Source organism: Enhydra lutris, unplaced genomic scaffold (assembly GCF_002288905.1).
Source record: "Enhydra lutris kenyoni isolate GAN:26980312 unplaced genomic scaffold, ASM228890v2 scaffoldscaffold25, whole genome shotgun sequence".
Lineage (NCBI taxonomy): Eukaryota > Metazoa > Chordata > Mammalia > Carnivora > Mustelidae > Enhydra > Enhydra lutris.
In genome coordinates, this window is record NW_019154109.1 from 6396507 (window position 1) to 6537307 (window position 140801).

The 140801-nt window shown below is 51.6% G+C and overlaps 4 protein-coding genes and 1 pseudogene across 5 annotated transcripts; 1 reads left to right on the forward strand and 4 right to left on the reverse strand.

The window, feature by feature from the left end:
- Window positions 1-3333: 3333 nt before the first annotated feature.
- On the reverse strand, window positions 3334-18504 carry LOC111150956 (annotated as a pseudogene).
- A 1303-nt stretch (window positions 18505-19807) lies between these two features.
- Window positions 19808-50351, forward strand: LOC111151074 (adenosine A1 receptor). 2 transcript variants are annotated; one of them, XM_022508821.1, is made up of 3 exons: window positions 19808-19911; window positions 20777-21174; window positions 49048-50340. In XM_022508821.1, exons 2-3 carry the CDS (start codon window positions 20834-20836, stop codon window positions 49685-49687), a joined length of 981 nt encoding a protein of 326 aa, XP_022364529.1. In that variant the 5' UTR covers window positions 19808-19911; window positions 20777-20833; the 3' UTR covers window positions 49688-50340. The 2 variants fall into 2 exon arrangements, with proteins under 2 accessions (XP_022364529.1, XP_022364528.1); XM_022508820.1 differs by lacking the exon at window positions 19808-19911 and having other exon boundaries at window positions 20747-21174; window positions 49048-50351.
- A 2059-nt stretch (window positions 50352-52410) lies between these two features.
- On the reverse strand, window positions 52411-59682 carry LOC111150957 (myosin binding protein H). The gene is given in 11 exon segments (XM_022508649.1): window positions 52411-52626; window positions 52758-52894; window positions 53763-53944; window positions 53946-53976; window positions 54146-54305; window positions 54879-55018; window positions 55201-55396; window positions 55739-55827; window positions 58257-58424; window positions 59208-59342; window positions 59451-59682. Coding segments are annotated over 11 exon segments (1686 nt in total).
- Window positions 59683-63483: 3801 nt separating this feature from the next.
- Window positions 63484-70005, reverse strand: LOC111151133 (chitinase 3 like 1). Its single transcript, XM_022508919.1, is given in 10 exon segments — window positions 63484-63624; window positions 63863-63979; window positions 64561-64743; window positions 65190-65313; window positions 66226-66350; window positions 67180-67330; window positions 68083-68139; window positions 68663-68864; window positions 69773-69802; window positions 69981-70005. Coding segments are annotated over 10 exon segments (1155 nt in total).
- Window positions 70006-97801: 27796 nt separating this feature from the next.
- On the reverse strand, window positions 97802-110430 carry LOC111151122 (chitinase 1). The gene is made up of 11 exons (XM_022508907.1): window positions 110406-110430; window positions 109319-109348; window positions 106504-106705; window positions 105873-105929; window positions 104134-104299; window positions 103778-103902; window positions 102949-103072; window positions 100561-100746; window positions 100137-100250; window positions 98570-98696; window positions 97802-98046 (listed from the first exon to the last, which is right to left on the reverse strand). The coding sequence occupies exons 1-11, from the start codon at window positions 110428-110430 to the stop codon at window positions 97802-97804; spliced, it is 1401 nt and encodes a 466-aa protein (XP_022364615.1).
- Between the last annotated feature and the right edge of the window lie 30371 nt (window positions 110431-140801).

The following is a 140801-nucleotide window of genomic DNA, read 5'->3' on the forward strand; positions in this document are numbered from 1 at the left end:
TAAGACTATTCAGATTTTTTTCCCTTGGGTTAGTTTTGGTAAGTTATACTTTCCTAGAAATTTTTCCATTTTGCCTCGAGTTCCAAAATTTTGCACGTAAAATTTTTCTTAATATCATCTATCTTTTAAAAATCCTTGTAGCTTATGTAATTTTGTCCCCCTTTTTATTCTTCATTTTTTTCTGTCTTCTCTTTTTCACATGATCATTCTTGCCAGAATTTTATCAATTTTATTAGGCTTTTCAGAAAAGCTCACTTTTGTCATTATTGACTCTCTCTATTTTCTATTTCATTAGTCCTGGCTCTTATTTTTATTGTTTTCTTCCTTCTACTTTCTTTGAGTTTAATCTGTTGTCCTTTATTAAATTTCTGAAGTTGAATGGTTAAATGTTAATTTTTAATCTTTTTCTTTAAAGGTTTATTTATTTATTTTAGAGAGAGAGAATGAGAGAACAGGGGAGAGGCAGATGGGGAGAGAAACTTAAGCAGAGTCTGCACTGAGCATGGAAACTAATGCGGGGCTCCATCTCATGACCCCAAGATCACCACCTGAGCTGAAACCGAGCTGGATGCTTAACTGACTGAGCCACCCTGGTGCCCCGAATTTTTAATCTTTTTATTTTCTAATCTAAGCATTTGAGATTATGGTTTACTTCTAAAGTACCAGATTAATTGCATTTAACAAGTTTGTCATGTACTGTTTTTGTTTTTAAGCTTTTGTAAATTTTTTAATGTCCATTATAATTTACTCTTTAACCTATGAATTATTACATGTTTTTATAGCTCTTTCATGATATTTTCACTAAGAATAATAATTCTAGGGTGAGAGTTTTTTTTTAGTATATTAATGGTCGTACTCTACTGTCTTCTGGCTTTCACTATAGATGAAAAAGGCAGTCAGTATAATTGTCCTTTACTTGAAGGTTATATATCTTTTCTCTCCAACTGCTTTTAATATCTTTTCATTCTTTTGAATTAAAAAAATTGAGGCATTCTGAAAATTTCACTGTGATGTGGTCTAGATGTGGATTACCTTTTATTTATACTGCTTGTGACTAGCTGGGCTTCCCAATTTAGTGGACGGTTATCAGTTATCTATTCTTCAGTCCTAAGAAAATGTCAGCTGTTTAACTTCAAATACTAAGTCACTCCTTCTTTCTCTCATGTCTTACAGGATTCCAACTTAATTTTTCTGTCAAACTTTCCATCTCTTTGTGAATCTGACCTGCATTCTGGATAATTTCTTCAGATCTGTCTTCCAGTACAATAATTCTCACTTCAGCTTTGTCTAATTTGCTGTTAAAACCTGCCACTTCATTTTTAAAACTTTTTTTTTTAAATTGGGAAAATGCAACACAATTCAGAAAAGTGTGAAAAGAATAAACACACATCTTAACCATTAATTCTGATATAAATTCCAAGTAATAGCCCTAGAAATAGAACATGACCAAGAGTCCAGAAGCCCCTTGTGTGTCCTTTCATGATTTCTAACTCCTACCTCCACAAGAGGTAACCACCACTCTGACTTCAATGTAATTAATGTCTTTGCTTCTCTTTATAGTTTTAGCAGCTCTGTCCATTTTTGTCTGTTCTCTTTAATAATTTGTATATATTTGGAGTCTTGCTTCTTTTATTCAACATGCTCTTTGAAAGTTAATCCTTGTTTGTACCAATTGTTCATTTACTTTCACTGCTGTGAGGTAGTCTATTATATGACTATATTATGCATTTTCATTCTATTTTGTTGAGTTAGTTCTTCCCCCTTGTTAAGGAGGAACCACTTTCAACAATGCTGCTATGAACATTGGTGTATGTATTTGTATTTATGTACACCACTGTATATGTAAGTTGGAGCACATGTGCAGTTTCCCTAGGCTATATACTAGAAATGAACTTGTTGGGTCACAGATTATGTCTATCTTCAATTTTGCTAGATAATTCAAAACTATTTTCCAAACCTGGTTGTGCCACTAATTTTTAAATTTCAGTTGTTTTACTTCATTCATTTTGAGATTTTTTTTTGTTCTTCTTCAAATCTGCTTGACAATACACTCCCTTGCTTTTTAATCATATGTGAAATGTCTTCAAGTCTGCACCTTTACTTATTGAATGTACTATTTTTTTAAAAAAGATTTTATTCATTCATTTGACAGAGAGAGACCACAAGTAGGCAGAGAGGCAGGTAGAGAGAGAGAGAAGGAAGCAGGCTCCCTGCTGAGCAGAGAGCCCGATGTGGGGCTCGATCCCAGGACCCTGGGATCATGACCTGAGCTGAAGACAGAGGCTTTAACCCACTGAGCCACCCAGGCGCCCCTGAATGTACTATTTTTGATCATTCCAAAACAAAAACTTTGCAGGTTTGATTCTGCTGTCTCAGGGCTTCTTGACCTTGGCACTGTTGCATTATGAGCTAGGCAAGTCTTTATTGTGGGAAGCTGTCCTGGGCATCGCAGGATGTTTAACAGCATCCCTGGTCTCTACACGCTAGATGGTGTAACTCACATTTCTCCCTTTCCAGTTGTGACAACCAAAAATATCCCCTGCAGGGCAAAATTACCCGGGACTGTGAACCACTATGCTTTCTAATTTTTTTTTTCTTCTGGGACCTCACTGATGGGGTCTTATTTCCTTGTGTTTTGTGATTTGTTTTTTTACCATAAACTCATGTTGCTTAGGACTATGGCTGTGGAAATTCTCTAATGCCTGGGTTGAAGGTGTTTTCCTACCAGACTGTTTCTCATTTGCAACTGCCAAGCACCTGAGGGCACTGGCAGCTCAGGATCCACACAAAAGTAAATTCTTAACTGTGATTATTTGGGCTACCTAGATAGTGTAAATTTGGGCAGCAACTCTGCTCAATGGCTAGCTGGTAGTTGTTAATTCTCAAGAGCGATGTTTTTTTGCCTTCTATTCAGTGCAAGTAGGTAGAGCATGGCTTAATTTTGAATTTGCCCTTATAATAAACTGTGCTTTGGGCTCTAGGTTTATAGGTTTATGCTGGGAGTGCAGCCCCTCATTAGACTCCTCACCTTGGACAAGCCCTCCAGCGCGCTGTGAGTTTGTGAAAGTTGAAGCTCATTGTAAATGCTGACGTCAGTGTGAGATTCTCGCTGGCTTCTGCTTTCATGGCATGAGGCTTCCAAATTCATCTTTCATTCTCTTCCAGTCAATTCATGCATTTAAAAAGTGGTGTTTTTATTTGTTGGTTTGGTTTGTTTTGCTTTAAGAAAAAGCCCCAAGTCAATACGGCTTTCAATGCATCTTTAAAATACCACAAATAAGTTTGAAAAGTTGTCTGGCATTTTGCTGTTTCTGTAGCTGGACAACCTGGATCTTATTCATGAGCCTGCTCAGAAATATAGATACCATCCTGAAACGTTCTGATATCCTTGTTTTTAACTGTTGTAGCTTGCTGAACCAAAATAGCTGAGTTTGACACAAGTTCAAATGTCATTTCCTTCAAGAATTAACTCAGATTTCTGCGCTTGAGATACTGAACAAGCAACACCTGGCCTCATCCAAACCCTGTGGATCTATTTGTCACCCAAGAAATTTCAGATTTTAACCAGGGGACCATTCTCCTGAGTAACGACGTTGACGGGGAAGTGAGCATACCCAGACCTCAGCTTGTAATGGAAGCCCAGTGTAATGCCCTTGATCGTGTTCTGTACATAACTACAGAGAGTATGGATGGTAGCCAGTTCTTTTCTAGGTTCCACCATTTGAAGGACGAAACCTCTTCTTTTTCTTTCCAGGGAGACTGCATTCTACAGTGATGTGATTGAAGACTCTTTGCAGGGCTCCTCTGGGGCCCATCAGAGTAACAGCACATCAGAGTGATGTCAACATGTTCTGGAATGTCGGCAGTCTATGGCTGAAAACGGTCTTCATTCTCGCAGTCGATGAGGCAGAGTCAAAAGAAGTTTTCAGTGGTTTTATCTGTTATTTTTAGTTGCCTTTAGTGAGACGATCAATCAGTAAACTCCTCTGCTATATTTGGGCTCCTCTGAAGCCCACCACTTTTAAAAAATTAATACCAATAGTGAAGATAGCTGAACAAATGTATGGATTTTTAACAGCCACACAAAAGCAGTACAAAACCGAATTAACATAGTTGATACACAAGTGCACTCCTGTGCACCTGTCCTAGATGTGGGTCAGTTTGGAGAATATCAGTGAAGTCCATGCGGACAGGTGTTTAATGAAGGGAGTGGTGGAGTGTCCTTCGGTCAGGTATGTGTCAACATAGACCCTGGGTATACATCGCTAGTGACTGTTCTCAGTGTTAGTCTCAGTTGTTTTATGGAAAGAAGGAAATGGGCCCAAACATCACCTAGAGTTAGACCACACAACAGATGCATTATTCAGTGCATTCTTAAATTCTAGGAAGAGTAAGTCCTCTTGACTTAGTTGACTTTGGCATAGTTGACTTTCAGCGTAGAAGTTCCCTGGAGATGAAGCCCCATTGGTAGGGCTGACGCCCCATGGTTCGGATCCATCCTCAGGTTTATGAAAAGTGGCCAAGAGCACTTAGGGCAGATTGCCAGGGTCAGAGTCCAGGTGCCCCCACTTAAAAGGTTTTGCTTCTCAACCTCTCTGTGTCTCTGTTTTACTACCGGGAAGTAAGACTAATACTAGAAACTACCCTACAGATTTGTTGTATAGCGTGTACGAATAAGTGCACATAAGACACCAAGAATAGTGCTGGGAATATATAAACACTCAGCAGATGTTAACTTTAAAAATGTAAAACAAAAAAAACAAAACAAAACAAAAAACAAAAAACAAAAACCCACCCCAAAACCAGAAACTTGGAGCAAAACTCATACTTAGCAAAATCCAAGAATTTCTCCTAAAAGGTGATGTCACCCCCATCAGAGAGCGCTGTGTTTCTTTACCATTGGTGGTTTCACGGCACTCAGAGTAGTCAAGCAATAAGAAAGGAAAGCAGATGCCAGTGGTCAGTCACTTAGTCTGTGGATCCAGCTGAAGTTCCACGCAAGCATCTCCTCCATCTAATGCATCAGCAGTGTTTTACTTTCAAGATGGGAGTGTTTACAAGTCTTGTCACATCAGTGAGACGTGAGCCGCCTGACATCTGATGAGTTAGTTGGGTCCTTCAAAGCCTTTTAATTCCTTGTGGCAGGAAAGCAGTTCAATAAATCTTTCCGACAACTTTCCATGATGTCATCACTCAACAGCATCAACATAAACAAATCTTCTTCCAAATTTCCAATAAACCAGCAAAAGCCCACAAAGAGAGAAAATTCAGTTTTGGTGACTTGCTCTGTGGAGTCATGTAATGAATGTGATTTTTGCCAAGTGCACGGTCCAAACTCAAAAAAATGATGTCATGCCAACTCCTGCCAATGGGACTAAACTGCTGAGACCCTTCTGCGGCCATCTTTGCTTTTGTATGTGGGAGCCCTGTCTATCTGCAGTGAGCTCTGTTGCATGCTTATAGCCACACTCTTTTTAACAACCTCTTCTTGGGAGGTTGAGGTCTGGTTTTGTCAGAAATCTCTGGTGGACTGCCTTTTGGGACCAGGGGGCCAAAGTGTTTCCCTGGTCTCATGGAGAGAGCCGAGCCTGGTAAGTGTGGTCTTGCTTTGAGTTTCTGCACTTTTTGCTTGTTTTCTTTAAGTTAGCGTTTGTTGGGCACTTACTCTGCCAGGAACTATTTTAGGTGCTTTCCATTGGATCCATTCAACTGGGAAGGCAATAGGAAGCCTAAGCCACATTTGGCTCTTCTCAATGGGGTAGGGGCAAAGCAAGAGAGGTCCAAGTTACAACCATTATCTGCCTGCAGACACACCTTTGCCCTGCACTTTCTGATGGCCCCACTGTTCACCCAACATCTGAGGCGGGGACCTAGAAAGACCTCCCTCCCTTCCCACATCCCATCTGCTCTTGGCCCCTCATGGTCTCTTCCTCACTGGCTCACCTTTATTACAGCACTTTTCACATTGATCTGGAACCATCTATCTCCCTGTCCATCTTTCCGTCTGAGGACAGAGATTGTCTTCCATCTCTGAATGCTTGATGCCATAGCAGACCCTCAAAATATGTTCATTGCATAAACAAATACTGTTCTATCATTTCTACATAAGAATTTCTCGGGTTAACCATTCTGTCCCCATCCCATTAACCACCCCAGTTGAGGGTCCTGCTCTTTCCCATCAGAACTCTTAAAGTAACCTCCCAACTGATGTTCCTTCTCTCCACTTTGGCTTACCACCCACTTTCCTCATCCTCTCAAGAGGCATTAAACACTGCAGTGCTTCTTTTTGCCCTTGAATAATTCAAGGTCTCATCACGTGCCTCTGTTTCTCCTGAGTCTTATGTTTGACTATGCCAAATGGGAGTGTGTGTGCGCGATGTGTGTGTGTGTGTGTGTGTGTGTGTGTGTAGGTTTCAGTGCCTTTGCTCATGTGCCTTCTACCTAGGATGCTAGCCCCTTTTCTCTGCCTGCTAATCTCCTGCCCATCCTTTGAGACCCAGCTTGTGAGGGCTTCTGGGACTCTAGAGCTTCCAGCTTCACAAGATTAGATCTCTGGTTGAGCATTTGTTGATTGTCATTGCTTATAGATCAATGTCCCCCTTCCTACCTACTAGACTCTGATCCCCTTAAGATCCTGAGCTTGGTGGGGGGTACCTGGGTGGCTCAGATGGTTAAATGTCTGCCTGTGGCTTAGGTCATGATCTCCAGGTCCTGGGATGGAGCCCCATGTCAGGCTCCCAGCTCAGCGACGAGTTTGCTTCTCCCTCTCCCTCTGGTGCTCCCCCTGCTTGTGCACACTCTCTCTCTTTCTCTGTCTCTGTCTCTGTATCTCTCTCCCGTGAATAAATAAAATTTTACAAAAAAAAAAAAAAAGATCCTGAGCTTGGTATCCCTACCTCTTTGGTAAGCTTTAAAAAGATAATGGAGGAGGAGCAGGAGGGAGGTGTACATCTTCTGTGTACGGTGAAAACTGCTTTCAGCCCAAAGACCCTGCAGGAAGAGCCCAAGTGGACACCGTGGCTGACATGGCTGTGAAGATGGTCCAACCCCCAGAACATGGACTTTTACTCCAGCTTCCCCGCCTCATCTCTCCGTCTATGCCCTCCTCCTTCCCTCTCTTCTTCTTTTCTTTTATTCATTTTCCTTCCCTTCCTTCTTCCTGTTGCTATTTAGCATTAATCCTATGTTGCACAGAACAATATTATGGCAATGGTAATGGGAATAAGTGATAATAATAGCATACCCACAATTCTGCTACTGAAACAAATCTGATTGTTTTCATTTGTCTAGATTCCCTTTCCATCTTTGTATGCCCACATCATTTTCAGAGTTGTAATCATAATGCAGTTTTAATTTTGTAGTCTACTTTTTAACTTAATATCAGAAGCATTTTCCATGCTCCTACATAGTCTTCATAATTATCATGTTAATGGCTGCATAATATTCCATAGAATAGATATGCCAAGTTTTACTTAACTGTTTCCTTTCTGCTGGACAGCTCCAGTTTTTCCCTGTGGCAGAGTGCTGTCATTCCCACGATCTTTTACTTCTCTTTCTTGTTCCTCCCTGTTTACTCTCCTTCACTTTCTCTCTCTTCACTCTATCTTGTGTCTCCTTCTATCTCCTTGACCATAGCTGTTTCCTAGAACACTAATTTGCCTCCAAGTTTATATGGAGGTCATCTTAGAGGGACCCAGGATTTTGAAAAAAAAATTACTATGAATTGGTTATAAAATGCTCTTAAGGTTACTTTTGCTATTTTTGTACCCTTAAAACAGTGTAAATGGTTAACCTTCTTGCCCCCAAGGGGTAAGAACACAGGACTGGCAGGACTATGAGAGAAGGCTCAAGCCTATGACAGGGACTCAGTGTTTGTAAGGGAAGGAAAAGAGAGACGACCTGAATGTCTATCGATAGGGAAACAACTAAGGAAACTATGATGTGTCTATGCTCAGAATATTATATATCATTTAAAGGGATTAATAGGGGCACCTGGGTAGCTCAGTTGGTTAAGTGTTTGCCTTTGGCTCAGGTCATGATCCCAGGGCCCTGGGATTGAGCCCCACATCCCCCACCCTTGCTCAGCTGCTTCTCCCTCTGCCTGCCACTCCCCCTGCTTGTGCTCCCAAGTGAGCTCTTTCTCTCTCAATAAATAAATAAAATCTTAAAAAAATAAGGATATTGTTGTAGATCTGTACGTACCAGCTTAGGTAGATAAGACTTTTTTTTTTCCAAGTGAATTTAGTTGCAGAATATTTCTAGTTACAACTTACATAAAAAAAAATAACAGCAAAACCCAAACCCACATGATAGTACCTTGTATTTTCTATGGCTACATGCAGCTAGGCTGTTACCAGCCTAGCTGGTACCAGTGATCACCTCTCTGTTTAGGAGAAAAAGTGTGGACTTGGGGGGACCAATCGAAGGGAATGGAGCCTGAACTACAGTGGTTTCATTTTTGTTTTAATCAAGGAAAATGCATTCACGTATTGCTTGTGTAACAAAAAATTAATTAAATGAATTAAATGTTGCCCCTGTTGTGTCTTTCTGCTTGCATTGTACACTGACCAGCCCAGATTCAGGCGCTGTCTGTGAAGAAACGAAACGTTAATAAGAGAATGCTGCTAAATATGCAAATGTTCTTTTGGGAGGAGGGGGCTTGTTGCCCCCCCACCCCCGGCCCCTGCTGGTATGTAGGCTGTTTCAGACAATACTGGTGGAGCCAGGTGGGGAAGCTCTTCCATCCAGGAGAAGAGGATGCCACTGATTCAGTCCTTGCCTCTCAGCCAGTTCTCCCCACCCCCATCCTGGCAGGTGGAAGCTGAGGGTTTTGAAGTGTAGTCTCTTGTGCTGAATCCTGGATGGAGGACAACAGATGGGGCCACACAGCCTTGCTGCTCAGACCGAGGGGAACAGGTGGAGGCTCTGCTGGCGATTCATGAGTGGTGCAGGCAGGCGGAGTGCCCAGCTCAAGGCCGGTGACAGCTGGGCAGCACGTGGGCTGGAGAAGGAGCAGGGGCACAGGGGTGTGCTGGGGTGGGTGGGTTCAGCCATGGAGAGGAGGCACGAGAGGGCAGAGGGCAAGGGAGGGAAAGAGGGAGAATTCCTCTCACCCACCCCCGCCCAGCCCACCAGGGAGATTGGGGTGGGACGGAGGTCAGAGGTCCCAGGCTGACCTGAAAGGCTTCGGGAGCAGCAGGAGAAGTGGACATGGTGAGGGAGTAGAGGGTTCCTTTTCTGCCCCTTCGCCTTCCTCCCCCATCCCCAGCTGTCCTCTACCTAGCCCTAAACCCGAGGCATTTGGGCCATTCCAGCAGCTGTGCCAGGCCTTTGGCTGGGTCAGGGCCCTGGCAGGGGAGGGAAGCAGCTGCCACCCTTCCCCTTGCAGACCAGGGGGAGGAGCATAAGAAGGTGACCAGGTTGGGAAGTCATGAACACATGAGAGGACAGTCCACACTTTTATGCCCAAAACTCCCACCTGCCTACTGCACCCCTCACCCCATCTCTCTTTAGTTAAGTGAAGAATAGGAAAGGTAAGGTACGAGAACTATGAATATAGTGATAATTATCAGTAACATTTACAGAACACTTACTGTATGCACAGGGCTATTGATTTCATAATTTATCCCCGTATCCTTCCAACAGCCCACTATGAAAGTATAGTAACTTCCATTTTACAGGTGAGAAAACTGAGGCTTCTTGGTTAAGTAACGTTCTCGAAGTCAGACACTAAGAAGGGACAGAAGTGAGATTTGATGTCATATTTGTTTGACACAAGAGACCAAACCCATAACCTTTGAGGAGAACTGATTGAACAAAGCGCTCGCGGAGAGCCAGCAGTCCCCCCATTTCCAGAAACAGCAAGAAATGGATGGGCCTAAATTAGCCTTTTTCATTGTCAGAACAGAGAGTAGTTAGATGAGATAGGGTGGAAGGTAAAGGAAACTAGAAAATCCTTTTCTCGGGGGTTTTTCTGCAATAGGACAATCTCATTCCTTTGGGCTGGTTTAGGTCACCTGGCCTGGAGAAAAGGGAACCAAGCACTTTGGGCGGGGCATCATGAGACAGGCGTCTCCCCATTCCCTCTGCGTGGGCAGAATTGCTGGCTTGCCTAGACCCCAGGCCCCTTGGTCTTATCTTAGAGCTTTCTGTCTGAGCAAGACAGAGCCATGGAGCCGGGGGTGGGGGTGGGGGTCGGTTGGGTTGGGGTGGGGCACGGACTGTGTCTCCCTCTGGCCTGGTGCGCTCTGCTCGTGGTACATCCCACCTGACGTGACGCCTGGCGCAGCGCACCTGCGACTTGCCCTAGCCTGAGCCCAGGTACGGCTTCTCGTCCCAGCCTCAGGAATTCGGCACAGAGCGGGCTGGGTAAAGCGAGAAGGGCGGGAGCGGGGGCAGCCCAGGGCAGCTCCTCGCTCCACGCCCGTCCTCCCGTCCGGCCAGCAGGGGGAGCCCGAGGCCCAAGAAACAGCCCCGAGCGGGGCGGTTTCTTTTGGCTCGGTTGCTATGGGTCAACGGATCCACCCACCAAGCTGAGCCTTAGTTTCTTGGTCTGAGAAATGGGAAAATAATTCTACTTAGTTCATCAGCAATGCGGTGGGAGTTAAATGAGTTTTAGACAATAAAGTGTTGCTAGACTCTCTTCCTAATCTCTTTGTTATTCTGGACATTCAGCATTCAGTAAATGTTTCTTGAGCTCTGCTAGGCACTAGAAACCCATTTTCAGTCCTGGATGAAGCCTGTCTAACTTGTGGGCCGCGGACAGAGGTTACAATGGAAAATCTTGGCACCAGGAGGGCTCCTCTGTGCCTCCCCTGCCCCTGACCAGATAGAGTGGATGGATCCCACAGAGTGGCGGGCATTCCAGCAAGCTCCTGTTTATTCCTCTGGCCTGGAATTTGGGGCTTTGGGGTGGGCCCCCAGAAGATGCAGGGAGACCAGGCCACAGCCCACCCCTCCACCCTGGCTTTAGGAAAATGCACTTACTGCAAAGAGCTTTCCCACACGACCCAGGGCTCTCTGGTGACAGAGCCTTGGGCTCTGGGCAGAAAGGCAAGGCAGAGGCGGATGGAATAATCCCTGAGCAGCATTCACAGTTCTGCTTAAAATCAGGGTGAGATGAGCTGAGAGAATGGGCTGAAGCCAGGATCTGTGGCCAAGCCTGAGATTTTTCAAAGGTCTCTTGTCTGTTCTTTTCCCAAGACTGTGGCCCCATTTGGATGCTGCTGTGCGACGACGGAGTCAGTGCCTAGTGGTTGGACTCCTGGCTCCCATCCCTGCTGGGCGGGGCTTCTATCAGCCGATGGATCTCTGTGGAAGCCTGTGTGCGGGCGGGCTTTCCAGCTCTTTCCTTCCCAGAAGGTTCAGCTTCGGTCTGCCCTGCCCTCCCCCACCCCCAGGACACGGTCCCCAAAGCACCTGATAAGGAATTCAGTGTGACAAGTTGACTGTTCACACTGGTTATGCTGCTTTTCAAATTGCAGATATTTTGTTCCCTTGGGGGATGTGTTGCAAAGAACCATGGACCCTGAATGGGAGACCTGTTTCAATATTAGCCTTTGGTAGTCTCAGGCCTCCCTCTGAGCCTCTATGTTTTAACCTGTGAAAGGGAATCATGAGAGCTTCTGCAGCAGGCAGCAGGACGATACCTCGGATAGATGGGACAAAGGTCCAGGCACGTGGTCCGGCCCCTCTTTCTGTCTGTATCTTCCCAAAACAAGTGAGAACGCATGTTCACACAGAAACTCATACAGGAATTTCATAGTGGCATTGTTTATAATAACCTCAAAGTGGACACCACCCAGATGTCCACCCACCGATGAGTGGGTCAACACAGTGTGGTACAGACATGCGCTGGAATATTCCTCAGTCCACAAAAAGAATGCAGTACTGACACATGTACTACACAGGTGAATGCTGAAGACCTTAGGCCAACTGAAAGGAGCCAGCCACAGAGGACTGCATGTATGGTTCCATTCATACGAAGGCTCCAGAAGAGGAAAACTCACAGAGACTGTGAGATTAGTAACTGCCTGGATCTGTGTAGGAGAGGATAGGGGTTGGGCAGCGAATGCTAATGAGTACAAGGTTTTGTTTTGTTTTGTTTTGTTTTGTTTTAGGGTGACGAAAGTGTTCTCAAATTAAACGATGGTGACGGCTGCACAATTCTGTAATTATGCTGAAACATCATTGAGTTGTACACTTTAAATGGGGGAAATTATGATAGGTAAGTTAGGGATCAATAAAACTGCTTTTAAAAATGCAACTGGGTGTCCTGAATTTAATCTAGAAACTCTTCTTCTGTCCCTCCTCTCTTTCCCCCAATCTTCCTGGCCCTCTTCTCGTTCTCAGAACATACAGAATGTTAACAGGCATACTTCTCTTTCTTTTTTTTTTTTTTTTTAAGATTTTATTTATTTATTTGACAGAGAGAGATCACAAGTAGACAGAGAGGCAGGCAGAGAGAGAGAGAGAGAGAGAGGGAAGCAGGCTCCCTGCTGAGCAGAGAGCCCAATGCGGGACTCGATCCCAGGACCCTGAGATCATGACCTGAGCCGAAGGCAGCGGCTTAACCCACTGAGCCACCCAGGCGCCCCCATACTTCTCTTTCTTGAGGGGCAGGGGAACAGTTGGATGTGCCCGAAGGACTAGGAAAGCATCAGGGAATCTGGAATCTACCCTGCCTGAACTACAACAGAAGGCACAGGAGCACCCCTGCCTCGATTTCCCCTTCTGCTCAGTGTGAGGACAGGAAGCTAGGGATCCATGCCCTTGCATCCCGGAGATGATGTCTGGGGAGTCCAGGAAGGTGGGGAACATGGCAGGATGGGGTGGGCTGTGCGGGGAGCTCTAATGAGTCTGGTACATGGTAAAGCCAACTCGGGGTCTTCCCGGCAGTGGCGGGGTGTAGGGGGAGGGCACAGAGGTACGTCTTTGGTTGCAGTCCCGGCCAGAGAAACCAAGAAATCCATGGCTGGCGCCCTGTGGGCTGGGGTCAGGTGTGGGGCCAGGCCATGGGCTGCCTTGTGCGGAGTTGCTCGTGTCTAGAGAAGGCTGAGTCTTTAATTGGTGCACAGCCTGACAGGGCAAACCACTGGCCGCGTGTCTTGTGTGGGGGGTGGGGGTGGGGTGGGGAGTGGGGGAGAGACGGCCCAGGGGCCTGCCCTCAACACTCAGTGTGGTGGGAGAGAGGGGCTTGGAGATGGTGGAGATGTACCTCCAGGTCTGTGAGCATCCAGAGCTCCGTGCCCAGCCAGTTGTCATCAACCACTTAGGATACTTGACAAGTGGGGTCTGTTCTCGGTTCCTCTTCCCTCTGATTCATCTCTTCCTTGCCCCTGCTTCGCTCCCTCAGGCTGTGCGCATGCTCAGATCTCCCGCCTAAAACCAACCTCTTTTTGACCCCACTTTCCTGCAGCTAACAGTCCATCTTTTATTCTCCTCCCTGCCACTCTCTTTCAAAGCCTTGTCTGCACCCGCGGCCCCCCCTTTCCTACCTGCTCCAGTGCTACCTCTGGAGATAGTGCTTCTCCCCCCACTCCTCCCCCCTCTTGTCACTAAATCCTATCACTTCCCCCTCAGATCCTTCACGGCTGCTCTCCAGGTCCGAACCACTCAGCACCCTTCCTCCCGAAACACCTGCTACCCTGCTCCTCCCTCTGGCTGTTCTTCCCCATGCAGTGCCGTGGGCACAGCCAGCTTCTTTCCAATTTTTCTTCCGCAGGCTCCCCCTGAGCGATCTCCTCTCTCCCAGAGCTCTGACCGCCATCCTGATGGAGACGACCCAGCTGGAGCTCTGACTGTCTCCTGGGTCATGTCCCCAAGCCTGCACGCCCTTGCGCCTGGATGTCCCCTTAAGCACATCCCACGAAACCTGCCCCCCTCCCCCCACCCCCGGCTCCTGAAAGCTGCCTCTCCTGCTTCCTGTCCATCTCGAAGTCTCCAGCACTCCCCAGGAGCCCCAGCTAGAAATCCAAGTCATCGCTCTCCACTCTCCCGGGCTGCTCTGCGTCACTGGCCAAGGAGCCTGGGAGTCCCATGTGACATCTCTCTCGTTCATTTTCTCTGCTCCCACAGCTTCCTCTTTGGTCTGGCTTTTAATCTTCTTTGGCCCAGACAGGTCTTCCTGTTGTACCTCTCCCTCCTGCAATCCACTCCGCACTGGGCCGCCGAACGGTCTTCCCAAAGCATCTTTCAGATCCTTTCGCCTCCTGCTCAAAAATGCCTGGAGGCTTCCCATCACTAATAGCGCAGGTCCTGATATCTGTCTAGTGATTTACACCCTGAAAAGCACTTTTGAACAAATAAAACAGGTAATGTAATTATTCCTCTTTTATAGAAAGAAGGACCAAGGCTTAGAGGGACTCGGTGAGTGGTTGGGGTTCACCCAGTGCTGCGGGGGAGGGGGTGTGTGTGACTGGGGCTGAGGCCTTCTGGATTCAACTGGGTGCATGGCCCATGCGAGTCTTCTCAGCCTCCCCCAGGAGGCCACCAGCAGCATGGCCCTCAGCTATCACCCTGCTGCCCAGCCTGAGGTCAGCACCCTAGCCACCGCCCTGGTCTTGCTCAGAAACACCGCCTCCATGCCAAGCACTTCTCCCCAAACTTAGAGCACCCGGCTCCTCCTCCAAGGCCCCCAGGCTGGGCTGGCCCAGTGAGCTCTCTGCCTTCTCTGTGGCATCTGGAACATACCCCCTGGAGCTCTAGCTAATTCTGAGTAGGCTTGACGCTAGTCCTGTCCTCTGGGTGCCACACTCTGAGCTCTTGGACAGCACCTTGGAACGGTGTCATCTTCATTGTAGGTCCGTAATAAAGACTAGTTGTGCAAGCTGATGAATGGATGAGGCCGCTGGAGAGTCTCTTCTCCAGGAACCCCTTCCAGACCAATGGGTTCAGTGATTCCAGTCACCCCCCAACCCTCACTCATCCTTCCAGGAGTAAAACACACCACATCTGGGTCAGTCCCAGCGCTGCCAGGTGGCTTCCGTTGAACCTCACCTGGCTTCAGTTGACAATGGCTTTGCTACCTGCCATTAAGTGGGATGCTCTATATGGGACATAATGCATGTCTTTATAAACAGTGGCTGTGTACCTGGCGCACCTTTATTCTCATGGAAGTATGTATCCATTCGATGCTGGTTCTGCCTGGTGTGCTAGCAGTACCTCCTCCCCCCGGTGAACTGGGGAGGCTGTGAACACCAACCGGGGTTTGAAGGGCTGGTGCTCAAGGGGTTCCCTGAGCGATCCATGGGGCCGGGGGCTGGGGCAGGGCTCATTTCTGGATGTCTCCCTCTGGCACCAGGCTCTGCCCCATCTCATGGGTGGGTTTGACCAAGTTTATTGCCCCTCTGGGTCTCGGTTTCCTTATCTATACAACGAACAAGTTGGGTTGAACTTCAGATTTTCAAGTTTTTTAAAGCCCCAGAGCCCATTAAATCTTATATTCAAATAAAATCTCACACCAGGAAGCCACCTGTAAGATCAGTCAGAGCACAGATCCTCTAGCTGAAGTATGGGTGGCTTTGCGAGCCTCCAAGAACTGACCCTCCTTCCCAGCCTTGGAGGGCCTCTGCCAAGCCCTGAAGGGTCCTCAGCTCCCAGTGCTACTCGCCCACCCCACGCCACTGGTGAGAGGGCTGCCAGCCACTCTTCTGGGCCTGGCATTTTAAGCTCTTTTTCATCCCTGTTGAAATTCAGCAAGACTGGGGGCAGAAGGAAGGGGGAGGGCATGGGGAGGAAAGACCCAGGCTGGAAAGACATCCTGATCCTCCCAGGAGGGATGGATATCGCTCAAACCAGTGTTCCCCACCTGATTGGAGCTTTCTGGAAATCATGGGGGAGACTTCAGTTTTCTTCTCTCTCTATCCCCAGGGCTTAGCTCACTTTCTGATACAAAAGAGGGGTGCAATAAATGTTTGTTGAATAGGGTAAAAGAATGAATGAATGAACAAAGGAACAACGAGGCTGACAAAGACATGAAAGTGACATCCTCCTTCAGGAACAGTTCTGTGCTGTCTGGAGGAACTTGGACTAATGAGCCCTGACCCAACCCATGCATCCCCTGCCCTCACGAGCACACAGGCACGCCGGGGGTTCTCAGGCCGCAATGAAGCTCCTTCCCCAGCATCTCCCCAGCAGGAGCCTCTGACCTGGGAAAGGGAAGAAGAGATGAGGAGGCAGAGAGACCTACATTCCAAATCTGAAGAGGGAGGGAACTTGGGGGAAGTCACCACAGGGCCTTGGAGGTGGGCTCCCCAGGGGACAGGCCAGGGGCTTCCCAGCCATCCAGAAATCCTTCCTCTCCAACCTGCCCGCCCTGGTGCCCTCCTCCTCCCCCCTCTCCTTGTGCACATACCGCCCGGAACAATGTTGAGAAACACCAGAGGGACCAAAATAACCTCCCGCCTGCTGGAAAGGGAAAAGAGACAAATCTTAAAACATCCAGTCCTCCAGGCTTCTCTGGGGGCCTTGCTGGCCTTGCCACCCCATCCTTGCTACCCTGCCCCCTCCCCGGGAATGGCTTCCCTCCTTGGATAGGCCCTTCCCTGTCTAGTTTGGAGAATTCTAGGAAGGGGGGCATGGAAGTTTGCCCCTCAGGAGCGCTACACTTCAGCCCTCCCTCTTCTCTCTACACCTCTGCGTCAGCACAGAGACTGCAGGGGTGAGGGGCCTGGAGAAGCCCAGGATAGGGTGGAAGGAAAGAAGGAGGATCAAGAGGTAAAGGGGAAAGGGGATGAATGTAGGCCCTGGGAGCATTTAGACTCATTGTGATATTATCTTACTCCCAGAGACGCATGCTAGATAGAAGCTTTTCATTGGGTCCCCTTAGGGGCCCCCAAACTGGTCCTTGAGGGATTTAGCACAACTAGCTACACCGAGCAATTTCTAGAATTTTGCACTCCCCTACTCCTTCCACTGCCTACACTACCCCACCTGCCTGGTGCTGCCTACTTGCCTTACGGATAAAATTTCTGTGCTAGCCACTCTCCATAAGTCAACTCACAAAGCCCTCGCAATTGCGGAGAGGTGGTATTTATATGCCCATTTTATGGATGAGAAAACCAAGACTCAGCTGTTTAAGTCAGGGGAAAGCATGGAGGGTCATGTGTCTGCAGAGTACTAGTAGACCCTGGTATGGGGTGGGTCGTCCCGTCTGGGGGTCCTGGACATACTTCAAAAGCCAGAGAGTTTTTGGCTCAATGTAAATTCTGGATATCTTGTTCTACGTGTTGCGCCTACACTTTCCGATAGTGTCGTTTTCCCACTATAGACCTCCAACATCCTCCTTCCCCTGCCACAAAACTCTCTTCTTCTCAGTCCTGGAATCTGCTCCAGATGGAGTAGCAAGGACTCACAGTGTTTCTAGGTGGAAGGCCCAGCACCCATGGTCTCCATCTTGGCCACGTTTCCCACCTTAGAATGAACTAACCAGCTTTTGGAGCTGGAGAGGATGAAAGATGTCCATTGTCTAAGCTGGCCAACGGGTAAACGGAAGCCAAGGGAGGAAACGTGATTTGCCTGGACCGCCCATCCAGTGAGTGGCAGAGTAAGGCCTAGAAGTCAGCTTTCAGCTCTTCTGACTCTTAATTAAGTGCTCTTTTCACATCACCAAATGGCTCTGATGTCCAGGAGTGCTGTGTTTGCCATAGACACTCCCACACTCCCTCCTGCCCAGAAGACTCTGAGGAGATAGCGTGTTTTTTTTCCAGAACAACTCTCTGGGATGGACCCTGACTGGGCCAGCTCTGTTCTCAAACAGGCCAGTCTAATCCCCCAGGAGTCCTGGTCCCAGGAACAGGCAGAGGTTGAGGGAGGAAGGGAGGGAGGGAGAGAAAGAGGAAAGAAGGGAAGAGGATTTTGGTTCATTTTACCCAGAACTGAAGAAAAAACAAATGATCTACAGGTATTACACAAACATAGCCACTACATATCAACCACCCACAGTACGAAGAATAGGGGGTGGGCTCAGGTGCCCTCCAGAGCAGAAGATGCTGGAAGGTTGGATAGGGTGATGCAATCCCCTCCCCGCTCCCCCGCCCCCTCCCCAGACTGGACCTGCCTGGGTCTTGGCGGGGGCAGAGGTTTTCTATCAGCTACATGAGTGAAAGTCAGGGGGCTGAGTGAAAATTTTAAAAAAAGCCTTGATCCCAAAAGAACTTGGGCCAAGACAAGGGTTCAAGGCAGGGGGACAGATGCACAGGTTGGCATGTTCACGTGGCATAGGGAGTAAGCAGAATGTCGGGATGTCATTGGGAGTGTTGAGGAAGTCTGCAGAGGAATCGGAGGGAAAGGAAGGGAAAAGAAAGTGGGCACTACCCCCTTTCTCCAGCTGGGCTCTGGGGAAGGACTGCAATTTGGCTGCCCGAGGCACAGATTCCTTGCTCCCCCTGAAGGCAGAAATGGAAGTGATCTTTCCCCAAGCTCAGTTTCTTCCACTTCCCCCAGGAAGACTCAACCTGCCCTTACCTCCTCCTCCTGGCTGCTCAGCTTCCCGTCCCAGCCCATCCCCACTGTGCTTCAGCCAGACCGCTCCCCCCTCCACAGAAGCCTTATGCTCACCCTCCTCTGGGCAGAACTTTTTTCTGGAGATCCGGAGACCCAACAAGGGGTCAGTGCCCACAGGGGCCGGGGTGTTGGCCGGGTGGCACTGATTCTCTTTGCCTGACAACCCGACTCTCTTTATCCTCCCAAGCCCTTTTCCAATATCCACGAACAAGGATTTCTTAGGTCAGAGTCTCGGCAAGACACAGTGTTCTGGGTGAGGGTCTGCCCCCAGGTGGCCCTCGGTGGGTCCCAGTCGTCCACCTAAACTGTAACTATACCAGGAGGCAGCCAAGGGAGGGATCAGGATGGGGCACAGTGTGGAGAGCACTGTGTCAGGAGTCAGGAGTCGGGAGCCTGGTTTCTGACTCTGACCCCCTTGGGATTTTGCTGTGCGATCTGGCGGAAGTCCCCTCCTTCCCCGAGTCTGCTTCTTTATCTATAACATGAGGGGATTGGACTGGATACCTTTTGGCTTAGGTATTGTGCCACGAAGAGGGAGGAGGAGAAGGAAAGAAAAGGGGCACAAGAGGGAGTGACAGTGGCAGAGATCATTTTAGGAAGAGAGGCCACTCCTCTCAGTCCCAGTGCCCTCATTTGTAAAATGGACATTGCTAATATGTGAATAAGCAGTTCTGAAAGATAGAGGAGAAAGGAATATAATGACTCAGGACAGAGCCTACAAAGTAATGTGCTCTGGAAGGATGTTAGTTTCTGAGAATGAATAGGCAGGGGCTGGCTTCATGGGAGAGCAGGGTTTCAGCAGTGAGGGGTAGGACCGTGTGTGGGGGGGTGAGGGTGCGGGGGGGGGGGCGCGGGGGTTGCTTCTAGCTGACGGCGGGGGGGGGGTCCTGGTGGGGGGAACCCTGCAGGTGAGAGGCCAGGCCGCTGGGTACAGGGGTTCCCTGCGGCCAGACCGGGGCTCCGGGAATCTCGCATTGAGAAGCGAGCCACTGAACACACGGAGGCTTCCCGTCTGTCCACTCCTGAGGCTGGATTCACACACCAGACCCTGCGAAAAGCTCACATTTTCCCAGCTTTTCTCACCCAGAATCACTTCCTTTGTTTAGAGGAGGGGGTGGGGGAGGAGACGGAGGGCGAGGTGGGAGGGGCCCGCGGGTGCTGCCGCCGCCCCCGCCCCCTCCCGGTGTGCGGAGCCGGGTTGTCACTCAGCTCCCGAGCCGGGGGCGACGGAGGCGCCGGCGCCCGAGTGGAGTCCCAGCCAGCGACCATCCCCCTGGACCTGACAGGCTGGCCCTGGATCGTGCAGGCATCCCCGGAGCAGGCGGCTGCCGAAGGCGTCGAGCGGTGAGGGCGCTCGGACACAGGCGTTCAGGTGGCTAGGAGCTCTGCCAGCCCTGGTGACCTTGGGTAAGTCTGTGCCTCGCCCCCGTGGCTCCCCAATGGGGATGCAGGAGAGGGCCGAGAGGGGCGACCAGAACGCCCTTTGGGGCAGGAGCCGGGGAGAGTCGCTGGCCTGGGAGGGTCCCTGCAGCGGGACCGGGGCGCTGCTGAGAGGTGGGCGCCAGCCGCGGCTGGGGTGGGTGGCGCCAGGCACGTGTGCGCGCCGGCGGGCAAAGGGGCGTCTGCGCAGCGATCTGCGGCTGGGCTCGGTTCTCCAGCCCCGCGCCTGCCAGCCCCGTCCCAGGTGCGACATCGGGGTGCTACCTCTTTAAAAGCGCCCGGGGCTGAGCCTCCGCCACACCATGTGATTGCTTGAAAGGCCGGGCTGGGAGAGCTGCGGCGGGAGCCCGAGGACGATGAGCCGCCGCGCGGTGCCTGGAGCCCAGCCCTGCCCGGCGCGGCCCCGCAGCATTGCGCGCCGCCAGGTGCCCAGAACTTTGGGCACCGCCTCCGGGACCCCCTGGTGGCCAGCGGGCGGGATGGTGAGCTCCTTGCGGCCTCTTCTGGGGGCTGGGTGGGCAGAGCCAGGCACAGGGACCCCCGTGGGGGGTGTGTGCCGGCAGGGAGCTGCCTCACACCTGATAAAAAAAGCTAATGGAGGAGTGAGCACTGCTATTTTAAGTTTTTGAATGGAACCTCTGGGGATGATAAAGGGAGGGGACAAAGATTAGGCAGAGAAAGGGCCAGGGAGGGTTCCCTCCAGCCTGGGCAGGCACTCTATGTATATGCCAATTGGGGTAACACTCCAGAGGACAGTGGAGTTTCTTAGCTGCTGGGGCTCCCCCTGCTGCTCCCAGGCAGGCCTCCCCACCCCAGGCTTCTGTGACCACAGGTGCCTGCCTCCTGACCTTTGGTGCCTGGCTGCTGATGTGCCTGGCCTGCATCTGCCATGCCGCCCTCCATCTCGGCCTTCCAGGCCGCCTACATTGGCATCGAGGTGCTCATCGCCCTGGTCTCTGTGCCCGGGAACGTGCTGGTGATCTGGGCAGTGAAGGTGAACCAGGCTCTGCGGGATGCCACCTTCTGCTTCATCGTCTCGCTGGCGGTGGCTGATGTGGCAGTGGGCGCTCTGGTCATCCCACTCGCCATCCTCATCAACATTGGGCCACGGACTTACTTCCACACCTGCCTCATGGTCGCCTGCCCTGTCCTCATCCTCACCCAGAGCTCCATCCTGGCCCTGTTGGCAATCGCCGTGGACCGCTACCTCCGCGTCAAGATCCCCCTCCGGTGAGTCCAGAGCCGCTGAAGGGACCTGCGGTGCCCCACCCTGGACCCCAGGCTGGGTGGCTTGAGAGAGGATAAAAGGTAGAGCAGAAGACCCCATGGAAGCCAGAGAGTCCCTGGGCCATTGTGCCCCAGCCCTCACTCTGCCTTCCTGTCCCCTCTACGTGCCAGGCTGAGCCTCAGTGGAACTGGGGGTGGGGAGGGGGCTGAGTAGCGGGAGGAATGGGAACCTGGGAGTGCCTAGGACCCCAGAGCCGAAGCTGCTTCGGCTTCTCCTGAGCTGCTTCTCCTGGCCAGGGAAGCCCAGGCTGCCTGCCCAGCCTGGGGTGGGGGATTGGAGGGAGCCACCAAGACGGTCACAGTGAGCACCGGGTGGGAATAAACCAAGCTCCCTTGTGGGGATGGGGAAGGGTCCAAGCAGATGGCTAGATGGCTAGAGTGGGGTAAAGGTGTCAGGATGGTGGCCTTCGAGGGACAGGAGAGCTGCTTCTCCAGCTAGAGACCCCGGCAGGCTTCCTGAACACACTCTTTAGCTCTCGTGTTTTCTGGCTCTGTGGCAGTCAGCTCCACCCTCCTCGACTGTCCCGTGGAAGCCTAGCGGTCTGATCACCTCTGCCCAACTTCCACTCACAGGATCTCGGTTGCAGGCAGGAGCGGGGAGAGATGCTGGTGCCTGGTCTTGAAGCCCCCATTCTGTGGCTAAGCTATGTGTGACTTTGCCGGTCACTGCTGAAGAGCTGACGCTGGGTCCAGGCAGTGCCAGGGTGGGTGGCCTGAGAGTGGCGGTCCTCAGGCAGGTGTCCCGTCCACGCTGGGGCCTGCCAGGCCACAATCTCGTCACCAGGCAGTGCCTGGGCTACCAAGTGCCAGTGAACGCCTGGGCTCATGGCCAGTCTCTTGCCAGCCCCGCTGGGACACTCTTGGGAGGCCCGTTGGTCACCAACAGATTCCCTTTCTACTGGGGAGCTCCGGCCAGCTCTGGCACCTGCCATCCCCAGAGTAGCTTCCATAGCTGGGACATGGGGCCTCTGGCCTCACTTGGCAACTTGCCCAGGCAGGCCTAGGCGCCCACATTTCTCCCGGGTGTGTTACATTTGTGCACGTTTACCTTTTCAGAGCTTTTCTTCATGCACCATTTTTTCCCCTATCCTCCTCACGAGCCTCTAAGGGAGGTGGAGTAGGAGCTGGTAAAGGAGAAACTTTGGAAAGACCCAGGGGGTCTCCCGAAGCCGGGTGGGAGCACAGCCTAGATTCCACTGCCCACCTTCCTTCCTGACTCTCCCTGGCCCCGCGCCGATATGATATGCCAGTCCCCATGCCCTGCGTACCTCCCTCACAGCCTCCATGTTCCCAGGGGAGGTGGGTGAAACTGCTGCTCGGGGGACAGGGGGAGGTAGAGAAGGAAGCCTTGTAGCCGCCCGTGGGCGCGGCTGTAGAGGTGCCTTCCTGCTGCCATTCTTCCCAGGCCGGTCCCAGGCCGCGGCTGGGCTGTGCAGAGGAAACCAGTCTCAGCCCATTAGGGCCGCCTGGGCCTCCCAGCCGGGCCATTCTAGCAAAGTGTTGCCACATTAGGAAACTCACTCAGATATGCAGATGTAGGAGGGCTGCTCGAGAAATCCTGTTTGCTGAGTGGGTGCCAAGGTGAACCCAAGGCCTGATCCTGATGTGACAGAGGTCACAGGCCTGCAGAATGTGCCCGACTCGCCCTGTGGGAGTGGGGGTGGCTGAGGCGGCAGGACTGCAGGCTCGGTCTTCCAGGGCGCAGCTGTGGTTGCTCCTTGCTCCAGCCTCCAGGAGCTGGGAGTCTTGGGGAGTTGCCTTTTGAGGGCCAAGGCAGGGGGGTGCCTGAGACAGAGGATACAGGTCTGGGCTCAAATCCTTGCTATGAGTTCCTAGCTGTGTGCCCTTGGGGAAGCCACTTTTTCACCTTGTGAAGCTTCAATTTCCTCATCTACAAAAGGGAACATTAGTAAGAGTGCCTTCTTCGGGCACCTGGGTGGCACAGTTGGTGAAGCATCTGCCTTTGGCTCAGGTCATGATCACAGGGTCCTAGGATCGAGCCCCCGCATTTGCCATTTCTCCCTCTCTCCTGCTTGTGCTCGCTCATTAATAAATAAATAAAATCCTTAAAAATATAAAATGATAAACATCATTTAAAAAATAGTAGTACCTTCTTCCTAAAATGATGGGAAGAAGATAATAAACTCCTATATATAAACACTTAGCACGATATGATGCACTTAGTGTTACCTGCAAGCCATAAGTGCTATGTTTATGTGTGTAGCTTTATTAACCTTATTAACATCTGGCTCAAAGTGGGTGTGAACAAGCCAGCCCGGGCGCCGCACCCCATGCACACTTGCGCTCTCCTGCAGCCACGCACATGCCCTCCCACCAACATTTGCATGCACACGCACACACACGCACACGCACACGCATACCGCATTTCCAGGGAGGTTTCAAAATACTGCTATGTTATATTTATACATGTCTCTTCCTCCTTGGTGGCTTGTCAGTGTGTTCAAGGCAGTGACCTGAGCAGCCAGTGCATGTTGTCCATTTCTGCAAATTCTCCAGAACGCCTAGCTCAGTGCCTGGCACAAGGCAGACACTCAGTAAATGTCGATTCAGTTGGATGAGTTTTCAGAGCTAACCGGCTTGAGCCTCCATCAGGCCTTCCAGATGTCTGACCTCTAACCTTCTTGCTGGGAACTAGACCTCCCCTGCATTCTCCTTCAGGGATCTGACCATAGCTGCCCCAATAGCTCAGGCCATTCCTTCAGAGCCACACTCCAGCACTGCCTGGGAGGTCCTGCTGCTGGACAGGAGTCCCCTCAGGGAGGAAAGGCGGCTGGGGTCTAGCTCCTAAGGCCAGGATCCTGGAGCCTGGGTTGATGGGCTGGGCCACTCCAGACCATGCCCCATCCCTTCCCCGTCCCCGTCCCCCTACGAGAGGAAGAGGATGAGTTCGAGTCAGCAGTCTGCTGGGCCTGGGAGAATGTCTCTCAGCCGAAGGTCCCCCTGCACAGGGCTTGCTGCTCTGACAAGCCAGGCGGAGGCAGATGCCGTGGACACTGGGGAGTACTAGTGCCTGAGCACTGGGGAGGCATCTATGGGGTGGCTTGGTGACAGAAGTGAGCCTGGGCCCCTCACCAAGCAAAGTGTGGTTTGGTCAGCCAACCACAAATTTTATTTCATTCCATTTGGCACAACGCCAAGAGAGAAAAAAGCTTCACATCACATAGTATGATCGAGTTACTAAAAAAAAAAAAAAAAAAAGAGTGAGCTCAAATTGTTGATTCATCAATAACGTGTGGTCATTTACTTGTGTTTTGTATCTTATTTGCATAGCACCTCTGCATGCCTGATAATCCAAACCCTTTTCCCCCAGAGCTCCTACTTCTAGGGAATCTCCAGCGTTCATCCACCACCCCTCACCCTGAATTTCTTTGGCGGCCCTCTGACTCCAGGGTGCTGGTTATGGGCTGGGGTGCCAACAGGGGGCTCCCCGACCAAAGCCCTGTCTGTGGGAAGGAGCCCTGAGCCAGGGCTGTCTCCGGCCAGAGAGGCTGGGGTGGTGTGAAAGGGTGGTAGGCTTCTGGGAGTCAGAAAACCTTGAGTTTGAGCCTTGCTCTGTTACTACCTAGCTGTGCATCCTTGGTTAAAATACTCAACCTCTCTGAGCCCCACCCTCACCTCACCCGTTAGGTGATGGGACTAGATCTGAGGCCTCTGAGCGTCCTTTTAACTCTAACTCTATGGTTCTTTCTTATTGTGACTCGGGCTGGTGTGGTGCTGAGACCATGGGAGGGGTGTGTTGGGTTGTATTTTCTAGTTCCCAGGGGTTCTGAGTCAGGCACAATGCTACGTGTTTTTGTTTGTTTGTTTTTTACATGGTTCATCGTATTTAGTGTTCTGGCCTCTCACTCGCAGACAGCATTGCTATCCCCATTCAGTAGGCATTTCTGTAGATACACTGAAGTCTGAGGGCCAGGGGAGTTCAGTGATTTGCCCAGACAAACATCTTGTCAGGAGCAGAGACAGGATTTGAATCTGGGCTTGTCTAACAGACGTCTCTGAGCAGTGAGCCTGCAGATATCTTGAATCGGACCCACAAAGCTGTGGGATTTATGGAGGAGTTTCCTCAAGGCTGCCAGTGGGGTGATTTTTCTCCTCTGATCTTTGCCAGTGGACTCTGCACTCGGCTCGGCCGTGCTGGGTACCTCCCTCTCAGACTTCCTCACCTTCCCTCCAGTGGGCAGTGGAGCCCCAGGCTGGCCTACCTCTGTCCATAGCTGGAGGCCTGCCCAACTGGGCTGCTGACCCCGGAGAGCCCAGGAGAAAGTGCTGGAGGCCAGCATGCTGGAGCAGGGGAGAAATCTGGTAGATTAGGACCTGTTTGCTGTTAGGAATCAAGTCAGCCTTTCCCACAGTGGTGAGCCTGGGTCTTTTTTGATAACCAGAGTGTCTCCTGTGCCTGTACTCCAGGAGTTAGCACTGCTTGGAAGCAGGGGAATGGTCACGATGCCTTCTAGAGAAGCCTTTGACCAAGGGTCATGGGGTGGAATCTTGGAGGCCGTGCCCTGACACTTGATATTTATTTCTCAGCATGAATGGAATCCATGCTCATGGTGAAAATGTTGAGAAATGTAGGGAAGAAGAAAGATGGTAAAGTCACCAGTAATTCTACCACCTACAGATAACTAGTGTTAACATTTTGGTGTTCCAGAAAATTTTTCCACATGTACCTCTCTATATATCTGTATCTCTAAATATATATCTATATATATAGATATAGATATAGATATAGATATAGATATAGATATATAGATATATAGATATAGATATAGATATAGATAGATAGATAAAAATATAATTTTTACATGGTGGAGAGCACGTGTGGCTCTCTATCCCACTTTATTTACTTACTGTATTATAAGTATTTCCCTATGTCAATAAGAGCTGTTTTGTAAGAATTTTATGAGGGTAAAATATTGGATTGTCCCTTCATTTATCTTGTAGGTCTCAGCTAACACAGTCCCTCCTCCGGGAGGATGTCTCTGACCCCCTCTCCCCCTGGACCGGGCCAGTCTCCTCTGTTAGGTACTCAGGCTGCCTCTACTTCTCCCCAGTTGCTCATGGTCTAGGTGGTTTTCCTGAGCTTGCTAAACAGCAAGAGGACCAGGACCCCATCTGTGTATGTATCCCCTGTGCCTGGCCCAGAGTAGGCACGCCAGACACTTGTTTAGAATAAATGAATTTTACGTTTTATTTATTCATTCTTACATTTTTGGCTGTTTGGATTGTTACTGATTTTGTATTATCACAATTAACTCTACAAGGGTGCTCACAGTTTACATCGTTTGTGTGGTCAGGGCCAAGTCCAGAGCCCTGGGTGTGCGTCAGGAATTTTAAATGGGGTTAAATATTTCCCGTCTTTACTCCACCTCTTCCCACTCCTCTGGCCCAACTCCACGGACACTGCGGATCCCCAGAGTGTGTCTGGTACTCCTCTGCCCATTTGCTCTTCCGGGCTAGGCAGGGCAGGACTGGCGGGCCCGGCCTCCTTCTCATTGCCTCGTCTCTATTCCTGGAGGCCTAGACATCCTGTTTCTTTGCCTCTCGGTGAGGAGAGCAGTCCTCTGGGGAGAGGTTCGGAACGTGGCACTTCCTAGTTGGCCCCATTTGGCAGGGTGGGCACAGAGCAGAGAGGAAGGAGGACGGAGAGTTCCTTGGGCTACGTGAATTACCTCTTCAGCCTCAGCCTCCTTACTCCAGCCCAGAGGAGGCTGCCAGCTGCTGTGGAACAAAGAAGGGGCTGGTGGGTCGTGGTGGGATGGGGGAGGAAGAGGATGCAGCAGGGGGGGGAGGGGAGGGTGGGCCTTGGCACTCATGTGCCCTTGGAGATACCGGCTTGGAGGTGGGCAGGGAGGTGGAGGCAGCTGGCAAAGGCCTTCCCTGAGCCCAGAGAAGAGGAGAAGAGGCACCTTCTCCTGCATCGCTCCTCACCCTGGGGGTTTTACCCCTAGTAGAGGCAGAAGGTCAGAGAGATGGTGACTTCCACAGACCTACTTCATAAACTGACATTGAGCCCCTGCTGTGTCCCAGGCACTTTGCAGGCCTTGCACCTGCAGACACAAAGATGAGCGGGCTGGTCCTGTCTCTTCTCCATCTGGAGGCTCTTAGCCACTGTCGACATTGTGGATTCCTGCAGGGCAAGGTGGCCGAGGACCAACTCCCAACCTGCCTGTGGTGGGACTGGGGGTGTCAGGAGAGACTCCGTTGAGAAGGTGCCATCTGAGCAGAACCTTAGAGGAGAGGGGCTATGCCGGGAAGCCATCAGAACATTCCACGCAGAGGAAATACTTAGAGCAAAGGTCCTAGGGAAGGAATGTACCTGAAGGGTTTGGGGACTGGCAAGGAGGTCTGTGCAGCGGGGGTGGAGTGAGAAAGCTGGAGAATTGTCCAAGACAGGACTGGAGAGATAATGACCTCCTGGCTTGGGGCCTGCTGGAAGGACACTGGCTTTTACTCTGAGGGAGATGGGAGCCATTGCAGGGTTTACAGCAAAGGAGCCACATGATTTGACTTGGGTTTTAAAGGCTTCTTCTACTGCTGTGTTGAGAAGGCACTGTAGGGAAAGCAGGGTCTCATTAATTAGTGCAGTAATGGCTTGAGGGAAGAGGGAAGTGGCCTGAATCAGAATGGTGCCCAGCGGGTGGTGAAAAGTGGTTCATTCTGGCTGTGCATTTTCAAATTTTACTTTTTATTGAGTTAAAATGTTTATATAGTGAAATGCTTAAGTCTTAAGCATATACCTTGATACACTCTTGCATGTAGGTGTAACCAACGCCCCATCAGTATTTGCAACTTTTTCAGCACTCCGGAAGGTTCCCTTGGGTCCCTCCCATATCCTTGGAAAGGTCACTGCTATTCTGACCTTCATCCCCCTGGACTCATTTTGCCTGATCTTGAACTTCTACAAAGGGAATCCAGTAGTATGTTCTCTTTTGTGTCTGGCTTCTGAAGCTTAAAATTACATCTGAGATTCATCCCTGTTATTGAACGAAACAGTAGGACTTTTTCTGTTGTTTGTTGGATGGCTTGTGGTTTTTCTTCTCATTGCTAGAATTCCATTGTATGAATGTACGATGATTTGTTCACATTCTGGATGTATTTTGAAGAGCCAAGGAATTTGTTTATGGACTAGATGTGGGATGGGAGAGAAAGAAGAGTCAAGCATGACCAGACTTTCAGTCCTAAGCCACTGGCAGGCTGGAGTTGGCATTATTTGAGGCGGGAAGGGCTGCTGGGCGGTATGGGTTTTGTGAGCAATGGGGTTCAGATTCAGACACATTGAATTTGGGGTGTCTGTCGAATAGCTCTGAAATGTTGAGCGGGAGGTTGGATGGATATGCAAGGATGGAGTTCGGATGAGAGATGCAGGCTGGGGATATAAATGTGAGAACCATTGCAGGTCGATGGTGTATGTGTCTCCAAGGAACCTTGATGAGATCTTCAGAAGCAAAGTACAGATCGGGAAGAGACGAGGCCTGAGCACTGAGAGGCAGACGAAAGAGGAAAACCCAGAGCCCCGAGTGAGTGCTTGGAAAGTATGTCAATGGCTGCTGCAGATGGCTGACCATGGGTCCAGGGAGATGAGGCCTGAGAATTACCAGTGGATTTGGCAAGAGCAGCGTCATGGAGTGGTGGGAGCAGAAAGCCTGGCTAGAGGAAGCTCAAGAGAGAAGAGGAAGGAATTGAAGGCAGTTAACGTAGGTTACTCTTTTGAAGAATTTTGTTATGAAGGGAACAAAGCAATGGGGCAGAAGCCACTGGGAGAAGTGGGAACAGGGTACTTTGTTTTGTGCTGTTTTCTAAGATTGGAGGGACATTAGTACATATGTGTACTGATGACTAACCATCCAGCAGAAACCGCAAAACTAACATTGGAGCCAAGGAGAGGATTTTGGGGTTGATGGCTTTGGTTTGGCCAGCAGGGTCGGGACCCACACAGAGGGACCGTCTTAGAGACACTCGGAGGTCGTCTATCAGGTAGGAAGTCAGAGTATGTGGGTGCAGACGCTGGGAGGTGAAGCTCTCTTCTGCGTGTTTCAGCTTTCTCCCAGAAGTGGGAAGCAAGGTCACCGGCTGGGAGGGAGGATGCGAGAGGAGGTGGGAGGAGGCGGGAGGGAGAGTAGCAAGTGTGAAATAATTTTCTGGAAGTGGGGGAGGGACTAGACTCGGGAAGTGGACTATAATCGGGGACGGCATGAAGGGCCCACCTGAAGTTCAAGGTGATGAATCTGAGGGGAGAGTCCAGCGGCGTGGTTGTGTGCTTATCACAGCCATGTTCAGCTGGGCTGATGCAGGCATGGGAGAAGGTGGAGAATTCATTCCTGCATCACCCAGAAGGGCCAGATTCTGGCCCAGGCACTAGGTATCTCATCATGGTCATGGTCAAGGAGTGGGCCCCGGTCCCCGGGGCTTAGGAACTGGTGGAGGGAGCGAGCCAGCACACCGATAAGTGAGTGGTGGCTACAATCATAACTTGAGGAGAATTCAAGGAACGTGACCATCGTGCTCTTCTCTGCGGCTGGCTCTGGCATCTCCAAACCCCGAGTCAGTGTCCAAGTAAACCCACAGGTGCCTGAGGACTTAGGTAGAGCCGTGTAGGCCCTGTGGTTCATGGTCAAGAGTTTGGATTTTATTCTAAGTGCGCAATGAAGCCACTGAGTGCTTTCAGCAGGGAATGACATAATCTCAATTACATTTTTAAAGGTCAGAATTCGTCAACAAAATATTAGCAAATCAAATCCAGTGATAGATAAAAAGGATAATACATCACAACCAAATAGGGTTTATTGCATTCTTGCAAGGGTGGTATAACATTGAAAAAACTCAGTGTATTCAGCACATTAACATGAAAAGGTCACTCTGCCTGCTGTGTGGGGGATGGGTTGGAGGGGGCAAGAGAAGACTGGAAGAGCTCATGGTTATAGGCGGGGGTGGGGCCAGGCAGGGAGCCCAGGAGGCAGTGGAGGTGGAAGGAACTGGAAAGAGTTAGGGTGTGTTAGAGTTAGAACCAAATGGTAATGGACATGGTGTGCAAGGCAGGAGAAGGGGTCAAGTGTGGCTGCCACGTTTATGATTGAAGCCATTGGGTAGATGGTGGTGCCGATTCTGGAGAGAGGGTGGGGAAGGAAGAAACTGGAGGGAGATTCAGACCCTAGTAGGTACTCAGGTCCTCCGGGCATCTTCTCTCTCTCGTGCTCGTTTCCCAGCTTCTGCTCCTTCATGGAGTCCAGGACCTGGGCCCTTTCGTCCCCCCGACAGCTTTTAGGAAGGGTCCGCTCAAATATCCAGCCAGCTTCCTGGGCGGCTCCAGCTGCTGCTTCTACTGTCTTCCTACCTTGCTTCTTAGGAGGCTGTTGGCTTTCTTAGGCTGGAACAACCGTAACAAGGACGTGTGGCTTTGGGCTCCCTAAATCTTCCAGAAGGAGACAGCAGAGTTGGGGGTTCTTCTTTCCTCCCAGGCTCCATTCAGAACGAGACGCAGTGGCTTCGGGGATAGCTGAGGCCCCCAAGTCTCTGCCCATCCTTGGTGTCCCTCGGTGGCACTGTCCCTGGACTCTCTGTGTCCCTCCAGAGCCTCCTTTCCCACCCGCATCGCTGCAACCCACCCGGCCTGGCACTGTGGATTGTGCTGATCCCCTGTGTGGTGGCCGTCCCTCCTCCACCCTACAACAGGGTCCCCCTGCACAGCTGTGGTGGGGTGCTGAGCAGTGCAGTTTCCACCAAGGCAGCAGAGAGGACAGATGGTCAGGAAACAGTGAACCAGTGTCAGCTCTGGCCCCGCCCTGATGGGCAGAGCAGGGGGGACCTGGGCTGCTCAGAGAAGCCCCGTCTGTCCTTCTATGAAGAAGCCTCGTGCAGCAGAGACTGCTTTGCGGGGCAGTTGGCACAGTGGGCACAGGCACCGAAGACCAGACCTCGCGGTGGGCAGCATGCGGCCTGATTTCAGATGCCACCAGGCTCTGATACTCCCCTCTCTGCCCTGAGGAGGGGCCCAGACTACAGCAAGACAAGAGCCTCTTCTCAGTTCTGAGCCTCTTCTCAGTTCTTTTTTCGCCTGTCCCCGCGGAACCAGGAGCTCCGAGGCACACCCACCCAGCTGGAACGGGAACTCACCAGGCAATGATTCTCTGGTGGACGCAAGAGGGGGTCTGTTTGCAAAAATCTACCCCAGATATCTTAATGATCCCCTTTTCAGGCAGGCGCCTCTCGCCCTGCTTCACGGAGATACATCAGTGGAATGAAGGGTGACAGCATGGAGGGCTCTGCCACTTTGGAGCGCTTACTTAACCTTTCTGAGCTTCCATTTCCTCTTCTGCCAAAGAGGCTTCTTAATACTTCCTCCCAGTGGTCATCAGGAGGCCTAGAGATGAGCTGGGTTAAGACTGGCGCATAGTAGGCACTCAGGGAGCGGGGGCGTTTCCTATTGTCTGATAATCCTGACTCGATTTCCATCCACAGCTCCCTGTTATGTGACTGCTGGGGTCCCACCGGGCTCAGGTCCGTGTCAAATGGGTGCCGCTGCCAGTGAGGGCAGGATGTGGTTCTCTCCTTCGGTCTTGCTCATTGTATCCCAGTACCTAACACATGCACACCTGCCTCCTGGTAGGCAGCTGAGTCAGTGTCTGTCCCGGGAAGGAACGAGGGAATGCTCACTCGCACGGAGGGAGGAGGCCTCCGTGGGCCGATGGAGTGGCCGGCTTGGGAAGAAGTCAGTCGGATCTCTCATGTTCATCCACAGAGGGCAAAGGCAGGTAGTGGAGCGTGAAGGGTTATTTCATGAAAACATTCCCGGGGGATGAGGGGGGTGGGGGGGCCGGGGTGCAGAGGGGTGAAAGGTCTCACCTGAGCTTCCCTGCAGGTTGCAGGGAGAATCCTGGTGTCTGGACCCAGCCTGGCTCCCTCTGGTCTCCATGCTTCTGTTTCTATGAGGGAGGGTATGAGCAGCCTCTCCTGAGCCTTCCTTGTCCTCCTGAGGGGCCTGGCATCCATCCATCGGATGGAGCTGAAGCAAGGGCTCCCCTGGGGGGCGGCGGCTCCGTAACTGCTCTCTGCGGGGGGCGGGGAGCATTCAGAGTGTTTGGGGACTCACAGTGCCCAGCAGACACACCTACCAAGGAGTAAACACAGCTCCCAACCCCCCACGTCCTGGGCTCCCAGGGCTGCCTTGATGACAATGGCCCAGGGAGGGCTGGGGAGAGACACAGACACCATTCAGAGCGGCTGTGTCAGGTCCCAGGGGGGCGGCGGGGGGGGGGGGGGCTGACAGTCTGGGAGTGAGCCAGCGAGCCAGTGAGGGCTGGGGAGGCTCTTAGCGGGGTGTGTGCATGCATTTTACACGTGCACATCTGGGTGTGTGCTTGTGTGTGAGTGTGTCTGTATATATGTAGAGGGTTATAGCTTTTTCTTTTTCTTTTCTTTTTGCAAATAAAAAATAATATGCTGGAGGGTCTGGAAGCCCTCCCATTTGACCCTGCTTGTTCTTCCCAAACCCCACCCAGCTCTCCCTCTCTGAGGCCCAGACAAGTGTCCCAGCACAGCTGGTCTCTTTAGTGTTTGTGGCTCCCCCAAACCCCAGTCCTCATGCCCCATCCCCCACCATGAATCCTCCTTGACATAAGAACACAGGTTATGGGTTCAAGTCAACAAGTGTTTTCTGACAACACAGATCCCATCCTCAAGGGCCCAGACCCACAGTCTGCTCAGCTTTTGTGTGGTGAGACATGGTTTACCGGCTGCCACGTAGCAAGAGGCCTGAGCCGGCCTGGCCTGCACCCAGGGCACACAAAGCCAAGGTCACTCCCCCAGCCAGGATGCTCAGCCCCACACCGCCTTGTACCTGGGCTCAAAACCCACTTTCCCTGTCTCTAGGCCAGTCACTTCTTACCCTGTGCATCCTCGGAGTGGAGAAGAAGGATAAACAAAGGGGGTTTAACATGTAAGACCACGACTTAAACACACACACACACACACACACAAACACCCCAGGAAGCTATTTTCTTCTCTTCTCTTGTCTAACTCCTACTTCTTCTTTAATGCTCAGCTCGGATGAGACCTCCTCCAGGAAGCCTTCTTTGATCTGCCTTCATGTTCCCACAGTTCCTCAAGGGCTTCAAACACAGCCCTTGTCAAATTGCGTGGAGGTAATCTCCTTCACTTGCCCGTGAGCAGTTTATGTATGTGCGTGCCTGTAGGTTGGGAGGGGCGAGCCAAGCCTATTCCTCCCTGTCTCCGTAGTGCCCAGTGTGCTTTCTGCCCATTTTTGATATCTGACGACTGGCGCAGTGAATCAGTGAATGAATGGTAATAGTAGCAAGTGATTCTTGAGCACCTAATATGTGCTAGGCCTTGTGCTCAATGCTTTATATGGACTCCCTTCATTTAGAGTGTACGCGAGAGGCGGGTGTGGAGGGAGAGAGACTGGGCTCTCTTATTGAAATCTATGCACAATTTTATGAAGAGTGCTAATAGTGTTTGCCGTGAGTAGTATAATATAGCCCTAATGTCCACAGTTTCTGAGAAGCTGAGGTTCAGCGAGGTTGGACAATGTGAGTTCAGGCACATAACGGCTAAGTATAACCAGAATTGCTGAGTTAACATCCGAATGGATGAGTGAAAAGATCTGTATTTGAGCCCGGACTCCAACATTTATTCTGGGTGATTTGGGGCAAATCACGGCCCTCTTTGGGCCTCAGTTTTCCCATCTATAAAACGGGCCTAATTCCAGTCCCAGCTGCAAGGAGTTCTCTGTGAGGCAGTGTTCTTGTTCTTGGAATGGGATGGGAGAACGGCTTCACTGTTCGGGGATCTGTTGGTCCTGGGGAGTATGTGGGGGAGGGAGGAGTTGCTGTGACCCTCAACCCCAGCCCAAGTCTGCTCTCTGGCCTGTAGTTCCAAGTGCTGCCCGAGGGGTGGCCTGGCGGCCTGGCACGGAGGTAGCAGAAGGAGCCGATGTGTTCTACAGGGCTGCGGGTGCGTGAGGGGAGCAGAGACCCAAGGGCCAGATGGAGCTGCCACGAGGAAGCGGGGAGGGTCAGGAAGTGGGTGCTGCCACAGGCCTGGCAGGGGAGCCAAGTTTGCCTTGGGGGCTGATGTTTAAAGAGAAAGCTCTTCCCTCTCGGGTGTCAGGCCGTGCTGTCTACCACCTGCTGGAGCTGTCGACAGCTCCCGGCTCCAGCCCGCTCCCCCCGCCAGGAGCATGAGGGTGGCGGAATGGAGGCTGCATCCCATCAAGACTCCCTGGGGCCACTGAGGTGGGGAGGTGTGCCTTGAGTTTGGCGGGGAAGGACTTGACAGTGACTTGTGTCTGCAGGCTGGTGCGGGGCTTTCACGCCTCAGTGAGGGGGCAGGCCCCCCCGGGGGGGGGCTACTGTTCGTGCTCGAGAGTTCCCGGGGGTGGGGGGCGGTTACCTGCACAGGAGAGGGTGTCTGCTCCCGCTGCTGGAATCATGTAGGCAAGGAAGGGCCTTCTTTGTGCCCCACTCTTCCTGTTGGAACGTGGCCCGTGCCAGAGCTCAGTCCGCAGGCAAGCCTTGAAGAAAAAAAAATGTTCTAGCAAAACACCTGTGAGGAGAATCCAGGCCAGGGAGCCTTCTCCCAAACCAGGGGAGGCTGGGGGAGACGTGATTTCCCCATCTGGCCAGTACAGAGGGAGGCTGGCGGCTGGGAACCAGGAGGCCGGATCTCGGGGCCTGGTCTGGCACTGGGACAAACAACCTCCCCTCGCCCCACGGGACCTGCATCTCCACTGGTAGAGAGCTCACGGCCCCCCACTTCCCCGCCAGGCTGGCCATACTGGTCTCCCAGTCTGGCCTCTGCTACTTCCGTAATCTGACCTTAGCCGAACTCTGAGCCTGTTGCTACAGATGAAAATGGAACAGTAACCAGTGCACAAGATTGTCTGTTGTTAGACATGAAAAGGGACGATTAAGCCCAGCATCTCCCTGCAGGATCATGGGCTCGTTCTTCCCTTTCCTGCTGTTTGGTGGGAGGGAGGGAGATGGATGGATAACGGTGTGTGTGTGTGTGTGTGTGTGTGTGTTTCTTCGTCCACGGTGCAGTTGGGGTGGGCAGCTGACATTATCTGCCTGTGGGGCTTAAGGGCATCCTCTGGGTGCACGCCGAGGTCTGGCGTTGGTGAGCTGGGTCTTGGGGAAGTGGCCGGGTGGCAGGGCTGGGAGGTGCCCGAAGCCCTACAGGCAGGTAAGGTTGTGTCCCATCCCATTCTGGATCCAGAGCCTTGGGCACCTCCCTTCCTGCTCCAGGCTCCTCCCCTGTACTCTGGCTAGAGCCTGGAGGGTTCCCTGGAAGGGGTGTTGGGGTGTGGACTACCCGCTCAGTGTCCGGAGCATCACCCAGAACCTTCTTGGGCAACATATGTAACTTTCTGCCAGGCTGAGATCAGCATCATTTTACACGTGAATACGGTGCTGGGGAGGTAAAGTCACTTGAAAATGGTTGCCCGGCTCATGAATAGCAAAAGCGGATGTCGTTGCTGATACCCCACTTGCCACTGCCACTGTCCTCAGGGATTTCCAGACCGGGGACCCTGACTAGCTTCGGGGATTTCCAGACCAGCCCTGATCGTCCTCAGGGGGCTTCGAGGCTGAGATGGGCACAGAGCGCAAGGTTCCGCAGATGGTGAGAGAAATCAGCATGGGCTGAGCTATGACAGCCGAGGCTTCTGGGGCAGGGACTGCTAGTGGGTACAGGCCTGGCCTGCTGTCTGGTTTCCTCTAAGCACCCCGTTTCCTCGCAAGCCCCCGGGCCTGCGTGTGCTCATTTGCGCGGCTGCTTCCATCACAAGGGCAGGGAAGCTTAATCTGGAGGTGTTACCAGCACCATGGCAGCAGAAAGGATCCCACACAGTCCACGGAGGTGTGAGTGCTGGAGGTGGGCTAGAGAGGCAGCCCAGTGGGCCCTTGGCTGGGTGCAGTGAGGGGCTCGGAAGGACCTTCTCTGCCACCCATAGGTAGAGGGGGCATCCTGTAAAGAGCCCTGGGCCAGAGTCAGAGGAGCCTGGCTTCAGGCTCAGCTCAGACCCCAAGTGGCCTTGGGCACTCACCAAATCTTGCTGGGCCTCAGTTTTCCAATCTGCAAATTGGCAACAATCTGCTCTTTGTTTACCGGGCGAGCTGATGTTTGCAACAAGGTGGATCGCTGGCTCGGAAGCACTTTGCAAGCCGTGCTGGGCTGTGTTGTTACCACATTGCCAAGATGGGGAACTTCTCTCCCCTCCTTCTCCTCCAGTGCTGGCTCCTGGCCTTTTCTCTCCCTGCACAGTGGAGGTAGTCATCCATTAAGAGAAACAGGTCACGCAAGTGGATTTGCAAGGGCCCTGGCAGGGGTCTCTGTTCCTCTTTCCTGTAGGATCCAAGACAATGCCTTTCCTTTCTGTGGCCTCCTGAGTCAGCCTCCTCCCCAAACAAAGGTGAGGAAGGCTACTTTTGCACCAGATATTGTGCTGTGTGCCCCTAGGTCCTGCCCCTCACGCATATTCTAGTCCAAGGAGCTCAGACAATATGGGACACTAAGGAGTGAGAGATGTTAGTCCCTGTCCTCATCTCCCTCACCGCCTCCTGGAACGTCAATGTGTGAAACACAAAACACCGCCTTTGCAGGCAGCCAACCTGACCTTGGGCGATCGCTCTGTCTCCTGGGATGACTGAGGGCAAGGAAGGAGAGACCGTGCGCAAACCTCGGTGTCAGATGGTGACAAGGGGCACATGGGGGGCTGGGCTGGAAAGATTTCAGCTCCATTTTACAGATGTGGAAAGGAAATTCCGACGCTGCGGGGTGGGTCCATCTGCTAATGGGGCAGGTTTGGAACCTGACCCGAGGCCAGAGCCTCCACTGCCTGTCAAGTGCCTGCTCGCGCTGTGTTGCCCTGAACTTCTTGCTCCCTGGCCAACCAGGGTGACTCCGTTGGAGACGTGGGGACCAGTGTGGAGGTCCGGGGAGGGAGAGGTGTGGGAGGTCAGGCCTCTGCAAGATTTCAGCGTTGGGGGCCCTGAAGGAGGACCTTCCAGACTGCCCAGATGGTCGTGTTGGTAGCAGGGAAGCCACTTCAGGGCAGCTCCCGCCCCCCCCCCCCCCCCCCCCCCTCCCCCCGGTGTGCTGTGGTGCCAGTCCTACCTGCTTCTTGGCTGGCTGAGTCCCCAAGGCCCATTATCGCCAGCTCTCTGCATTTTCTTTTTCCAGCTCCCAGCACGGCACTTTGAAGTTTTCGTGAATGGTAGATGGGGAAAAAAAAAAAAAAAAAAAAGAGGCTTCGATTTAATAAGCTTCCTCCTCCCCCACACGCATCATAATGTGAGATTCCCCCATCCAGGGTCGTGGCAGATGTGAGTGATTTAGAGGGTTTTGCAGAAGTGGGAGGGACTGAAAATGAGTTTATCGATCAGCCCTCAGAGCAGCTGCCTCGCCAGACCCCTGCATGGGGACGCTGCCAACGACTCAGCCTGCTCTGTTCTCCCGGTGCAGTGCAGCCGACAGGGGTGCAGGCCAGCTCCCTGCAGAGCAAGAGAACACGCTGTTCGCCACCTCCGCCCAGGGCTGGCAGTGAGAAGGGCTGGTCTTGTAGCAGGAGGAAGTGTGGTTAGACTCTTGCTAGAACTACCTTATTACATGGCTTAAATGTACCAGGGGTCGGGGATGGAGGAAGGACCTGAGGGTCCTGTAGGTCCTATAGAAGGCGCCCGATCTGTGCGCGCTGGGAGCAAGCTCCTGTACCTGCCTGGAGGGTTGGTGTGAAGAGGAGAGGGGAGACTCAGCGGACCTCTGACCCTCCTTCCGACTTTATCCACATTTAAAGTGATAATTGATAGCATCAGATGAGTACCTACCATGCCTGTAACTGTTCTCTATTCATTGGATTTGTTCCTTATTCTTTCCTCCTGCCTCTTCTTTTTCTGCTTCCTCTGGTTTTAACTGAGCATTGTATGTGAATCCATTTTCCTTCCACAATTATTATTGGGTGCCTAATGTGTGCCGGGCACTGTGGCCGCTGGTAGGACTACAGCACTGAACCACACCTGTGTCCTGCTCTCGGGGTACTGGCAGTTTCGTGCTTGAGACGAAAGCAAAGAGTTCAACTTGTCGTCCCACGTGGGGAGGAGGAGAGCATCAGCCTCCAGCCATGACCCAGGAGATCCAACATCCTTCCTCCTGCCACCCGCCATCATGGGGATGGGAATCTAGGCCCTCCCTGCATCACACACACACATACACACACACACCCCTGCCACTGGGCGAGACTTCCACTGCATCAGGCCCCCACTGCCAACCCCCAGCTCATTTCCGTGGCTGGGGCAGAATAGAGGGGGCAACCAGAGCCGATGCATGGAGGGTGCTCAGAGGAGTGCAGGACCAGGGCTCCTGTACACTGCTGTCTGGGCGGCTGCTGATCTGGAAGGACTGGAGCCTGGGCTGGGCCTGGCCCTGACTTGGCCTTGTAGGGCTGGGTGAGTGTGCATGTGTGCAGTGAGACACGAGGCAAACAAAACAGCAGGAGACACCTGGGAGCAACCGCTGGGAAGTGCTGGAGTTCTGACCGCTGTTATTGTTAGCGGGTTTGGGCTCCAAACTCCACTGACCTGGGCGTCGGTGGGAAGAAGGGCCAGGACCTGGGAGAACATGCAACTTCTTCCAGGCCTGAAGAGCTAAGGACCACCTTGGGTTGTGAGGCAGCAGGAGGGACTGAAGTTAGACCCAGGAAGGACTTTCTGATAGATGAGGAGATGCTCTGGAGTGGAGGCCTGATGGTGGGAGTGGACTCTTTGGAAAGATTTCCAAGGTGGAGAATTCCCTCTGTCCTCATACATCCTACCATCTGTAACATCTTTTCTAGAAGAGAGGGTACGATTTTAGGAAGGCCCAAAGGCCCAGGTAACAAACACAGAGAAAGAACCCATGCCTCCTGAGAACGGTTGCCCTCCTCCCCCTCCCAGGGGGAGCATCCCTGTCTCCTAGGCCAGGGAAAGTCTGGAAGGGGCACTGCCTGTCCCTCCAGGCTGGGCGCCTGCGCAGAAGGCCTGCCTCCTGGGTCCCAGCTGGGCTACTGCAGTCTGTGTGGGGTCTCCCTGCTGCAGTGTGACATTATGGTCCCTGGCCCACATAGGCTTTCAGGCCGAAGCTAAGTATCCCATGGTATCTGACAGGCCGGGAGATACTCAGAAGGGAGGAAGGAGAAAGGGCAGGGGCTCCCCCCACCCCCCGAGTCAGCCTGCCCTTGTCTCCAGCCTCACACCGGCCGCTGCCCCCGAGAGAGCTTTGCTGGGCTCCGCCAGGGAGCATGTCTTCTCCGGGGCCCTGCGTGGGGTTCTGGGCTGGGCTGAGTGAGCTCCCACACCCTCACCCCAGACAGCTCAGGAACACAGACTCAATCTGGACCAAGGCTGGGTTAGGTGGGAGAGCTGGCCAGAAATTAGAAACTAAAGCCGTGTGACCAGTCCTTCAAAAGGAAACAAGTCACATTTTTTTTTTTTTTTTTAATCTGCGCCCTTGCAAATTGTTTTGTATCTCTTTCGGAGCTGACTGTATTTTCCAGCGGAATCAGGGATGTCGTCGGAGCAGTGAGGAGATAAGGTTGGGCACCAGTTGCTATTATGTACCCAGGGCCCCGGCGAGCTGGCACACCAGCCCCGTGGTCACTGCGAGCCTGCCAAGCACGTCTTCTCCAGGTCTTGTGCTGGGGACAGAACTGAGGCTGGAGGGATGGTGACTTGCTCAAGGCCATGAACTGTCACCTGGAGGAGCCGCAGCGAAAAGTCCGATCTGACTCCTCAGCACGCCTCAGGGGAGGGACTCTCTACTGGGGACTTGTGGGTGCCTCACAACCACAGCCCTTGGGGCCCCTCCTCCCCAAACTAGGAGAGGAGTTTGGTCCACAGGGCTCTCCTCTCCTTTCTGTTCGCGCCAAGCTCAGCTCTCCCTCTAGGATGATCATTCCAGAAGAGGGGAACACGACCTGTAGAGCTTGGGAGACATCTGGTTTAGTCTCACATCATCTCGATGCAGACATGGATGCCCCAAAGGGGAGGGGTCTCCCCCAGACCTGCTCACTCCCAGTGGGGCCCGGACCAGAACCTGGGTCTCCTGGAGAGAGAGAGACCTTGGAGGAGGTGCTCCAGGGGGGATCTCTCCTGCTTTGGGGGGACCTGGTGTTGTTCCCATGCCGGCAGGCACCCCTCAATGGGCAGCAGGGACCCCTCTGTGCTCATGGGCCCAGCGAGGTGCGCACATTCCCAGGACCTCCCACACCAGCCCTGCTGATGGGCCAGGGGGACAGGTGGATCCTCAGCTGCCTCTTGGAAGTGACCACTGTCTGCAGAGGCCACAGGGCACTGTGGGAATGATCCAGTCAGCTCCCTCTCCCCAGAGGCAGGTCTTTCTGCCTCACTGGAAAAGGAATTTGGCCCTTTTCCTGCCATGGTCGTCACCATGAGGCCTCACTGCACCAGCCACTCACAGGTCATTAAACCCACACGCAGACAGGACGGGTTTTTCCGTCCCACCCCCCGGATGAGTCACCTGCGGCAGGTGGGGCCATTCGGCCTTGGTCTCTGCCACCTTGGTCTTACCTGAGAGTTGGAGAAAATCAAGTCTCGGGGCAGGAAATGGCCAGGAATGCTGAAGTCTGGGCCCGTTTCCCCCAGTTTCCTGATCAGGACAGACACCTTGCTCAAGGATCCCCGTCACTGGGATGTGGGGCTCCACCTGGCCTTGTCAGAGAGCTGCTTCCCAGTGTGTGTGTGGGGGGGCGGGGTGGAGGAGGAAGGGACATCCTGATTCACTGGGGACGGTGGAAAGAACTGGGGACGGCAGCAGATGTAGTTGGAAGATGTAGCTCCCCCAAATCTGAGGACCTGCTCCCTACACACCGCCTCCACCCAGGAGCCTCCTTTGGAGCTCTGAGCACATCCAAAGGCCTCCTTGTAAGGATGAGAGAACGAGCCCAGAGAGCAGAGCACCTGTAGCGGGAGGGGACGGCCATGCCGGGCTCCCTGTGGCCCGTGAGTCTGGGGGTCGGGCCGGCAACCTTGGCCTTGTTTTAGCCGCTCTCTGCTCAGACTGGCTGCTCCCTTTGGGCAGGCGCTGTGCCCCCCTGTCAGACAGAACCTTCCTTGAGGGCAGGAGCTCCGTTTCTTCTGCTCACTGCCGGATCCGAGGAAGAGGCTCTCCCTCCTAAGCAGGGAGGGGAGGGGAGGGGGTTGGTCCCAGACTCACAAACGTGCCCTCGACGGTCTTCCCACCAGGCTGTGGAGTTCATCTGTCCCCAGCAAGCGACCAGGAGTGATTTCCAAGGCCCGCTTACACTAATCACCTAACCAATTTACCCAGGTCTTTCCAGGAGCCCCAAGTGTCTTCTTCTCCTCTTGGCAGACTTTAGGCCAGCCCTGGAGGTGTCAGACTGATTGCCCTCCTGGGGATGGGAGACACTGACAGGGGTGGTAGCCGATGCTGCAGGGTCTGAGGGGGGCAAGACTCCAACAAGCAGGACGATCAGGACCTCCTGCCACCCCCCATGTCCCCCCTTCCGGCCCCTGATCCAGACTCCCCTGGGCAACATTACTAGTAAATCTTTGGCCCCTGGAGTGCGCCCAGCGCCGCTGATTGTATCTCGTTTCCTGTTCTCCTTGGGGAGGAAGAATTTCTCTGCAGGAAGTAGTTTAATAGTCTGAAAGCCTTACTGCTCTGGTCTGGAAATCCAGGTTTCCCGTTGCAAGTGACCCAGATCCTTGATGAAAAGGGAGGCAGGAGGGAGGGGACCTGAGCTCTGTAGCATTGCTTCTTCTCAGACACGGAGGGCGGAGGGTGAGGGAAGGAGAGACAGAGAATTCAGTTCCTGACCCTCCAAACTGCTGGGGTACAGAAACATGCTCCCTGCATCCCGTTCCCTTCTCCCCACTCCAGCCCTCGGCCGGGGGTCTGGCTGCATGCCTGGGGAACAGGGCCAGCGGGGCCTGACAACCCAGCCCTGGCCCCGGCAGTCGACAGGACACTTCGTCACCCGTGTCATCCAACAGAGCCGTGTCTACCCTTTTCCATACTGACCATGTGGCTTCTCTCTCTCTCTTTCTCTCTCTCCCTTCTTAGTCCACGCGGATTTGTTAAGAGTCTGGTCTATTCTCTGCTGTCCCTGGCAGGGAGTCCTTCGTGATGACTACACTTGGCTCTTCCCGCTCTGGCTTTACTCCTGAGCCGCTAGGGTCCAACCTGGAGCTCAGGGGTCCCTGAGGTGCTTACACTGGAGGAATTGGTTATGCAGGTGATGACGTGTCCCAGAAGCCCGCAGGGATAGTGAGGGAACCCAGAGATTAGCAACAAGGGGAAGTTAGCCCTGGGCTGCAGGACAAAGGGAAGAGCTGGAACCGAGGTGGGCCTGCTGGTTGGGAGGTAAGGCCAGGGAGGAGATGTAACAGCTACCCGAGGCAGAGAGAGGGGTGGAAATATCCTGGTTTTCCTCTCCTCCCTCCATGCTCCAGTGCCTCCCGTGGCCCTGCTGATACAGCAGCTCTGGAGATGCAGCCTGTGAGTCTCAGCTCCTGCTGATGCAGAGCTGTGCAGGGCGAGGAGAGTAGGCTGAGGAGAGTCGGCTTCAGGACCAGTATGCTCCAGCCTTGTTCAAGCAGTGGCAGAGCAGCTGCTCTGAGCGCCTTTCTCTGTGTGACTGTTCTCTGTCCACCAGACAGAGTTCTGTAGGACCTCTCTGTCTTGCCCTTCTCTTTTCTCTGTCAAATGTTTCTTTCTTGCCTAAGTCTCAGGGTCTGCTTATCACCTGATGACATTCAGAACTTTTCCTGTTCGTAGGAGGCTTTTTATTCATATTCTCAGGGTCAGCCTGAAAGTCAGTCACCAGTGGTGTCCAGGAAAGAGCCCCTCTTTGAGGCTGTGGCCAGGGAGAGGCCAGCCCTCGGCACTCAGCCAGGGCCTCTGACTGGACGTGATCCTAACTGTGAAAGGGCCCTATGTGTGGGGCACAGGACCCCCCGGGGCCTGAGCACACTCATGGGTCCCATGAGGACTTAGCTTGAGATGGAGACACGGCTTCTCCGGACCATAGGCTGAAAGACTCCCGGGAAGCTGGTTCTGGCCAGGGGCACCTCTGTTGGTCCCACAGTGTGCTGGGCAGTGCTGGGCCTGGGCTGCTGTGGGTGTGCTGGGGGTGCTGGCTGGCGCCAGCTCATGCCTTCTCATCAGAGGCCCTCGTCAGAGCGGCCTATGTCACAGGACCTGTGTAGGGCTCCAGTGGTTTCCCAGGTCAGCAGTGGGCTCCCCACAGCTCCCAGCGCAGCGGGGAGAGACCCAGGGAACTTTTCTTCTCACCCAGGGCACTGTGATGGCTTCCAGGGTGATGGCTGAGCCTTCCGCCTCTGACCTTCTCTAACTGAGCTGCGACACATTCCTCTTCACTTCTGGTTCCCGAGAGGTGCTCACGGGCTAGGTCCTCAATCAATCGCAAATGATCGAATAAGTCATGTTTACTTATCACGGAATTTTATTTATCATTGAATAGATCATAAGCGGTTGTGTAAGTGGGTGTAAGGACTCCCCTGCCCCTTGCTACACGTACGTGTTTGTTTTTTCGGCAGAAAGAGACGGAGCACTGTTCTCGGCACTGGGGTTGCAGTGGTGAACCAGCAAAATAGAGACCCTGTCCTAAAGGGACCTGGTAGTCCGCTGGAGAGCAACAGATGATCAGTGCAAACCTATATATGGAGAATGAGAGAGAGAGACAGGAAGTGGTCGGCTCTCTCACGACAGTTAAACGCGGCACGAGGTACAGAGTGGTGGGGCTGTCTTCGCAGGCCGGTCGGGGAAGCTTCTCTGAGCAGGCAACATCTGAGCTGGGATCTGAATGAGGGAAGAGGAGCAGGAAGGGCGAAGGCCCCCGGGGGGACACAAACGTGGGTCCTGCAGTGTGGTGTGGACCTCGTGGTTGAGGGCGTCAGGGCTCAGACTAAGGGGAGGGGCCCCTTGTGGAGACAGGGGTCCGGGAGACTCAGGAAATGGAATCTCTCTCTACTTGGTGGCCAGGAGCAAAACCTGAGCACCATCTTGATTCCTTCCATCAGCCAGACAGCCAACTGTGCAGCAAATCCTGTTGGGTCCGTTCCCAAGTGCACCTCAAAGCCGTCCACTGCGCCCCGGCTGCCGCGCCAACTAGAGCGCACCACCTCCTGTCTTGCCTGGATGGCTAAAGTAGCCTACGTGTGGTTGGTTGTCTTCTTTCCCGGCTGCAACACCTTCTCCACAGAGCGGTCTGACTCAGCTTTCATAAACAGAAATTGGAGGATATTACCCCGTGGCTTGCAGTGGCTTCCCTGTGCTTAGAATGTAGCCCTGAACCTTGACTGTGGCCCTCCCAGCCCTAGGTGGCTGTCCCTGACCACAGCTGGGACTGACCCGCCCGACCCTTGTCCTCACTGGCCTCCCCAGCGGCAATCTCCTCCTTGCCGTCCAGCCTCAGTGCCTTCACCTGCTGTATCTTCTGTGTGGAAGGTTCTGACCAAACCCCCACCCCACCCCGCCACAATCTTTGCCTGGGTGGTTCTTGGTGATCATTTAGCGAACTGCTCAGCACATCCTGCCCGGAGAGGCCCCTTAGCTGTCTGCTACTCACACTCTCGGGGGGTTCTATTGATTTCACTCTCTGAAATGATCCTTTATTTGTGGATACCTCTAGTTCTTGTTCCCCTGCCCCTGGAAAGTTACTTTCATGAGAGCCTGTTCTCTTCAGCATTTCTGAACCCTACCTTTACCACTTGGTACCTGGAACCTAAAGGTGTTCAAGGAATATCCGTTTAATGAGTCAAAGGGAGGTACCATATTTGCTTCGTTTCCCCAACACCACTCCCCCCCCCCCCCCCCCCCACACCCCCCGCCCCCCCCCCTCCCCCCTCCCCCGCCTGCCAAAAGGACAGCGCCGCGCGCAGGGGGGGTTTTTTTTCACGTCTGCCGCCATCTTAAGAACTGGTCAGTCCAGGGAGCTCGCCGTGGCTCCCCGCCACTCTGAGGCCACACCCTCCAAACCCCTTCACCCCATCCCATTGGAGTGCCCGAGCTGGGTCCAGCCCGGGCTTTGGACTTGGACAGATCTGAACCTTAGTAATTCTGTCTCTATCTCTTTCTGGCTAAGGGACCTTGGGCAGGTCTCATAATCTGAGTCTCAGTTACTATAATTAGAAAATGAAAATAATAATTATAATCATACCTAACTCACGGGGCTACCTTTAGTCAGTGCCAGGCTCATGGAAAGTATTAGTAAACATTAGCTCTGGTTAGCATTATTGTTGTCATTACTACTGATCAGTTAGCTGTTATTTTTCTTTCTGTTTAAAGATTTGTTTATTTGAGAGAGGGAGCAGGCACATGAGTGGCGGGGAGGGGGAGAGGGAGAGACAGAATCTCAAGCAGATTCCCCGCTGAGCACAGAGCCTGCCCGGGGCCTTGATCTCACAACCCTGAGATCAAGACCTGAGCCAAAACCACGAGTCAGACACTCAACTGACTGAGCCCCCCAGGCCCCCCAGTTAGCTGTTATTTTTCAAGGCCCTTCCTGCCACCTTAGCCTTCAGAACCTCCCTCCCGCCGTCCAGGTACTCGGTCGCATGTTATCACCACCGTCAGGACCGTGACTCCAGTACTCTGGAGTGATTACTGTCTTGGCTTTCAGAAACATCACACGGGGTGGGGGGCACTTCTCAACCCGAAGGAACATCTCACCCATGGTGGGTTCCAAGCACTGTGAGGGAGACACTGGAGACGATGGGGCTGGTTCCCTGAGGAGCGGCCTGTCCTGCTTACTCCTGAGGACAGCCGTCTCTCTGGCTCGTTCCCAGCACAGCCCCGGGGGTGGTGAGGCCTCGTACCCTAGCTTAGGAGGGAGAGCCCGAGCATTGGAGACGCATTCAACATGCCCCCCCCTCCCCCCCCCCCCCCAGGACTTGCAGCCTCTGCTTCTCTTTCCCACATGTGGGGAGAGGTGAGTTTCTCCCTGGCCCTGAGGCACAGCCCTTCCTGTGGGAGCCTGCCCCACCTCAGCTGAGGTCGTGGGTCCAGCCCTTTCCCACCATGGAGAAAATAGCAAGAAAAACAGATGAGAACTGATACCCTAAGCTGCAGGTCTGCTGGGACCCGGCTCTGGAGGAGCCCCAGGAAAGCTTTAACCTTGGGGCTCTAGGCTGTCAGGAAGGGCGACGGGAGGAGGGCAGTGGGGACCTCCCCAGTGAGACGCTGCCTCCTCCCTCCCTCGCACCTGGGTCAGTGTCAAGACCACGTCTTCTCTCAGTGGGTCATCACCGCTCAGACGTGGGTCCTGGGCAGCCTCCCCCCACCCCCAGTCCTCAGGCTGGACGGCAGCACGAGGTCACCTTGTCCACCCCCTTCCCCCATCTCTAGGCACACCCTCTTTGAACAGGGTCTGGATGTTCCCATTTTAAAGCTCTTAGGAAAGGGACATTCCCAATCTGCCAACCATCCCATATCTAAGTGACTCACGATGAGCCTGGTGCCCGGGAGGAGCTGGTCTTGGAGTCAGGAGACCTGGGTCATTTGGGGCCATTTCTGGGCCCGGGGTTCCTAATCTGTGAGGTGGTAATCCCGTTAGGTGCTGCATCACGGGGTGGTTACAGGGATGACCTGAGGCACGAATGTAAAGGGCTTTGTGAACAATAAACGTGATGTAAATCATACGTGCGATGGGCGGGGATGGGGGGCAGGGCAGGGGCCTGGCCTCTACCCTTCCTTCTGCAGCTGCAGCCTGATTAGCTGCTGAGGCTCACCTGGAGACCTGCTCCCTGCCCCCACGACAGCCGTGGTAGGGTCCCTCAGCCCTGTCTCTCGGCAGACTGATCGCCGCTCCTACGGTCTTGGCCCATAGATTCACCCAGAGCTGCTTTCACTCTAGGATGTGTGGGGGGCACTTTGAGACCATCACTACCAAGCCCTGAGCCAGATATTTGCAGAGCTGTTAGGCTGTGTTGGCCGAGCATCTAGAGATGCTGGAGGTTTTCCAAGTGTGAGTGTTACTGGGGGTTTGGAGGGGTAGGGGCTCTGGCACAGGAATATCCGTGGGCTGTTCACAGACTTTGTCGCTTATGTTTTCTCATCTGGTCCTTCGTCTCTGAAGCGGGGTCCGCTGTCTCGCTGAGAGCTGATTGAGTAGTTTACAGGTTGATTTCCAGCGTGCGCACAAGGCCGGCCTTCCTGCTGGGGATCCGAGAGGCGGGAATGGGATTCTGTTCCAAGATAGCAAGAATTACGTGTAAGAAAACGGGAAGACACACACGTGAACTGGGTGCTTTTGAGGTACCTTGGTGCTTTTGGGGGCACAAGGACCCCATGATCACAAAGCAGAGGAGAGGCCCCAGTGAGGTCTTGGGCTTCTCTAGGTTCCTCCTTTCCCCACTGGAATGATGAGGAGATTGGAAAAGAGGTTCCGTGATCCCTTCTAGTTCTTGCTTCCTTGATAGGGATCTGGTTTCTCCCACCACCCCTGCCAAGGCATGCCCCTCCGCATCCCTGTAAAGCCTTTCTGGAGCAGTGGGGGCTTTGGTGGGTGGACAGATGTCCAGGGTGAGACATCTCACCCTGGTGAGATGTCCAGGGTAACATCATCGCTGTGAGGAAGAAAGCCCCTGATCCTGCAGCCCAGGACAGAAGAAACCAGAGTCGGAGGGGGGCTTTGCCTTCACCCCCATGGGTCTCAGTAGCGGCTTACAGGCTCAGGGGGCGCTCCCTCCAGAAGCCGCACTGGAAAATAACAACTGGGCAAGCAACCGTGCTGAGCCGACTTGGCGCAGAGCCGGGCAGGCCCCAGCCCCTGGCACTTGCTCCAGGGCAGCGTCTGGACAGAAGATGTGCTGGCCGCTGGCTGCACTGGCTTAAAGGGAAGTGCAGAGCTCCCAGGACATTGTGTCGTCCGCCTCTTCACCCAAAATGGGAGTGCAGAGAGGCTGGGATCTGTTCTTACTGCAGGCGCAGGGAGTAGTGCCGGCACAGAAGGCACCCGTGTTTGGTGCTCTGCTGAGCAAATGTACCCACGTGTGCGTGCGAGTGCCTGGGTGGCCGCAAAAGCTCCGTGAGCATTAGGTATCTTTCTGAGAATAATTCTTCCATTAGCTTGGGGACGCAGAGCTGGTGCATGAGCAGAAGCCCTCAGGAGATGAGCACTGTGCTGTGATTGGAAAGGGGAAGGGGAGGTAAGCTGGGAAGGGGAAATGGGGACACTGGTGGGGCAGGGCCGGAAGGAGGAAGCTTTGGAAGGCTTTTTGGCCTAAGTGGAAGAGGGCTTCACCAATGATCTGGCTGTTTTGGGTCAGTGTGGCTCAGGAAAGTGCTGCCACCTTCCATGGGGCCTTGGGCAGATCACGTGATACTTTCAACCTCCACTTAGTCCTCTGTCAAGGCTTTCCTACCTTGCAAGGACCGTCACACAGCAAGGATGAGGGAACCAATAGCGATGTGCCGGGCACATGTGACTGAGTTTTACTCTGGTGATTTTATTGGTACTTCTGCAGGAGGTCCTTTGTTATTTTCCGTGATGACTTTTATCTTGATTTTTTTGTTCTTCATGATTTTTACGTGAACCAGGTTTCCCATCTGCTGCAGGTGGGATGGCCAGGGTGTCGCAAGCTCTGGCCCAAATCGTGTAGATCCTGAAGTCTTGGACCTCTAGCCAAAGACCCGCAGCTCCCCACTCCCTGGGCCCTGGCTGGGAAGGGGCCCTCCTCTCAGAGACCCCTGGGGACTGGCGGAGCCTAAGGGGGAGGACTCACACTCTGCCCTCCCCTCCCCCAGGTACAAGACGGTGGTGACTCCCCGGAGGGCGGCGGTGGCCATCGCTGGCTGCTGGATTCTCTCCTTCGTGGTGGGCCTGACACCCATGTTCGGCTGGAACAGGCTGGGGGAGGTGGAGCGGGCCTGGGCGGCCAATGGCAGCGAGGGCGAGCCCGTGATTGAGTGCGAGTTTGAGAAGGTCATCAGCATGGAGTACATGGTCTACTTCAATTTCTTTGTCTGGGTGCTGCCCCCGCTGCTGCTCATGGTCCTCATCTACCTGGAGGTCTTCTACCTGATCCGCAAGCAGCTCAACAAGAAGGTGTCCGCCTCCTCTGGGGACCCGCAGAAGTACTACGGGAAGGAGCTGAAGATCGCCAAGTCGCTGGCCCTCATCCTCTTCCTCTTCGCCCTCAGCTGGCTGCCTCTGCACATTCTGAACTGCATCACCCTCTTTTGCCCTTCCTGCCGGAAGCCCAGCGTCCTCATCTACATCGCCATCTTCCTCACTCACGGCAACTCAGCCATGAACCCCATCGTCTACGCCTTCCGCATCCAGAAGTTCCGGGTCACCTTCCTTAAGATTTGGAATGACCATTTCCGCTGCCAGCCCTCACCCCCCATTGACGAGGACCCCCCAGAAGAGGGGCCCCATGACTAGACTCCACCTTCTGCTCCCACCTGGCTGCCCACATCGGGGGCATCAGCCCAGTCCCACCTCCCCACTGGTCCCACTCGTGAGCCTTCCTGGCAGGGCTGTGAGGTGTGGGTGCCCTGCAGCTTGGGTCCTGGAGAAGGTTTGGGAGGGCGGTCCGTGGGGAAGGAACCAGGGAACCTGAGGAGAGGAGGAAAGTGGCTTGAGCCTTCTCAGCCGTGTGGCCATCATGCGGGCAGCCCAGAGCTTCGGGCTGGATGGACCTGGGGAGCCTGAGGCTGCAAAGGGGCCATGTGGGCTGGGAGGGCAAGCTGGGGTTCCCATGGCAGTCGGGGGAGCCTGCTTGTCTCTGGTGGTAGTGAGGCAACCCTGGGAAGCCTAAGGAAAGGAGAGGATCCCCTCCAAGATGGAGGGAGGGAGAAGAACTGGACATCGTGGTCTTGCCTTCTCTTCTTGCTGTGGGAGAAGTTGGCAGAGCCACCGAGAGGCAGGAATCAAGGAGCCTCAGTGTCCGCCTCCCAGGACCCTGAGCTCCTAGCCATGCTGGGTGCCTGGGTGCCTGCTCTCCCTGCCCTGGAGAGCCCAGGTTTATACTTGGGAGAGGCAGAAAGAGCAGGTCCAGAAATCATTCCCAACTTTTGCTTTATTCTCCACGAGCCCTGGGACCCTGAACTGGGGTGGGGCTCCAAGCCCCTTGGAGCTCATGTGGAGTTGAAGTGCAGGCCTCACACAGCCACCAGGTGGCAGCACTGAGCCCTTGCTCTGGCCCGGGCTTCCCAAGAAGGTATCTGGGCGGTAACTACCTGTCCACTGGGCCCTGATGATGGCCTGGACTCTCTTAAGTGACACCCATCTCTGCTGTTTCTGGGCCAGATGGAGAGGAGAGCCCCAGACATGACAACACGAAGGAGCATTAAGCCTGCTTGCGGAGGGGGTGGACAAGGGAAAGTGCTGGGGTGACTTGTACCAGGCTGGAACAGGCCAGGGGAGACCACACCGCTGAGGGGGAGGCAGAAGGAGCTTGCTGGCATTTAAATGTCCCCAGCATCCCTGGCACTGAGCACAGTTTTCAGGGGCTTTGGGGCTCTGTGGCACGGTGTAGGCTTTAGAGCATCTAGGGAAGTGTCCACCCTCTGCCAAGCTGGGGGGCGGGGCTTGTACAAAGGGGAGGGGGCGGGTTCTGCGCGTGATTCCAGGCCCCGCCCGTTCTTGGAGGTGGGATGTTTCCTGGGAGGGCCTCCTGACTAATAAAGACTGTGAAACTTGATTGACAGCATGCCCCTGGATACCCACCCCCACCACCCTCTGAGGGCAGCAGAAGACCTCAGCAGAGGAGAGCAGTGGTGGCATGGGGGAGAAGCACAGACCCGACAGAAGCCGGGGGGTGGGGGGCGGGGGGTGAGGGGCGGGGAGGGGAGATATGGAGGCATTCAGAACAAGGAAGTTTCCAGAGAAGAGTGTGTCTCTTCCTATAGCTATGCTCTCGGCATAGCAAACCCTGAATGTGAAAGCCAGATGCTAAAAAATCTCCTGTCTGGAAACCTGGAAACCCCCCTTACATCCTGAGTCCCCTCCCACTGGCACCTTCCTCCTGGTGTCATATGTGGAGACCTCCTCGTGATGACGCGCTCCACCCCCCTCGCTGTGACACAACCCCTCCTCCATCACAACGATGCTCACCATCAGAGGCCCCGGCACGGGAACACATCACACACTTTTATTTGAGCGGTTCTCACCCAGAATGCACCGCTCTGCAGGGGCACTCCAATCTTTGCATCTCCAGGCCTCCTTGTGCCCAGGAAGCCTGGCCTGGGGCCTGCCAGGCCTACTCCTGGCTCCTGGGCTCCAGCCTCTGGGGGAGGGAGACTAGGTAGGTACCAAGGAGCAAAGCCCTCAGCCGTCACAATGGAAATGGGGCTCTGGGGCATCTGTGGAGCTTGATTCTGAGTCTTGTGGGCCCGACCCCCCAGGTCTGCAGCACCTGGCAGAGAACATGCTTCATGAGCCCAGGGTTTGACAGAGCTGGGCTCTACCTGTCCTGCTGAAGCAGTGAGACGGGGCAGAGGGACACAGAGGCCCTCTTTCCTTCCCAGGCTTCCCGCCACAAGGGCCCAATGCCCAGCGCTTAGCTCTGCCCCTGCAGCTTTGGGATCCTCCCCTACTTGTCTGGAGCCTCAGAACCATCTGGGAGGGAAGGTGGGACACAGGTTGTTGTCCCCTCTTTGCTGAAAAGGAAACAGGCCCAACAGAATGCCCTAGACTAGACCCCTGTCCTATGTGCACATTGCCAGGGACAGCAGAGTTGTCCGCAGAAGGGACTGCCACCTTCCCCGTCCCCTCCACCCCCAGCTCTGACTGTGTCCAGAGGCCCCGGGCCCAGCCATTTACCATCCTCCTCGCCGCAGCCTCCTGTCGCTCTTCAGTGTGTGGCTGACGCTGGAAAAAATGCCACAGTCAGAGTGGGGGAGGGGCGTGTCTGCAGGGGACCCGAGTTGGAGGTAGTGGGACGAGAGGGGCTCAAGGCTATATGTCTTCACCCCAGACAATCGATCAGTTTGGGTGACAGACTCTGCTACCTCCGTTCCCTACACTGGGCTGTCCTCCCACTTGGAAAATCCTTCCACTAGCCGGACCTCTCCATCTTTACTAGCCCTCTGTCTTGCCTTGAGTTCCAGCACCCAGCCTCATCTAGCCCAGCAGAAGAGGTGGCTTCTATGAAGGGACGGTCCCTAGCGAAGGACGTTCCTCATACCTTTCCCTTTGACCTCCAGCCGGCAGTCCACAGATGCCTCCCCTAACACGTTGACAGCCTTGCAGGTGTAGACCCCAGAATCAAAGGGGCTGGGCTTCCGGATCTCCAGCGTGCAGACGCCTTGCTCAGAGAGGGCGCGGTATTTGGGGTCACCCTGGATGTTCATCTTGTTTTTCATCCAGATGATCTTGGGCTAGGGGGGCATGGTCAGAGGAGAGCTGAGGAGGTTGTGGGCTGGAATGGGCTTTGAAGTTGCTGCCTGGGAAGATTCCCCATCCCCCCTGCCCCCACCCGTCCAGGACACAGTGGGGCTTCAGCCCTAACCTTGGGTGATGCTCGGACGCTGCAGAAGAGCTGAGTGCTGTAGCCGGGGGTGGAGGTGTGGTCAGCCAGGGGCTGGGTAAATGAGGGGGCTTCGGAGAAGTCTCGCTCCACAAACCCCTTAGGTTTGGCAACAATATCTGGGTTCAGGGGATAAAAGGGGGCAAATTTGAGATTCCAGGAGTAGACCTCTAGAACTGACTTCATCCATTTTCCTAAAATAATCACTGTAGCTTACATTTAGATGTCTTATTTAATCTACATCGCGTCCCTCTGCAAGAGCGAGTTTGTTATTACTACTTGACAGATGGGAAACTAAGGCCCTTCATGGATGAGTGGCTTGCCCAATATCACTTCGGCAATTTGGGGCTTAAAGGGTAGACAATCACGTGATGACCATGGCTCTCTGGGCAGAGAGCTGGTGGTTTGGAGGATGATCTTAGCATCAATGAGGGCAGGAGACAAGCCATTTCATTGTTGCTGTGGGGTACAAGAGCTCCACAGCAGGACCCCAGGCTCTCAGGAAGCCAGGCGTGGCCAGTGTGTGGGAATTTAGAGACAAAAGGCCTCAAAGAGGCAGAGGAATGCCGGCACCGTGCCTGGGTGGGTCAGGGAGAAGACAGAGAGGGCAACGGGCAGGAAGACTGGGTAGATGAGATGCTCTTGGCTGAGGCTGAGGACTTGTAACCGAGAGACACACCCTTCATTTCTGTTCGTCTTTGGAGACCTGACTGGTTTTCCTTTTTTAAACGAAAATGTCTTCCTAGCTCTGTGCAGCACACGCTGGTGTTAAAAATTTGCGTGTGCTTTCCCGAGCCCACACAGACTCCGCGGTAGGAGGAGAGGAGGCCCGGAGATCGCAGGGTGACAGGGAACAAGGGTTTGACATTTCATATTTGACGCAAGCATGTCACAGGGCTGTGTGGACACAGTAAATACCCCTATCTCTCTTGTCCATCTCTGTGGTGTTATATGAGGGTCAGAAGGCTTGTGTTTGAGCCAATTCACCAGACTCTACCTCCCCACGCATCCTGCCCCCCAGAGTAGTTCCCTTGGGACACCATGCGTGAGCCCCTGTGACCCCTGTGACGTTGGCAGCCACCAGCAACTTTGGAATAAGCGCGAAGCCTCCCGGTAGGCACGTCTCCTTCCCGTGGGTTTGCTCTGATGTGTTTGTTAAAATCAGTCCCACCCTCGTGGGAACGGGTGAGCATGTGCATTGCTGCGGAGCCGGGGCGCAGAGGGCAGAGGACACTCTGGCGAGCCACACCCACGAGAAGCCCACCAGGAGGGGTGCTGATGCCCCAGGACAGGCCGAGCCCAGCTGGGGACAGACAGAGGGGGTGCATCAGGCGGGCCTGACTTGGTTTTGGTCCCAGGCCCAGACCCACCTGCCTTCTGGATGCGGGCTAGCTCCTTGGTGGTCGCGGCCGAGGCGCTGAGCCCGCACTGGTTCTCGGAGAAGACCCGAAAGGAGTAGGCGTTTCCCACGATGAGGTCAGAGATGGTGCAGGTGGTCGGGTGGTAGCGCTCCAGCACCGTGAACCATTGCTGCGGGGACCCTGGCCCGGTCATCCTCTCCTCTGACTCCTGCCCTTCCCCTCCCAGCTCTCCCTGCAGCCCCTTCCTCAGAGGGGTTCATTCCATGCCTTATCCCAAGGGAGCTGAGCCATCCAGCTTTGGGAGAAGGGGTCCCTGGAGCACTCAGATGACCTCACTGGGGTCCTCGGAGAGTTCTAGATTCTTACTGCTCCAAGTGTGGTCTGAGGACCTGCTAAGTCAGAATCACCTGGGAACTCCTGGGAGGTGCGAGATCTCAGCGCCCGCCCCAGACCTACCAAGTTAATCGGCATTTTAGCAAGATTCCCAGATGACTCATTGGCACATTACATTTCCAGAGGCACTGCTCTAGATCTGGAAGGGCCTCCCAGAGCCCCCCTTGCAGTCTTCAGGAGGCAACTGAGGCCCATAGAGGAAAGTGATCTTGCTAAAAAGCCATAAGAGGAGTCAGGTTAAAGGTAGTTAGACTAGAACTTGGTCCCTGGACTCTTGGAGGGCTGGACCTTCCTGGCCACCTTGGCCACTTCCCCCAGCCCCGCCCCACTCTGCTCCAGCAGGCCTCACCCCTGTCTTTTTGTCTGCCTTCTGCACGGTATAGCCCAGGAGCTCTGTGTTGCCTGTGTCCTGGGGCGGTGTCCACTCAAGGGCAGCGTTGCAGCCCCAGACATCCAGGAGCCGGATGCTGTTGGGGGGTCCAGGTTTCTCTGCAGGACCAGAGTGCGAAGGCGGGATGAGGGGCAAGTCTGGGCTTGCTGCAAATTCCCCACACCCACGATCTGGCTCCTGTCACACTCCCTGGCCTGATCCCGTCAGCCATCAGCTCTGGGGTAGGAGGTGGGGTCTCTGGGTCCCATGCAAGGCAGCCCTGCCTCCCCTGGTCTCATACCAATCACCAGGATATTGATGGCTGCCTTGGCCTCCAGGCCTTCCAGACGCACGGTGAGCTCGTAGCAGCCCGAGTCGGAGCGCTGGGCCGAGCGGATGAAGAGGATGGAGTCCTGGTCCCCAGTGCGCACATTCACCCGCTGGCTATCCAGGGCGTGGCCATTATGGGTCCAGGAGGCTTGAGGCTTGGGACTCCCCTAGGAGGGAGGAGCTCTCAGGTAAGGAGATGCCAGCATCCCCTTGCCCACTCAAGTCCGGGGACCTCCGGAGCTGGCCCCATCAGCCCTTCCCAGGAGACGCAGGTGCTGCTCACAGCCTCCCTCTCCAGGGGTCCAGCCAGCCCTAGGACCACCCACCCCATCCACAGGCTGGAGAGTCACAACTGAGTCACGTGTACAATGGAGGGAGGGTGAAGCTCCCTTGGTGGGTCCATGAGGACCGACCCCCATGAGGATCCTGACATTTCTCCCTCTGACATGCCTCAAGTAGGGACCCTGAGTTCCATCCAGGCTGTTATCCTGGGCAGGGGCCACACTTACCTGGAAAGGGATTTGCAGGTTGACTGGCTCTCCCACCTGGCGGATGTAGGTCTGACGAAGGTGGCGGGGGACTCGGATCTTGGGGGCCTCTGCATCAAAGGGAGACAACGTGGGGTTTAGGACAACGTGGGGTTGCTGATTGGAGGCTGCCATGGTAGGTGTAGGAAGCAAGTGGTGAGGGTTGCTGGCGGGGCGGGGGGCTGGATCCTAGGTGTGTTCTGGGGCTGCCTGCTTGTGGGAAAGACAAAGCTCACTAATGGAGATCCCGGGGCCCAAATCCCCCGAGGCCCTTGGGGAGCTGAGAGCTGAGAGCTTCCAGGAGGGCAGGGCCCCCATGGTGTGAACTAGTAAGCATCCGGGGCACTCCCTTGGCGCCCTGAGCCTGCCAGGCTGGGATTTACTCTGCAGCCCAGGCATTCCTGGGCTCCAGATGGGTCCTGGCGGGCTCCTTGGCTCCCCCTAGTGGGGAGCAGGTGCTGCACCTGCTGGCCTGGGTTCTGCGTTCTGTTGCGGGGAAAGGTGGCCATGCCTTCTTTCTCCTAATCCAGCCCCCTCCATTCCACAGCAGCCCAGAACCTCCAGGGAAGCTCCTAGGAGATCCATTTGCCCATTTCTCTGTCAGGGGCCATATGGGAGGATTAGGATCTTTTCCCTTCTTAAATGAGGTTGGAGCACTTGTACCCCCTTCACCTCTGCCACCCCTCCCACTACCTTTCAGGCTCACAGTTGGGAAGTCCTGCCTGAAATCTCACTTCAGTCCCATGCTAGGGCGGGGAGCCACCTTCCTGACTAATCAGATGCAAACACCAAAGCCCCTGGGCCTTCCAAGGGAGGCTGCAGCCGCCATCGTCCCCCCCGGGGTGGGGACAGGAGCAGGAGCGGAGGGGGCTGCTCAGCGGCAAACAGGTGGCAGCAGTTGGTCAGTGGCACACAGGCGGGAGGGGAGGAGGCGGTGAGAAGGAACACTGTGTCTCCAAGGATTAGCTGTGCAGGCACTTGGCCCTGGGAGTAAGGAGTGGAGTGCTCCAGTGGCAGCTGCAGGGGGCCAGGAATGCTTGGCAGCTCCAGGTGGCTAAGAAGGGACAGCTGAGCAGCTGAGGATTCTGGACAAGGTCCCCACCCTGCCCTGCCTGTGAGGAGGGCCTGGCTGGTCTCCGTTTGTTCATGGCCTCCTTCCCCCCGCCTTCTCTCCAGGAAATCCCCTTCTCTCCTGCCAGAGGAATTTTAATGGAGTCGTGGGTGCTGAGTCTGGCTGGCTCCCTCCAGGTTGGGCCTTGGAGTAGAGGGCCCTGACCTCCATACCCTCTCAGAGTCTGATCTCCTGGCGTAGTTCCAGCACCTTCCCGGTCAGGAGGGCTTCCTGGCACCTCCAGGCCAGAGCCCACCTGTCCATACAGTGGCTGCTCGCCCAGACTCAAAGGATGGGAGGGTTGCAGAGAAGACTCCCCGATACTTGGTGACACAGGAATCGTCCCGTGTAGGAGGCAGGTTCTGGAATTGCTGCTAATAGACTCAATGACCTCAAAGGAGTGCTTGGGTCCCTTGGGACCTGCTTGGCTTGGAGGGACAAGCTGTCACAGTCTATGATTCTAATCTCCCTGACCCCATGCTTCCCACATCTCTTGGGCCCTGAAGTTGAGAAGTATTTCCTTGAATCCAAATGTGACCTCTCCTGTGGCTCTGAAGCCCACTCTTTTTGGAGGCTTTGTCCCAAACTCTGGGGGCCAGAGGGTGCAGGGGAACAAGAAGGAAGGTACAGAAGGCCTCAGGCCACCTGCTGGCCTGTATCTCTCTTCACCCTGGGCCCTGGGCTGTCCCCAGAGACCTCAGATCAGCCTAAATGACTCACTGCCATTAACAGACTGAAACCCGATCGGCTCCGGGAAGGGAGCAAGGGTAGGCTTGAGGCTAATGCACCCTGCAAATAGAACTCTTAGCAAAGGGACAGCAGCTGGCCTCCAAGGTCCCCGCACACTGTTGCCCTCTGGGGATGGAGACCACTTCACAGGCGTGCAGGCTCTTGTCCTTCTCCCACTAGAGACGTGGTGGGATAAGAAGCAAGCAAAGACTTCTCTCTGCTCCAAAACCTTTCAGAAGATCTGGAACCCAGTCCATAGGACACGAGCAGAAAAGGGGCAAAAAATGAGCTTCCCTGGTCGCTGAAGGGATTCCGATTAGATAGGAGGAAGAACAGAATGGCTCTTAGCATTGGGACGCTGAGGCAGGTGACCTGGGGAGCTTGAACTTTCATTTCTGGGGTTCTGGGAGCCCCTCTCAAAATGTTTGGGGGCTGGGCCGCTCAGGGAAATGGCCTCTTTGACCTCCAGAGGCTTGCTACTAAGGAACTTGGAACTTTCTTAAGGCAAAATGGTGATAGCATGTGGCTTGTGCACGGGAGAGTGGGATGGGGGAAGATGACTGTCCTGTTTCCTCTGTGCCTTAGCCTCAAGTTTCCCTACCTATCACGTAAGGTGCCTGGGAAGGGCTGGGGAGCAGGAGGTGAAAGGATGGGCTTTACCGATGATCTTCTGGATGTGGACAGGCTGTTCTAGCACAGCTGGCGGGCCAGTCCCCGCAGAGCTCACCGCAGACACACGCAAGAAGAACTTGTCCCCTAGAGCCAGGTTCCGCACGGTCAGCTGGGTCACCATCAGGGGCCGGGCGTTCACGGGCACCCACTCTGAGGCTGGAGAAATGGACAGCAGGCAAGGCCCCGGCTTCATGACCACGGGCATCCGTCTCAGTGGGGCTTTTCTCCTCCCTGGTGATCTGGGGCAGCTGACCTCCCTCCCTGGGCCTTACTTCCCCCTTGCTCTCCTTCCCTGACTTCTTGTCAAACGGTATCAAAGATACCTGGTGTGAGAACCCTGGAACGGTGCTCAGAGAAGGTATCGCTAGAGTCTGGAGAGGGTTGGACACATTTGCCAAGTCACACAGCAAGATAACAGCAAAGGCGTAAGCCAGGCTGAACTTGGCCACCATGGAGGTGAACAGGACAGTGACAACAGGAACTGGGCCACTGCCCTGGTTCCCTGTTCCTCTTCACTGTCTTCTCCTTTAAGTCTCCCCACTCCCAGCTTCTCTGTTCTCCCCTCCTACTTGCCCTCGCAAGCAGGCTCCCCCAGGATTCAGCATCTCCTTCACTTCTCATCAGGGCAGCACCCCAGCGGCCCTGACCCTTCTTTCCCTGTTACTCACTCAGAGGCTCCCTGGAGCTGGTGGATGCGGGTGGGGGTCTCCTGGGGGGTGTCATTTGGACACAGGGGGGTGTCATTTGGAAACCCCCCTGCCTCAGAGATCCATGGGGTGAGCAAGAAGCTGTGGGTGAGCGGGTTGAGGGGACCACTTGCACTTTCTCCTTCGGTATGTCCCCCCCAGACTGGCCCAGCTGCAGGGACTGGCGCTTGTCGTCAAGACACGAGCAAGCCCACCTCCCCTGGGGGTACACAGGGCTTAGCCCAGAGCTCACCTCCTTCTCGGCAGAGCTCCAGCACGTAGCCCTGGAGCCCCAGTCTCCCTAGGCTCTCCGGTGGCTCCCAGCTCACGGTCACCGAGCTGTCGTTCACATCCTCCAAGGCCAGCAGCAGCGGGGCGCTGGGGACGTCTGAGGGAGAAGTAGGGGGAGATGAGGAGGTCTGTGGTGGAGACCTCTCCCCCGCCGCGCTCCCTGCCACGCCTGCTTCCCTCCTCCACCTGGCCCGCCTCTTGTCACCTTCACTTGGAGGTGCAGGTTTAGTGGCTTGGGGGGCCGTGGGGACCGTGGGGGCTGCAGGGGCCGGGGCCTGAGAAGCAGGCTCTGGTAGCGGCGTGGGAGCCCGTTCTTCCCCGGCAGACTCCAACGCTGCCACTTCTCCAGCGGGGTCTGTGGTGGGCGCCTTGGCCGGCTTAGAGGCAGACTCCTCCGGACCACAGTCGGGGGCCTCCGAGGTGGCTTTCTCAGTCATTGTGGGGCTGGCTGGTGGTGGTCAGGCTGGAGTGTGCCGGGGTCAGTGGGGGAGGAGCTGGGCCTCCGGGGTGCCAGGACACCGAGGTCCAGGCTTATATAGCCAGGGCAGCCCCACCCCCAGCCAAATGATGATTCCCAGCTGTGGGGTCAGGTCAGGCAGGGGGACCGGGGGGCAGGGAGATGCCTCGGCCAGGAATAGCTCTGGGGGAGGAACGCAGGGTCCCTTGATGAGCACAGTAGCTCATCTATCACTCCGACTGGATCTCAGCAGCCAGGGTGTTGGTGCCCGGAGGGGAGGACGGCCCAGATGGGTGAGAAGGGGCATTGCCGAGAGCCAGTGCCAGGGGTTAGGACAAGAGCTTCCATCTGGAGAAGGAACCCAGATCACGCTTTTTGTGTTTGGTCTCTGTGGAGCCTCTTGTCCCCAGGGCTTCTCCGCCTGGGTGCTGGGACCCAGACAGCCTGAAACAGTCTTCCCTGGGGAGCGCTCCCAGCTTTGTTTCTGGGATCCCACACTCCCCTCGGCCTCCCATGCCCTGGACACTCTCCCATGTGCTGTGTGGGGTTGAGGGTTCTAGAGCAGGAGGGGATTGCGATATCCAAGGTGGGTTGGAGGAAGGTCTTCCAGCAATGGGACCCCAGGAAGGGGACCTAAGACCCCCGGTTACTGATTTTGCTGGAGAGGCTGGAGAGGACTCAGTCTCCCCAATCCCTGTGACAACCCCCTCGCCCTTGGCAACGAGATAAAGTCATGAGGCAGAGCTGGAAGGGACCCCAGAGGAAGACAGCACTCTGAAAGTTCTAGGCTCTTCGAAGCGGGGGCGGGGGGTGTACAGGAGGTGTTATGAGGCAAGTACAAACAAATGTCTACTCATGGATTCATTCACCCAGTAAAACGTTCTGACTGGTAATCATTTAACAAGCTGGAAAATACCACGTTTCAGGGAGGAGGGGAGGCGATGGGAACAGTCATTGCGGGTGGGAGCAGCAGTCCAAGACACCCCTTTGGAGAAAGGGTGATGGGATCTGGTAAAAATGGGAAATGGGCGTATCTGCGACCCAGCAGTGACAGCCCTGGAAAGTGTCACCCGTGCCCAGGAGACACGCATGCGAATGCACGCAGCAGTGTTATTCGTAATAGCCCACACCTAGGGAAAGCAGCTGGCCCTCCACAGCTCCCCGTGACCACGTGCCCACCACCTATAATCCAAACTACGGGACGGGACGAGCCAACTGCAGCCCCCGGCGACCTAACGGATCTAACAGTTTCGCGGTGCACAAAAATTCTTAAATTCAAACGCAGGCAACCCCAGGCTCTCTTCTTCCAGAGGTTTCTGTAGGTGGTGAGATGCCGAAGGGAGGCAGGGGAGGTCAGGAGTGGCAGCCTCCAGGCGGAGGACAGGGTGTCTGTGCTGGTGGGGTTTTGGGGGACACTACTAAGGTTTCACTTCTTTTCCTGGGGTGGGGGTTTACACAGGTTTTCACCAGTTAGTAATTCTTTTTCTTTTCTTTTATTTTTTTTTTAAGATTTTATTTGTTTATTTGACAAAGAGAGATATCACAAGTAGGCAGAGAGGCAGGCAGAGACAGAGGGGGAAGCAGGCTCCCCGCTGAGCAGGGAGCCCGTTGTGGGGCTCCATCCTAGGACCCTGCAATCATGACCTGAGTCAAAGGCAGAGGCTTTAACCTACCGAGTCACCCAGGCACCCCGCACCAGTTAGTAATTCTTTAAATGAAACAAATCCATTCTGTGCCCTCTTTAGCATGTATCATACATCCTGACATTTAAAAGTAAATACACATGTCATTTATTCACGGCCCTTGGCCACACGCAGCCTCTCCCCCTTCCCTAGGCCTGGCCACACAGGAGCATGGCTGCCTTTCACGGCTGGCTGTCCTCGCTGTGGAGTGGCAGTGGAGGGCCTGGGTCCGGCCCTGCCTGGGTGCCCGCGCCCTCTGCCAGGTGACTCAGTGTCCTGCCAGGCAGGAGGTGGGCCCTGGAGACCGGATCCCCATCCCTGGCCTCTGACTCCGCAGCTATAAGTGAATGTGACTAACTCTGCCGGACCCTGAGTCAGCCCTGCAGAGCTTGTCCCAGGCTGGGGGAAGGGCGGCTCTAGGGAGGAGGAGGGGTGTTGGCTGTCCTGGAGGGCTCGTAGCCCCGGGGGTTTTGAAGACCCTGGTGTGGTGGGATGGGCAAAGAGCGGAGATTGGGGAATTCCTGGCCCCACTGGTCTGTGATGAAATGCCAGGTACCACTCTTGAGTCTCTGGCCAAGTTCTTGCTTTCATTGCCTTTAGCAGGGCTGTGACCTTGGGATCAGCTGCATCTGTTCAGCTCCAGCTGGTTCAGATTTCAGGGTGGCCAATAGGTACTTCCTTCCCTACCCCTCAAACTAGTGTCACAGACCACTAGGCCAAGTCACAGATGGTTGGAACATAAGGGAATCCGCACATAAATTCTCTTTGATTTTGGAGTGTGCCTCTGGACTCTGGACACAAGGCAGGCCTGGGTCCCTGGGAACTCTCTAGCAACCAGATGAGAGCATTTCTACATCATAAAGGCTGGAAGATCTGTCGGTCTTCTGAGCCCATCCGGTCTCAGCTGTATTCCCGGCCCACTTGCCTGCCACCTCATGTCCCCAGGCAGCCTGAGCACAGCAGCCTCATCCCTGCTTGGGTTGAGGACCGAGTATGTCCCTTGGGAAACAGAGGGTAGAGCGCTAGGACATCTGACTTATTTCAGCCCAGCCATGGAAGGGGCTCCTTCAGGTCATGAATCACCTACCGGTCTCTGGGAGTCTCTGAGGAACCTGGACGGCCATGTCTCAAGCCCCCTGCGGAGGCTCTGGGCCTGGGCTGGAGGGAGGGTGCAGGAGGACACTGGGGTCTCCTTCTAGCCCTGAACGGCCAGGGTCAGGGCTCTTTAGCCGGGCCCTGGGTTGGCTCCCTACCCCTCCCAGGAGCTCAGAGGAGATGAAGGGTTAGATTGTGGCTTCCTTCCTCCTACCTGCTGGCCTTCAGGAAATAGAAAAGTTTCTTTCAATGAGGAACTACGTCAAGAGGTCTGGACTACCGTAATATCTGGAAGGCCGTGGTCCACGGCGGATGGATCTGAGGAGGCTGGCCTCCTTGTGGGGACTCTCTGGGGCCCAGCAGAAGCCAGGGTAGCGTCACCGTCTGCACCTTCTACAAGCTCCAAACCCCCAGGCCCAAGAGAAGAATCCAGAAGAGACGAGGGAGGGGAGCCCAGAGGGTCCCATGGGGCCATAAAGAGCCCGAAGCAAAAGCGCCAACATGTGGGGAGCCCTGGGTTCTGGAGCTTTATTGAGCAGCAGCTGCAGAATTAGCAAAGGGAAGCGGGAGGGGCCACGGGATCCCATTGCTGGGTGCAGGCTTCAAGTGGGGCTTTGTGGAGGGGGTAAGTAGTGTGGTGGCTGCTTCGTGAGAGATGTTTGGCTGCTCGTGGTGGCCAAAGTGCCCTTTGGCAAGGAGGCCTGGGGGTAAGGGAGTCTAAGAAATCTCCTTGTGTGGGGCTGGGGTCATGGGACATTTTCACAAGTCAGCAGGCATGTGCTGACCCCATGTCTTACAGTGTGCTGGTCCCCGGGCCTTAGCCGCCCACGGCCCCACCTCTACCTGCTGGTCCCCTGGAGGGGAGCTCAGACGGCTCCTCTGTGGCCGTCCGCGTGGGGTCCAAGGGAGGGAGACTGAGGCTCAGTCAGGCACTCCGCAGGGTGGGCTATGAGGCTCTGGGCCAGCAGGGATGCCCCCTAACCCCACGGTATGCAAGACAGAGGTTAAGCTGCGATGAGCGCGTCCTTGATGGCGCTGGTGAGAGGGAAGTGCACGCCTGTGCTGCAGAAGGCACCCCGGAAGTCATCCAAGTCCAGAGCCCACACCATGGCGCCGGCCAGCTGCCTGTTTCTCAGGTACTGCACCTGGCAGGGAAGACCCAGAGGGGGCAGAGCTGGCTTCCCGGGGCCAGAGTGTGCATGGGGCGAACATGCTGCCTGGGCCCCTGCCTACGGGAGGGAACAGCAGGCACCCGAGACCTGAGCCACCCCTCCCCCATGACCCAGCATGGGGCGCCCTCGGGTGCAGGGGACCTGACTCTGGCTGCTCAGAGTAGGCGCTCCCTCTCCCTCTTCATCCTGGGACATGGCCTTGAGAACTTACCTTCTTTTGGACGTTCTCTTTGTCATCGTACCCCACCCACTGGTTGCCCTTGGTGGCATAGGGGACCTGCTGGTCATTGAGTCTGTGGACCGTGGCTTGGTGGAGGAAGTCACAGATCTGAGCAGAGAACAGGGCAGGGTGGCGTGGAGAGCTGGGTGAGATGGTGCAGGTCACCAGGGAGAGGCCAGTCCCCAAACCTCTTTCAACCCCTTGCTTCACACCACCCCCCACCCCGCTCAGGGCATCCCTCTAGCCCCCAGACCCCAATCCTCATGCTAATGTATGTAAACCAGATACAAATGTCCCAGGGTTCTGGGGGTGCCGTAGCCAGAGAGCATGAAGGGGACTCTGGTTTGCCTCTGGCATCTTAAACAGGGATGTGGGAAATGAGGGGCTGACATAAGGACTGGACCGAAGCGATACGGAGAGGCAGAGGCAAGAGTCCAAAAAGAACCTCCCTTGGGCTATTGCTCTTTCCTGGGCTGGCAGGAAAATCTCAGCTAGGGCCGGAGGGGTGTCTGGGAGCTTGGCGGTGCAGAACGGGTGTGCCAGCAGGAGGCTTAGTAGCAAGAGGCCTGACTTTCCCCCTCCCTCCTCCTCAGGGTGCTAGGTTCCCCAGAATATATGTTTTTATTCCCAAAGAAACAAAAGGGGGTGGCGTGGGAGGCTCCCCCTCAGGTCCTCTCCCTAGCTCATACCTCATAGTAGGCCAGGGTCCCTTCCTCCTTGGTGAAGAGGCCTGGCAATCCGGGCCCTGAGATTGGGGCTCCCACACCGGAATTGGAGGAGGCCAGGGTGAAGCTCCTTCCAAAGGTCGGGATGCCCATCACCAGCTTGTCCGCTGGGGCCCCCCGCCTCAACATGTAGCCCACCGCATAGTCCTGGGAGGGGAGGGGAGAGCTGTCAGCGGGGCTGCGGGGCAAGACCCGACAGTTCCCACTGCCTGGACAGGTGGAGCTCCAGGGGTGCCTGGCATCTAAGACTCGCTTCCTTCTGGGAGCTGATAATTGCAGTCAAAAATGCATTTTGTAGCTGCATTCTCGAAAAAACAGTCTTAGGTACAGGAAGTGATTATTACTATTGGCAGCCAATCAGGTGGTTGGCTTAGGTTACACACCAAGTGCAAGGCTGGTCTAGACCAGACTCCTGCCTCTTCCCTTCTGCCGCCATGGAGCACTTGCAGATTTTGGGCCTCAGTTTCCTCCTCTGCGGAGTGGGCCCCATAAGCCCTCCTTGAGGGGCAAAGGGTTGGTGTGTGAGCACTGGCAGGTGGCGGGTCTCTGTGGCCCCCCTCCTGGCCAGCCAGCCTCTCCTTCCAGACACTCACAGCGTTGTTGAATCTGTCGGAGCTCGCATCCATCTGGCCTCAGAACAGGGGGCTGTGATGGCCTGTGGTCTGACGCCAGGCTCCGTGAAAGTCATAGGTCATGAGGCTGATGAAGTCCAGGTGTCTGGAGAAGAGAGGTCAGAGGGGGAGGCAGGGAATTAGAACGGCTCTTGGCCTCACATCCATCACCCCAGCATGAGGGGAGAAGGGCAGGCAGGCGACCCCGAGGCAGGCCCCATAGAGCCCTGCGGTCCACTGTCCGGGCTGCCTGGCCTCTTCTGCCGTGCCATGCCCTGCTGGATTTCCTAAAATCTGTGTCTTCGAGTCCACTGAGACATCAGCCCCGTGAGGCTGTGAACTGCTCATCTCCACGTGCGGGAGAGGGCTGGGAGAGGAGGAGCTGTGGACAAGGGAGGGTCGCCTGCGTGTGTGAAGGCACCTGGAGGCATCTAGCAATGCAAAGTGTTATTGCTGCTTCGCTGTGTCTCCAGTGACTAGCGGGGTGGTGGGGCGGGGGGGATGGGGGCATGCCTGGAGCAGAGGAAATGCCGCGAGGTGGCTGGCTGCTTTGTATATCATTTCCTACTTCCTTTTCCACAAATGCATTCAGAGAAACTCTCTCAACGCATTAACACAATATCCCATATGAAAACGGAAGGACAGGGGTGCCTGGGTGGCTCAGTGGGTTAAAGCCTCTGCTTTCGGCTCAGGTCATGATCCCAGCGTCCTGGGATTGAGCCCCACATGGAACTCTCTGCTCGGTGGGGAGCCTGCTTCCCTTCTTCTCTCTCTGTCTGCCTCTCTGCCAACTTGTGATCTCTCTCTGTCAAATAAATAAATAAAATCTTAAAAAAAAAAAAAGAAAATGGAAGGACAGGGATTATAGTGCCCCATTTGACAAACGGAGAGACTGAGGCATGGAGTGCAGAAGGGACTTGCTCAAGGCCACACACCCAGTTTTTGGAAGAAAGGGGCTAGAAACCCAGTCTTGTGACTCCACATGGAGTGCTAGGGCAGGGTGGGGCGGGAGACTCACTGGGATATCTGGGCGATGTCGTAGCCACTGTCGATGGTCACCTTCCCCGCGGACACAGCGGCACTGAGCAGCAGCTGCTGCTTTGTTTCCTCCTGGGCTTCCCTCGCGAACTCAGCCTTCATTTCCTGGTTGGGAGAGAGGCAGGTGAGGGACAGGGGCCCCGGCTGTGTGCGAGGGAGCCTTGTGACAGAGGCCGAGGTCTCGGAGCATGTCATTGATCTTCCCTATCTGTGGGAACCCCCACCCTGACTGGGTTTTAGGGGGAATGCTAGAGCGGCCAGTGGGTGGTCCCACTTCGGGCTAACCCACCCTTCTCCTAAAAAACTGCTTGGACCGGTCATGTCCCCACACCCCACACATACCCATCAGTATTCAATTGCTCCCTGTCCCGGGAGGGACCATGAGGACTGATGGTGGTCCTCATTGGCCCACAGATCGTGTTGGAAAAGATTTGTTTTTCAGTCTGTGTTTTGTTCATGCCAGTACAGGAGACCACAAAATTTAAGTGGTCTTTAAATTTATATCCAGTTGTCTTTAAAATTAAAATGCTGTTGGTGCTGTGGACAATTCGTTTAGATAGTCCCTCTGCGCCTGCGGTCATGGAGATGCTTGGGCTGCCCTTATCCTAGGGGGCCACGTGTCCCCAAGGCTGTGCGTGCTGGTGAGTGGCATCTGTTTGGAACCAAACAGTGGGTAATGCCGCTCCCCCGCTAGGTGGGCGCTCTGCTGAGTGACCTTCTGCCTCCAAGGACCCCACCGCACCTCCCACCACGGTCACAAGACAAGCCAGTTTGGCCTTCCCCCATGGGTCCCCAGACTCTGCAGCCTGGAGGCCTCAGCACCCCCCTCCACCTGCCCTCAGGGGACCAGCTGCCCAAGACAGCTCCTGCCCACGCCACCCCTTGGAGCCAGCCCACGTCACTCCCGCCCCCGCTTCCCCCGCACGGCCAGCACCTTGACCAGCCTGGTGAAGTAGTGCTTGTCTCTCCGCCCAGGGTGGAGCCAGGCCAAGTCCAGCCCGTCGAAGCCGTGGGTTCGCAGAAATGGTGGCACCGACTTGATGAAAGCCCTGCGACTCCCAGACTTGGATGCTATTTTGGAAAATCTAGGGCCCGAATCACCCCAGTGGAGTGCTCAGCGCGGACAGGCTGGTGGTCTCGGGCATCTCAAGGGGTTTCTGAGGCCTGTGAAGTAGGGGCCTGAATCCCAAGTTCCAGAAGGGCGTGGATGGGACGGGACCCACCTCCAGGCATCTCAGCAGAGCTCTGGAGCGGCCAGTCCCGGGTTCCAGGCCCTGCACTCACGCCCACTAGCCAAACAGCCTTGGAAGGGTCATAACCCGCATCTCAGTTTCCTTGTCGGTGAAGTGGGGATCATTAACGTGTCTCACGGTGCTGTTGTCGGGTTCCCCTGTGATCGTGGCTGGATGGGGTGCCTGATGCCGAGCGATCACCCAGTAAGTGGGAGCAAGTAGGGCCATGACTTGTCCCCTTTTTTGGGCCTGCTCCAACCTTACCCACCCCAGGGCATGCTCCCAGGCTCTCCACACTCCCCAGTTTTCCATTCCTTCCCTCTCTCTCCTTCCAGACCTGAGGGCAGTATCTCCCAGAAGTTCTGTGTTCTCAGGTCTGAGAGGCAGTAAGTGGAGCATCTGTAGGGAGTCAGAAGACCCACCGGCAATGTACTGTGTGCCTCCCTCTCTGGGCTCCGGTTTCTTCGCTGTACGTGGGGTGCCCCCTGACAACCATTTGGGTCCCCATGCCAAGCCTGTCTGCAGCCCCTGTGGCCCTCTCCAGTGGGTAGGAGAGACCTATGCCTCCTCCCCCGTTCCATCATCCTCTGGGGATTGGGTCCTACCTTTGAGAACCAAAGTTCCATCCTCCAACAGATAAGAGGGTCTTCAGGTTGGGGTTCCTGTGGGGCACAGGGAGGCAGGAGGGCCGGGTGGAGTGAAGCTATTGTAACATGGGCCCCATGGGTGGGCGGCTGCTGCAGGCTTCTAGCATTGGGTGGCAGGTCTTTCCCACCCTTGAGATTCAGGGTTGTAGGAAGCATGGACTTTGGTGGGGGGTGCGGGTAACTCTGAGGTAGGCTGCCCGTTTTTATTTCCCCTGAGTGGGGAAGCCAGGAAATGGCAGAATAGGGTCATGAGTATTTTCCATGTTCCCTCAAGAGGCACCCCTAGGGGGAGAGAGGGCTCCCCTTCCCCAGGGGAGCTCAGCGGGCCTTGCTCTACAGCCTGCCTCTGTCATCACTGGGTATGGCCCAGCACGTGCCCTCGTCACCTGCTCCCCCCCAAAGCCCAGGCCCTCCAATTCCCCAGCCAGGGTCCCAGGGACCATCACGCAGCTTCCCGAGCCCAGGCACCCTGCCCTGGGACCAGCCAGCCCGTCTAGCCCTCCCCCCCACCTCCCATCCTGGCAGCCTGGGGCCCAACCTTAACTTGAGCATGTTCAGCGTGTCATAGAGGGTGACATCATTCCACTCCCAGGTGTCGATCTCGTTGTTGCTTATGTTGGCGAAGCTGTAGATGACGTGGGTGCACAGGAAGGGGTCGATGGCATCTGGGAAGCAGCTCCCCAAACTGTCCCTGTACTGTGACCAGCTGCTGTAGTAACAGACCAGTTTGTACGCAGAGCCTGGAGAAGAAGTCTGGGGTGATGCCCGAGCCAGGATGGAGCCAGGGGCCTCTGGCTGAGCCCCGCACTGAGCCCTGATGGTGTACTGGGGGCTGGGATGTGAGCCAAGTTAGCTTTCTCAACACAAGGGGCTGTCTTGGTTCCCTCTGCTTCTGATGAAAATAAGGCCTATTCTGAAAATGTTTTGAACGATTAAATGCAGTGGGTGAATATGCCACAGACTAAGGACAGGGCACTGTGTGTGGTGAGCATGGGGGCTGGTGAATAAAGGGAAAAGGGGACTCAGTGCAAGTAAAAAAGGCTTCCTGGAGGCAGTGGCTTGGCAGGAGAAGGAGGTACCCAGCCCCAAACAGTTAGTGTCAGAAGACCCTGGCCGTCAGAGTGGAGCCTCGTGGAACCTGCAGGGGGTCATCGATCTGGGAGGCTCTGCTTCTTCTCTGCCTTCCTTTGGGAGTGTCCCTAACTTGTAACCCACCCAGAGGGGGCGCGGTCCCCAGTCCCCCTCAGCCTGTCCCCCAAGCTGGGGCATGATCACAGCGGACCAGGAAGTTCTTCCTCTCCTCATTCCAAGTCCGCCTGCTGCAGAGTAAGCCTTTTCCACCCTCTCAGTTACGGAGGGAGAACAGTGGGCATTGCTTGCCCCCGCTGCCCCTGGGCCCATCTGCGGTGCCCACCAGGCCACAAGTCCAGGCCTTTAGTGGACTAGAGCCTTGGAATGGTTTTTCTTTTGAAAAATTTCAAATACACAGGAAAATAGAGGATAGTATCATAATCATCCATATGCGTACGGCCTCAATTTAACAAATGTTACTGTTTCTGAGTCATTTGACACACAGGAGAAACTGGAGAGTTCTCCCCCCTGCCAGGATCTCCTCCGCATCAACCTCCCCACAAAGAGGGGTACTTACAGCTCTGGAGCAGCACCAGGACCACGAAGCCTAAAGAGAAACCCAGAGTCAGAACCCCCTGCGAGGACCTCCTGCCCTTCCTTCTGCTGCTCCATCTCCCACCCGGGCCATCAAGGGGTTAACAGCCTCTGTGCTGTGGCTCCCTGGCCTGTTTGGGCCTTTCAGCCTGAAAACCCACAGCCAAGCTGGCCTTGACCGGCCCCCAGACCTGTCTGAGCCACCCTTAGCACCATCCTGGCAGTGGAAGAGCGGGCCCTGGTGTGGCCTGGTCCTGGATGCTCAGCTCCTACGTTCAGTCGCCGAGACAGGGCCTCTTCTCAGGGCCTCATGCTTCCTTTTTATACCTGTCCCCTTCCACTCCCACGAGCCCCCAGACATCCCATTTACAGGAACTGAGCTGTGTCAAGGAAGGAACTACAGGCTGGGACGTGGCCAGGGAGGAGCACTGCGAGCCACCAGAAGATTGAGAAACCCTGGAGAGTTTTGGAAATTTGGGGCAGGTCTCTGGGGGGCATCTGCCACCCACGGGGTTGATGATCTGGTGGCTCCTGGGTGAGTGACCCAGCCTCCTTCCCAGCCACCTTCTTTGTTGCTTTCTGGACCCCCCCACCCCCGTCCTCCCCTCACTTTTCTGCCTGCAGTTCCCAGGCTTTTCTGGCTGCCTCTCGGTTGGCATCACCAGCCCTCCACCCAGGCCCTCGGCCAGGTGGAAAGCTGGCACAGCTGAGTTCTGTAACCCATAGCGCCCCAAACAGGCTGTTATTTACTTTCTCCCCAGGCCTGCCACATCCTGCCTGATTCACTCCCCCACTCAGACTTTCTTTCTCCAAGCCTGGTTCCCACAGCCTGGTTGCTGTGCTGGTAATTTAAGGGAAACCAGGGGAAGAATGGAAAATTAATCCCCCCACCACCACCCGCGGCTGCTCTGAGGCCTGAAGCTGTTTTGCTTCCTTTTTGAAATTCCAGTTCCAGGGAGAGGGAGGTATTTTCCCCGCAAGCCTAGGGCTGCTGCGAAGGACCAAGGAGTTAATCCCTGCAGCTCCAGATTTCCCCCAGGAGCAAATAATCCCAGAAGGTCGAGAACCTCTGTAAGGTCTCTCAGTGATGCTTCTGACACCCAGACCTCACGATGTCACAGCACCCCCCCCCCCGCCCCCAAGTCCTTGAATGACTCCTTATCATTGTCAGAGTAAGAACGGAACTTCTTTTTTTTTTTTTAATTTATTTTTTTTAAAGATTTTATTTATTTATTTGACAGAGAGAGATCACAAGCAGGCAGAGAGGCAGGTAGAGAGAGAGGAGGAAGCAGGCTCCCCGCTGAGCAGAGAGCCCGATGCGGGGCTCGATCCCAGGACCCTGAGATCATGACCTGAGCCGAAGGCAGCGGCCCAACCCACTGAGCCACCCAGGCGCCCCAAGAACGGAACTTCTTAAGGAGGCTGTGCAGGCTTTGCCCTTTGTTTGGGGATACTTCCTTTGGCTAAAGATCCAGGGCAACTCCATTCTCCGCAGGCTGCGAATTAATGAATAGGCGGTGAGTGAACATTTCCAAACTCCAAGAGCCAGAGTGGGTCAGAGGGTTTCTTAACAAAGTTCTTTTATTTGTACCCTAACGTTAAGTAATAATCCGACACTGGCCACCGAGGTTTCACAGGCCTCTCTGGGTGAGTGAGGTCTCTCCCCGCCTCCCGCTCCTCTCCCTTCCTCTCTCTGTAAAACTGGAACGACTCCTCTTTACTGGTCGAGGGGTGGATAAGAAATGCTTTGTCCAGAGTCACTCTCTGCGTACCAAAGGGTCACTGCCTCTCCCTTCTGAGACGACTGCCTCCTTTTGGACCCTACAGGGTAGACAGCAATGCCAGTCGGCGATAACTTTTCCTCATTCATTGCACGCTGAGAAGGGGACTTCCTCTAATCGTTAGAAGAGGTATTACAAAGTCACATGCAATAAAAATGTGTTCAGGGGCTCCCGGGTGGCTCAGTGGGTTAAGCCTCTCTCTGCCTTCGGCTCAGGTCATGATCTCAGGGTCCTGGGATCAGCCCCGCATTGGGATCTCTGCTCAGCAGGGAGCCTGCTTCCCCCCCCTCTCTCTGCCTGCCTCTCTGCCTAGTTGTGATCTCTCTCTCTCTGTCAAATAAATAAATAAAATCTTTAAAAAAATGTTTTCATTACGGGGTGAAGTATGACTTCCAATTTTCAATCTCCCTTTGTTAAAAATTAGCGGTGAAATAAAAAAAAAGCGGTGGAAACCAGCCGCTTTCTTATACGTTCTCATTTATGACCTATCTTCACTTGTTAGCCTCGTCAAAATCAGGGATAAAATTGTTTTTGTCAGAGAGCCCATACTTACGAGCCCATAGGCTCAGATTGGCGCAAGTCGTCTTGTCCTGTGTCCCTCTTCAAACCAGTTTATTAATTCCACATGTTCTATAGGAAAGTGGCATCGTCACAAAAAATGGCCAAGATATCCCTGTGCCAGCCTCAGCAGTACTGGCTAAGGGTCCCATGGCTCAGCCTCTCCCAGCCTCATCTCATGTCCCCCTCTTCCCTGCACTCCACCCATGCCTGCCTTCTTTTATATCCTTATATATGCTCTACCCTTGCCCACCACAGGGCCTTTGCATAGGCCATCCTACTTGCCTATCAACAACCGAAGGGCCTGAAGTTTTAAGCTGTTTGCAAACTAATGAGACAGCCAGTTTCCTGGATTCTGGCAGAAGACACAAGAATCCTAGGTCAGAGACAAAGGACTTATTTGCACAACAAGAAGCATGAATTTCATGTTTGTGTCATTTTCTGTGATGAGAAAGCAGCTACTTTGAATTGCGGTTTGGACATTTTCTAGTATGATAATGCTGTTCACACTCAGAGTCTGGACATTCAGATAAGGACCCGAGCTCAGATTCCTGCCACAAGTTCCTGCTTTGCTTTTCCTGACATACCTTTTAAAAGAACCGTTTACAGTTGAGCCTGTGAAAAGTTAGTGACCTCCACCCCAACCACCTTGTAAGTAATAGGTGCTTGCTCTCTATCTCCTGCCTCCAGAGGACCACCCTTCTTCCTGCTGATTACCATTTATCCTTGTTTCTGGGATTTTTAAGTAAAAATCTTGTGACTTGACATTCCTCATGTGACGGTATAGAAACCGTGCCTCCAGTCAAAATGACCCCAGGGTTTTCACTTCCCCAGAACGGGAGCTCTGATGCTGGAGGTGCCACCAGCCGAACCCCTGGGGATGGCTTGTGCCTCTTTCTTCAGCAGGTCATAATCTGCATTTACTTCATTTAACACACAGCTACGGGCCCCCAACACACTTCCTTTGGCCCCACATTCCGGGGGTGGGCAGGGGTGACGTCGGAGCAGCCCAGGTGGGTGCTGTGTATGCAACGTCTTGCCCCACAGCAGAGGAACTCTGAGTTTAAGAAACCCAAAGCTTGTACAACGTGCAGCGAGCCTGCCTCTCCTTGGACCTGCAAGGAGACGTTATCTTTACTATATTGGACAGTCAATGAAGCTGCCTTTTGCTCCTGGGGAAGACACTGTTTCTGTCTTCCAAGGCTGTTTGCTATACAAATGTCATCAAAAAGGTAGCCCGGAACAAAGACAGCCTGGTCCTCTGCTCCTAGGATGTGCAGAAATGCAAGAGACCCAAGGGCAGTCATCTCCCAGCTCTGACCTGTGGTCATTTCACTCCTATTCATCCTTCAGACTGCAGGCAAGGACTCGGCCAATTCTTTTGAAGTTTATTTTTAAGTTCAAGTATAATTAACATACAGTGTTATATGAATTTCAGATGTACAATATATGATTCGACAAGTTTATGCATTAGTGCTCATCATAGTAAGCGTACCCTTAATCGCCTTCACCGGTTACACCCATCCCCCTGCCCATCTCCACTCCGGTAACCACCAGTTTGTTCTCTGTATTTAAGAGTCTGTTTTTTTATTTGTCCTTTGTTTGTTTGTTTCTTAAATTCTACATATTAGTGAAATCATATGGTATTTGTCCTTCTTTGATTTATTTCACTTTACATTATACCCTCTAGATCCATCCACATCATTGCAAATGGCAAGATTTTCTTTTTTATGGCTGAGTAATATTCCATTGCATATCTCACACACACACACACGCCCGCACACACACACGCAATGGAGGAAAAAATATATATCTCATATCTTCTTGCTTCCATATCTTGGCTATTGTAAATAATGCTGCAATAAACATAGGGGTACATGTATCTTTTTCAATTAATGGTTTCATTTTCTTTGGGTAGTAGTAGTACCAGTAGTAGAATTACTGCATCATATAATAATTCTATTTTTAATTTTTTGAGGAACCTCCATTCTGTTTTCCAGAGTGGCTGCACCCGTTTGCATTCCCACCAACAGTGCAAGAGGGGTCCCCTTTCTCCACATCCTCGCCAACACCTGTTGTTTCTTGTGTTGTTGATTTTGGCCATTCTGACAATTGTGAGGTGGCATCTCATGGTGGTTTTGATTTGCATTTCCTGGATGAGGAGTGACGATGAACATCTTTTCATGAGTCTGTTGGCCATCTGGATGTTTTCTCTGGAGAAATGTCCATTTATGACTTCTGCCCATTTTTAGTTGGATTACTTGGGGTTTTTTTGGTGCTGGGTTGTATCAGTTCGTTCTATATTTTGAATATTAACTGGGATTGGGTTAATTTTATTCACTGTTGTGTCCATCTTTAGTTATTGACACGGAGTAGATGCTTAGTAAAATACTCACTGAATGACTAGACGAATGAATGAGTGAGTGATCTCAAGAATGGTCCATAACTCCAAACTCCTCTATTCTGAGTTTGGAACCTGATATTCATCTCATGTGATAGTTCTTGTCACTCTGAATAAGCCCCCATGTTATCCTGGTCATCCATGTACTCATCCGACCAATGCTTACCAAGCCCTCACAGGTGCCTTGCACTGTAGGGGAGGACAGAGACAGAAAGATGAGCGAGAATAGAGTCAGTCCCCATTCTCTTGAAGTATATGGTCTGTCAGAGAAGATGGACATTAAACAAAGAATCACATAGTAAGTTATTTATTAGAATTGTGAGAAGTTTACCAAGAGGGAGTTGGGAGACTTTATAAGTGGTGTGGGTCTTCGGGGAAAGCTTCCATGGGAAGCGATGTGTAAACAGAGGTGAGAGGGAAGGGAAGGTTTCTGGTCTGGCTAAAGAGCATGTGAGGCAGAAGAGACAGAAAAAGCCTGGGGTGGGAAGAGGCCGCCATGTTCCAGGAACTGAAAGACCTCAAGAGTGGTTGAGGCGGGGAGAGGAATGAGGGTGGCATGGATGGGGCTGGATCAGGAGCAGGAGTGTAGACAGAACCACGTCTCCTGGGACAAGTTCCTGGCCCCCTGGGGTGGCCTTTTGGGCATAACTGTTTTGAGGATCCCTTCTTTTCTCATGAGGTGTCAAAGCAAACAGATGTGGTATTAACTTCCCACGAGATATTTGAAGGGGAAGTCCTCATTTTACAGGTGAGTCTTCTCCTCCAGATGTGGACTTCTGCCAGGCAGGAGTTCAAGTTCATTTCCAAATCCGCAGCTCCAGCTCAGTGCTGTCATTGGCTCTTGTCCGTGCTATCAACGACTCAGAGACAGAAGCACTCAGACAAGGGAACAATTACTTGGGAAAAGGGAAAAGGAATCAGACTTTAGGAAGAAAGACTGGATCGTCAAATACAAAACACAAGCGTTTAGAGGGAAAATCGAGACGACCAAGGCTACCGTATTCACGGTGGAAACCAGCCGCTTTCTTATACGTTCTCATTTATGACCTATCTTCAACTTGTCAGGGATAAAGTTGTTTTTGTCAGAAAGCCCATACTTACGACAACCAGTTAAGGCTTGTCATAAGCCCTGAACCAGTCAGGAAACCTATTGTTTGGGTTTTTATCCTGATGCACTATGTCTGCCCCACCCCTCGCCTCCCCCCATCCCGTGTGGTGTATAGTCAGGAATCAGGGTCAGCTTTTGCTTCTACCAGTTTTCTTTCCTTGTGCGCAAGTTCTTGCCATTGAGAAAACTTTAAGATGATTAACACTCTTCCGACTCAACGTCATTAAATTAATATTTTGTTTCAGTTGATGAAAGTTTATTTCCATATGTATATTAAGAAGCATTGATTAATACATACATACTTTGTTTTTGTTTTTTAAAGATTTTATTTATTTATTTGAGAGAGAGAGAGAGCACAAGCAGGGGGAACTGCAGGCAGAGGGAGAGGGAGAAGCGGGCTCCCTGAGAATCAGGGAGCCCGGCTCTAAGCTCAGTCCCAGGACCCCGGGATCATGACCTGAGCCGAAATCAAGATCCAGTTGCTCAATCGACTGAGCCACTCAGGTACCCTTTACCATCTTTATTAGCATGATTTTCTCTAAGATTCCCATATTTGTTAATAGTTCTGGCCTGCCAGGAAGTGAAAATTTTCACTTCCAGTAATGCTGGAATTTCTTGTCATAAGGCTTGTTCCTGAGAAGTTTCTTCATCATAGATGTCATTCCCATATGTGAATTTTAGTCTATGTTCTTTAATAATGGGTTCGTCCTACCTAATTAAGCATTATTTTTGGCATAGTCAATATCCAATTATATCCTGGTGAGAAAAAGAACAGATTCTTACTGAACCTATGTAAATGACCTCCATGATTTTAAGTATCAATTCCCTCTAGAGGCAGATAAACTATAGCGATTTGGTTACAGTTTCCCCCTCAAACTTATAAAATAGGAAATTTAGTCACAAAAAAGTAAAGGAACTCAGTAAACTCACTTTCCATATTATCTGACATTGGTTTGTAGGTGAGAACAATCAATACACATCATTAAGCTGCAGAACTATTTTTCTCATTGTCCTGATGATATGTTAGCTTATAATCTATATTAAGATCTCTCGTAGAATTTTTTTTTTTTTTTGAAATTTGAAAGTTCAATTGGGATAAAATGACACTGAGGTTGTTTAATAGGCTGTAAGCATAAAAATAAACACTGGGTTTGAAGATATAAAAGTTTTTTTTTTAAAGATTTTATTTATTTATTTGACAGAGAGAGATCACAAGTAGGCAGAGAGGTAGGGAGAGGGGAGGGGGAAGCAGGCTCCCTGCTGAGCAGAAAGCTCCATCCCAGGACCCTGAGACCATGACCTGAGCTGAAGGCAGAGGCTTAACCCACTGAGCCACCCAGGCGCCCAAAGATATAAAAGTTTTAACATGTAAAATATTTTTTTTCCCTCCTTGTATCATTATTTTATTTATCTTTTTTTATTTTATCATGTTATGTTAGTCACCATATAGTATATCATTAGTTTTTGATATAGTATTCCATGATACTTGTAAAATATTTCATTAATATTTTTTAGATTGAGTACATGTTGACATGTTAATATTGTGGAAATACTGGGTTAAATAAAATATATTATGACAATTTTTTTTTCATTTTTTCAAATATTTTATTTATCTATTTGATAGAGAGAGACACAGCAAGAGAGGAAACAAGTAGGGGGAGTGGGAGAGGAAGAAGCAGACTTCCCCCCCGAGCAGGAAACCCATTGCAGGGTTTGATCCCAGAACCCCAGGATCATAACCTGAACCAAAGACTGACGCTTAACAACGCAGTCACCCAGATGCCCCTATTATAATATTTTTTAAAAGTGCTTCATTCTAGTTTGTGTAGGTATAATCTGTTGAGGGTAAGAAATCGATGGAACAGAAAGTTTTTTTTTCTCTATGTCAGTTAGTGTAAATATGAATCATAACGAAATCAGTTCATTTAGTTCTAGGAAGTTAATTTTTATTGTGCTGCTCTTGGGTTAGGCAGTCTTCTACAGAGCTGTATGGTTTTCCACTGTTCGCACACACAACCACTCAGCTCTGCTGTGGAAGTGGGAAAGCAGCCACAGATAACGGTAACACAATGAGCATCACTGTGTTCCAGTAAAACTTTATTTACAAAAAGATACAGCTAGTTGCGTTCATCCCGAGGGCCACAGTTGGCTGACCCATGTTTAAATTTAGACCAAAACCACTCTACAGATTCTGATTTGATCCCTTAATTCAGTCTACCAGGGCCACGGCAGAGATGGCAGCTTGCACAGGGAAGCTTGTACCCATGGGGGTTTGTCCTGTGGTATCAAAAGTCAACAGTTCAATTCTTTATTGATGCCCTTTTGTAATTTCTTCCAGAGGACTCAATTCCTGATCTTGAGTTTATAGCAGGAGCCTTTACTAGATGCACAGAAAAAGGAAATATCATCTGTAATTGTAAGATTAATTAATTATCTATAATAATGAGATGAAATGGTTCTGGCTAATCAGCAAGAACAGAGGAGCTTGGAGTCTTTTATGAAGGGATAATATGCAATCAGTTTGTGAGACTGAGGGCATTAGTGAATCTCAGGGGCCTTTATTGTATGCCATAAAGTAAGAATGTTACCAATTGACAAGGACAATTAAGCGTCAGGACAAAATTTAAAGTAAATGACTGTGTTGACAATTAATGTGTTGGTCACTGTCCATGAACATTTGAATGTTTCTTTTCAAAGTGAAATGTGAGCGTGACTGTTTCCAATAGAATCATTGAAATGTTGAAATCAATCCATTTTACTATTCAACCTTGATAAAGCTGAATGTTTCTTTCTGATCAACAGGAATAAACAAGATGGCTCTGACAACTGTGTCAGGCTAATCAGCCATCTGGAGAATGGCAAGTAGAACTTACTATTTGTCATATCTCCCATTTCATAGAGTGAAAAAGTAAATCCTTGTGTTAACTTTGGCCATCTTCGGTGTAAAAGATGTCTTCACAGTTTCTGCATATGGAGCCTGAATTTGGGCAAGGTCAAATTTGAAAAAGTTGTCTGAAGATACAACACATGAATTTATTTAAGTATTTAAAGGCAGAAACCAATCATGAAACAATACTTTTAAAAAACACAGAGCAATAAGTAGTAATAATTTAGGAACACGAACACGTTCAAAAAGAAGGAATTTCTGTTAAAATGTAGAAATATAACAAAAGAATAGAGAATTAACAGAGTATGTTTATAAAAATGATTTGCATCGTTTGGGATAGATTACATTGGTATAAAAACAGGCAGCAAATCTCAATTCTACATTTGCTCCTTGCATATATCATTAGTGTAATAATTTACAGTAAAAATATATAATACTAATGAGTAATGTAATTAACATCAAGCCAACTGATTAAAAAAATTATCACATCATTTCTCCTTTTGAAGTCATTATTTATAGCTATTCTTACACAAGAAAATGAATTTTACTTCCACTCAGACCATCTAAACTGGCGACACAACCTCAAATTTGTCTCTTACTGCCTTCTTTTATGTTTTGGCACAAGGATACTTTTAGTTTATGATAAAATTATTCTTTTCTTCCCTCTTGATAAACAAAAACATACTCATTATCTTGCATACGCATCTCATTGTAACAGACATTTTTTACTCTTCTTTAAAATATCTATATGTACATTAACATAACCCAAAGGCATTTATTCAAGCTTTCCACCTGTTACTGCAGGCTACGCGATGCTGTATTAAGTAACCACAGAGGTATTTTAAAATTATTTTGTTCAAGTATCCAAAGACTGTTTATTATTAACTCAAATTAATATTAGTTTAAGGTCTTAAAGTTAATTAAGGCTCTGGAAATTATAATTTAATAAACTAAGACTGTGTATTCTTTTAAAATGATACAAAATAATCTCTTTCTATAAAATGCTACCTTTTATTATTAATATAGCTGGACTTTTTATTTTGCAATTTTATAATCTTAAATAAATTAATTGTAGTTTATGTGACCAGAAAAAACAGTAGAGGAAATTTAGGCAATTCAAAATAACTGCACTTTCTACAAGTAAGCAAACCCGTGAGTGTACAGGCAAGAATATTGTCTTCACATTGGCTTTAAGATGGTGGTAGAATCAGGGAGAAGGCGTAGAGCTGTTTATGAACCAAAATTATTAACTGGTTTAATTTTCCCAAAGAATAACCTTGATTAGAGTATTATACAAATTTTTCTTCTTATACAATTACAGATTAGATTTTAAAACTCTTGGGTTGGTTTTTGTTCTTTTTTTTTTTTTAAGAGTTTATTTATTTGACAGAAAGAGACACAGCGAGAGAGGGAACACAAGCAGGGGAAGCGGGAGAGGGAGAAGCAACCTCTGCTGAGCAGGGACCCCAATGTGGGGCTCGATTCCAGTCCCCTGGGATCATGACCTGAGCCAAAGGCAGACACTTAACCACTGAGCCCCAGGTGCCCCTAAACTGTTAGATTGTTTTAACTGTAATACTTTTGCTTATTTTATAACCTAGTAACCAAGGCCATTAATTAAACTCATGGGCAAAACTGTGGGGGGTTTTCCCCCTTTTCTCCCTACATTAAAGTTTCAGCAAGAAAAAAATTCTCAAAAAGTCAACAGATTTAAAGCATGAAAGTAGAAAAATATTTTAGAAATCTTTGGATTCTTCACATTTATGTGAGTGCTTGATATGGTAATATTTCTTTCAGAAAAAAAAGATGTTTGGCATAGGACCTTACTCCACTAGATTTTAAAATATTTTATGCCATAATTTGATTTATTATCTCCTGCCAGAAGTGACTAAACTATCAACTGGTTCGCTCAGAATTTTTTCATATTTATAAAATAGATAATTTTATCAACTCTTGTACAAGTTGGATGAAGGAAGAGAATCTGAGGTAGAAACAGGCACCACTCTTATCTTTTAAGAAAGCTGATCAATTAAGTTCTCTCATTAAGCACCATTAGGTCTTTGGGACAGATGCAGTGTTGAAAATCTGAGTAATTTGGGAATTTCCTTCTGAATTAGTAGACCTCTCTCTCCCTCGTAATGCCCAGATCGCTTACAATGAGAACAATCTCCTTTTTAAGCTTTTATATAAATTTCGGAAGAGACATTGATTTTGAATCATTAATTATTTAGAGAAAGAGAGCTCTTTTGTTTCCTTTCATCTCGGGTATAGGATTTTCACCTTTGTCACTATCCCCAGCTCCTGGAACCGTAATGAGTACACTGGACAAGCCACAACTCTGGAATGAGGAAAAGTTTCCAAGCTTAGAGTGAACAGAATCTCCACTGGCACCAAGACAAAATACGTGAACACAGAGAATTCGATCAATAGTTCAAGAAACACACATAGAAACACTTTTCAACCCTGTATTCTCAAATGCCAGAAAATAGCAGAATCCTCAAATCACATTCCCCCTGCCCCACCAAAAAAAGCTTCCCTGGGGGAATCCAATTCCAGAAATCCGACCTGCTGCCCTGGGACAGACATTGCCCGGTGGTAGAGCCACATTCCACTCCCACCGTCACCCGTGTGAGCACAACTGGCTGTGCTCCTTCAGAACCGGAAAGGAGCTTGGCCGAGAATCAGATTGGGCTCCATCACTTCACAGAAGACTCCCCAAGGAGCCAGGAGAGGGTGAGCTGAGTTCTCCAGGGCTCCAGGTCTGGACAAGGTGCACATGACCTTGACACCTGTGGTGCGACCTCTAGGAATAGCTGCCAAAGCAGGACCAGAGACCAATGTTTTTAGAAAAGGGAAGAAAACGGTCTCTTGTGGAAAGTATGAGCGAGCCGGTCTTCCGACCCAACTGACCAAATATAAAGGACAAGTATTTAAAGGGAAATGTGAAAAATGACCAAGATTACCATGTTTAAACATTCCATTCATGGTGGAAAAGAGCAGCTTTCTCACATGACCATCATATTCATAACAGACCCTCGGATTCAGCACAGCCAAACTTAGGGATCAAACATTGTTTTTGTTAGGAGTCCACATTTCTGGGAAGTGTTCAAGGCTTGTCATTTGGGGGAACCAGAGCCAGTGAGGTCAGCCCTGTTGGTTTATTTTTTTTTCCCCCTCTTTTTCCTGACTATGGTCTATGAAGTGCTCAGGCATATTGGAAACAGGACACAGGGGCCACCTGGATGGCTCCGTCCATGGAGCATATGACTCTTGGTCTCGGAGTTGTGAGTTCGAGCCCCATGTTGGGTGTAGAGATGACTCAAAAAAATAAAATCTTTAAAAAAAAAAACACAAACAAACAAGTAATTGGGCACAGGTTCACCTCTAGCTCTTGCAGTGCTCACACATGAAGATCATGGACAAGTGAGAGTTCAGGTCCCTGAGCAGACCTGTCATCGGTTTCTCAGTAAGCAGACAGGAGGGGAAGTGACCCAGGCACACTATTGCTGCTTGGTTGGGTGGGATGGCCATGGTGGGGGCGGGCACCTCCATAGGGGAACCAGAGCCCCTGCGTGGTAGTTACTAGGCAGAGAAAGCTGGGTGAGGAACCACTCAAAAACTTGCGACCAGGAATCGTCACTCACCTGAGGACCCCTAGATCAGTGACCTGCATGTTGATTTCCTATAGGAACCCTGTCCTATAGGGGTCCTAGAGGGATGACCATTCTACCTCCTCCAGGAAGTTCCCCGCCAGCGGTCTTGCCTGGCTCCCTCCCTCTCTCACCTCTCTCACCTCCACGGCCCCCTCAGATCAATGAGCTCTCCCTCCCCAGCCCTCTGCTGTGAACTCCCCACTTCAGTCTTCCTCCTTCTGCTTCCAGACTCCCCTCCTCCTGGAACCTTCCTCTGTTTCACCTCTGCCTCCGGCTCTACCACCATTGAGTTGTGGGGATTTGGGAACTCCTCTGTGGTGGTGTGTTTGGCTCCCGTGTGTTCTAGCTCTCCTTCTAAAACGGGAACTCTCTTTTCCATCTGCCACATGGGGATCTCTCCGAAGCCAGGGACTCTTTCTCTCCTTTTCTTCTCAGATCCAGTATCTGCTCGGGGAAGGGGTTGTGTCTCCTTCCGCTGAATTTCTCCACCGCCATATTGGTGCAGGAATCTGACTCTCAAAGGATCTCTTCAGCACCAGGACCGCGGTCTCCAGGAAATGTCTTTGGAAAATGATGATGGTGATTTCAAGCCACTGTTCTGAGGGATGTCTTGAATACAGATGGTGTTTTTAGTAATCCCTCATTGGGTTTCCCTTCCTGTCCAGGCGATCATCGTACACTCCCATCCCCTACGACATTCTCTCCCTTCTCCTCTCCATTCAGATATCCAGAAGTAAGTAGGAGTTAATGAAACACACACGTACCCTCTCACTTCCACAAGCTCTAAATCCCATCTGCGAGTGTATGGCCCTGACCTCTCTAAATAGCCCTCGTCATCATAAGCCACAGTCTCCTCTCTGGGATTGTTTATCATGCCAGAGAAAGGAAATGCTGGTAATATACAAAACCAGGGCCCAGTGACCCCAACCCTATGCTACGCTGTGGTAGACTCAGAGAGGAACCTCTCACCCCCATTCAGCTCTGCCTCCTGCTGACCTTGGAAACATTATTCTCCCCCTTTGAGCCTTGGTTTCTTCCCAGGATTGTGGTCAGGATTATGTGAGACATTGACTGTCAGGCTCTGGTGCATCTGCAGATGTGGGGCAAGGGCTCATTTCCTTCCTTCTCTACTCCCCTACTCCCTACCTTACCTTCTGGCTCTTCCATGTGGTTTCCATCTTCTGCCATTGAGATGCTCCTGGGGGGCCTCCGCTAATCCCTGCCGTTGAGGAGTGCTTGGGGTGAGATGTACAGATCTCTGATGCCATAGCCAGGAGACGATTCCAAGACTAGTGGGAACTTCCTTTAAGGGCTTTCAACATGAAAAGAAGCCATGAGAGGTTTCTACAGAGCCTCTGTCTTAGGGATCTTCAGCCTGGGGTCCTTTGGCTTGAGATGACATAAGAAGGTCCCTTCGGGAGCCTGGGAAATGCATGAGGTTTGGAGGGAACAGCTTATATGGTAAGAAGATTATGTTTGACAGCATAATGGCTCCCCGGAGGCATCCTTGTCCTACTGGTACCCCCACACCTGAGGATGCGTCGCCTTACATGGCCGAAGGGGCTTCGAGGTTGTGTTGAAGTTAAGGAGAACTGAGAAAAGAGCCATTATTTTGGATGCCCTTGGTGGGCCCAGGGACTCACAAGAGTCCTTTGGACACAGAAGACGGATATGGTGATGGAGGGGAAGCAGGAGGCTTCTGGAAGGTGAAAAAAGACAGAAAACGGATTCTGCCCTGGAGCCAGAAGGAACGAGGCCAGCAGACAGCTTGACTTTAGCCTCATGAACTTGTTTCAGAGTTCTGATGGTCAGGTAACAAATATATGCTGTTTTCAGCCAAGAAGTTTGGTGGTATTTGTTACAGCAGCCACAGGAGAACAACCCAGAAATGGTGAGCTCCATCTAAAAAGGCAGCCAAGAGTGGGAGCCTTGTTTCCAGGTCTCTCGGCTGCCTGCCTCAGGGTTCAGCTCCATTTTCTTCTAGCAGACCTGTGTGTGTGCGGGCACAGTGAGGACATGCCTGAAAGTGCCCCTTCTCCTGCTAAGTGGGGCCCTCTGGGAGCTGAAGCCTGCATGGTCTGGAACGAGTGCCCCTGACGTGTTGAAAGGAAGGGCCGGCGCCCTTAATAAAAGCAAAGTCCAGGCGGGACTGCCTGGGTTGCCACCAGAAGAAGAATTCCCTTGTGGGGAGGGGCAGCAGACAGCACCATCCCTCCTCTGTCTCTCTCCAGATTCCAAGAGGCACCTTTCCCCTTGGAAGGTTGTCACCGAGAGGGCCTTGGGGACACTGGTCGTCCATTCCCATGCTGGCCCAGGAGGAGTTGGCACCCTGTCCGTCTGCAAAGCTGGCATTCAAATAAGTCTTTAGGGGAAGCTCCAGGGTCTCCAAGGGAAGCTCACACCGAGACGGGTGCTAAATAAACAGAGGCCCCTTCTCTCCCCTGGTTCCACGTGGAGAAGCCATCTTTCAGCCCCTATCTGGGGGGGGGGCACTGCAGCTCTCAGCCGGGCCCTGGAAGAACCGGTCCCAAGAGATGGAAAGCCCTCTCCCTTCTGCCTGAGGCCAGTCTTCTGAGCTCTGGTTTCCAATGAAAACTTGTCCTTTCCCTGAGACTGAACCCTGGAACATTCCTCATCAGGAGGACTGAGCTCCCCATCTACAGATATGACCTGGCTCCCCACGGAGACCCCAGGAGAACTGGGAGAAAGGACTTGTCCCTCAACACCCTTTCAGTTACCCACCTATGCTGTTTGGTGAAAGCACTGAATTGTTCATTGGAGCCCAGGCATCTTTTGGCTGAAAATGTCATGCCATCCATCCATCCTGAGAGGGGAGGTGGGGGACTTCCTATGAGCGCCAAAGGCTCGATGCCTTTTATGCCAGTCAGCTCCTAGCCAAAGCCTGGGAGGAAGGTACTGTTCTTCCTATTTTACAGATGAGCAAACTGAGTCTTGGGGAGGCTAATTTGCCCAATGTAACACAGACTTTAGCATGGGGAAGCAAGGCTTGAAACTTGAATCGATGGCCTTTTCACTCTTGTGTGTGGGTATGGTTTAAGAAACGCTGTCGGGGTGGGGAGGAGAGCAGGTAGAGAGGGATAGAGCGACTGTGCGTAAGAAAACTCATGATACATAGTCAGACAATAGAACAGACAGTTTAAACGGGGACTGTCCTAGATAACCAGTAAGATCTTGCCAAGAAAGGAAGTCAGGAGCTAACTATAGAGCACGACCATGACTGTAGGAGCTCAGCTGGTCTCCGGACTCGAAGCTTCTCCCTGCTGGTGAATTTCCATTCTCCCACTGCTCCCCTGCAGGACTAGTTTTAAACCCTGAAACTGAAAGAGACAGCCAGGAAGCTGGCTGCCAAGGAGTCTTTGTCCGGTTCTGCAGCTAATTTGGGAAGAGAAAGAAACCCTACAATATGGTATTTGTGTGGGCAGTTTTGAGAAATTGTAAAAATAAAGGGAGCCTGCGCTGCATCCTGAGTAGCAGAGAAAGAGGGAAACAGGACCTCTCAGGAGGCGGCCTGGGATCAAGGCCACACCTACCCTTTCAGGAACAGTTACTGAGCCCCTGTGAGGTGCCAATCCAGGGCTAAGCTGGGCGGGGGTGGGGAGGGATTTAGTTTGGATGGTCAGGGAGGCCTCTCCAGAGGAGGTGTCCTGAAGCTAGAATCTGGGGGATGAGAGGGGAATTAGCCATCAAGAAGCAGGGAGAGAGAGGGCTAGGTAGAGAACACCATATGCACGGTCCCATGGGTGAGAAAGAGGTTTGGATATTAAAAATTAAAAAAGAAAAAAAAAAGAAGAAGAAGAAGCCTCTAGCCAGTCTGGCTAGAGGGAGAGAGGCCAGAGGCATGGGGACGAGAGCAAAGGGTCGGCGTCAGGGGTCCTCGTAAACCATGAAGGGGTTTGGCCCTTGGTGTGGTCAGATGCCATTGAAAGTTTAAACAGGGGGTACACCATAGGATGGATGTTTTGAAAAGCCACTCTTGCTTTCTACAGAGACCAGATTTGGAGGGTTACTGGGGTGGCAGAGGTGAGAGCACGACTAGCTATTAGGGATCCCCGCAGGACCACTGGTGCTGGCGGCTGGGGCTAGCTGGTGGGGAGGGAGATGGAGAGAAGCCGGCAGATGCTAGACATTTACTGGAGGGAAAAAGGAAACGGACTGATGGGTTGGATGCAAGAGCTGAGGGGGAAGGGGGAGGCAGGAATCACCTTGGGGTTCCAGCTCAGCCACGTGGAGCGGTTGATGGCAGTTTTCTAAAGAGAGATACATTGGAGGTGCGGAGAGCTTTTAGAATAAGGGCTTCTATTTCGGGCAGAGTAAAGATGGGCTGTTTACACCTCATCTGAGTGGAGAGAGCAAGTGGGCCAGTGGATGTATGCATCTTAAAGGGGAGGTTCCAGGCTGGAGATACACTGTAGGGGTGGGGTGGGGGGAGTCATTAGCATAACCATGCTATTTAAAGTCTTGGAAGTGAATGAGATCATCCAAGGAGGGAAGGGCAGAAGGGCCGGGGCCAGCCGTGAGGCTGTGGGCTAGACCTGGAAGGTGCAGGTTCAACTACCCCATTCACGCAGTTATCGAGCCCCCAGGCGGTGGTAGGACAAGGCGCTTGCCCTCCAGGGGCTCACAGTCTAGGCAGGTGCAGCTCTGTGAGCCGATATTTACATACACTGTGGTACAGTATTAATAGAGATGGGCCCAGGAGAAGGTACGGGACGTGTCTGTAGTCTCAGGTCCCAGAAACAGGTGTGGCCGTGTCTATGGAAGGTGCCATGAACCTCAGGAAGATGGAGAAAGGATACAAGGGCAGGGAACTCTGCTGGAGGCAGGCTCCTTCCTTGAAGGAAGCCCTGAATCCTCAAGAACCCAGCTTTGTTGCCCACCCCAGCCTCCTTCAACCAGAGCCCCCAACTGTCCATGAGCCCTGCTCATTCCTCACTTCCACCCCATCTCCAGGCCTCTAGGTTTTCTCCCCCTTCCCAACAGGCTAGCACCCTTAGGAAGAGAACTGTTTTCTACAACGGGATTCACTTGACAGCAGAATGGCGCTCCAGGAAGGCTGGCTGTCGTCTTGAGTCTTGAAAACGGTTGCTTCATTTCCTGCTGTTGAGAAATCAGGCCTGTTGACTAGTTTGTATTTCACACTGCTTGAAGAAAAGAGAAACCTGTCTCTCTGAGCTTTTCAGGGAGAAAAGAGGTCAGCCCCCTCGTGACTGCAGGCAAGAGCCCTCCACCCACCAACCCCCGCTCCTGTCAGCTGCTGAGCGCAGGGGACCAGGCTGTTCTTGTTCACTTTGCTGCCCGGGTCACAGTGCCCTCGCGGCTCACTCTCCTGTGCCTATGTTGAGCCCAGGAACCCACACAGTCTGGCTCTAACCTCTCCCTCTGTCCTGATCTGCTGCCTCCTTCATGTGCCCCCTGCCTAGTCCAGTCTGGACAAGCCCCGGGGTTCCTGGCTCTCGGCACTCGCCTGGGTTAACGCTCTGCCTCCGACACTGAGGAGGGTCTGGATCGGCACTGAGGCTCGGCCTCAGGGCTGGCATCTCTGTTTGTTAAAGCCTCGCGGCTCACTCATCCAGAGGGGCTTTCTCTTCCTTCAAACATGGTTAGTGTGTTCCCAGTTCATTGCCCATGGCTCCTTTCATCTTGAATCATAATGCCTCGTGGGTACGCTTTATTACCCCTTCTGGACTCTATAAACTCCAGAAGATCAAGTGTGTGTCTGGGGTCGAATCTCATTTATCTCCATCCACAGCCTCGGCAAAGAGTTTGGATATGCTTGTGGAGTGGATGAGGTCAGGTTCAAGTTGAAGGGACTCGTGCCAATGTGGGAAATGCAGCCTAGGGCTTGATGTCATTGGCTCCCTGGGAAAATGCTCTTCTGCTAAGAGAGTCTATGAAGGGATAGAGAGTAGTTTGTCCATCCATCCATCCATCCATTGGACAAATCTTTATTAAGCATCTATGCTAGAAATGGTGCTAGATACTGGAGATAGAGTCATAAGGCTGAATCAGTTCTCCCTCACGTGGAGATTCCATCCTAGCCCAGGAAGATAGATAACCAACAAAGAAAACACCATGTCGTGGTAAGTGTCATGATAAAATAAGATTGATATGCTTGTGTGACCGCAAAGGGGTTGGAAGGGGTCTCTGAAGAAGGGACGCTAAGGAGACACTTGCAGAGGGGCAGAGGTGGCCGTGGGGAGAGGGCTGGGCACGAGCAGTCCCAGAAGGGGAAGAGATAGGACAAAGCTTTGACGTCAGGGAAGGTGGGGACCGAGATGGGACGAGTTTAATGGGTATGAGGAACAGAAGGCAGGCAAGAGTGACCGGATCCTGGAGAACAGGAGGCGATGAACACAGATGATCCACAGTTCAATAGGGCGATGGTGGTGAGATGATCGATAGGAGGGGACGGAGCGCACAGAGCATAAGCTTTGGACCAAGGTCTGGATTCGGTCCTGACTCTTATTACTCATGCATGAACTTGGGCAACTTTTCTGAGTCTTAGCTTCTTTCTTTATAAAATGGCTAATTTGCAGAGTTCTTGTGAAATTAGACGATGTAATGGAAAGAAGCCCCCACCACGTCGACTACGAATGGTAACCTGGAATCCAGGCAAGAACGTGAGCGCCAGCACTGACCAGGTCAGGGAGGACAGGGAGCCCAGGGCTGAGAGGGGATGGGTTAGCAGTCATCCTGAGGAGGCTCTATGGCCCTGTCCTAAGTTCGTCTCACTCTTCCTTCCCACACTTGACCACTCTCCTTCCATCTTTCTTACCGCTTCCATCTTTACCTCTTTCCTCTTTACCTTACCATCTTTCTTACCTCTTACCTTCTTTATGTTTCTTCTTATTCTTACCATAATTTCAGACACTCACTTTCCTTCATGCTATTTCAAATCACATCAGCTCAACTGTCTTAAATTTAGAATAAAGACATATTTTGGGGCACCTGGGTGGCTCAGTGGGTCGGGCCCCTGCCTTTGGCTCGGGTCATGGTCTCGGGGTCCTGGGATCGAGCCCGCATCGGGCTCTTTGCTCGGCGGAGAGCCTGCTTCCCCCCCTACTCTCTGCCCGCCTCTTTGCCTGCTTGTGATCTCTCTCTCTGTCAAATAAATAAATGAAAAATCTTTAAAAAAAATAGAATAAAAACATATTTTAAAATATTGACTGTTGAGTATGGTTTTGCCTTCCTTTAAAAATCAGGGGTTTAATGCTTCATAGATCTCTGTAAATACAAACCTAGCAGCAGCATCCACACCTAAACTAATTTTATATGATTGTATGGCCCCTGGATGATTTTTTTTTTCCACTGAGATCACTGTCTCTTAATAGAAAATGTCTCCTACCGCTGGATTAAAGGATTAGAAAGAGATTGTCTCAAGGCATTTGGGGACTGGTGCACTGGGAGAAAATCTCCACTGGCTGGGGAGCAGAGAGCTGGATACCCTCCACAGGCCGTAACCTCTGAGTCACCCCACGGATGCTCTGGAACACAGCCTGGACATCATGCTCAGCCTCTGGTTAGTTTGGGGTCTGTGGGTGCCCCTGCAGATATGGCAAAGGACAGGTAGGAGGGTATGGGTGGGCTGGCTGTGGGTGCCCCTGCAGATATGGCAAAGGACAGGTAGGAGGGTATGGGTGGACTGGTGGAGATGGAGGCCTGGAGTGATGGGTGAAGACAGGCTATGGCATGAAGGGTAATGTGAGATGCCCTGTTCCCATTGTTGCAGTTGCCTGTAAACAAAGGCCGAGAAAGGATAAGTTTCGTGGGTGTGAGTATATGTGTGTGTCAGGTGGGAAGAGGGAGTGTGGAGAAAGCCCCCTACATTCTGTTCAAGGCTTATATTGAAAGGGGCTTGTGGGTGGGAGAGCAGGGGAGCCAATACTTAAGCTAAAGGAGGCTCTGGCCCTCGCATGCTTTCCTATTTTCTGGGAAGGGACATCCAGTGGCTGGTGGTGGCTGGCTGTGGCCTGTAGGTCATCTAGTCCAACTGCACACTGTTCAGTAGGACCTTGAGGACCCAAGATGAGAAGTGACTTGCCCAAGGCTGCACAAGGAGGCAAAGGTAAAGGCCTAGTGTACTTTCCTTCATACCAGGTCACCTTTGAGTCTGGGTGATGGCAGTAGGAATACGGTAGGGTGACAATCTTTCTGTACTCTGACTTTAGGGATCCCAGATGTCTAGCTTCAAGTCCTGCCCTGGCTCATGGTACAGGGCCTGAGCCCCGCATACTCAACGTCTGCCTTCCAGCGGGGTGGGGCTGAGTGGAGCCCTGGATTGTGGACTGGAAGGTGGCCCAAAACTTATCCATGGACACAAATAAGCTACATGTGGCAAATTGAGAGCTAACTTTAAAAATGAATGAGGTGGAGATTTTCATCCCCACAGAGGCCGAAATAAGGTCAGCCTGAACTATTGCTATGGCTCAAGGATCTCAGATTAGATGCCTGGAAGGAGCTTAGGCAAAACAAGACCACCAGACAGTGGGTCTGGGCTGGTCTGGAGGGGTCTGGCCCCTTGATGTCCTAGCTGTTCCGCTTCAGAAGAAGGTCAAAGGCAAGTGGTAGTGATGGCAGAAGTTACGGCCACTGGGTCCTCCTGCCATTTTCCTTTGACGCCTCCCCTTCTCAGGTGGCCCCTTCAGTGTCCCTTCTTGGAATGAAGGGGCCAGGGAGTGTGGAGACAGGGAGGGAGTCCTCCACTAAGCCTGGACTTCTGGCTGCCTGGCCTCATCAGTTTATTACTGGCCTGGGCGACAGCTGGGAATGGCCAGGGCACACTGAGGAGGGAGTGGGTGGTACTGAGGCCATCCTAAGCTCCCAAGATCTCACATGCCATGTGGTAGGGGTTGATGGGGGCAGGGGGAATGGAAGGAATGCCTGTCCCTTCTCTCCTCTCCACTCCCATGCTAAACGGAATGGCAACGCCCAAAAGGAATTTAACAGTGGAGCTTTGGAAGCCATCTTTCTCTCTTTGAGACTTTTTTTTTGCCCAAATCACTGAATTAACGAAGAGGAATCTGGCTATTTTCTCTTTGCACCAAACTCTGAACATGGGCAAATGGGCTTCCCTGAAATGACAGTGAGTGGAATGCGTGTAAGGAGTGCTCCATAGCAGTAATTCCACAGTGGAGCAGGTGCTGGCCTCCGAGCAGGTGTGTGACCTGGCATGAGGGGTGCCAGGGCGTCCTTTAGCTGCTCCCCACTCCTGATAAAATACCCTCAGACACCCTTTCAGAGGAAGCTCCCTCTACAATGATTTGCCATCCTTTTTCATTCTGTGTCTCTGAGGGCACTGTTTCCCCCGTCAGGGTCCTCTCAGTTTCCCCCAACACTCAGCGGCAGCAGGCCCTGGAGTGAAGGGAGACGCAGGGCTCTCCCAGGTGTGGGCTTACAGTGCAGGGAGAATGGCATTCCTAGGCTTTCACCTTGTATGTGTGTGGGGGGTGACAGGGGGTGGTCAGCAAAGAGGAAGGAAGCCAAGAGGAAGGAGGAAAATGGTTCATCGAACCTAGATCCCCCTGGGGGAAATCTGTGGACTCCCTCAATGACCTCTTAATGAACAACATTTCCAGCAGGCTCATGACTGTCCATGGACCTTCTATAATGTAGGTCCACTCCTGAGACCTCTGGGAAAATAGCAGGTTTACAGCCTGACCCAACCCCCTCCAGGGCCACTTGGGAGAGACAGATGGAAGGGAGGGCTGACTGGCAACCTCTCTGACTTTCTTTCAGATAAGGGCTCTTCTCTGGGGAACAAGGAGATACTGAGTTCTGAGTAAAACAAAAGCAGCCTTAATGCCACCAACTATGATCCTTAGGTCTCTAAGATCTTAGTAAGTTCAACTCTCTACCTACTCAAAGGAAAATTGGAAATGCGGTGGTTCTGTGACCACTAAAAGACAGTGACTCAGCAGTTACAAATCATCTTCGAGAAAGCATGGAACCACGATGGCTTTCCTGGTGACAGCTACCAAACATTTAAGGAACAGATAAGTCCTGTGACACAACTCTTCCAGAGAGTAGAAAGAGAGAACCTCCCCAACTCATTTTATGAGGCTAGTAAAACACAGATACCCTAAATTAGTTTATTATTAGCCTGGACAGTAGCAGCCATGGCCACTGCATTCTAGAGTGTAAGAAAGAAAACATGCAAGCCTGTCTTACTCATTAATATATAAACACAAAAGTGTGAAATACAGATCAGCCAGATCCAGCAAAGTACAGAAAAGATAACCCATCGTCATCAAGTAGGATTAATCTAGGAATGCAAGATGAATTTAACAGGGGAAAACTCATGAATATAATTTACTTTATTAATAGAATAAAAGCAAAAATTTATTATAAATAAAAGCCACTTGACAAAATTCACATTCCTTCTTATGGAAACTTTCAGGAAACCAAGAATAGAAGCAAACCTCCTTAGTCTTATAAAAAACATCTGTGAAAAACCTACAATAAATAACATAGTTAACACTGAAATGTTGCAAACATCTCCTTACAGGCCGGGAACAAGATAAAATGCCCATTCTCACTGTTTTTATTCACCACTGTATTGGAGATCTTAACTACCACAGTCAACTAGAAAAATAAATAAAGGCATAATTTTTGGAATGGAAGAAGCAAACTTATTTGTGTAGATGGTATGGTTGTCTATTGTCTATAATGATCATCTACAGGATGATCATGACAATTAATAAAATTAAAAATATAGGGTAAGTATAATAAAAGTTGTATGAGATCTTTAAGACGAAAATCATAAACTTTTTTATTAAGATATATTTTATAAGTATAAGTAAATAAAAAAATAGATATTTTTAGATTTGGAGACTCAATATCATAAGATGTCAATTCTCCCCAAATTGACCTGTAGAGTCAACGAGACTCCAATCAAAACCTAAACAGAATTTTTAATTGAACGTGGCAAGAAAATTCACGTACATGGAAAAGTAAGGGCAAGGAATAGCCAAAATGTTCCCGAAACAGAGAGCATAATACATAGAAGGATTTGCCCTACTGGATTTCAAGACTGATCATAAAGCTTTAGTAATTAAGTCGGTCAGTTACTGGGGCAGGGATAGAAACATAGACCAAGGAACAGAAAGATATCCATGCATATTTAGAAATCTATTTGTTGGTATGAAAAGGATGGATTATTCAGTCAATAATGCTGGGAATTTTCATATGGAAAAAAAAATGGGAATAGGATCTCACCTCACAGCACATTCAACTGTCACTTTCAGAAGGATTAAAGACCCAATGATAAAGAACTATAAAACTTTTAAATGGCAATTTAGGAAAACATCTTTTTGATCTTAGACTAGAAAAAATTTCTTTCTTTTTTTAAGTTCTTTGATTTTTCACCAGGTGTGGGGCTTGATTTCACAACCCTGAGATCAAGAATCACGCTCTTTTTTTTTTTTTTTTAAGATTTTATTTATTTATTTGACAGAGATCACAAGTCAGAGAGGCAGGCAGAGAGAGGCAGAGGGAAGCAGGCTCCCCACTGAGCAGAGAGCCTGATGCGGGGCTCGATCCCAGGACCCTCAGATTATAACTTGAGCCGAAGGCAGAGGCTTAACCCACTGAGCCACCCAGGTACCCCGAGAATCACAAGCTCTTCTGACTGAGCCAGCCAGACACCTCTAGAAGAAGATTTCTTAAACAAGATGCGGGAAGTACAAACCATAAAGGATAAATTTGGTGAATTTAACTACATTAAACAATAAGAATGAAAAGCCAAACCTCAAACCGGGAAAAGGTACAGTCAAACCTGTAACTATCAAGGGTCTGGGTTTGGCATATGTAAAGAACCCCTACGTTTCAACAAGAAAGAGACAAACCACACAACAGGAACATGGGCAAATGACACAATAGATTGTTCACAAAAGAACAAACACAGATAGCTTGCCGACATAGAAAGATACTAAATTAATAAGTAATTAAGGCAATGGAAGTTTAAACCAAAGTGAGATGCCATTTTACACCTCTCAGATTGGCATAGAGAGAGGGTAGGAATGGTGAGGATGGGGTACACTAGGAACTCTGCAGTGGTAGGGAAGGGCTGTACATCCACTTTGGGAAAATATCTGCCCACACCTAGTAAAGATGACCTGACCCATGCCCCAAATTCTATGAATATGTACCAACGGACATGTTCAGAGGTACTCATAGCATTGTTGTCCACATGAACCCCAAAGTGGAAACACCACCAATGCCTACTGACCACAGAATGTGTAAGTCATGGTTTACGCACATGGTGGAATACTATACAGCAGTGAAAAGGAGTGGGTTCCAGCTAAATGAAAAGAAGTGAGCCACAGCAAGCCCACACTGTATGTTTCTACACATGTAAGAGCAAAGAGAATCCAGACTAAACAATATCTTGTTTAGGAATATACACATAGTTAGTAAATAAGAAAATGAGGGACTGAACAACCAAAATCTAGCTAGAGGGGTGTAGAATTAGGGAGGGGTGCATCAGGAGCTTGAAAAGTACTGGTAATATTGTGTTTCCTCACCTGGGTGATGGACTTATGGGACATATGGAACATACATGTTTTAAACACTCTTTTGTCTATGTGGCAGATTTCATAATTAAAGCAAAATAAACACAATAGAGTTTCAGCTCTCACTGCTTAGGTAGGGTGTAGCACATCTGGAAGTGGGTGCAGGTGGGAGCGTGGGGGTTTTGGGCCCACCAGGAGAGCTGGGTCCTGGTTGGGAGAAGGGATGGGGGTTAAGTATTTGCCTGGGGTTCCAGCACATGTATTAGTCATGGTGTTGAATGTTATGAATGTGCTCAGAGAGAAGGCCAGAGGGACCTGTCCTTTATAGGGTTCAGTGGTCATCCCTGTTAGGAGAGTGGCCAGATATTATTCATGAGTGACGTCGCCCAAACATGCGTGATACAAAAATTTCCTTTCAAACGATATTGCTCAAAGCTCACTCCACCAATATTCCAAGCAGCATTCGCACCTGACTCAAAGGCCTGTTCCACACAGGGGTGCGTCACCTGGTCTATGAGTAAGTGTGGGGGGCTGGTGGGGCAGACTGATGGACAAGGAAAAAGTTTAGTTTAAAAGGTAGTATTTGGGGCACCTGGGTGGCTCAGGGGGTTAAAGCCTCTGCCATCGGCTCGGGTCATGATCCCAGGATCCTGGGATCGAGTCCTGCATTGGGCTCTCTGCTCAGCGGGGAGCCTGCTTCCCTTCCTCTCTCTGTGCCTGCCTCTCTGCCTACTTGTAATCTCTATCAAATAAATAAATAAAATCTTTTAAAAAAATAAAAGGTAGTGTTTGCTGAGGCGCTTGGGTGGCCCATTCGGCTAAGCGACCAACTCTTGATTTTGGCTCAGGTCATGATCTCAGGATCCTGAGATCGAGCCCCCCATTGGGCTCCCTGCTCAGCGGAGCGTCTGCTTGAGATTCTCTCTCTCCCTCCGCCCACCCGTCCATCCTCTCCTCTAAAATAAATAAATAAATCTTTAAAAATTTTTTGTTTTAAATAGTATTCGCTTTGGGGGTGGGGCTCAACCTCATGGGGGTAATGGCAGACATCTGGGGGATTCTTGTGAGAAGCTGGCATGGCTGAGGTAAATGCTGGCGTCTGGGGATATCTGACCACCACCCTAGGGTAGAATGAAAGGAAGTGAGACCAGGAGACGAAGCTGGGGCCTGATAAAGGGTTTGGACTCTGTGCTGATGATGGAGACCTGGCTCTCCAGCCAGTGGAAGCTGCTGGCAGTTACTAAGCACAGAGAGGGTTGGGATTTGATCCAAAATTTAGAAAGATCAATCTGGTGGCTGTGTGGTGGTTGGCCAGGATAGGGGAGGGACTGGAAGCAGGGAGACCAGCAGGAAGACCAGTGACAGGTGGCACTGGCCTGAGCTGACACAGGGACCATGGATTTGGAGAAGACCAGAGAGAAGCTGTGGTTAATACTGTCCCGGGGATAAAGCTAGTACCAAAGAAATACTATGTATTTAGGGGGTCTTGGGCTTTGGACACCCATGCAAGAGCTCATTTTGCCAAAAGGAGACTCTCTGATAAATTATATTTTTTAAAGATGTATTTATTTATCAGAGGGGGGAGGGGCAAAGGGAGAAGGAGAAAGGCAGACTCCCCACTGAGCGTGGAGCCCAATGCGGGGATCGATCTCACAACCCTGAGGTCATGACCTGAGCCGAAATCAGGACTCTGTATACTTAACCAACTTAACCACCCAGGTGCCCTTCTCCGCTAAATTCTTGACTTATCCAGCCTCCAGAAGGTAAAGAAAGGACAGAGAAGGGAGGAGGAAGGGAAGGTGTGAGTGTGCATCACGAAGAGGAGGGGTTAACCCCACCTGCCGGATGAGTCCATGAGCTTCTGTTTCTCTGCCTAAAGTCACACAGCTAGTAGGTGGCAGAGCGGGAAGTCAGCTCCGCGCTCCCCAAAAGGAAACAGCCACCCCGGGCCCCATTTGGAGCAGTGAGGAGGCTCCTGGCAGGCACGGATGTGTCATATTTCCTTTGAATTGAGACCTCAGAGGAAGGGAATGTGTGTAAGAGCAGACCAGTGCCCTGGGCTGAAGAAGAACGGATTTGCGAAGGCCTGAGGACGGGCAGGGTGGAGAAGCGGGGAAGGCATTTTTCTAGGGACCGGGACTGGCGGTATTCAGTTGAAGGGTCAGGTCCCATCCTCCCTCCCACCCATCCCCATCTCCAGCTGCCTGCCTGAGTCCCACCCCCAAACCCAGTATGGGTAAGTGCAAGTCCAGACGGACCATTCGGTGATGTGCACATTTTCTTCAAACTGAATGACCAAGCTTCAACCCAAAGCTGCAAGGGGCATCGGGATGGCTCAGTTATCCCGGCGGCTGTGAGAGCGCTCTCTGCCGGCCCATCCTGGCCCCTGGACGCCTCCGTTGGGCACTCAGATGCGGTGGGGGGGGGCAGTCAGTCTTCGGTTTTAATTCCTGTGAAATGAGGATATCATTGTCCCTGCCTTTTCTCGCACATCGGAGCCATAGGAGACATAAGGCAAGGGAGGGGCTTAAAAGAGGAGTCACCTCAAAGTGAGCGCTCAGTACCTACCTGGGGCCTGGAATCCCATTTTCCTGCTGATCGGTGCCGCGAAGTCCCGAGGGCCAAGCAAATCTCTTCTCTGCTGCCATCTAGTGTGAATCTTGGGGATGACACCTGAGCGGAGGCAGGAGGGAAGAGCTCTCTGGTGGTCACCTGGGTCCTGAGAGCTGCCCGCTGGGATGTGGTGAGACGTGACGCGGGGCCTCTCACACCCCAAATGGACCGCCTTCTCACCTGACTCAGACCTCTGCGTGCCTTACGCTACCCTCTCCTCGTGGCTTCCCCACCTCCCCTTTTTAATCAACAGGGTGCTTAGAGTCACAGCACAGTGTAAGTCACAGCACTCCGGACAGTGGAGTGCAAAGCAGATTTATTTTGCAAGTAAAAGAGGCAGCCCAGGGAGCCAGGACAAAAGGAAGCAAGGCTGAGAGGTCTGGGGGATTGCAGCCCCCCTGGGAGAGCTGGGAAGGCAGGCTGTGGAGTGACCCAGGGCCCCCGCCTGGTTGGTGGCCGCGGCTCTAGGGGTCTCAGACGCTCATCTCCACGTGCAGCATTTGCAGGAGGAGCTGAACTCCAGGCTCTGTGGACAGCTCTGCTGGAACAGCCTCCCCCCTGCACAGGTGTAGTAGCTGCTCCGGTCCTGAGGGTTAGGGTAGAGCCCGTCGGCTTTGCCTTGGCAGAAGGTGTCCTGTTTGAGGCCGGGGCCATGCTCAGGTTCAGAAGGCCGGCCTGGTATGGGGACTTCAGGTTCTACGGTGCCTAAAGGCATAGAGGGAAGACCTGGGGAAAGAGGGAAGATTCAGCCAGGTCTCCCCCAAGGGATCCCAACCCACAGGCAGAGAGCGGCCAGGTGCCCCAGGTGGAGAACAGCCTGACAGCAGCCATGCCCTGCGGCACTGCTCAGCGGGATACGTGGGGGCAGGCCGAGGGCAAGAGGCCTTCAATAGCCATCTCCTATCTGCACAGACCAGCAAGGACCACTGGGGGTCTCGCACTGCAGGCTGAGGGCAAACTTTCCCTTTCAAAGGAGAGGAGCGAGCTGCGGTTCCGGGCTGAGGGCCCCCAGAGGGAAGCCCTGGTTACCAATACCCCCAAAGGGCATTACCACAGTCAGAAAGGGGAAGAAGAGCCTGGAAAGAGAATGGTTTCAACAGTTTCCTTAGCCCCCCGAGCGCATGAAATTTGGGAAATTGCAGTATTGGGCAAAGTTGTTTCCTCAGAAGGAGCCAGAACCTGCAGCTCACAGAAGGGGTGTTGGTACCCTAGCCACGGATTCTGCCTCTGCCCCTGGCTCTTTACTCACTCAGCTCCAGCTGTAGTGCCTTGATGAGGGGGTAGTGGCCCTGGTTACAGAAGAAGCCAGCGAAGTCGTCCATGTCCAGCGCCCAGACCATGGCCCCACCCAGGCCCTTCTGCCTCAGGTAGCTGGCCTGTGTGGGGAGCAAGGTTCAGGTGGCAGGGCCCGGGGCAGCCTGGGCAGGCTGCCCCACAGTCCCTCCTCTGGCTTCCGCACTGAGACGGGGCTTTTGTTTCCAGCACCCCCAGGCCAGGAGCGGTCCAGGCTGCCGGACACAGGCCCAGGCTGGAAGCCCAGGAGACTGAGCCTGATCCCCACTGGGCATAAGTCATTCTGGAATCCTCCCATCTCAGCAGGAGTATGGCCTGGGGTGGGGGTGAGGGTGGAGGTATGAGGAGTGGGTGTGTGTGGACTTCCCTAGGTTGGAAGCTTTAACATCTCCATCTTTCCTGGGCTGAGCTGCTATGTTTGGGGGCACTGCCTGCTGGTTGTGATGAATCCAGTTACCATAGGGACGACAAAGCTTCCCCAGAAATCTGATCAATTTCCTATCTTCAGGTCTTTGTCCTCCCTTGAGGGCCTTCTCTCCCCCACTAGGTCCCCAACTCGTCCCCGGGAAAGGGTTCTGTGTTCTCTTAAGGGGCTTCCCTACCCCCCTAAGCCTGCCAGAGGTCGGGGGAGGCCCTGGCGTGAGGCGGGGGCTGGAGGGTAGGGCAGGTTTGAGGCCCACGCACCTTCTCTGCTTTCAGACTTTCTCAAAGACCCTTCCATCATGACCCCTTCTCCTGTCTCCTCCAGCTGGGATCACACTCCCTGCTCAATTTTTCCAGAGCTCTTGATCTACCCTTCTAGGAAGACCTGCTGTTCCTTGCATCGGAAGGGAAGTGACTTGTCCAGAAGGCACCCTGCGGTGCCTCTATAGGAGGTCACGATCTCACGGGGGAGAGAGTCATGGAAACACATAAATGCAGGGGTGGGGGTGGAGGGATGGGGTAACTGGGTGATAGACCTTGGTGGGGGGCATGTGATGTAAAGAGCACTGGGCGTTGTATAAGACTAATGAATCACAGACCTGTACCTCTGAAACCAACATTTTATGTTACTCAATTAAATTTAAATTTAAAAATGTCAAAAAAAAGGAGAAAGAAATACATAAATGCACTCTTTTTCAGCCACTGATACTGAGCAAGAGTCAATAAACCAAAAAGTCTATACTCTGAACATGCACCAAATATTGTCAATGAGCTGAATAAAAAGATACACCTCACTGTATGTATTTCTCCTCTCCATATGTCTGTAGAATTGTATTTTGTTGAATACAAATGCAAGTATGTCATAAAATACAAATTCTTTCAAGAGTGGTACTCATGGTAGAGTGACTTTTTGTGATCGTGTCTTTTCTTAATCAATAGGTGGTAAAAATGTAAAATGCTAATCACGAGAAGGTCTGTGACATGTTGAGATATTTTAAAGGAAACTTCTCTTTGAAGAGGTTCCGAATGCTACCGTTCAGTGCTGTTGACAGCCTCGGGCCCACCCAGGTCCACCCCCTCCCAGCAGGGCTGGGTCTCACCTTGGTTTTGAAGCTCTGCACATCATCGAAACCCACCCACTGGTTGCCCTGGAATGCATAGGGCACCTTCTGGTCCTCGATTCTGTGCTGAGTGGCCCCCTTCCAGGAGCAGACCTGTAGGAGCAGAGGGCAGAGCTAGGGAGCCTGGGGAGGAGGGACCTGTGCCTCCTTGGCCAAGAAGAGACCGGAGAGTGGAAAACTCCTGTCTGAGGGAACCTGCAGGACCTAGGAGGTTCTAGATTGAATGACCTAGAACCCCTGATTCAATGAGGCACTGGGACTTAACAGTGATACAAGATGACAGATAGGGATGGAATTCGCCAGGCCAGAATTCCCTTTGCCTGGCATCCTCATTCAGAAACTATGGGAGAAGAAGCAGCCCCCCACCCCACCCCATATGAGGGGTGACTGTGGATTCTCCTACCTCATAGTAGGCCAGCAGCCCTCCCTCTCTGGTGAAGGGGCCAGGGGTTCCAGGCCCTGTGGTTGGGGCCCCCACTCCAGTGTCTGATGGGGAGGACAGGGTGAAGGAGCGTCCGTAGGTGGGCATGCCGAGGATCAGTTTGTTGGCAGGGGTCCCCTTCTGCAGCCACAGCTGCACGGCGGAGTCCTGATGAGGGATGAGGAGGGGCAGGGTTAACTCACTTTGCCTTTGGCCTGGTTCTGGTCGTCCAAAGCCAGGAGCTTCAGAGAAACATCACAGGCCTTAGTAGTGTTCCAAGCCTGTCCTGTCTTCTTTAGGTCCTGTCTTAGATCCTCCACCCCAAAGACAGAGAAGCCGCATGGCTTCTGGCCAAAGACTCTGGCCGACGAGCATGAGCTTTGGAGTCTGACAACTGTTCACAGAGCCAATGTTTAGGGACGGCTCCGCTGGGCGCCGGGCTAGATGCTCCGGATGCGTCTATGCGCCAAGCGGCCGAGATCCCTGCCTGGGTCAGCCACGTCACTACTTCACCTTGCTGAGCCTCCGGCTTCCTCTCTGTGACATGGAAACAATTAAAATTGCAAGAATTGCAAGATATGACGCAGCTAGAAGGTCCAGCAAAACGTGAAGACGGTCCAGCAAGGTGAAGCTGTGATCACGCTTGTGCTCGTTGTCATTTGAAGTTCCACGGAGTATGGGAGTCGGGAACCCAGTCTCCTTTATCTCTACGTCCCTCGTGCCTAGAACAGTGCTCGACACTTGGGTGCTCCAACAGGAAGAACCAACGAGCACACGGCATCCTCATGTGTCCCCGACCAGGGCTTTCCCCCTCACGCATGACTTGACTTGACACCCCGTGCCTGTGACGTGCGGAGGTACCCAGTCTAAGGATTTGGAATAAATGAATAGGGAAGACCCCGCCCCCAGGTCAGGATTACAGGCTCCATTCCCCCAGGAAGCAGCACCGTTCAAATCCAAGTCCTCCTGTCACTCCGTCCCCTCCTAGCACTTAAGGAAGGGACACATCTCACTAAATGCATCTGTATTTCTTTCTTTCTGCTGGTCTACATGATTTATCTCTGATCAGACTGGAGCTTTCCGAAGGCAGAGGGTGGGCCCCCGTGCTGAGCTCTATGGCACTTTGTGCACGTTTCGAAAAGTCACTCTGTGGCCAGAAGCAGTCGTGGACACATAGTACAGAGAGCAGAAGGCCTCTTCGTAAGAGGAGAAGGGCCTCCCTTCCCCTACGTGGATCCAGGGCACACTGCCTGGAGAGCACAGTGCTGGTGGGACTTCGGGGCCCTCGACTCTCAGCTGAACATCTCTGGGTATTTCCCTGTTGGGCTAGGCTGGCTTCCCCCCGGGACCCTCACAGTTTTCCAGATGGGGGTGCAGGGGCTGGGCTCAGTGTGAACTATGGATACCTGACTCAAATACCCAAAGATGTGTCCCTTATTTGTGAAAGAGCCCCAGAAGTCGAAGATGTTCTATCCTAGCTGATACACTAGGATGTGGGCTCCCCAAAATTAAAAAGCATTTTTATTTAGGGTGTTTTTGTTTGTTTGTTTGTTTCGAATAGAAATAATATGGTTGTTCTTAACTTTTTAAAAAATGTAGAGTGGGCTTATAAAAAACCCGCTGGGCTGCTCCACGAGGGTGAGCCCGGCACGAAGCCTCCACCCACCCCAGCCTGAAACCAAACCTGCCCTTTCCAGGGTCTGGGGTGGGGGAGGAGGAGGCCCAACCGCGAGGGACATCCGCTGATGTGTTATTAGCTTGGGAAAGCTTCCGCCTCCGAAAGCACCTTCCAGAGGGTCAATCAGAGTGACCAGGAGGGAAAGTTTACCCATGGTCTTAAAGGAAATGCGTGGGGGATGTGAAGAAAGCGAGAAGTCATTTTTGCAGGACATTGAAGGTCAAAGACAGCCTCCCAACGAGTCACTGCTTTGTTTGATGTCGTTAAGTTGGTTTGCTGTGTCTACTATCAGCCAGGATGCTACACAGGAGAACAGGAGTAAGTTTTCCCCTCAGCGCTTGCACAGGAGGAGAAAAGAAACAAGCAAAGGAAGGGAAAGTCCCAGCAACTCTGCGCTGTTGGTTATCCTGCTTTTGTTTCCATTAGGGCCTCAAACTGGGGGTGCCTGGGGGGCTCAGTCAGTTAAGCTCTGTCTTTGGCTCAGGTCAAGATCCCAGGGTCCTGGGATCAGGCTCCCAGCTCAGCGGGGAGTCTGCTTCTCCCTCTCCCTCTGTCCCTCACCACCACCCGGCCCAGGCTCCTGCTCTCTCTCAAATAAATAAATAAATAAATAAAATCTTTAAAAAAAAAAAAAAGGCCACCTGATAGGGCCTGGGGATGGGGAGTCCTGCCTCCCTCCTGCAGCCACTCACCACGTTCAATTCGGCTGCGGACCCGCTCTCCCCCTGCCTCTTGTAGAGGGGGCTGTTGTGTCCGGTGGTCTTCTCAAAAGAGCCATGGAAGTCATAAGCCATGAGGCTAAGAAAGTCCAGGTTCCTACAGGAGGTGTGGAGAGAAGGGTGAGGGGCTAGCGAGCAACCCCTCCTTGCTCCTTCCTGCCCTCCCTGTGGGGCCAAGGACGGGCCCTCATGGTAAGAGACAGGGGTGCAGGGTCACCCTCAATCTGTAAGAGGTGATTAGACAGCACTGCCTTGTTCCCCCTAAGCTCCCAGTATTGCGGTCACTGTTATTCACACTGTGGGGTTAGCAACTCCCATCTTTGGCATCCTTCCTCCAGCAAGCTCAGGACACCTCGTGCTTTCACCATTTTGGAGGGAAATCTAGCTCAGTGTTGCTCAAATTTTTGTGTGCCCACGAATCACCTGGGAACCTCATCCGAACACAGGCCCTACTTTAGGAGGCCTGTGGTAGGGTCAGAGATTCCACGACTCTAACAGGCACGAGGGTGCACACGCAGCACGTCAGCGTGCAGGAATCGAGATGACTCGTCCTCTGGCCTTCACGCTTGCCCTCCCAGGGTACTTGATGTTAAGACTGAGTTTCCAAGGAAAAGGGCAAGGATTCCGAAAGAGATCATCGGGACCCTGGAGCAGCAGACATAGGGAGCAGATCCTTCCTGGGTCCACTGCTGGAGGGGCCGGTCTTTCCCAGAATGACACCTCGCAGGTGAGCACCTGCTCTCCTCCTGGGGCAGCTCAGCTTCGGAGGGCGCGGGTTCCATACCATATGCCTGAGACTCACTGAGCAATTTTTTCCACCTCGTATCCGGCATCTATGTTTGTTCTCCCGGCTGGGACGGCTGCGCTCAGAAGAAGGCGCTCCTTCCCCGAAGTCTGGGATTCCTGTTGGAAGGCTTTGGCCAGGTCCTGCAGGGGCAGCTCAGAGTGAGCCCAGAGGCAGGGACCAGTTATGTCCCTGGGCCCCCAAGCAGATATTCCCCTTTGGGAGTCTGAAAACCGACCGCAGGGCTGGTCTGTGCTATGCTAACACACAAGACAGCGGGCCCTGGGGACAGAGCAGTACTCACGTGTCCCCTGAGGCCGCTGATCTGGGCCCCCCTGGCCAGCAGGGTGACCCCCTCCCCCGCCCAGCCACACCTGCACCAGGGCTGTGAAGCGCTGCTTGTCTGAGGGAGGGCTCCCCCGGCTTCCTGGGTACTCCCAGTCAAGGTCGAGGCCATCAAAACCATGATTGCGCAGAAACTTAGTGGCTGAGTTGACAAAGATCTGACGGTTGCTGGCTGTCGCCACCATATCTGTGAACCTGTGGGGTGATGAAGGGCTCTGTGGGCCTTCCTTGCTGACAGGGGGCCTCTCTCTCCCTCAGACGCAAGTGAGAAACTCCTCTGGATATTGGTGGCCCGCCATTGGGCCAGGGGGGATGCTGGGAGGGCTGCGTCAGAGGCCTGCTGCAATGTTGGCCATGGAGCTATCAGCCTGGCCTTGGAAAAGAGACGGTCCTGAAGTGTGTCCTGTCCCCAGGGCACACTGACTTGTCTGGAGCTTTGCCTCCCAAATTCCCTCCACCAGCCTGCTGCCATGTCCTTGCTCAGGGAACTGTCCTACCCTGAATCGGAGCTAGCTGTTACCCCAGCGGGGAGGTTTAGAAAAGAAGAAAGATCAGTTTCTAAAATGAACGGGGAGAGTACAGCAAGGTTAGTGAGGATCTGGGCAACCCGAGAGCCGTTTGCTCTGTCCCTGGTCGGTTCACATGGTCATTTTCTTCAAACTCACATACGTAAAAGGCTGTTCTATTACCAGACCAGAGCTCCTCGAAATCCCGTGCCGCCTGAGGAGCCCCCTCCCCACATCCTCCTGACTCCCAGGATCCCTCTAAGAGGTGTCTCAAGGTTATAGACTGATCTTATTTTAGTTGGTTTTCTATTGATTAATTAATTAATTAATTAATTAAATTAGTTCTGAAGTGGGATCCACGTGCCAGGATCTCCAGGCTAAGAACCCCTTGTTCCAGTAAAAAATCTGCATATATACAGTATTTGGGGAAGGTGGGCCATAAATTTCATCGGGTTTTCAAAAGGGCCCATGATCCAGAAAGTTTTAGAAATGGGATGTCTGGGTGGCTCAGTTGGTTAAGTGTCTGCCTTCAGCTCAGGTCATGATCCTGGGGTCCTGGGATCAAGCCCCAAATAGGGCTCTTTGCTGAGTGGGAAGCCTGCTTCTCCCTCTGTCTGCTGCTCCCCCTGCTTGTGCTTTCTCTCTCTCTCTCTCTCTAACAAATAAGTAAATAAAATCTTAAAAAAAAAAAAACAAAAAGTTTTAGAAAAAAAATTTAAAACTTTGGGAACCTTGTATCCTGGACTTTCTAGGAAACGTCTAGGTTCAAATACCTCATTCCATTATCTCTATAATTCCTCAAAAATGTCCTAGAAATGCTAGTATTTTTGGCAGCCAAGTTCACTCTCACAGACGGCCTTTGACACCCAGAAGTGGAACAAAAATTCTCAGATAAGATATCCTGTTTTAGAGCTCAGAAAATATAGACACTCTATGTTCCCTGGGATTAGTTAGGACTCTCCCTTGACCCATTTCTTGGAGGAAGAGACTGAGAACTGGAACGGGGTCAGAATCCGTCCTGTGCGGTTGGCAAGGCTGGGTGTGTAACAAACATTCTGGAGCTCAGCCTCCTCCACGGCCCTCCCAGGGAGGTACCAAGAGCTCAAGAGGAAGGTCAGCCCCCAGACTCCAGGCTCCCCTCCCGACTCCCTCGCTCTGATTACACTTCAGCCTGGTCTGATTCCCTGACCCGGGCTCTCTCTTGCCAGCGAGTCAGGTCCCACCCAGTGGCTCTGCCATACAGGTGCCCACGGCCAACTCACTTCTGGGTGCCGAAGTTCCAGCCCCCAATGGCAAGCAGTGTCTTCAGCTTGGGATTCCTAGGAAAGACAACACAAATGCTGGAATTTACAGATTTTAACACCCAGCCAGCTCTGGGGCTCACCTCACTGATGGAGAAAGCAAGGGGTGGTGGGTGCCCTGATGGGCGCTGATGGGGTGGGGGTTGTGTAAGTCCCTATGCACAGCTCTAGATTGGGAAAGAAAAGGCATGTCCCTGCCTTCAAGGGCTCCCATCTCACTGGGGAGATAGACACACAAAGAACTCAGAAGTGAGAGGTCAGGTGGATCCACAGAGAGGCTTTGTCAAAGTGGGGATGATGCTTGAGCTAGAGGATGGATAGACTTTAGGAGGAAGAAGGGCCTACATTCCCAGCAGAGGGAAGCAGTTTCCCAACCCAGAGCCCATGTAGACTTAAACTGGAAGAGGCCTTAAGGAGTCCCTGTCTATGCTTACCTCTTCCACGTAAGCACAGGGAAGCCCAGAGAGGTGATGCGACTTGCCCAAAGCCACACAGCAGGTCTATAGCCTAACTGCAGTGCTGGGGAAGATTTCTGGCTCTGAGAGGAGGTACCTGGCTTCTCTACTTCCCATCCCCCTCCAGAGCAGCTCACATCTTCTTCAGGCCATTGAACTCCTGGTATAACACCTCGTCATTCCACTCTATAGAACTGAGCTGGTGATTGTTCATGCCGGCAAAGGCATAGATGAGGTGGGTGCACAGGTTTGGGTCCACATCCTTGGGTAAGAAGCGAGCGGCCCCCTGTCTGTACTGGGCCCAGTTGGTGAAGTAGCAAACCAGCTTTGCGGCAGAGCCTGGCCATTGGGGACAAAGAAAAGAAATGGCGGTCGTAAAGGTCCGCTGAGGACTGGCACCTTCTGCCCAGGGCAGAACCTACATAATGTCAGAGACTCTGGACCAGCTGAAGGCAAGGAGGCAGAACTTTCAAAATGCAGCATGGAATACTTCAGAAGTTTCATTCAAACGCAAACACATGAAGTAGCAGGAAAGAGGGCCCATGCTTGCATTCATGTTTTAGTCTTGCTTTAAAAAGTTACATGCTTGCATTCATGTTTTAGTCTTGCTTTAAAAAGTTACATGCTTGCATTCATGTTTTAGTCTTGCTTTAAAAAGTTTTATTTCTTGCAGAGAATCTAGGTTTATTAATATCGCTGATAAGGTTCTAACGAAGAGCTTATTTAATCTAGGAAAAGGTGGGGCACGTGGGTGGCTCAGTTATTAAGCGGCTGCCTTCGGCTCAGGTCATGATCCCAGGGTCCTGGGATCAAGTCCCGCATCGGGCTCCCTGCTCAGAGGGAAGCCTGCTTCTTCTTCTTCTCCCACTCCCCCTGCTGTGTTCCCTCTCTCACTGTGTCTCTCTCTGTCAAATAAATAAATAAAAGCTTTAAAAAATTAATCTAGGAAAAGGCAGCTTATTTCATGAATCCCCAGGAAGTTTGGGAACTTTGGGGGAGGGGTGCCTGTTTCTAGGGGGTTGGTCTAGCAGTCACAGCCTCCACAGAGGCCAGCGTTATGCTAGGTTGACCAGATAACCAGACAGGGAGAAGGCTGACTTTTTATTCCTGCATTTGTCAGAAATGCATTTTGGGGCGACTCCCTCTTCAGCTCTGGCCCAGGGCCCCCATTGGAAAATGACTGTGTGGTCTCTGAGGTCTCTTCCGGAACTTGTGGTCTATGAGGGTATGGTTTGCACAAGCCAACATTTTATGCCACGGATTGGCAGAATCATGGGTTTGTACTGGAGCACATCTATGGCCAGTGTCTAGACCCTAGGACTTCCTTTAGCCCCGACAGGGTCTCTCTGCAGTCCCCTTTGGCTTCTAAGTGGCTAGTGAGAGGTCAGGCGAGGGAGAAGAGGGTGTAAAGTGTCTACAGGAGGCTGTGTGGAGACCCAGAGCATGAGGGGCTGTCTGGGACTCCCCTGGGCAGACGGATGGCTCCCGAAGGAGAAGTTGGAGTCCTTGGGGGGTCACCGGCTCTAGCCAGAGCCCATGCAGGAGTAGAACTTGCCAGTGGGGGCTGGAAGTGTAGCCTGCACTGATGTGGGAGGAAGACTGGTGAACTCCTTAAAGCAAAGGGTTAACCCGGGGAACAATACATCCTAGGACTATCTAGGAGGAAGCATGGAGGTCCTTCTTACATCATTTCTTGTTATATCAAATATCACGCATGGATTTTGTACTATAGCAGCAATAAAATGCGGTGGTTAAAAGCAGGGTCTCTGGAATTGTAATGCCTGGGCTGAAATCCCAGCTCTGCCACCTTCCAGCCAGGTTACTCAGCTTCCTGCTCCAAACCATGAGAATGATCATGGTTTCTACCTCAAAGGACTGTTGTATGAATAAAGAGTAAATATATTATATTAAATACTCAGAACAGTGCTAGCGGACAGCAAGCTCTATTCTAAGTGCTTTACATGTATTAACCCTTCATTCACACAAGACTCTGTTAATATATACACCAGACCATAAGCCCAGAGTAACTTGGACTGAAGCTTTTAAGGAAATCTTCAACCTTTCTTCCCCATGTTTGTTTTTTCTGTGGCTCCTGGCTGTTGCCTCCTGTGAGACGAGGAGGACAGACGTTTGTCTAACATCACAGCCCAGCCTCAAGATGAGGGCCTGAGGAGCCAGCATTCCTGGAGCCGCTGACGCACAAGGAGTGGGGTGGGAAGGGAACCCCAGAATCCTAGTTGCTGAGCATCCCCCAGAGATCTCTAACCTGTCTGAGATGGAAGAGCTCCCCTTGGGCTCTCCCGAGCCCTATATGCCATCAGTCCAACAGAAACAGGAGTGAGTGTGTTGTCCAGGCAGAGCTAAGGGGCTGGGGCATGGAGCTGGGTGAGACTTGGGCTCCTTACCTCCAGTAGCTCACCGCCTGGTCGGGGAGACATCTAGGCTGGTAATTAGCAACACTGACGTACACATAAGGAAATGTGTTCAGCTCTGTGAGAGCACAGAGGTTGGAGCAAGGGACCTCAGGGAAGACCTGAGAGAGCTTGACAGTGAAGCTGGCCCCAGGGACACGCAGTTCAGCTAGTGGGTAAGGCGGTAAGAACCTGTTCCTGGCACAAGGACACCTGCAGGAGTCTGACCTTTGGAGGAGAGGCCCCATAGAAATTTGGCGAGAGCTCTCAATGTGGGGTGGGGGTCGGGGTGGGGAGTGATTGGGGAGGGGAACAGAGGAAGGGGCTGAGGGAACCCAGGGCTAGCCTCAAGAAGGTGCCGCTTACCCTCCCCCTCCAAAAAAAGGGGGCATCCAACTCCTGATCTCAGCTCAGGTCTTGATCTCAGGGTTGTGAGTTCAAGCCCTGTGTTGGGCTCCATGCTGGGTGTGGAGCCTACTTCAAACAAACAACAATCAAACAAGCAACAAAACAATAAAACTACAAAGAAGACTCCACTCACCCCATTGGACTGTCAGCAGAACCATCAAACCTAAGGCGGCACAAGAGAGAAGGCGGAAGTTAACTGGTCATTCGTATTTTTCCTGGACCCTGTCTGCTTCTTGAAGCCTGGGAGGTAGGGGTGGTCAGAGAGGAGTAGGCAAAGGATGGTTTTCTCTGAATCAAACTTCTGTCCAAAAGGGACCCAGGAGGGCACTGGGTCCATCCCTTCACCCCGGCCAGATGGCAGGGGCCCCTCCCTGGCCTGGACTAGCCCTAGAGCTGATGGAAGTTTCTGCGAGGGAAGACAGCTCCTCCCTAGAGCGTCAGTGGAGAACGGAGTGTATTTAGGAAGATTCTAGGGAAAACCCCTGACTCGTGAAGTTTCAGAGAGAATGTTTCTCTTTTGGAGCAAGCAGAAAACCTGTTCTGGGGCTCTTACGAGCCAGTGTGGAAGGACTAGGCCAGAGACACCATCTCTCCATGCGGCCTCTGTGCCTCTGCTCACCCCCACTAGTTTCCTACTTTGTGCTGCTTTCCCGCCGCACCTCACAAGAGCTTGGTTGAATTACCAGCATCCTTGGAGACCTCAGGCCCAGCAAGACTCCTTTAGAAAGATTTATTTCACCTTTCTGGTGACCTTGAATGTTCTGTCATCCTAATAGAACCTATGCGAACACTTGCAAGGACACCCAAGGTCATGGCTCCCGGGCTGCCCTCTTTCTTACGGAACAACCGGCACAGGGTTGAATCCTTGTGGGAAGAATCCATTGCCAGTGGGCATCCCTTGAAAAAGGCCAAACACAGAAGCCTAAGAATATGGAAAGAGAAAACCACCCACTGTCGTGGTGTTCACCGACTCTGGGCTTGCAGGACAGGAGGAGGAAAAGTCCATTTCAGCCCGTTGAGAAAAGCCTTTTCTTGCAGCACAAAGACTCTTGGATTGAAAGAGCCCAGGGGGACCCCACAGGAATGGAATGACCCTCTGAAGTTCTCCCAAATGTTCCTGCTTCCTTGCAGACAGCACCAAGAAACCACCTAATAGCTACATTCTCACCTCCTCACAGCTGCCCGTGCCCAGCCCACTCTCCCGAACAGTGCCCACTCACCTGCCCAGGCCATGGACCATGCCATGGTGCTGGCTTGGCATCAGACTCCAGCCAGTGCCACCAGCATGCTAGACCTTCTCTCCTTTTATCGGGCTGCCCTGTTCCACCAAAGCCTGGAGTGTTGAAATCAGGGGGTGGCGGAGGCGGGAGAGGGGAGCTGGGGTGTGGCGTGAAGGGCTAGGGTGTCACATATCATGGGTTGGGCAAACCTAACACAATGGCCTTTAGCAATTCTTAGTTTTCTGGAACAATCACAGAGTGTAAACTGGGCCCTTGGCATGATCCAACTGGGCGGGCTGAGAGAGGGAAGCAGGAAGTGATTCTAAGCATCCTGCTGGATGAGCCTGGTTCTGATTTCCTTGGTGGGGGGTTGGTGAAGACCGTGAGTGACCTATTGCTTAATGGGCCTGTGCGGGGCGAAGAGGAATGATTCACAAGTCAGGGAAGCTGGACTCCTGACCAGCCCGGTGGTTCCTTCTCCACTGTTCCCTCTGGAATTCACTTGCCCTCCCTGTAAGATGATGGGGTTGCAAATATAATATGTATTTCATGAAAATCTTATTTTGTGACCCTCCAAGGCTAGTAATACATTTTATCTGCACTGATTGAGAAAAATATCTAATGACAAACAGCAACTATGAGCTTGTAGGAGTTTTAAATGTCTTGGTGTTCTTTGTCTTTTTTTTTTTTTTTTTTTTTAGTAAGCTCTATGTCCAACCTGAGCTGACACACCACCCCAAGATCAAGAGTCACACGCTCCAGTGGCTGAGCCAGCCAGGTGCCCCTTAAATGCCTTGTTTCCTATAAATTATATATATATATTAATTTCTTATGGCTGCTGTCACATATTCCCACAAACTGGGGAGGCTTAAAACAACAGAAAGTCATTCTCGGTGGTAGAGGCCGGAAGTCTGAAAGCGAGGTGTTGGCAGGGCCATCCGTCCTCTGAAGTTTCTAAAGAAGAATCTTTCCTTGCGCTTTCCAGCTTCTGACAGCTTCTGGTGTTCCATGGCTGATGGTGGCACCACTTTGCCTTCTGCCTCATGGCCTTTCCCCTGTGTCTCTGTGTATCTTCTGTCACCTCTTAGTAAGACACTTGCCATTGGATCTGGGGCTCACCCTAACCCAGGATGATCTCATCTTGAGATTCTTACCTTAATTACATCTGCAAAGACCCTTATGCCAAATAAGGTCACATTCTGAGGTTCTTTTTTTGGGGGGGGGTGGCATGGGGAGGAGGACCGTTCAACCCACTATAGGATCTAACCATGTCTGTGCTACTTATTCTGTCTGCAGACAATGTCTGTTGTGTGCATGAACTTTAGGGTCCCAGGCGAAACGTGGCCGATTTTAGGTGATCCGATCTTTGGCCCTTGACCTTAACTTGAGTGGCCTGGCCGGCTGAGTGGGAATGTCCGGTGGGAGCCGGCTCTGGGGTCAGGTTGCCTCGATTTTAATCCCCATTCTGCCATTTCCCATCTGCACAACTTTGAGCCAGTTCCTTACCTTCTCTGAGCTCCAGTTTCTTCATCTATAAACTGAAATCCACAGAGGATCGCTGGGGGAAGGCACTACATGCTGCAGCTCTTCTTACTCCCAATTCTGCCCAGTCTCTGGGTGTGTCAGAGCTCAGGGCCCTGGTAACCTCTGTGAGGTCCCTGAGAGGTTGGACCGCGGTACCCAGATGGGCAAGCCCTGTGTCCTCGCTTTCCCTGCTACAGCCACTGCCTCTTTTTTGGTCATTTCTGTTCCCTTCACTTGAGGATCCTGCAAAGAAGTTCAGCAGAGATCCCCCTGAGATCAGCAGAGGCGCCTCAGCTCCTGCATGTGAGCAAGAAGGGGCAGGTGAACATGGGAGTGAAGACTGTTTCTCCAGAGGGGCCGGTGGCCTCCTTCACTTGCCTGCCACCCCCACAAACACAATTGACCTGTCAGCTTGGAGCTTTTCTGACTCAGCTTTCTGACCCCAAGAGGACCCTGCTCTGCAGGGGCCCGGGGTTCTGAGTTGCTCCAAATACCCACCTGCTGCGACTCAGGTAGGGTCCCCACTCTACCCCAGTAGCCCACCATTAACATTGCTACCCTGGTTAATGCAGTTGATCCTCCTTCTTCTTATCCTTCTTAATATTGTTTTCTTTGAATTTTTGTCCCAGACCCTTTCTTCAAAGGAAAATAAGTAGAAACCTAACATAGGAAACAAGCTCCTCTAAGTTCCTCTGGTAAAAATCTGGTGAGGGTCCCGGGCTCTGACCCTTGTCCTCTTAACACTAAGATCAACCCCTCTCCACATCAGCTCCCAGGGCACCCCCTGCGGGGGAAGGGCTTGTCTTTGGTTGGGGACACTGACAAGTGCAGCTATGGGCCCTGTCTTCTAAATCCCAACAATATACATCATAAACTTTGAAATGCTAAAGGCACTTCCATTAAAATAAGTAATAAAGAAAGCTTGAAGGCTACCACCACTGTTGCTCAGCACTGTTTTAAAAATTGTGCCTACTCTAGGGGCCCCTGGGTGGCCCAGACAGTGGAGAGTCTGACTCTTGATTTCAGCTCAGGTCCTGATCTCAGGGTCATGGGATCAAGCCCCGTGTTGGGCTCCACACTTGGTGGGGAGTCTGCTTTGGATTCTCTCTCTCCCTTTCCCTCTGTCACTCTTCCCGCTCCTGCTTTCTCTCTCTCTCAAAGAAATAAAAATAAATAAATCTTTAAAAAAAATGTTTGGCTATTATACTAATAAAAGGGGAAATTATATATAGTATATGAATGATATAATTGCCAATAATTGTAGACATGTTTGGATATCTGCAAAACCCTTCAGTTTTTTAGACTGGAAAAAAAAAAAAACCAGACCAGGAATGAAACAGAATTTGCTGGATTTGGTGAATATACAAAAATTTATAGCTTTTCTCTATAGTAGAAAAACCAATTAAAAATAGAAATGGGGGCAAATGTCTAATCTACGGAAGTGTCAAAAGCTATAAAAGACTTATGACTAAATTTAATAATAAATTTGATACTAAAATCTATAAAACAGAGCACCTGGGTGGCTCAGCGGGTTAAGTGTCTGCCTTTGGCTCAGGTCATGATCTCAGGGTCCTGGAATTGAGCCCCACATTGGGCTCTCTGCTCAGCGGGGATCCTACTTCCCTCTCTCTCTCTGCCTGCCTCTCTGCCTCCTTGTGATCTCTGTCTGTCAAATAAACAAATAAAATCTTTTAAAAAACAAAATCTATAAAACTTATTACAGGACACAAACAAGATTCAAACATCTGCCTGCACAGGGAGATAATACCATTTTTTAAAAAAGTAAATTCTCCTTAGGGGACCCAGCTATCTCATTCAGTTAAAGCACTAGCCTTTGGCTCAGGTCATGATCCCAGGGTCCTGGGATCGAGTTCTGTGTAGGGCAACCTGGTCAGTGGGGAGTCTGCTTTTCCCTCTGCCCCTACCCCTCCTTCCCACTCACATACTCTCTTTCTCTCTCAAATAAATAAATAAAATCTTTTTAAAAAAATGTCAATTCTCCTCAAGTTAAAAAAAAAAAAGATAGTAATGATGAGGGACATACTATACAAAACTTACTATAAATCTGTTGGGATCAAAGCATGGAATTGGCTCCAGAGCAGACAAACAGAGGTAGATCTGAACACATATGGAAACCTATGTCCAACAAAGGCAATGTTTCCACTGGGCAGGAAAAACAGGTTTCCTAGATGTCAATGACTTAATTGTCTCACCAAACTGGAAAGAATCAAGGTTGGGCCCCACACACAATATACAGCAGTGAAGACAAGGGTAGGATGGAGGGGAGTCCTGGACATGAAGGGGGTGGCAGAACCCAGCCAGAGAGGGCAAGGGGAGGCCAGAGGGAGGGGTGCTAGGGCGGAGCTCTGAGAACTAGTGGGGTGGAAGGCAAAGAGAGAAAGGCAAGATGGTTCTGGCAAGCACACGGGATATTCAGTGATGGGTCTTCTCAGACAAAGCCGCCTATCACACTGCAGCGACAGCGACAGAGCATGCCATCAGCTGAGAAGCAGTGATCGAAGACAGCAGGCTGGGGTGATCTCTGTTAAGGCGCTCTGCGTGGGAAGGAACTGGACATGCAAGCTGGTGAGGAAGGGGCTGTGTTGATTTACCAAGCTAGACATCTTTTGCAATGACGTCTCAGGCTGGGTAGGGCATGCTCAAGGCTGACCTGATAGACCTGACCTAGACTGCAAAATATCAAGGAGTAGAAAGCTGCAGCCTGGAGATCAAGGCCTGGCAAGCAGAAGGCAGGCCCATGTCCGGTGGATCTGGGGAAGGATCTTCCCCAGGGACTGATCCAGAGCACCCACCCGTGAGTTTCTAACTCAAGGAAGCAGGTCTCGGCCTCCAGGGCATGTGGCCCATGTCTAAGCTGAAAGATCCCGGTTACTTTCAGCAAGCTCTCATCAACAGCATGCCAGGCCTCTGCTCCTTGACCTTGCCCTTCCTGGGGCAGCCTTCCTGACCCCGCACATCTTATAGGGATCATCTGAGTCAAGGCTTGTCTCCTCCCCAGTCATGCTGTGTTCGCACCAGCTCCTGCCACCTGGGAGCCATCCCTCCCATCCAGAGCAGGAAAGCAACCGCTTGGAGACCTACAGACCTGGGTGGGCATCCATGGATCTCCCAAGAGACGACATCAGGGGGCTTTATACTGTACCTTCATCCCCAGTGGCTTCTCTCACCCTCTCTCACGCTCCAAAAAAACAAATTCAAGTAGGACCCGTGAGCCTGATACACAATAAAACTTCAAGATAAACCTCCAGCCTGCCCCACCCGAGAGCAGACTCCGAGGCTGAAATTCCTCCTCTGGTTCACATGCATCCTGGTTGTCCCAGCCGAGGTGAGTTACAATCTCTCCAAGCCTCTGTTTCCTCATCTTCAGAATGGACATCACACTCCCTGTCTTCCTTGTGAAGGGACTCGATAGAGAATTCATGGAAGGACTTGTAAGTGACCTAGCACCAACCAGATCTTATCATGAGACCATGAGTGCAAGGGCCAGTGGCACGTTGTTCTGCCCTTGCTGGCGGCTGGCATCCCATCGCGGCGGCTGCACTGTCCCCAGCTGGGTGGGCCCAGGCCTCTCCCCCCACACTGCTCTGTGCCTCCCTGTGCTGAGCATGTGGTGAGCCTTCACTTAAGTCCGTTAACTGCTTCTTCCCACATTCCAGCCAGTTCTTCCAGTCACCCAGAAAGTCTCCCGACCTCCCCCTCACAGGACTGGGTGCCACGAGGAGTCCTCCCTCCTGTTCCACCTCCTCCGCCACCCCCAGCCCCCCTCCACCTCATAACTGTCCTTCCTCCTTCCTTCTCTTGTCCCCCACCCTCCAATCTCGACACAGCAGCTGGGGCGAGCTGTGAGAAGCTTCAGTCCAGTCCTGTCACTCTTCTGCTAAGACCTCTCTGTGGTTTCCACTGAACTCAGAATAAAATACAACCTCCTTAACTTTGTCTCTTGAAAATTCCAAGTCTGTTCTTTCATTAAGGCCTTTGCACCTGCCATTGCTTCTGCCTGGAATGTTCTTCTCTGTGATCTTCACACGGCTGGCTCCTGGCCCCCATTCAGGCTTCTCCTGAACGTCCATGTAAAGTAGTGCCTGCCTTTCAAGGCTCTCCTGGTTCTGTTCTGATTTGTTTTCTCCCAAGTACCTCCCCTAGCTGATTGATCCATCCATCATCTTTGTGTCCACACGTAGGCAGGTAGGTCCGTTTCCTACCACTAGAGGGCGGGCTCTGTGAGGGGAGGGACTTAATCCTGTTTATTCCTGTAACTCTGGTGCCTAAAACATTCCCTAGCACATAGCAGATGCTTTATCTTTGTCTATTGGAAAAAAAAGAAAGAGGGGGTGCCTGGATGGCTTGGTCGGTTAAGCCTCCAACTCTCGGTTTCTGTTCTGGTCACGATCTCAGGGTCATGTGATGGACTCCCATGTCGTTGGGCTCCACACTGAGTGTAGAGCTGGCTGAAGATTCTCTCTCTCTGAAAGAAAGTAAGAAAGAAAGAAAGAAAGAAAGAAAGAAAGAAAGAAAGAAAGAAAGAGAAAAGAAAGAGGAAGGGAGGAGGGAAAAGGAAGAGAGAGAGAAAGAAAGAACTTGAGAGAAAGAGTATGGCTTCCAAGGGATCGGCCCCACCTTTCATCCTCATTCTGGTCACCACACCCCCAGCGTCTCCTTCATGAGCATGAACATGACCAGTGCTCTCCCACCTCAGGGCCTTGGCACGTTCTGTTCCCTCTGCCTGGAATGTGCTTTCTTCCCTCTTCTTGTCCCCCAGGTGTTGTCTCAACTGTCACCTGTTCCAGAGGCCTCCCCTGTCCACTGGGTCCCTGATACCCTCTCCTGAAGGAGCATGCACTTTCCCTTCCAAGCCCTTATCCTAATTTGCAATTATATACATATTTTGTAAGTTTGTGTATTTAATGTGTGTGTCTCTCACTAGACCAGAGGCTCCAAGAGAAGGGACCAAGTCTGTTTGTCCACTACTATGTGCCAACTGCCCCAGAGGCTGGCGCATAGAACAGGAGGCCTCAGTAAATATCTGTTGAGTGAACTATTTATTGAATGTTACTTCTCAGTATCCTTCAATGTTCGATCAATGTCAAGTGCTCAGTAAGTAGCTGCTTGATGGGAGAAATGCAAACATCTCCCTAAATAAACAAATATGCATATATGGTCTAAATATACAAATCAAAACCTCTTACTGTATTAGCAGAAGGCTTTCTCCCCTAAGTCTAGGTGAGGAGGGAGAGAGAATTTGCAACCTTACCCAAAGCTGGATAAAAGAAGAGTCAGGGTGGCGTGGAGACTTCTGAGCTCTTCCCTTTCCTCCCTGGGCACCTTTGGATGATAAGTCCCGGACAAGGGTGCAGTTCGTTGTTGCTGGCTGACGTGGCCTTCAGTCATGCTGAAACTCACGTCTGGGAGTCAGGACACCCTCTGGGGATAAAGGAAACACTGGGTCTTCTCTGGTCATGCAGACAGTGGCCTTGCCCATCCAAATGTCAGCTTGATTTTGGATCCTGGTGGACCACATCCCGGGGGAAGCTGTTTTTCTTATCAATAACAGGTTTGGGGGAGGCAGTTGGCATGCAGTGGGTACCTGAACAGGGAGAGAAGGATTGGGTCCAGCTAGAGTGGGTCAACACGGGAAATACAGCCTATTCACCCCCCGCAAGGCTCTCCCCATCCTGTCTGCTTCAGATGCCAGATGGAGACACCGGCTCCTTCCCTTCTCGTTTGTTTTCTCTTTCTTTCTCTCTCTCCCTCTCCTCTTCCCTCCCTTGTATATTTCTACACATAATTATTGATATACAATAATGTCCACTGCATTCCCTGCAACATTCAAAAACGTAACATAAACTGAAAACCAGCTTAGGTGTTGGCCTCTTAGAGCTTGGAATTCTGTGTCCCATTAAGAAGAAATAAAGGGGGTAACTGGCTGGCTCAGTTGGTGCATGAGACTCTTAATCTCAGGGCTGTGAGTTCGGGCCCCATGTTGGGAGTAGAGATTACTAAAAAATAAAATCTTGAGAGAAAGAAAGAAAAGACTAGAAAAGAAAGAAAGAAAAAAAGAGAGGGAGGAAGGGAAGGAGGGAGGGAAGATGGAAGGAAGAAAGGAAGAAAGATTTTCTCAATACATCATTAAAGAGAACAAGCAAGGTGTACCCATAGCACATGGCAGATTGAACAAAGGTATTTATCTCCACTCTCCTGAAAACCCCCCAAATAGCAGTTAAATGAATGAAATGGTATAAGGAAACTAAAACAAGGCAAATGGGAGGGGGGACCAAAATAAGTGAGACATGTCAACAAATGTTTGAGCATTTGTTCTAATCTTCACATTTGGTAATGAACATGGAATGAACAAGTGGAACGGACTTAACCAGCCTGAAGAAGCCAAGACGTCCCACTGTAGGTGGGAAGCCCATGGGAAGCAGGACACTCATGCCAAGTCGCACTGGAGAGCCACAGGAGTTGGCAGGATGTTGTAAAGTGGGCTGAGGTTGACAACAAGTGTGGGTAAACTGTCAGACCCCCCAGATCCTTTTCTTGTAGCCTTGCCTGTCCAAATAGGTTCTGCCCAGCTTCTGGGGAGCCAGCCATAAAATATGGATGGATCACAGTGACTGTAGACTTGGCAACACCTTGCCCAACACAGAGGGGAGTGGAGATGGTGGTATGAGTGCCAGACTGAAGGCAGAGACTGATGACTGGGGGAATTACATGAAAGTCTGCATGTGGGATGCTCAGGCCCCAGTCCTTCCTTCCACAAGAGCCCCATGCAGGGCACTGGAAAGTTCCTCTCAAGGAAATCTGGCCAGATGGAAAGAAAAGTTACTGAAGCTCAGACCTCCAAAACTCAAATGATATCTGGGGGCCCCCAGTTGGGATAGCTGTGTCTCTGTCCCATCACCCCAAGGTGGGGCCCCGAGATAAGAAACCACCCAAGCCCCCGAGCTTCCAATAGTGATGACTCACTATTGCAATGGAAGAAAAGCTAGGCTCACCAGACTCTTGCCCCACATGAAAGATAGAGTAAAACAAAGAGAAAAAGAGGAATTTAAAGAAACCAGAGTGGGTGGCAGGAAGGGCATCTAATTTTCTAACCTCAATTATGTTCCGCATATTAACAATGAGCATACATTACTTTTATTATTTAAATTTTTTTTTTAAATTAACTTGTTTCCTGTACACCTTCTAGATAGCAAGAATGAGCCAGGCACTGGGAACCCTGAGATGAATTCACAGCCCCTGTCTCTGTGGAGCTCACAGCCTGCAGGGTTAAGCACTGTTTTTTGCTGAGGTCATTTCTCAAAACACAAATCCCCCTGGGAGGGGCAACCTTCTGAGTAATTCACACTTCTGCCTCTTGTAGGGAGCATCTTTGGTCCCAACCGCAGGCTCTGAAGCTTTTCTCATCTTCCCCCAAACTTGAAGTTGAGACTCCTTATCATTTAAGGATTTAAACATGTGCACAATGGTGGTGGCCTTTAGCTTGGGACTCTGGGCCAGAACTTGCTAGTCCTTCTGAGATGGGTTCTACCGAGCCTCCGGGGAGCCAGGCAGGAAGGACTGGCCAAAAAGGACCGAGATGAGGGAGCATCTCAGCCTTAGAAGGGTTCCTCAGCTGCCACTCAAGGGCTGTGCTCAGTCTTCTATTCTGGGGGCTTCCACCCACTCCCTCCCCGCTGACTAAGTGACTCTGAGTATCAGCTTCCTTTCCCGTGAGCTCCCCCAAGATCATCACGGGATGCTTTAATCCCATGTCCTGACTTGGGCTGGGCAGAACCCAACAGGACGCCCTTATATCCATGTTTATAATTCTCATTCTCAATTCTGGGCATTTGAGTTTTTCCCTTAAAAACAAACAAACAAATAAACAAAAAACTAGCATGTCAAAGCTTTGTGTATTTCATTCATCTTTTAGAGGACACAATCTCATATGTTTGTTAGTTGATTCTACAAGTTTAATCAACTGGTAGGAACACTCAAAGAGCAACTGTAATGAATTGTCGGAGGCTGAGCTTGGGCTAGCTGGAGAATGAAAAGCTGCCAGGGGCCCAATCTACATATTGGTGTTGCACTTTCTAGATCTTATCTCCAGAAGCCCCACCTGCTTCTCACATTAAAATTTAGGAAAAAGAGGTGTCTCAGTGGCTCAGTTGGTTAAGCGTCTGCCTTCAGCTCAGGTCATGGTCCCAGGGTCCTGGGATCCAGCCCCATATGGGGCTCCCTGCTCAGCAGGGAGTCTGCTTCACCCTCTCCCTCTGCCTGTTGCTCCCCCTGCTTATGCGCTCTCTCTTTGTCTCTCTATCAAATAAATCAATAAAATCTTTTTAAAAATTTAGAAAAAAAGGTCTCTGCACATTTCCTTCAGGTGGAGGGGGAAAGCAGCTATTTGGAAATATGCCTGGAGCATTGTCCATAACAAAGGCTTGTCCTCTAAGGGAGGTTACTCTGCCAGAGTCTTATCTGAGCTCTGGAGAATCAGTTAGCCCACTCCAGCCCCTCTAGCCTTGTCTTAAGGGGAGAAAACACAAAGGCTGAGAAATTCTTTTGAAGAGCAGAGCCAAGAGGCTCAGGTCCACTAAAAAACTAAGATTTAATCATAAGATTATAGGATGTTTCACCTCCCTGACTATTTACCCCCACATCAACAAAGCTCCAGGGTAATGACAGTGGATTCCAACTCAGAGACATGCAGGACACAGACTTTATGTAAGAAGCAGTTCTAAGGGAAACCCAAAGACAACAGGGGAGGCAGAAAAAACAGCAACAAGGAAACTGAAGCCACCGGTACTCACAGCCACGTCAAATACAAAACTCAGGCCAGCTCCTTGCTTGATATTATGTTAAAAACCTTATTATTTCAGTTTCTATTACTTCGTACATCATCTCTAGCTTTCAACAAAAAAATTATAAGACATTACAAAAAAGCAAGAAAAAAACAGAGTTTGAAAAGAACCAAATTCAGATGGGACAAAGATTTTGGAATGATCAGATATGGAAGTTCAAATTCATACAATGAATATGTTAAAAAAGAACATGCGCAAATGGGTATGTAATGTAAGCAAGAGGTGGAAACTCTAAGAAAAAAGCAAAGGAAATGCTAGGAATCAAAAACACTGTAACAGAAACGAAGAATGTTTTTGATGGGCTCTTCAGTAGATTAGACACAGTTAGGAAAAGAATCAGTGAACTTGAAGATATGTCAATATAAATTACCCAAACTCACAAACTGAGAAAAAAAAAAGAATTCTAAGAAATGGAATAGAACAAGAATGGAATAGAACACCCATGTTCCACCCAAGAAATGTGGAACAATTACAAAAGATATAACATACATGGAATTAAAAAACAAGGCCCACCTATGTTATTTATAAGATAAATATAAAGATAAAATTAAAGATAAATATATCCACTTTAAATATAAAGACAGATTACAAGTAAAAGGATGGAAAAAGATATCCTATGCTGACACTAATCAAAAGAAACCTGAAGTAGATGTTAATTTCAGAAAGCTGACTTTAGAATAAGAAAAATGATCAGAGATAAAGAGGGACATTACGTAATGATAAAAGTGTCAGTTCTCCAAGAATACATAGCAATAGTTCACATGTGTATACCTAACAACAGGGCATCAAAATACGTGAGGCAACAACTGAAAACTTCAAGGAGAAACAGTCAAATTCACTGTTACAGTTGAAGACTTCAACATCCCATCAGGTACTAATCCCATTCATGAGGGCTCCATCCTCCTTCCCAAAGACTTCATTAATTAACCCCCCAAAGGCTCCATCATATTGGAGGTGAGGATTTCAACCCATGAACTGGGGACAGAAGGGACATAAACATTCAGTCCATAACATCAGGATAAATACATAGATGCAGAATGACAGGATCGTTGAGTAGATCTGTGTTTAACCTTATAAGAAAACTCCAAATGGCTTTTCAAAGTAGTTGTACCATTTCACACATCCAAGAGCAATGTGCGAGAGTTCATTTGGTTATGCCAAATATTTGCCAACATGTGTTGTTGGCTGTTTAAAAAATTTTAAATATTCTGGTGGGTGTGTAGTGACAGCTCACTGTGGTTTTTATTTTTTCCTGCTGACTAATGATGTTGAACACTTTCTCATGTGTTTACTGTCCATTTGCATGTCTTCCTCAGTGAAGTGTCTGCTTGAGTCTGTCATCCACATTTTTATTGAGTTGTTTGGTTTTGTTAGTGAGTTACGGAGGTTTTTAATATATTCTGGATAGCAGTTCAGATGTATGTATTGTGACTGTTTTATACCAATTCGTGGTTTTGTCTATTTCTTTTCTTAGTTGAGTCTTTTGATGAACAGTGGTCTTTAATTTTTAGTAAGTCATATTTAATTCTAAGACTTCATAAAAGAAGAATTCCTTTTCTGGTTAATGGTTTTTTAATATCCCATGTAGGACATCATTTGACATATGTATGTGAGTTTATTTTAGAACTCTGTTCTGTTCTCCCCAGTAACTTTTTCTGACCTGTCTTCAAACCCATACACTTGCACAACTATGGACGTCTCCCATGTTAGATGAAAAATTAAACTTTGCAACTTCCCAGTGTTTGTCAAAGTCCTCAGTTCATAATGGTGCAATCTTTATTATATACGATTGTAAGGATTATCTTTATCTCATTTTTCTGGAGTTTTGCATCATGTGAATCACAGTTACTTAGTTCACGTGATGTTATTTAGTTCTACTGATTTAATCCTTCTTTGCCTTTTCTCTTATAACTTCGTTTTTTGAGTTCTCCATTCATTTCTCAGCCGGAAAGCATATTTCCAAAAGTAAGAGCTGTCCCACCCTACCCGCCCCCGCACCCCCATGGAACCCACTAACATCCGTAACAGTTATCAACATACTGCCTTTCAGCTCCAAATCCACCCTTCATAGACGCCTGGAGCCCCTCTCCCTTGCCAGCTGGTGCACGTTAAGCTTCGTCAGTAGAGGGCGCTAGAGGCACAGGGCGAGAGGGGAGAGGAAACTTGGGTTCGTGGTTCCGTTGCACCTGCTTTCCTACTTGCTGGCGGGACTGTGGACCCTGGGGGAGTTCACTCCCTGCAAGTTTCGGCATCACTCCTGCTGGCCTCCTCATGGCTACGTCAGTGGGTGTCCCACCTGGTTTCCCAATTCCATGGCACTCTCATGGGTGCCCCCAAAGAAGAGCAGGGGTGACTCAGCCAGTTCCCTGGAGAGTGCAGCATGCAGTGCCTTCCCAGAGCAGCTTTCCAAGGAGTTCTGAGTGAGCCCGAGGTGGCTTCGCCATGAGCTCATCAGCATCCCCCAAAAGCCACTTCCTGGGGAGTTATATGGCCACCCGCCCTAGAGGCTTCCGGCCGGCAATCCCAGCCTGCCATTCTCTGCACTCTAGCCTTGGCTCTCTGAGTGTGGACCAGCTTTGTCCGGAAACAACCCAGACAATTTCTCTGCCATCAGGGAGCTGCAGCCACGCCTTCTCCAACAAGGGCGGAACCCCAGCCTTGGGTGCTCCCTCCCGGTCTAAGTGTGTTTCTTCTTCGTACACTCTCCATCTTCTATTCCCACTGGGTAGTTAATTCCCTGAAAATAGTTACTATTTCTTCTATGAAACCTTCGCTGTTCAAATTACTGCATGATTCCTCTCTTCTAGAGCAGAGGCTAGAGACAGCTGTGGGTCACTTCTTGCCTTCCGTACACGGAACGGGAAAGAACCAATGGAATCTTAAAATGCTATTAACATGGCTGAATATTGCGCTGTTTTCTGGAATCTACACAGAGCAGGAATCTTGCAGAATTATGGCCTGTTAGGAAGGTGCTGTGTAGGGCGAGATCACTGTGGACACCATAACAGGGCACCAAAGCCTGTTGGAGAAGATGCTGTCAGGGTCTGTCCTGACTTCTGCCCCTGCATCAGTGGGCCCATTGCTCTCTTATAACCCGTTGGCTGGAATTACAGTCCTGTTTCCCTCGTTGAGGTCCTTCACACACTCCCTTAGTCACCCTTGCTGCCATTGCTCTGCCCAGGCCCCATCACCTAGCCTAGGCTGATGGCTTCCCCTGGGGACGTTGTCTCCCAACCACTCCCTTCGCTCCAGAGTGCCCAACTTAAGCTTCACCTCCCAGGAAGCTTCCCCACCAGCCCGACTCAGTGTTTCTCGCTATTCTCCTCTCTTATTATCTGTACTGGTTCTAAGGCATTTTCCTAAGTCTGCTTTGCTATATAACTGATCATCCCTACCGACCTCCACAGCCTTGATGAAACTTGGTCCAGATTAGCGGAGGAAACGCACTTATTTGTGTTGAAATGGCGCCCTCTGTTGGTGAATGTATGCAATGACTGAGATTTTTTTCATTGGCTACGTAAGGACCAAAGCAGAGAGAACCAGTGACAGCCAAGAAAATTCAGCTGCCCCTCTCTGTTCATCCTATTCCCTTAGCAGGTGAAATTCAATCCACTGGCCAACCCACCATATTTCCACCCCTTACTATCACATTAGGATGTTTCTAATACTCAGGTCTCCCAGATAACAATCTCTAACATCTATTTAAACACTTGCTACATACCAGGCATGGGACTAACTTCTTTCTCTCTATTATATCATTTTATCTTCACAGAAATTTTATGAGGTAGACACTTGGGTCAGGTTCCTTAAAAGCATATTTCAGCACGTGTGATCTACTGGAGAAAAAGAAGAAAGCAGGATAGGGCAGGATGGAGCTAAGCTAGTTTGGGGTCTCCACTGAGGACCAGTATCAGCTTGATTCTATGGGGAGTCCTGGAGCATGGATTGCACCAGAGATAATCCTATCTCAAGGGAAAGGGGGCCGACCTTTCCTACCCCTGTGTCAGGCAGTCGTTGACTGCAGGCTCCCAAGCAAGGCAGCTTCCTTTCAGCCAAGGGAATTCCCTGGAAAGGGAATAGCTGTGAACTGTTAGCACCAGTCCTCACACAGCTGGGGTGTGTGTGTGTGTATGTGTGTGTGTGTGTGTGTGTGTGTGTGTGTGTGTGTGTGCATCAACCCAGGAAAGAGGATCTGGTTGAGTACAAAGTGTCAACAACTATACAAATGAGGAATAATCATGATCTTTCACATTTGTAATCGCTTTACAAAGTTTGGAGTATTTTCATATTTAGCATCTCATTCAGTGTTGCAGTAACCTTGAGAGATAGTGATTATAATTCCCATCATAGGAACCAGGAAAGTGACAAGATAGGAGACTTCCTCTAGGTCACCCAGCTAGTTAAATGTCTTCTCTGTTTTCGAGGAGCATCTTCTCAGACATATACCCGGCTGTTGTGAATCCTACTTCAGACTCTCCTTGGCGACATGGAGCTTTGGTGGTTTACAGTAGGATCTCAAAGCCCTTTTAACTCAGACTAAATTCTAACACCCCTTCTGAGATTGGGTAAGAGAAAATATACTTCCTCACCAAAAGCGGGTCATGCCTTGCCTACGTGAAATTATGCTGGGCTTCAAAGCCCCTGCAAAATTCCCCAATGGAAAGAGAATGCCCCTTTGGCATTGCTCACCTGTGTTAGCACAGTTTACTTAGAGGTGTCCCAAGTGACCAGATTCTGTCCGACGAGACTGGGGTCGGAGAGAGGGGGCTGTGTGAATGCACTTGTCACAAGAGGTGGCTGTGTGGCAAGTCCAAGGGAAGAAGAATGGAGTTTCCTGGATCTTAGAGGAAATGTTCCCTCCACCACCCTCTCAGGGTCCTGGGCTTTAGCTCCAAGGTGCCTCTGGATTCATTCAAGGTCCCTGGGCTATCCTCGAATAAATATGTGTGAAGAGTTACAGACAAGGTTCCCCCTCCTCCAACCCCACACCATTGTAGTTCCAAGTAATGCTTCACACTAAGAGATTATGGCAGTACAGTGGGAGCACATACAGGGGCCCCAGAAACACCACATTGTAGTGAGAAATCTTGGGTTTAAGATCTCCTCGAGGGGCGCCTGAGTGGCTCCGTTGGTTCAAGAGCTGACTCTTGATTTGGGCTCAGGTCATAAGCTCGGAGTCATGGGATCGAGCCCTGCACTGGGCTCTGCGCTGAGCATGGAGCCTGCTTGAGATTTTCTCTCTCCCTCTCCCCTCTACCTCCCACCCCTTCTCTCTCTCCCTCTAATTAAAAACAAAACAAAACAAAACAAAACAAGAAAACCTCATTGACTCAGGTTCAAATTCCCCACTCCATTACTTACTAAGTACCTCACTTAGGATGAGATACAAATGAAGGTAACAGAAAACCCACAACAACGTGTCTTTAACAGGTAGATGTTTATTCCTCTCCCACATAAAAGCCTAGAGGTACGAGTCAGGGGCTGATACCATGTCCTGGTCTTCCAGCTCACTGTCCTGCTGTTCCTAGTGGATGGCCCTCATCTTCATGGTTCTAGGTGGCACCCACCTACTAAACAGAAAAATATTAGAAGGAATAAAGAGAAAAGGGCAGAAAACATAAACACAAGCTATACCTTAAGGAAGGTTCCGGGAACCTGCCACAGGACACTCCATTTACTTCTCATTGGTCAGAACTCAGTCACGTGACCGCACCTAGCCACACAGGAGGCTGGGAAATGTAGTCTTCTTTCTAGGCTGCTCTGCTTCCGTAACCGAGATGAAGTAGCAGACAATTATTGGGGAACTACTAATAACTTCTACCACAGTAGGTGTGTGACCTTGGGCAAGTATCATGACCTCCCGGGGCATGGAGATTATGCTATTTTACCATATACACGTTGTCGTATTGCCCAGAGCCTGGAACAAACATACCCTGCACACCCTACCTTTTGGTTCCTTTTTGATTCCAGGGTTCTGGAATGTGCACTGATAGCTCTCCTCCTCTCAAAGGTGACCAGAGCCACTACAGACAGTTTCTGAGTGCTATCCCCGACCAAATTCCCAGAGTCAGCCTGAACTTTCCCAGGTCTTCTGCCTTGGGCCTCAGAATACTAGATAGAGTAAGCCAGAGCGACTTGCTCTATCCCTACGCCTCCCACCCTGGAGTCTGCAAAAAGAGACTCTCCCCACCCACCTTTCTTCATCAGCTAGCAACTTTGCACTCTCCCCAGTCTCTCCCTGGGGTCTCCGATTCTTGTCCTTGTGCTGGTGGCTAAAGACCAGGAAAGATCTCAGATGTGGGCTGAGACGGCTCCGCTAAAGAGGTCTGTCCCACTGTGCATGAAGAGGGACCTCACACACCTCAGACTCTTCTACCAAAGACTCCAGAAGGCTGAGAGAGGGACTGTTAACCACCACCCCTACCCCTGAGTTTAGAGAGTAACCCAACAAGTGACCACAAGTAACAGCATTTCTTTCAGTCTGCTCTTTCTTCTTGAAAATGCACTCAGAATTTACCTTTTGCTGATTTACTCCAAGATACATCTCCCTAATTTTTCCTGGTAAAATGAAAACTCCAGCAAGATAGTCCACATTTATCCTCTAGCTTCTCCTCTCCTTGACCCGGCGTACATACTCCGTGGAGTCTCTGCATTATTCCCTTCCATTCCTACACCACCTCATGCTGGACACGGCATGATTTGTTGGCCTTTGAACAATATGGGTTTCAATTTCATGGGTCCACTTACATACAGATCTCTTTTGATAAATATAATCTGGTACCATAAATGTATTTTCCCTTCCTTACCCCTTTTGTGATAACATTTTCTTTTCTCTAGCTTGCTTTGTTGTAAAAATATAGTATAGAATACATAAAGCAAATAGAATCATTGTTAATCGACTCTTTAGGTTATCAGTAAGACTTCTGGGCAACAGTAGTGGGCTCTTAGTAGTTAAGTTTTGGGGATTCGAACATTATACTTTAATTTTCGACCACGCAGGGGGTTGGCACCCCTGGCCCGCAAGTTGTTCAAGGGTCCACTATATTATCCTCGCTGACAGATTCGTAAACTGACATTATCCGGACAAGTAATGCCGATTGCCCAAGGTAACAGAGAGTAACAGTTTGAACGGGGTTTGGATCCCGGTCTGTCTGGTTCCAAATCCTCGTCCTGTTGTTAGCACGTTGCAGGAAGTAGGGGTTACCCGTGATCCAGTGATGGAATCTGTTACTAAGGGATCTTGGCCACACAGGGGGATGGGTGAGGAGGAAGGACCACAAAAGAAGCCTCTCCCAGGTGAGGAGACTGCTTTGGGGACTGTGGGTCATTGACCCCAGTAGTCACCACCAAATCAACCCAGCAAGATGCCCAGAGGCTGGAGAGGCGCTATGACGAATAGCATGGGGCTAGCTTGGGGCTTACCCACACACTCCCCGTATCGCCCTGGCCTCAAGGGCAGAGAGCCAGGACCCGGTAGGGGTGGGAGCCTCTTTGATCCCTAATCAGCAACTCTGAAAAGAAAAAGCTCTTACGTGATCTGCAGTCAGTTATTAGGATTTATTTCAGCCTGGAGTCCAGGGGTGTCCAGGAGAAGTGACACCAAGGTGGCCTGGGCCCAAGAAAAGCAGGACATGGACCCTATCTCAACCTGTATGTTCTCTAGAAGACCAAAGAGGGACCCCTTGCTAGAAGGACAAGTGAGTGCCGAGTGCCCCTTATCACCCTTATCATCCTGGAGATGCTAAGCACAGAGGCAAGGATGATACGGGAAACTCCTGACATGGTAGGAATGATCTAGGCCTGAGACGCCCACCTGACCTCAGCCTCAGGAGTCCCCCCACTTCACCTCCATGTGTAAATTCAGTGACGTTCCTCTCTTGAGGATGTGATTTCTTGGTAGTACTATCTGGCCCTCCCTTCCCATGACTGAGAGCTCCCCCACGGGAGGACATGGCAGGCTCCTTCTCCTGGACTCCCAGTTCCTACACCAGGACCCCCTACCTTCAAGGGGGTGGGTGCCTTGTCCCACTGCCCCATCTGACAGTGTCTCTGTTGAAACATTAGTGATTTCTTTGGCCTAGACACTCACCAAGTGGACCAAGAATGCAGAAATGGCTCCTCGTTCTCCTCCAAAGAAGGTTTCCACATCACACAGCCACCACAGAATATGCTGTTCAGACAGGTCACATGTAGCCCAATGGGGTCAGTGGTGCGGCGGTCGTCACTGTCCAGCCAGGGAGAACATGGTAAGGAGGAGGCCTTGGCCAATGGAGATGAGAAGACACTGTGAGTTCTCCCTGTGGGGTCCAGTGGGCCTAGTGACACTCAATGGGCCCGTCTGCCTCCTCGATGGTTCCCAAGTGGGAAGCTCCAACTTGCTGCGTTACATGGGGAGAGTCGCTTGAACTCTCTGAGCCTCATCTTTCCTTCCACACCACAGGGAGGTGAATCCTGCCTTTCGGAGAATGAATGGACGTAAATCCAGCTGGATCCTTGGAAGGAAAAGAGAGAAGAAGATGGGAACTCTCCTTGCTTGCTCATCTCCGTATCCCCACAAAACAGAACAGCCGAGTTTTCCTGGTGTGTCTGTCATCACCCAAACTGGTGTGGGTGTCCAGACTCACCAGCAGGGGGCGCCAGGCCTCTGCTTTGGTCTGCGCGGCCCTGGCTGGGGGCTGGGCAAGTCTCAACAGGTGTTGCTCCGGGAAAGGTGTGTCTGGCAGCCCAGAAAAGGCACCCGGTCCCCAGAGGTCTAAAATAGCTGATTGTGTTTATTTAAAGCCAGTCACCATGTCTCACTGTCTGACTTCCTCTGGGTGTTTGTGTGTGGATGGACGTGCCTGAGTGCAAAGAACTTGACCTTCTGAGCATGGAGGAAATGCCTGTTGTGGGCTTTGTCCTGAGCAGGGGGGCTTCTCCGGTCAGCCATGCTCTGGGTTCTGGGCAGTGGCCAGGCAGCACGTCTCCTGTGCTTGGAGAGGGATTCCCCCCTGGCGCTGGATCAGAGTCCAGAACCACTGGCCTCGGTGTTCCGCCGAGTCACTCTGTAGGTCCTGTGATAGGAAGGACTCCCTCAGCTGGACTCCGGAGAAAGCCCCTGAAGGCAGGGCCTTGCACGCACACCCCACCCTTGCTCCTGCTCTCCAGCCAGTTGGGCCCAGGATGAAGGAAGTCTCCCCTGCTTCTGGGGCCAGAGGAAAGGGGCAAATGGTTGCAAAACAGCTCTTAGGTTCCTGGGACGGGAAGGCAAAACAAAACAAAACAAAGCAAAACAAAAAACCAAAAAGCTCAGCGAGATCACTGTCTCACCCCGAGGGAAGTAATTGCTCAAGTCAAATTAGCCAGCTCAAGCTCGGCCACCTGCAGGGTCCTGGGAGTGGCCCCTGCCCAGGCAGGCCGGTCTGATGGGGACAGGACAGAAGCAGGGCCTCTGCCCTGGAGCTCCTGCCAGAGGGGAAGAGGCTGTCAGCCCCTCAGGAAACTGCAGGAGAGAGCTGCTTGTGGGTTGATATTCTACCCAGAACAAGGAAAGCTGTTTCGAAAAAGGCCTGAGGCTATTCGGGGACAGAGCAGGTGAACTCAGCCTGCCAAGTAGACAAAGTGCTAAGGCCCTTCCCACCTCCCCGGTCAGCAGCTGGCTCTCCTCTCACTTCCGCACTCCTCAGAGTATCCCCCCTTTTTAAAAAAAAAAAAAAGATTTTATTTATTGATCTGAGAGAGAGAGAGACAGAGAAAGCATGAGAGAGGAGAAGGTCAGAGGGAGAAGCAGACTCCCTATGGAACAGCTCCCTATGGGAGCCTGATGTGGGACCCGACCCTAGGACTCCGGGACCATGACCTGAGCTGAAAGCAGTCACCCAACTAACTGAGCCACCCAGGTGCCCAGAGGGTCCCCTCTTAAACACCCACTGAAGGACCACCATGTGACCATCCTTCCCAAGTTGGGGGCAGGGATAAGGAGCTTACAGAACAGGGCAGGTGCTGGACAATCACCACAGAGTGACAAGCCCTGAAGAAGCCTCCTGAAGGGAGAGGTACCCGGGAGGGCCAGCCACGAAGGAACCTGGAGGAAGCAGGGACGCTGTCTAGGCAGGTGACAGGGACAAGGCCCCAGTGCGATTCCTGGCCTGGTGGGACTTGGGACCGGTGATGACTCAGGGCAGACCACAAAGCACTTTAGTTTCTGGAGTTATTTTACATACCTCAAAGGTATGTAAATATGTACCTGTGAGGTAGGTCAGAAAACAAAGCTCAGAGAAGCTATAACTTAACTCAAAAAAAAAAAAAAAGAAAAAAAAAAAGCTAAGTAACTTAGCTCAGGATACACAGCCAAGATCTCTGACTGCACACCCCAAGCCTTGACATGTTCTTTAGGAAGCCCGGCCCCTGACCACCACCCCAAACGCTTAAGGCAAGACCTTGGTGAAAACAACAGGGCCTGACTTAGCTTGACAGGTCTAGAACTTGTTCTTGTTTTCTCAGGTACCAGAGTGGGGTGAGTGTCTGGAGGCCTGGCTCAGGTTCCCAAACACAGAGTGCCAGGATGTCCCTCCACAGGCGAGTGCGAGTTTTTGTCATTAAGGCTGGGTTGGGAATTTGTGGGAGCCACCCCTCCCCAACCCCGTCTCCCCCATGGTACCCCTGAGTGCAGGACCAGAAAAAAAAGGAGCTAGCCCAGCCAGCGTGAAGGCCTTCCCAGTCTGCCAGACCCGGAGAGACAGAGACATGCGACAGGCTGAGAAGCGTCGGGGACGGTGGCTCTGGAGCTGACCTGGTTGGAATCTTAGCACTACCCGTGCCTGCCTGTGCGTCCCGGGCAGGTTACTTAAACCTGAGCTTCTTCATCTGCTCGATGGAGATAATCCTGGAGCAACCCAGGACGGCTGGGAGGAGCGGAAAAGGTGACCCAGGTATAGCAACACGTAATAAACAGTAGCTCTCGCTGTTACCTTGTTTGAGTGACTTCCCTGTCCCTGCAGAAGGTGTACTGACAGCTGTCACCACAGCTGGACCCGCTCACACACTGTAGCTAAACCTCCCACCCCACCCAGCCCTCCTGTCATGCGGGGTCTCTCCAGTCAGGTGTCTGGACAATTCACTGGGCTGCAGCTTCAACTAGTGACGTTCTGGTCCCATGGAAGCTCTCCACTCTACTTGGTGGGGACATGCTCTGTTTTTTGGGGAGATCTGAAGACACTGTACTTCCCTCAACCGGATGCCCTCCCTGGAGAGGTTCCTCCCTGGATAGGCTTCCAAGTCTGGGACTCGCACGATGCTACCGTCTGGGACCTCAGCTGTGTGACTTCCCCTTGTGGGACCCCGGCTTCCTGGCCCCTCCGTTGGGGCACAGCCCCCCACGGGGCTGTTGGGAGGATCCGACTCGAGCCGTCAGGTAGGCTTCTGTCTGCCCAGCGTGTGGACGGACTCTATAAATGCTGTTTTGTTATCAGAGTGATGTAGGTCTTAGGGGTGTCAAGTTCAGAGAGGTTATTTATGTAACTAAGGCATGGCTAGGGTGTACGATGACAAAACCTCATAAATGGATGGCTGTGGTAGCCCATGGGCAGCAAAGACCAACGTCACAAAGGGGACGATGCGGGAGGCTTCCTGCAGGCATTGGACCCAGATCTGCCTGCGCCTCGCCCTCCTGGGCCCTCCCTCAAATCCCACTGGTCCCCCTTTCCGAGTGTCCACTCTGGGTGCTCTGGGTATGGGAGCTGGGGAATGCGGGGGGGACACCCTGCAGAGTGGTCTGCTCCCTGAATCCCCAGAGTGCTTCTGCCTAGAGACCTGAGGGCCCCTGAGGAGTCCAGAGATTTGGGGTGGCAGGGTAGAAAAGAAGCTGTGGGTAGCTTGCTTAGGTAGGGGGACATGGGCCTTCCTAAAAAGCTTTTATTTTCACCTCTCCAGTCGCTACCCTTACCCCACATTCTGCACACAAACCCCTGAAAGAGACAGGCAGTCCCCAGACAGGTCTTTTTGGAGACACCCAATTCAAGCGTACCCTCCAAGAAAGCACACTCAAGTGGGCTTCCCCTTCTCTGCTGCCGGTTGGATCCCGCTGGGCCCAGGCACCAGCCCAGAGCACATGGGACAGAGCTCACTAAATTCCTACAGTGCTGTCCCCCTCATCGCTGCTCACAGGGGTGAGCAGAGCAGCTGTTTGGTTCTTGTTTTTTTTGCATTTCAGAAACTTTTGTTAATAGTCCCTAAACCGCAAGCATTGGATGGGCTTTTTGAAGAGTGTTAAATGCATGATTTATATCTTGAACATTTAATTAAAATTCTGCGGAATTCTGGATTCTATTCCACCATTTCAGTTCGCTAAGGCTATGAGTTTTACTGCCGTCTTTGTTTTCCCAGGTGCAGGGAAAGGGCAGTCCACACTGTGGTGGGGACCCTGCACGTGAACATTTGGGCAACCTAAAGATTTGCCCCAAACCATCCTCAACACGGACGTAGGCGCTTTTCAACCCAAAGTCAGTGCAAATGAGGAACTGGAACTCAAGCTTCGCATCCAAGTGCACGATCCTGTTCAGATAGTGAAGTCCCCCATTCTGGAACAAAAGCTTTCCCTACACGGCAGCAGGACCTCAAGGATGTTGGTGAAGCAAGGAGCCAGCCAAGAAATGTGACGATCTAGAGCCACAGGATCTAAAGCCAGACTGCCTGGCCTGAATTCTGGGGAAGGTAATGCCTTGGGCCAGTTACCTAACCTCTTCGTGACTCAACTTCCTCATCTCTAAAATGGGACAGCAGAGTTTTTAAAATGAAAAAAGTTATTTTTTATAAAAATAAATACAATAAAATTTAATTTTAAATAAATTCACATAATTTGCATAAAATTTTATTAAAATTAAAAAATTTTATGGAGGTGTAATTGACATGTAACACGTTAGTGTCAGGTGTACAACATAATGATTTTGGTATTTATATATACCGCAAAATGACCACCACAATAAGTCTAGTTAACATCTGTCACCGGGTATAGTTGCAAAGAAACTATCTTTCCTGTAATAAGGGCTCTTAAGATCCCCTCTTTCAGCAGCTTTCAAACAGGCAACGCAGCGTCATTAGCTATAGTCCCCACACTGTACGTTACATCCCCATAGCTTATTTATTGTGTAACTGGAAGTACCTTCTGACTCCTTTCCTCCATTTCGCCCACCCCCACCCCCTTCCCCACTGGCCACCACTGGTCTATTCTTCGTATCTGTGAACTTGGTATTTTATTGTTGTTCTACGTATAAATGAGACCTCACAGTAGCAAATGTTTTCTTCCATTTTCCAGACGAGAAGACTAGAGGGAAAGGACCATATGCTTCACCTTAAAGTCACACGGAGCCCAGGACTCCGCTGTCTCCTGAGATGAGTCAGTCTCCCCAGGTACCTCTGGTGCCTGATAAACCAGGGCTCAGGAGGGCATCCTGGCTGACACCCGGCTCTACTCTCCAAAGGAGAGGAGGGTACCCAGTGCTCTCCCTGACCGGGGCCTGACCCCTGGGATGGGGCCCAGCCTCACAAATACCTGTCAAAACCCCCCCACCCACCCCCACCCCAGCCTGGAACAGGAGTTAGTAAGCCTTTAGGGGAAGGAGCTTTGCTCTGCAAATTCCCGAGTCTGGGTTTTCCCTGTTTTTTGCTCTTTTTCCAGGGCTGACAAGAGAGGGAAAAGCTGGTGCACATTTCTGAGCAGGGGACATGCAAGGGGAGTTAGGCCGGTCTCCTGTACAAGGTGACACCAATTCTGCATTTCTTTTTAAGATTTTATTTATTCGTTTGAGATAGACACACAGAGAGAGCACAAGCAGGGTGAGAGGCAGAGGGAGAGGAAGAAGCAGGCTCCTGGATGAGCTGGGAGCCCCATGTGGAGCTCGATCCCAGGACGTGGAGATTATGACCTGAGCTGAAGGCAGAGGCTTAACCATCTGAGCCACCCAGGTGCCCCGCTTCTGCCCTATTTTACCAGGTCTGCCCTAGCTGGGGCTTTGAAGATTGCCATGGTTAAAACCCATGTTTGGCCATCCCATCTCTTTGTCTCTGTCTGTCTGTCCCTGTCCCTGTTTCCTGTGTCTTCTTTGTCTCTCTCTCCGTATATAGACATATGTGGGCATACATGTGTATATTTATAGACATATTCTTGTGGACATACACTGTATCTAGAGATAAATGTATATATCTCTAGGTACACACACACACACACACACACACACACACACACATAAATATTGTCTTGTCTCAGTTTTCTCTCTCTTCATTAGTCTAACTTGAAGACCACGGAGCTTCCCATGGATGGGACAAGGGCCACAGAGCCACCTCATCCACTGACTACCTCTGATCAGGATGGTCCTTGGGCCACTGGAGGTGGATTAGGTTTTCAGACTCCCCCTTCCTGCCCTTGCCACCGGGGAGTCCAACAGTCTCCATATTTCCTCCTTTGGCCAAACTCACATCCTTCATTCTGCAGTTCAGACACTGGCTTTGGTGTCTCCCAGGGGGAAAAGGGTAAGACTGTTCAGCTCCTGGCCACGCCTGCTGCGTGATGAAATTTGGTGCTTTATCGGGCTGAGCCTTGCCAGGGGGAGGACAAGAGAGGGCAGAGGTTCTGGGAGTGTGGCGAGAGGCTGCCACGGCCTGTGTGAGACTCCAACTATGTAGCGCTATGTAGGAGTATATTTATAGAGAGACACACACACAGAGACACGAACGCACGGGAAAGTACTATTTGTTTCCTGGAAACGCAGGCTGGTTCTCACGGGCTTACCAGATATGGCAAGCCGCGTCAGCCTGGAACAGGGACAGCTACGTCCTCTTCTCCCTGGCATCCTCCTGCCACATGAAGAGCCATCTTTGGGAAACAGATCTCATTGATTCTCCCTACCTACCCCTGCCCAGGGAAACCTGCAGGGATTTCTCCTTGCTCTCAGGAGAAGCTCTTTCCCCGACCTGCCTGAGGCCCTGCTAACCGCTGCAGCTCACCTCCCGCCTCCCAGGCCTCCCCACAGTCCTCCCAGGCTCCTCCCAAACCAAAGCACGGAACGTGCAGTCCTCCAGGGGCGCCAGACCCCTTTCCACCTCCATGCCTTGGCACAGGGCACACACAGAGCCCCTGGCCACGAGCGCTTTCCCATCCGCTCTTACTGGTGGAGCCCTGGGCACACACCGTCTCCTCTGAGAGTCTTACCCCCCCGGGGAAAAATTAGCCCTTCTGCCGAGGGCTTAGGACTCTGCACACTTAGCTCTTATAACGGGTTATTCCTACTCCTGTCTGCCTCCCCCTCCAAACCATGCGTTGTCCAAGGTCAAGAACTGTCTCTGGCTCCTTTTCGCATCCCCAGCATCTAGTCCACGGCCTGAGGCAACCGAGAGTGGCATGTGGGGCCGTGCGTCAGACTGTCACAGCGGAACTTCTAAGGAAGGGCTTGGGGCTGGTGTTCGGTGGAAGACTGGGTTTAAATACTGGCTCTACCACTCGCTTGCCAAGAAGTAGTTCAAGGTACTTAGCATCTCCATCAGTTTCCTCATCTGTAAAGGGCACAGAACAACAGAAGCTCATGGGGCGACTGGCGGCACAGCAGGTCAAGCGTCGGACTCTTGATTTCAGCTCTGGTCATGATCTCAGGGTCCTGGGATACGGCTCCCCTCCCCTACAGCGTGCTCCTGCTCTTTGGGGAGTCTGCTTCTTTCCCTCTCCTTCTGTCCCTTGTCCTATTTGCACTTGAAAATAAATGAATCTTAAAACACACACACACACACACACACACACACACTAGAACCTCACTTATATGATTGTTGCAAAATTTGAGTGATTTGTATGGAAAGGATGTCATATAGCACCTGGCACACATATACATGTAATTTTTTTCTTACAACCCCCATTTTGCCTATCAGCAAATCTAGTAGGCTCTTCCTGTAACATATCCAATCCCTTGTTATCTTCCTATAACTAACGGTCCAGTCCAAACCACCAACATTTCTCATAGACGTAGTTCAATGGCCTCTTACCTGGTTTTGCTTCCACTCTTGTCCCACATCACCTATCTTCAACACAGCTGCCCGAGGTGACCGCTTAAAAATATAAGTCAAGTCAGGTAACTCCTCTGCCAAAATCCAAAATTCTCCTTTGGCTTTCCTACTTCGCCGACAGTAAAAGCCCAAGTCCTTGGTAGGCCCTCTAGGGCTCTTGATGATTGGTCGATGTGACCTCTGATTCCATCTCCTTCCTTTCCCTCTTTCCTCTCTCCAGCCACACTGGCCGCTGCGCTGTAACTCAGCCCTGCCCCAGTGCCTTTGTAACTGCCATTTCCTCAGACTGGAATTCTATTCCCTCAGAAATCCTCATGACTTTCTTCCTTAAGAGTCCTCACACATGTCCCCTTCTCCGTGCAGCTCTTGCCGGTCCGTCCCATCTGAACTTTTGATATCTTGACATCTCGCCCTTCTCTTTTTCAGCCTTTATCATTACTGGAAAGATAGATTTTATTTATTATCTTGTTCAGTGTCTGTCTCCCCCATAAGCTCTAAGAGAGCCGAGATCTGCCAATTTTGCCCACTGCTGTATCCTCTGCCCCTAGAACAGAGTCTGACACAAAGTAAGTACTCAGAAAGTACTTGATGGCACACATAGATCATTCCAGGAAGTTTTGTGACTGTTCCATTTACCCTCTGTTACCAGAGCTCAGCGACCTGACCGCACAGATGAGAACTGAGATTGCGGTAAAATACTGGGACAGCGGCATCTGGGCTGGGCCAGGGGCCCTCCTCACTGCCCCCGGGCGTCAGAACTGACTCAGGAGGCAGAACCCCAAACTGTGCTTCTGTCCTCAGACTGGATTTTCCCCTTCTTCCAGCCCAACCCAGCTGTGTCTGGTAGAGGGTTTGGCTGGGAACTCCAAACCCATCCTTTTCTCTGGAGAGGCTGGGCATTGGGCCTTGGCCCCAGGAAGAGGGAGTGGCACGTGGAAAGCCCTCCCAGATCAAAGCCACAGGGACTAGCACTGTTGTCGCTGCCCCTGTCCAGTTTTCCTGGGGTTCCCACGGGGCCTTCCTAAGGGAAAAACCAGTGCCATCCTTCTTGGACTTGGTTTCCTAAGGAAGCAATGTCCCTCAGAGTGGGCCCATGGCATCACCTGTTTGGGCCCAACCCCAGGCCTGCTAAATCAGAGTCTCAGAGGTCAGGCCCGGGCATCTGCCTTCTAGAGCTCCGCTAGGAAATTCGTCATGAAATTCAAACCCCATCAGATGGTGACCTCCTGGGGCAGGGACCGTGACCTTCTCACACCCCAGCCACCCTAGCTCCCATCTCACCCCCTCCCCTGCCTCATTTTCCTCCTTAGCACTCCTCACAATGTGACCTGATACAGTATGTCTATATCCCACTCGCTTATCCTGTTTAGTATCTGACCTTCCCCACCCCCAGCCCCCACACTCGGAACAGACATTTGGTCTGTTTTGGTCACCGTCAGTATCTCCAGTGCCTAGAACAATGCTGAACACATAGTAAGCGCTTCAGCAAATAGCAAAGCCCTCCTTGATAAGAAGTCCTGGTGAGCGAGGGGGAAGGCCGGGAGGGAGATAGCGATCCTCCCAGGATCTCTGAGATTGTCCTTACCTCAGGCAGAGCAAGACCCAATAAGCCCCCGTGAGCTCAGGGTGAGTCATCTTCTACCTGCCCCTTGATTGTGAACCACTTTCTGGAGTGCAGGGACACACGGCCATGGGGCCGGAGACAAGCTGGATGCTTTTTCCCTTCCCAGGACTCCTTTCCCTTTGCCTTGGCCACTCCTACCCCTCCTATAAGTCCCCTTCCAGCTGGCAGACCTCCCTGGGCTGCTCTGGGCTCCCTTGTCCTCCCTCTGGCTCTAAGGAGGTCCAGGGCCCAGGCCTGTGATGCGAGCACTCAGCTGCTGGGTCCGTGGGCACCCCCAGGCCTCCTCCTGTCCTTGCCGCCAAGCCTGCTGACAGCACAGACCCATCTGACTCCCCTTCATCAGCCAGAACCTAGAGCACAGTAGATGCTCAATTAAGTCAGGAGTCCATGGCTTCAGGGAAGAAAAGCACACGGAATACAGTTCTATTTGGGGCTAAGTGGATGCCAGGGCCCAGAGGGGGCTCAACAGAGGAGTTTTCCTTAGTGGCAAGCTCTGTCTGTCACACGGGGATAACCGTGGAGCAAGGGAGGCCGCCGCCACACGCCTTGATGCTGGAACGAAGTCACCTGCCTATTTCCTCTGACTACTACCTCTGGTAATAACAGTCAACATTTACTGAGTGTTTACTGCCTGCTAAGTGCTGCTCTAAGCATTCCGTAAGGATTATCTCATTTAATTCTCATAACAGCCTGAGGCAGGGACTATTATTATATCACATGCCTGTCAGGGCCTGCGCCATCTTGGGGGCAAAGGCTGTGAAGAAGCGGTTGGTGGGAGTCTCAGCACGTTATGCTGAGGGGGTTAAGGAAGAGATGGGGAGGAGGGACTCTGTCAGCATGGGGACCCCCGCTGCACGTGAGGTCCCACGAGCTTTTCAGAGCGAGAGACCTAGCTCCATCTCCGACGTGGCTTTGATCCTGATACCACAGGGTCTCCGGGGTGTCCTTCAGCGTTCCCCAGTCTCTACAAGCTCAGCCTTCGAAAACCCAACCCAAGGGTCCAGGCTTGTGCATGTTTGCCTGATTCTCTGGCCTTTCTTGATCCATTCAACTACTTAGCTTCTCGTTTGAATTAGGAACGACATAATTAGGAAATCTCCCTTCCCTGTCCCTATTCCCCACCGTCCCCCACAGAGGTCTCCCACAGGGGCCAGGGCTAGGTCAATGCCACTCGGAGGAACCTCTCCACGCTCCCTGCCGCGCCAGCTCCATGACTAGGAACTGCTCTCCGACAGGGCCTTCTGCCCTGCTCCCGGGCCTGCTTCTGTCCTGAGAGCACCGTCTCCAGGCTCCCAGCTGTGAGTAACATATCCCATACACGGCACCAGGCAGAGTCAAGGTGGAAGGGAAAGGGATTGTGACAGGGTGTGAGGAAAGCAGAGGGCAGGAGAAATTGGAGAAGGGAGCAAGGCCATGCCCTCGCTCCCAGCGTGGAGGCCGGGTCATTAGACAAGGTCTGTAAATAACATCTGAATGGTCTCTGATGCTGTGTCTGAACCATGACATTCTACTCCCCAAATAGACCTTGACTCTGTGCTGCAGGCATTCCACGGGCCCTGGGGGAGGCGCGAGAACCTGTCCAGAGCCAGGACCCAGGGCTCAGGAACCCCCGGCTCCTGGGTTCATGGCAGGGCTCTGCTGAAGGTATAGTAAGCCTCACCTCGGTCGCATGCTAGTGTCCCTGGAGCACTCAAAGTCCCTCTTTGCACCAGTTCATAAGAGTGACAAATACTGCCGTGTTTTCCCCTGAAAATAAGCAGAGAATCAGATGCCAGGAGCCCCTACTGTGGGCTCAAAGGAAGTCCGTGTCTAAGCCCTCCAGACATTCATCCACTCCTGCTCCTGTGTTTCGGGCCCCCCTGGAAGCCTCTGAGGGTTTATGCAGCGGGCAGACCCCCAGTGCTCGCTGCTGGAGGTGGTGGAAAAGAGGAGCGCATGGTCAGAGAGACACACAAGCACGCACGCGCCCAGAGGCTGCCCAGTCGCCATTGCACTGTCTCCCCCACCACCCTCCAGATCTCCCACCTCCTCCCCCTACTTGCTTCAATAACCTCTCCTCCTCCCTCTGCAGGGCAGAGGGGTGACCCCGAATCTGCCATCTGCCACCTCCCCCGATACCCAGGTCCCTGCCCGGGTAATCTAAACGACTCGACTCGGGTAACCGAGATAAGCGTCTGGCTGCAATTAAACATTGACAGGCCTGAGCCTGGTGCTCAGCGGCAGAGAAACTCCCTGGTTGGCTGGTCCGCAGGGAGGCAGAGAGACCACAGCAGCTGGGCCATTAAAAATGGATGGAAACCAGCCCCTTTCAGAGGCGTTGTGTCTCTTAAAGGGGGCAGTTCTGTTGTTGGCCAGAGAGGG

Excerpts from the sequence above, each read along its gene's own strand:
- LOC111151074 (XM_022508821.1), top strand. The coding sequence starts at position 20,834 with ATGCCGCCCTCCATCTCGGCCTTCCAGGCCGCCTACATTGGCATCGAG. Across the intron at positions 21,175-49,047 it reads CGCGTCAAGATCCCCCTCCG|GTACAAGACGGTGGTGACTC; the intron begins GTGAGTCCAGAG and ends CCCCTCCCCCAG.
- LOC111151122 (XM_022508907.1), bottom strand. The coding sequence starts at position 110,430 with ATGGCATGGTCCATGGCCTGGGCAG. Across the intron at positions 109,349-110,405 it reads ATGGTCCATGGCCTGGGCAG|GTTTGATGGTTCTGCTGACA; the intron begins GTGAGTGGGCAC and ends GTGCCGCCTTAG. Across the intron at positions 105,930-106,503 it reads TTCAATGGCCTGAAGAAGAT|GAATCCCAAGCTGAAGACAC; the intron begins GTGAGCTGCTCT and ends TGTCTTTCCTAG.